This window comes from Corapipo altera, unplaced genomic scaffold (assembly GCF_003945725.1).
Source record: "Corapipo altera isolate COAL_440 unplaced genomic scaffold, ASM394572v1 61411, whole genome shotgun sequence".
In the NCBI taxonomy this organism is placed as follows: domain Eukaryota; kingdom Metazoa; phylum Chordata; class Aves; order Passeriformes; family Pipridae; genus Corapipo; species Corapipo altera.
The window spans coordinates 1,944,039-2,085,882 of record NW_020884875.1 but is presented as its reverse complement, the minus strand read 5'-3'; the positions used below and the strand labels follow the sequence as shown (position 1 = coordinate 2,085,882).

The following is a 141,844-nucleotide window of genomic DNA, read 5'->3' as shown; positions in this document are numbered from 1 at the left end:
GAACAAGCAGTAATGGTGGCATGCAGCTGAGCTGAGAGACAGAGATGTCTGATGGAGAGAGAGAGAGAGAGGACTAAGCTCTACAGAGACAGCTTTGGGGGTAAAAACCAAAATCCTGACTACCATACTTAAATATCCCGCCTTGGAAAAAAAGGAGGACACTAACCAGTGTCACAAGAGAACTGAAATGAAGGAACTGTGGCCTGAGAAGTAACAGAAAGACTTTTCTCTTTTCTTCTTGGACTTTTATTGAAGAAAATGAGAAATTTAATTTAATGTAAATATATATGTGGGTGTAAATAAACCTTTGTAAATATTTTCCCCTTCCCCCAATAAAGAATGGTTGTGTTTTGTCTGAAAACTCTCCACATGAGGTGAAAAAGATATCAAGTCCATACCATCACTAAACCCTCTCACAGGGGCAAACTGTGGGAGGGGGGCTTGAACTGAAAAATTAGATTCTTGGGAGTTTCAAACCACCACAGTACTATCTGACCTTAATTGTTATGTAAGTTAGTGACAGATAGGTGATCCCTTTAGACTGTTTCTAAGGCTGCATAGGCCAGAACTACAGTGTGGAAGTAAAGAAGAAATCATTGTGGAAGACACCAGTAATTTTTGCTCCTTATAAACACTGACCTAGTAAACACTCAGTCATGCCCCTTGTGGATTTCTCTCTTTGGTATTTTAAATGGCATTTGATGCAGAATCACCTGAAGTTGAGACATCGGTGGCATGGGTACCTAAGGGAGCTCTGTAATGAGAGGAAAAGCCTACAAGAGATGACAAAAGATGTGGAAATAACTGCTAGGAAGATGTGATCAAGAATCTTTGCTTTCCTGTTCCACTTTCAGTCAAATTGCTCACAAATACCACCACACAACTCTGCATCACGAAGTTCTAAGGCTAGGACTGGGAGAGTGATTTGAGAAGAAGGAATACGTACAGTCATGTTGTCCAAGTTTAATTGACATAATGAGAGAGCCTTAGAAGTGCAGTTCTCAAACTCTCATGCAAATAGCCTTTAGGGTCAGTCCCTCGAGGGATGTGACTGTTCTGCCGAGACCAGGAGAAGAAATTGGGAAGTGTAAACAATACTAAGGGGCTTAAACACCCACTGGTACTTCAGCAAAGGAGTTAAAATCCTAGATAGCTCATCACTAGGGCTGCAGGTAGAATATTTTTGTAGATGTAAAATACTACTTTTGAATAGAAGGGCTCCTGGTTTAGGATTGATTAATTTATTTATTATAAAAACAAAATTTCGGAAGTAGGTACAAATCTTTTTAAGAATTAGGTTCCTCAGTAAAAAAGAAGTTTAGATCTTGTGTATTCCTGGTCCTGTTATTTGTACGCCTAGTGCATTTATTGTAATTTTTCCTAAGTGTCCTCTGAAGTGTAGTCCAGAGAGTTACATAAAGTCAAACTTGAGCTACCTGAGCAGTTGTACTAGCTGTATGACGTGCATAACTCACCTCAGCTCAGCACAGTTTAGATGACATTTGATTCACTACCTGGGACATTGCTAAACTTGGAGCTATAAATACACAATGTTGTATGTGGCTGTAAGTGTGAGCTAATTTTCCTCTCCTATTATCCCCACAATCTTTCTGTTACTGACATTTTGATGGCACCCTCCTCTATTCGTACTGGTGATGTGACTCAATCTTTAACCACTGCAAGGCTGACATGCGACAGGATCATGTCCATATTTATAGGTGGTAAACTTCTGGACCTTTCAAGTTAGGTTTTCCATTCAATGGAGGGACTGTTTGTGTGGAAATAACAGACAACATTGTAAGGTCTGGACCCCTTTCATGAATTGGTGGTCTACCATGTGTGTCTTTACCTAGCTCTAGGTAACCAGGCTGCAGGAGACCTAACACATACTTCAGAAAAACTGTGTGCTTCATGTTAACTGTCAGCTTCCTTAGGTTTAACTGAATTGACAGCTCTACAACAAATGCAGTTTCAGGTTTATTCTGTAAGGCAGTACTTATACATGGATTGGAAAAGGCTCTGTATATAAATTTCTTGCCAGCAGTAGTAAAGACATACTTCAGAAAAACTGTGTGCTTCATGTTAAGCACACATACTTCAGAAAAACTGTGTGCTTCATGTTAAGAAACTGTAAATAGTATTACAATTTTTTCTTCCAAACAGACCTAGAAAGTAACAAAAAGCAGCACCTGTCAAACTGAGCGTTAAAAAATCAACAAAGCTTGGAAGAGACATCAGTTCTGCTCTATTGTGTTTTAAGCATTCCAGTTTACTTTAACTGTCCAATACTGCACCCCAGAGGTGCAGAGAGTATTGCCAACTTTCTAACTTGGAAAGAAACCAAAGCGCAAAGTGCACTTTTGACCTCCAGTGCTCACTTTAAGCACCACCTAGGACAATTCTGATCATTCAAGACCACTCTGTGTATTGCCACTAAACATCCTGGTTTGCATTTGAGAATTACACTAAGAAATATGCTTTGTCGAGGACAAAGGAATTATTTACTACAAGTGCCACAGCATTCCTAGTAAAACCATGACTAAATGGTGTCCTGTGACTAAAAGTGTGATGCCTCAGTAGTTTCTCATTGCAGTGTACCCTGAAGATGCATCTCAGGTCTATTTTGACACAGGTCTGAGTACTCAAGCAGTGGCAGAATCCCAGCTAAACCATGTTTCTAAATCACTTTCCTCTTTTCTCCTCTCCTCATCACAACCCTTTCACAGCCACTGAATTATGCTGAACCCAACTGAATTCCAAAAGAATCCTGGAGACCAGAATGCAGATCAGATTTGTCTTTGAGTTTCAGCAAGTTTGTGGTGTTTCTGTTTTTTGTGGTGCTGGGTTAAGCCACTCAGAGACAGATGTATTCTCCAGGCATGGCTCTGCAGACTACTTGCGAGTCTTTCTTGAATTTGGTAATGTATGTAAGCTCTGTCAAATCTGCTGGAGCTTAGGCAGTGACTCCTCCAGAAGCTGAATGCACCTGTAATGCCCCCACACATGACTGGAATATACATATTGTGCATATCATAGCTAATGATGGGCACATATCACAACTAATGATGAAGCAGAACCTACTGATGGATGTGAATTCAGCTTGTGTGAAAGATAGCTTCAGACCATTCTCAGTGAAGGGGAGAGTGCCATGTGAAAATAGTGCTTTTAGCGAGATAAGTGGCAAACATTGTTTGGGGAGCAGATCAGTTAGTAGCAGACATGGATTTTTGTTCCTAAGTCTCTAATTCTTGGTGTGGCCTTGGCTAAATCGAATGCTACCTCTTCATTTTTTCAAATGTTTTCCCACATTTTGGGAATGCTTTTCTTAGGTGGAGTGTAGTATCTGAAACCAAAACATCACCAGTGCTGCAATTCTGTTGTCTTCTGAGGTATTTTTCTTCTAATTCTCTCTGATGAACATACTTCCACTGCACAAAACTTGCAGTCATTTTCATTATCTGTCTGTCTTTCTTTTGACTGACAAGACATTTTCTAGAAAGTCTTGTCTGGCTGTACAAAATAAGCACTTACTATATCTGATGTTTAATAAATGTAGCTGATTGTACGAGGTTTTGGGAACCCTGCAAACCTGTGGATGGAATGTGCTTTCCATTCTCACTGGTAACATACTATTCCCATATCTTATGTTGTCCATTTTATGCTGCATACACACAAGTTTTGGTTTCTTAAGTTTTAGTGAGGGATCCCAGACAGGTCTTTGGGGTCTCTTAATTACATTAGTATAAATGCTCCCATACTGAAGCCAGAGAGAGTGTAATTTCTATAATAATTTTCAAATGTGGGAAAGGCTTCAGTTTCCTTTGGAACCAAGCAGTCTCAAACTTTGAAGAACTCTTAAGCAGGTCATTTGTTCACAAGCTGGTACCCTTGTGGTTTCCATGTAAGAAGCTGAGACCTTGCTGCTATCGTGAGTATTGAGGTAAATCTCTTTCTTTCCTCATTTGACCTGGATGATCTTAAATTGACATCAAGACTGTCTAGATACTGGTTTTGCATAAACCCCTGTTTTCTAGATCATGGAAATTCTGTCTTTTCTAAAAGTGTCCTCTTACAGACATGCCTCCAAATGGCATTTCTTTGTAACTCAAGTCTGAGTTTTACTTGAAACCTAAAGTGGAAAGCAAACTACTGTGCAGGCAAATGACATGAAATTAAGAGTCCCGTCTCAAGTTTGCAAGAATAAACATAATTTCTGAAATTGTCTACTCTTTTTTAGCTACCAATTTCCCTGTGGTTCTCTCCTCCTTCATTTTGATCAGTAACTCAATCAGTTACATGTCAGCTTCCTTAGGTTTAAGTGAATTGACAGCTCTACAACAAATGCAGTTTCAGATTTCTTCTGTAAGGCAGTACTTATACATGGATTGGAAAAGGCTCTGTATATAAATTTCTTGCCAGCAGTAGTAAAGGCATCATGTGCTGTTACACCTGATTGTTGTTTATCAACAAGATTTCAAAGTTATCTTTGAAATAAGACAACTGATTTTGCCCTCAGTCACAGTCAGTTAAATATCATTCTCTACCTAAAAAGATACTGAATAATCATAGTTCTTCCTCCTTCCAGACCCCCAGAATGCCACACTACCTCGCAGTGCAAATTCAGTGAGTTGGGACAACAGGAATTGCTACTGATGCTTTGTTCTCTTTTTTTGTAATTTTCTTCAGAATGTCTTCTTTCCCATATTCTGATCTCCTCTTAGTATTTTTCCTTTGGTATATTGATGTGCAGTACAGTTCCTTGTTGTCTATGAAAATTAAAATGGTGAAAATGTTGAATATATGAGATAATGTCTTTTGAGTTTTTTTAAAGGATTTTTAATATACAAGAAGAGTTTTAGAGCTCATGGTTTCTTCCTAATATATGCTGTAAAATCGACTCTGTCATATTGCCCTCTGGCGGTATGATTTGGTAATTTAAAATACTTTTTATACCGTGAGGAATTAAATAAAGAAAATACAGTTAACGTAGCAATGATATTACAGTTCAGTATTAAGCAGCTTTTTCTACTCTCATTGAATACACCATCATTCAACTGATAGAAATTAGTTTGTTTGGAACAATTGTAAAAATAATTTTGAAATAAACTGTAGTCATTTTATGTCCTAAAAAACCACATTGCAAACAACATCATCATTTGTCCTAAAAGTCTTTCAATATTGTGCTTTACAAGAGGGAATTTGGTTTTGAGGACAAGATAACAAGTATAGTCATCTTTTATGACAAGTGCAAACAACATGCTTGAAATAAAACATTAATAGATATACAAACAGCACAAAACTCTTCAAATTATAAAGGGCTATAAATTGTGGTAATCTTTCTGTTGCATATAGTTTTCCTGCAGAACTCACTGTACAGTATGACTACAAGGTGAATATTTTAAGTGTGCCCACAGGTACCTTCCTAGAATGCATAAACAGAAAACAAATAATAGCATGCTGCATTTATCACCAAATTGCACTTTTTTATCATGCTGTGAAGCTCCCCAAATACATCAGGTTCTTCACAATGTCTAGGAGCATGCACCCCTGCCTTAAGCAGATTAGCTACATTACTTTCTGTGAGAAAACAAAGTACAATTTTCTGCTAATTATTCACTCTGTAAAATTTTATCTTGTAGTTGCGTTCAAATCAGTTGGCACGAATTTACTTTCAGTGTTCCTGGTTCTGTACCTGTGTCGATATACTGCTTTCAGTTGGCTGTCTACTCCTGTTTTATTGGAAAAAAGGGAAAATAATATTTAGAGCCATTTTCTTCTTTGCCATAGCATGCCCACAGTTTGTAGCAGAAATAAAAACCTCTGCTTCACAGGACATCCTGTGGCCTGGTTTGTGAGCTTGGGATGTCAACATTGTGTTCTACAAGATCTCCACGTGTTCTTGCTGCAAGCAATGTGTGACCAAAGGAGAAGACTCACAACTTGACCACTGGTTATACCAGCCAGGTAGAAGCTGACTTTAGAAGACAAGTCATAGACAGGAATAACTAAAATTTCCCTTGAGATTGTTCTTGGCATGGAGTCCTGGGTCACAGGGAACTCCAAGTTTGAGTACATGCGCATTAAATTACAGCCCCAACTGGTGACTTCTTTAGAAGTATATTAGAGCATCAAGCAATGTGTTGCCAGCCTTTCTTCTTGCTCTCAGTATTTCTTGAACATTTTAAGATGTTTATTTGCTCCAGACAGTGGCTTATTCTTTTTCTTTGGAAAGAAGAACTATGAACAGTGAGGTTTAAACATACCGGAGCATGGAACACCTTCAAAACTTCTCCTAAGATCACTCCCAAAAGTCTACCTGGAACTGAAAGTGAAACAATCAAGGTGGCCAAAGAAGGCTGTGATCAAAGAGATGCCACCATCATCTTGTACATAATTCAGATAGGAAGCAAGCTTCAGATAAGCAGCAAGCTACTTTGTTTCTCTTAAATATGAAATGAAAATTAAAGTATCATCTAAATGATTGGACTATTTATTATTTTTCTTAAAAGTGGAAAAGTCTGCTGTAGCACAAAGCTTTGTTTTTGAGGTTTTTTCAGTGTTTTGGGTTTTTTTTTCTCTCTCACTGGAATTTATAAGAAGATATTTCCATTTTGACTTTTAAATTAGAGAAAACAAGGTGAAGGTCCCGGGGTGCTTGCACCTGCAGTCAGGTTGGAAGTTTGGAGAGGAGCGGACTTAGGTGTACTTTGGGATTTTGTCTCCTCCTGGGTCTCTCACCCATTCAGTCACCACATGTCTTTGTGGCGGTGATACTGTCAGAGGAGCTTCACAGCAGGTGGAGGAACAAAATACTTCCATGCACTGATGGAGGACATGAGCACCAGTGCAGGGCTTCTGGCCAGCTCATGGCTTCCCTTTGCAGAAAGCAGCCTCAGAAACTGCTTCATGTGAAGTCAGTAGAGGACAATGTGCTTTCTAGAATACTTCCAGTGACACCTTCAAAGGCTGAAACTGAAGATGATGGAAATAGCCTTGAAGTTGCTGTATATTTTTGGGAGAAAGAAAGGCAAGTCTGTTGACATTCGTTGTAATTGCTTCAGTCTTGCAAAGGAATTTTTTCTTTCTCTCTCTTACACTCATATGGGTAGTTTCAGAGTATAATTGAGGTAGGCAAAGGAACCAGCAATGGTTCATCAGATGTAACTGGAAAAAAAGAAGAAGGTTATGATAGTGTTTGCCACAAAGGTAAGCTTTTTGGAAGATTGTCTTAAGACTGTTGTTTTCGTTTTAGAGCAAGTCTGAAAATATATATTTGACTGTTCAGTACCTTAAAACCAGCAGACATTTAACTCTTAATCAAAAGAGCCCCCAACACAAACAAGCTCAAGTAAAGTTCATGTATTTGAAGCACGAAGTGCAAAAGTAGACCAAAAAAAAAAAGTACTTAATTGGCAGTCATCCATTTTTCTTAACATTTGTCTCCTGCTACTTCTGTTACCTGTTTCCTCTCCTGAACACTTGGTTCATGGCTACCTTTGAGCTTAAAGCCAGCAGGAGATTTGCATTGTACCACAATTGGCTATGTTCTTCTCACTTACCCTCTTGTCATTCCTCTCTCCTCCCCCCACTCTTCTTTATTTTTAATGAGCTTTGCTTGGTCTGCTGAATGCTCAGAACTTCACTGGCTACAGTGCAGTCTGACCCAGCTCTAGCCTGAGAAACAGCAGTTCCTAAAAAACCACTAATGACCTCCTTGTGACCCCTGTAGCATGAACATATTACCCTGTGTCTTGTTTCAGCCCGAGTGGCCCAGGATTTACTGCAGCATGAGACTAATCTTGCCTGTGTGCAGAAGGGCTGTAACTTTATTGATCTGTAGTGACAGGACTTTTTGACTGGAAAGACCCATAAAACAAATAAAACCGCATTGCTGATTTTCCTGTACTCTTGGGATTTTGTGTGGCACTTGCATTGTATTTGGGTAAGGACAATCAGTCCAACTACCACATTTTGATGTTAGCAAGTACATTTATTTTCTTAGCAGATGCACGGGTAAAGAACCATGTGGGCTTTTCAAAAAGAGACACCTTTGATGCAGTGAGTTGCACCAGCACGTGCTGGGAGTGATGCTTGCCCATTTCTCTTTCTTATGCTGTATGAACCATGCATGCTCAGTGCCCTGAGCTTCTGCCTGGAAATAAAGAGGACCCCAACCTCAATGAACAATCCCCTATACAGCACAAAAAACCTTTCCTCTGTGGGGTTAAAATTCCCAGAGCTAAGTTAGAAAAGAATGACACAACAGCAGAAGGAATGAGACATGACACATATAAGTCCTTTCATCTGATCTGAAGCACACGTGCAGGGTCAATCTGATTGGGTAATACAGAAAGTTATAGGCAAGAGCCTGGATTTTTTGTTATTCCGTGGCTTGTAAACACCTCTTTTCTCTGGGTATGTTACATGGTTATTATTTATCCCTAGTGAAGAAGCTAAAACTTACTGTTGAGAATCTGGAATGTTTTGTGTTGGACTACATTGTCCTCAAACATTTCAAAAATATCTGTCCCTCCCCTTTGAAAACCAGCCTCTCTGTAGCATTCCTGTTACTTCCATGGACTTGTCTTTGGTTTAATTTTCCTGGGAAGGATACGAGGAGTTGGAAAGAAATCTGGAGAAAATTGATGTTATACATCAGCAGGATTCCAGACTCTGTTTTTACACTAGATTAGACTAGATCAGACTAGAAGCATTCAGTTGGAAAGCACCTACAATGATCATCTAGTCTAACTGTCTGATCACTTCAGGGCTGACCAAAAGTTAAAGGTTGTTGTTAAGGTCATTGTCCAAATACCCCTGGAAAAGACAGACTTGGGGCATTGACCATCCCTCCAGGAAATCTGTTCCACAGTTGACCACACTGTCAGTGAAGAAATGCTTCCTAAAGTCCAGTCTGAACCTCCCTGGTGCAGCTTTGAACCATTACCAGAGTAATCCTTGATGTCCTAAAAAATCTTTATTTTGGAAAAAACAGTTTACAGTCACCCATACAGAGAAGCTGGAGTTATTCTGAAGTTTGCCAATTTGTGTAAAATTAAACTTTGCTGTTTCTATCTGCTGCCTATCATCTTATTTTCTTATATGTTGAATCAGATTTGCAAGAGGCAGCTTCTTCTCTCAGTGTCTTCAAGGAGCTACTACTCTGTGGTAAAGTGATGAGACTGGTTTTCTGAAACTGCTCTCTAGCTCTATGAGTATGTCTTTGTAGTAGCAGGAGTTTATCAGTCCTCTTTTATGCTAATTCAGGTTGCATTATTTGTGAACCTCATAAACCTTGCTTTTCCAACATGCGAACTTTATAAAACCTATATAATCTCAGCCTGTGTTGAAAGAAGGGCAGGCTCAGTCATTTTGCTTTACAAGTGCTATGCACCCAGAGCACTCAGGGAGTAGTTTCCTGTAGTTCACCCAGTGAACAAAAGTATGCTTACCTTTGCCCACAGGAATTATATTACTATAATGTTGCTCTAGAGGTGAAGAATGAATTACGTTTTCCTGCACAGTCTGGGCAAAGGAACTTTCGGGGAGGTCGGACATAGAACTGAAAAGCTAGGCATAGAGCTGCACTGCAGTAACAACAGATTCATACTGAATCCAGCATGGATTTTAGTTTTCTTGTTTGTGTTCTCTTATAAGAAAACCAGACCCCTAAGATGATTATCTGTCTAGCTTGCAATCCCACAGTTCTCTCTGACTTGAAACAGGATCAGTCCTGTATAGAGGTTGACAAGTAGGGATCGAATAATGCTTAAATCATTATCTGAACATAACAGCTGATTAAACATCTCTCAGGGCAGAATGTATACTATAATCCCAAGAAAATCAATAGAGCCTGAAAGTGAGCTAGGCTCTAGATGAACTTGGTGTTTTATGTTTTGAATATTCTAATCTCTTAATTGACAAGATGTTCTTAGCTGCATCACTTCACTTTTTGGTGATCTGTATGCCTTCTATCTTTGTATCAATAGACCACAAACCAAACTGAGTCCTTCTGATCCATCCTCCTTTCATCCACTCATTTCTCCCATTGCTTTCATATGAAATTAATTGATCACATGCTTTCACCAAAACTCCTTTATCTTTGTTCCCAAGACATTTCTGCATAGCATTAGCACCTCACTCCTATTTAACCTTCCACTAAGCCACATAAATAGGAGCTGCTTTTACCCTGTTTTCAGGACTTGTTTCTGGGCCTGAAGGAGTAGTGGTTCCACCCAGCTGATAATGACCCTAACAATTTGAATATCGTCAGCTGTTACAGCACTTCTGTTCAGTGGCCATCCCTACCCTTTGCCACACCAACTCTTTGCTTGGCTTCAAGTAGAGGTGATTGCCTCAGCCCACCGTCACTTTGTATTTCCACACGCCCTAAAAACCCCCTTTGGCTCTGCACCTTGGTGAATTTTAGAGACACCACCAGAGTTGTATCGAGCTTAGTGCACAGTTTAGACTTTAGAAGATCAATAGTATCTCCCAGCTAGAGATCTGTGGGAAGCAAAACAGAATGTTTGGGGTGAGGCTCATTCTCATGGATACATAATTTACAGTTTCTTAATATTTAATTCAGAAACCAGTAATAAGTTTCTTGTCCATCTTGGGTGAGAGGAAGTGCTGCTGGAAACACAGACCTCCCAAGGGCTACGGGGAAATATGCCAAAATTATGTAACTGCTCCCTTGGCTCATAAGAATTCTGTATATGCTGCCAGCCTTGAATGTACCTACCAATATAATGCCAGAGGCACTTTTTGTGGTGATGAGGAGGGTTACACTGCAGTAACTTCCTGTCTCTGCTGTATATTCTGGTTTTGTTGCCTTATTTGCATTTTGCTTCACACATTTTCAGAAATGGCCAGAATTGATCTATAATGTTCGAAAGCATTTCGAAGATGCCAGCACAATACTGCTATTGCCTTTGTAAAACTACGTTCCGTCTCTGCCACACATGGTATAGTCAGTACTTGCCCATCCCGAGGGTGCTCCCACCAGTCCTTGCCTGTCCCAGTTGGAGAGAGCTCCTGCCCTGTTGGGTCTGCTCACTAAGCCATCCCTTTTATATCTGACTCATGCATTTTTATGTTGGCTGAATAATTACTCTATGAAATTAAAATTATTCCAACCTATACGTGGCAGAGATTTCTCACTCCAAGTAACAGGAAATACTGAATCCATGAATCCTGTATGGACTGGAAAGGAAGGGGTGTGGTTGCTTTGTGGCATCCGGTTCCCACATCAGATGATATGAAAGTGATAAAGCAGCTTGTACCAGAAGCTGGATTTTCACAGACCAGTAAGAGGTGCAGTGGAAGAACTTCACTGTGGGGGAACTGTGACTATAAACGTGACTTGCATACAACAACCTAAGAAGACAGCAAGACATTTACCTGAGTGAGCTTGAAAGACTCACACTGAGGCAAATTTTCTGTTTCTGGCAGAAATAGATTCCCCAAGGGAATCTAGTTGTTTCAAGACATCTGCTTGCAGATTCAGACAGGGCATATACTTAGCCTAGAGAAATCTTCCCCACCTGATCTCTCCTGCTACAAATACCACTTACTTCAATCAGGAAAACCGAGGAGCTGTGAAATGAGTAATCAGCCTGTTCAAATAGCTAGTTATTTACTGCTCAAGAAGATAGTAAAAGTTTCATTGAAAATCCTAGGATCTGTGCAGAACACTGAGCTCAGTATGCCAGCCTAAGAAAGAATGCTGGAGCATCTGGCACAGGGGCTGTATCTGGCCACATTCCTTCCAGGTTTGCTGATGTGTTTAGGTAAACGCCTTATGATGAGCAGTTTTCTAGTTCCTGTGGCCTTTGGAGACTTACAGGGAGATCCTGCACAAACACCTGTAATCCTGTGTAAGTCAGAGCACAGTATCCTATTGTCCCCTCAGCACTTCACAGGAAGTGCTGAATCAATCTGTTGCTGAATCAAGATGATTTATTTCCCTTATAAAGTCATTCAGATGTGAATTGAGAAGGTCCCTGATCATGTGAGGGGAACTCAACATAGTCCAGTGCTGGCACTGACTCTCCAACAGAAAATAAATATTGTTTCATATCATGTTCTTTCCTATGCTGGAAAATGTCCTGTGAAGTATTACTGCATTCTCTTTCTCACTTTCCCAGCCCCCCTCTCTTTGTTTCTTCGCCCTTTTTGTGATACCAAAACCAGTTTTAATGAAGATGCTGCTGCCAGTGAAATGGTGGCAATATTTGTTTAATGAACCTACTCCAATGTGTCGTTTAATTGTTCCATCATTTCCTTTGTCAGCCACTGGATAACAGAGTTATTGGTATCTGACTAATTTTTCATGCTTGAATTAAAATATATCAGTAAATAAAATGTCAGCTGCAAAGAAGAACTATCAGCGAACCATGGGGATTTGGGGACTTGGGGTTTGTGTTGGGTTTTTTTCCCTTTCCCTAAGCAGTAATTACTGAGGTAAGTGAAACTTCTGGGAGTGGTATTTCAAATTGAATTTTAACTACTTGCTTCCTAGAAGGGAAGATGTGAGTAAAGCATAAATAAGGATAAATATGGAGGTACTTAGTGGAGGACTCACAGGGAAGGTAGGTATTGAGGTGTTAATGCTAAATGTTATGCAAACATTTAGGTAACAAAAGTGAAAAACTCATGTGACTGCAACTGATTTAATATTTTTATCTGAGTAATCTCCTTCCCTGAGGAGGTATACTCAAAGGACATTTCAGACCCATTTTCTTATTTTCCTTTCTGAAGAGGAAGGTGTTTATAGCATGACCACTGGGAAATCAGAGTACAAGGCTTCAAGGTGAAAATATACTGCAGTCCCTATTGTCAGCACTGTAAGGGACAGACTATACACAGCTCCTGTAGTATGACTATGGGGGGAGAGAGGAGGAGGAAGGGAAGGAGAAGGGAAGGGAAGTCTGATTAAATTCCACCCTGAGCTTTTCATTACACCTGAAATGAGTAGCTGTGTAAGCAGGTAAGGTCAGAGTGTGACCCAGAGTTATGTCAAACTCAGCAATGGTACTCAGAAAACGAATAGATAAAAAGCAACTGAAAGCTCTGTTGACATTTTGCAAGAAGATACTGTCACGTAGGACTGATTCCACAGTAATTTCAAATTACAAAGAGAGAGTTTCTGTAGGCTTTCAGGCTGCAGAAAACAGAGGTTTACCTTCTGCGTTGCCAGTCAAGTCCAGGCTTCTAAAACCCCTTGAGACATCCTGTCACTGATTAGCGTGGAGCATCAGAAAGTGGGAAACTTGAAAACCTATCTGGGACTGCAACACACCCTCATTATAGAACCTGTGATTGTTGCAGGACAACATCCTTTTTAGCTCATTTCATTTAAACACAGGGTAGCAGAATGTGAGATGAGAGCAAGACACTGGAAGTCTTATTGCCAAAATAAGCATTGAGTTACAGAGGAGCCATGGGGTGGGGATTGCAGTATTCTCTGAGTTAATGTTAAGAAGTGGTTAATAAGGTACAGCTGCCACTTGGGGAGTGTGCTTTTTCATCAGTTTTTCAGGCACTTTCATCATGATTGTTCAGACAACAAGACTAGAATTCAAGCCTGTAAACTGATGCAACAGTGCTTGTGGAGCTGACAGTAAGGGATTAGTTACCTCTGTGATGGAAAGGAATGAAAGAAAAACTCCAAAACATGTAGTTTAGGCTCCGAATTAGAATACAAGGAGGACCTCCAAAACAAATCAGTGCTGCAGAAAAATATGTGAGATAGATGAAATTGTATTTACTGCCAAAATGATAAATTCATCTTTTCAAAAAAAGATGAAGAAAAGATAAAATCTAGAAAATGCTAGTATTTTACTGAGGCTTCTACTGGGAAAAGCTCTATGTGGAGAGCTTTAGGAGCTCCTTGCAGCACAGGATGGGAGATCTTGGAGCACAACAAGACTCAGGTTCCCAAGACAAGTCTCCAAGAGCTTGTATTCTAATGATTTTGTATGTCTGCATTTTTATGTCTCCTGAGTATCTCTTTTGATTACTGTATATGGAATCATGGGATCAAAATATCTTCTTTTAAATGGAATTATACTAAATTTGTGGGTGGGCATTGTTACATGGCTGTTCAACTACTTAAGGTAGAAAATTTCTAGATTTTAATTGCTGCCTCAAGAGGTGTTTATGTGTTAATGTGCATTAATTGGCTGTTTAACATAAATGTTTCAGTGTGCATTGAAACAGAGGCCAGAACACAGCTGTGTATCCAAATCAATGAACAACAGAATGATGATATTTCTAGCTCAAGAAATTAAATTCTCTTTCATGCAGTGGTACAAATTATGCTAAGGAAGAGACCATACTCTCCATGTCTATCCTCATTTTGAGGGCTTTTTACAAGGCTAGTGTGGCAGAGCAGCAGTAATATACATGGATCAGACTCTTCCATAGAGAGCAGGGTACCTTGTGATCAGGTAGGCAGTCACTGATGGTGACTGTGATAAGTTCTTGCAGGAAGGCTGGAAGTAGAAAGTTACATATCGAGTAAAATTTTATCTGAATATTCTTTGAATAGTGTTGAATACTGTAGAAGCTAGTAGAAATTTTGTACTGTTCATAAATGTAATGAGTGTATTAGCTGTCTTAGGCACTGTCTACAAAATGTAGGTTTGTGTGGTGTTAATAATAACTCTTTTCAAGTAGTAATCAAAAACTGTAGGCATGAACTCTGTGGAGTGATTGAATAGACTTAAATTTTTAAGTTTGCAGGATCAGGGTTTCTGACATGTAGAGGGGAAGAAAAAATTAAATACTTCAGATGGAGAGCAGATGTATGTATTTGACCAATACACAGTGAAACATTTGCTCCGCTGGTTATCATACTGAGGCACACCTTGTGTATAATTGTTTGTACAGGGACATGTGTCCCTGTGTACTTTTTGCACAGCAATACTCACTGTACCAGTTACCATATTTCATTCATGCTTGAAACAGAAATTACCTGATTGCAGGGAAATTGTACTGTAAATTGTAATAAATAGATTCAAATTTATAGTAGTGTAAATATTATTAAATAAACAGGAGAAATACCAGAAAGATGTAAAGTCTATACGCACAACCAGGGTTGCCTCATCCCAGGTGCAGAATCTGGCCCTTGTTAAACTTCATACAGTTAGTGATTACCCATCTCTCTAATTTTTCAAGGTCTCTCTGCAGGGTCTCTTTGCCCTTGAGGGACTCTTGACTTTCTTGAAACGCTTTTTTGCTGTTGCATAGTTTTTGAACTGATGTGGCCAAAGATGAGCAGTGAGGAATTGTTATTCAGCCCATTGGAAAAAAACCCACAACAATTTTCTATTTATCCATTCTTGCAGGGTTTGGACTTTTTTGATATTGGTAGTCCTTAGGTCTGTTTTGAAAATTGCGGTTGAAAGAGATACTAATTCCTTAAATCAGAATAATAAAAAGTGACAATTAAGATACGTAAAATCCAAGATGAATTTTCACATATTGCTTCTACTGAGTGCCATGTCTAAAGGAAATACAATTATTTTAGAAAATCTGTCTTTTAAGTACCTTTAAAAATGGGACGATTGTGTAGCATAGAACCATTATTTTCATGGTATAAAAGCTTGTTTATTTTCATGTACAAAAGCTGTTCTTCTTCCACAATATGCTTGTGTAAATGGGAAATATCCATGGCAAGTGATTCTCTTGAAAATTGATTGACATCTTTATACTTCTATTTAATTTTTTTGCTTCACCTGAAAGGTGAGCAGAATTAAGATCAAAATGCTGATTTAAATAATTTTCAGGGGAAAATTCTAGAAAAGGTCACAGACCCTCCATCTGAATCAGTAAATTTTCACATTATATGCAGGCTGATTGTGTACTATCCAAACAGGAAAGTTGAGGAAAAAGTTCTTCAGAATTGCTCAAAATATTTCTGTTTAGGACCACTAGATGTCAGGAAGAACAAAGATTTCACCCTACCTGATTTCGGGTGAATTATATCCTGATAAGGAATTACTGCATAAACTATGAATCCACTTGAGGAAGGGATGAGGAAAAAAGATCCCAGTCCTTGGAGTTGCTTTATGTCCAGGCCTGTAAGTCACATCTATTGCTCAAGCTTTCTCTGCACTTCTCTGTGTAGTGCATCTGGACAAAAGCATCCTGCTGAAAGGACTTTAAACCTCACTGATTTAGCGCAGCTTATGGATGCAAAATCTCTAGCTTCTAGGAGATAACAAATTCTTGTTTTAGCTGCTTCTTGCCTCCACCAGTTTCAAGGCTCACTGCAAAGTCTCTGAGGGGGACTTCAAGGAGCTCTCCTGCTTAACAGGCAACCCACACAGGTGTTGAAACCGCACCAGTCCTGGCTCCAGAGAGCGAAAGGTAGGAGGGAACACCGAGTAAAGGAGAGAGATGAAAAGGGATGAAAGTCAAATGAATGCTATCCTTAGCACTTTGTTATAAATGTGTGCTTCATTCTGTGATGTCAGCTGAATCTTAGCTGATAGGGCCAATGAATGATGTCCTTGTGATTGGGTTAAACTATGTACAGCCCTAAGGGGAGGAAATAATGAGTCTCGTATTCCCACACACTTGGCCTGCTGGTTAGAATAGAAACATTATATCTGGATCTTAAGGATTTAGAAGAGTTTATAGCACTTGTATGTATTATAAACTCTCCTCAATAAATGTGTTAGAGGGGTTCAAAATTAACTCATAAGTCTGATTTACCATATGATACAAACCTTCAACATACTTACTTTCAGAAGTATTTTTCAATGCAATAAAAACTTTAAAAAGCTCAATATCTTGCAGGAGAGAGCAGGAAAACTTATCGACTTCATAGTATGCTATTTCTAATTATCTCACTGCTAGGTTTTCTAAGTAACAAGCTTTTAACGAAATGCTTTCAAAGATTTTCTATCCAAAGATCTAAAGCCATAAAACATTTGCATAACATTTAAATAATAATAATTTGTGTTGAAAAATAATAATAATTTTTAAATTAAAATAAAAATTAAAATACTTTCTGTTAAAAAGATTTTAAATGGAACTCTTCAGTGATTGGTGCTGACAGTGCTTTCATTAATAGATAATTAATTGCTTCATCAAGTTGCTGTCTTTCTTTATCTATTGTTGTTCTCTCTAAGCAAAGGAGTGGAATGAATCTGAAACAAAGTCTGGTTTCTGGGTTTTTTTCCACAGTTCAAATAATTTCCCAAGTCCTTTAAGAGAATGTTGCATAAAGTGGCAGAAACATCAGAATAATAAAAGTAGCATTTTGGGAAAGAACGAGTAGATGAGCTGAAGTCTCTGTGCTTCAGACTCGGAGATTTGCACAAATGGATTTGCTGGAAAAGCAGGGCACAGATGTATAATGGTGTGTTGGCACTTACCAGGCTGGTCCACTGGCTGGATTTTCTGAAATTAAGGAAGATAGCATATCATACACATAAACACACACACAAGTGGGAAGGCAGAAAGCAGTTCTTCCTGAAAGATATTAACCATCAGTTTGCAGCTCCAGGGTGACCACTTTATGCAAGAGATATAACTTGAAGGCATGTGTCAGGGAAGAGGAATTACTGGTGCCGTAGGATACTTATTAGCAGATAACAGAATGAGCCATGTTGTGTTGCCTAAATGTAACAATCTACTAGGTCAGACCAATATTCTGTTAAAACCAGTATTTTCTCACTGTCCTGCTGTGGAAATACAGTTTAGTGAAAACAATGGAGCTGGCCTCTTCTCTGTGTGACTTCTGTAACTTTCAGAGTTGTTGTATTAAGGGTGCTGGAGGATTTGCCTGTTCTTGAACCTATATAATCTCCTTTTGAACCTGTTGATACTGTTTCCTCCACTTTGATACTGTCTGTCTGCACCTCCTGTGACAATCTCGTTCAGGAGTTCACTATCCACTTTGTAAAGCTGTACTACTTAAGCAGTTTAAACTCTCATCCATCCAATCCCAAATGTGTCCACCCTGTGGCCTTTACTCTGGACCACCCCGGGTCCACCCCCTGAAAATGGGTCTGGGGTGCATTTCGGGACCCTCTCTTCATCCCATCTTCACAATCATCAGAGCACAAAGGGTACATAGTTACCCAGTTTTTGACCGTGTTCTGTGGTTTAGGCCCTGATATGCTGTTCTGCCAACAATCTAGGCCTTGCTTTGACAAAAGACTAAACATTTCTGCTGTATTCAGGGGTAGGAGTGATATAGGGAGCATAGAATGGGGTAAGAGGGTTAAGGAATGTGTAAACAAGGGTGCTACTGGGAAAGGGATGCAAGGGAGTGAGGGTTGCTGCTTTTAAAATCTACCTATAAAACTTACAAGGCTTACAAATATTAGAAAAATAAAAAAAAAATTAGAGGCTTAAGGCATCAGCTGCACCAAGGCCTTTAAATAGAAGAAAAATTATGTCCTTGATTCTCCTTGTTCTGACTCTCAGCATCTTGCTGCCTTTTTTGGCCAGTGCATTGATCCAGTGATGTCAGGAAACAGCAGCAACTCTTAAGATCCTTTCCTCGGTTCATAACTACCAGTTTTGAGTTCAGCACTATGTAGTTGCCATTTAGATTGTACATACTACATTGTATTTATCTAAAGGAAACCTTTCACCCATTCAGTTTTGTGAGATCCTTCTGGAATCTGATGCCATTGTCAAGGTATTTAAATACCTTAAAGAACATAATGTTATTTACATACCTAAAGAGATTTCACTGCGAACTTTCTTCTCTAAGGAATCGGTAAGGTGTTCAGTAAAATTCGTCCCTAAATCATTTTCCATGTGGGCTCATTTTGGACATTTCTTATTACTGAGAAACCTTAACTAAGCCCTACCATTTTGTTTCTTATCTTATAATAGGCTTTAAATCCATTAAGGACCTACCCTCCGTCCATGGCATCTTATTTTCTCTATTAACCTCTAGGTTAATAGGTGTAGGTCATTATCCACGGCTTTCTGAAAATCCAGATATCTAGTGCAACTAGTTTCCTTACTAGTGCACTTAAAGAGCTCCAGCAGGTCCATGGGGGAGACTTTCCCTTTGCTGAAATCATATCAGCTCGTTAGCAGTATTCTCCTGTGTTTGCCCATGTCCTGAGTGGGTTTGTGCTTGTATCTCGTTACCATGGCAGAAGTCAGAATTGCCACTCTGTAGTTCCCAATATCTACCCTGCACCCTCCTACCCTTCCAGTTCTCTCTCTCTTGTTTCACAGCTGAACTTATATCTGGAGAATACTTTACCCGCCAGATTAAAGTATATTGTGAGAAGTAATGAATTGAAAGGAAAGAAGGAACAAGCAAAGCTTGATTGTATTTTATTGATTACTGAAACAGAAGAGCTGCTTTGTGTTGGCAGTAAACAAAATCCAGTCCATGCTCCTGGAATTATACTTATGATTTTAACACTCTTTATATTTTCAGCAGATGGTGCACTTTTTGATAGTGATGGAGTTTCATGGTGGTTTGATTGCTGCTGAACTGTCAAAGATCTATTGTTGTTCAACAAAGATAGTAATTGACAGGAAGGTCAGTATTTGCTGGAGTAACTTTTGAGGAATGTTATTTTAGTGGGATTCAGTATTAGAGACATAGGATGCAGTATTACAGATGTCTAATATATTGCTTTCTAGTCCTTTATGTCACATCATGTTTTTACACATTGATGAGGCTGGAAATGGATTTAAAGATAGTGTAAAATTCTCCCAGTTCTGTCTCAAGGAGTTTGCAATACAATATTCGGTACTACAAGTGTCGGTAGCACTGCTGGTTTGCAAAGGAACAGCTCAGGCCCTGGCCAGATGCCACAGCATTTGCTTCATAGAATCATAAAAATATTTAGGTTGGAAAAGACCTCTAAAATAATTGAGTCCAACCATTAACCCAGCACTGCCAAGTCCACCACTAAACCATGTCTGCAAGTGCCACATCTACACAGCTCTAAAAACCTCCACGAGTGCTGACTCCCAACAGTTCCCTGGCAGGCCATTCTAGTGGTTGACAACCCTTTCCACGAATATTTCTCCCTAGTATCCAATCTAAACCTCCCCTAGAGCAACTTGAGGTCATTTCATCTTGTTCTGTCATTTGTTACATGGGAGAAGGGAGCAACTCCACACAGCTATAACCTCCTTTCAGGTAGTTGTAGAGAGTGATAAGGCCTCCCCTGAGCCTCCTTTGCTCCAAACTAAACAGCCCTGGCTCCCTCAGCTGCTCTTCACCATTTTGACATGCATTGTATCAAGGTACAGTCTTTATGCATCCATAGAAACACAGTTTGGCAAGTACAGATTCCACACGTGCAAATCTAGCGTTTTCACAGAACCTTGGGGCACATCAGATTACCAGAGAGAAAGAACTGAGACTGGAAGAGACATCAGTCCTGGTGAGACCCTGCTCTCTCAGCAATTAGTGTTAGCAAAATAGCCCATACATCACTATTCCCAGAGTATATAAAAGAATACCTCGGGAACTGTGGCACACATTTTCTCCAAGACACTTTCATTTTGCCTGAGAGATGCTCAGATAAAACACAGACAAATGAACAGAAGCACGAAAGAATCAGTACAACAGTATTCACAGTTGAACATCTTAAAGACAGTACCTTAAAGATAAGTTAATATATTCTTTATGTGAATAAATAGAATTATTATAATAACAACATTCTGCAGCCGAAGCAAACATTAAACGTTGTGCTCAATTGTTCATCAGAGGATTTAACCTGTTTTTTTTAATTGGATGTAAAATGTTACTTGTAAAAAAAAAACAGCTGCCACACGATGGCAGCATAATCCAATGAGACAAAGAATTTTGGCAGTCATTTCTGGGAAACACTGCAGTTTTTAGGAAGCTGATTGTTACAGAGCCACAGTACATCTGAAAATGAAGCGCTGGCAGCAGCTGAATAGCTCCTTTGCACTGTGGAAGCTAAGTGGCACAGTGGGTTAGTACTGTCGGCTTTTTCTTCTGGAGACTCAACCTTACATCCTGGCTTAGCCTGTAAATGAAAGCAAGTTGGGTGGTCTCATCTCAGTCCCCATTTGTGCATATCACAAAAACACCAGGCAATTTGGCATGGCCAGGAGCTGCTGCCTGGGAGAGGAGCAGGATTCAAATGGGAGAGGGACTGCAGGTCATGAGCAAGGTGAACCGGAAGGGAGGTTTGTGTGGCACCAGCTCAAAGGACAGTCACCATCTGCCACCAGTACTAATGTTATTCCGAATATATTTGCAATGTAGTTTATTCTCTGTGCTTGAAATCCAAGTCAGATCTTTATTTTATCCTCCTCACTTTGCTGTTCGTGGGAGTTTTGCCAGTGAAAGAAACCAGCAAGCACTACATGATTTGGCCAGTTTTTATGTACGATTATGATGAACAAATTTATTTAATTTCTGTTTTGAAGAGAGGGCAGTACAAATTCTTAAATACACCCTAAGTATCTAGAGCACAGGAGATAGAAGGACAAAAGTGCTACGCACTAGGGGCAAATCCTCAGGGTTTGAGTGATGCCCGAGATGTGATCCAGGTGTGCATGTCAGCCCCATTGTACAGGCTCTCCACAATCCTAATTTCTCTAGAAACCCCATTTTATTGGTTGGGAATCAGAACTCAAAAAGGCTTAGCCATGTTAAAGACCAAGAATACTCCTGAGACCTGTAGTGTACCCTACTACCCGTTGCAGTAGGGTTCTTGGAGGAGCAGCTGTAAAAATAAGGAGAAAAGCCAAGAGAGTGAGTGGGATAGAGGGATGGAGGTACATGGGACTGCTGAAAATAGGAAACTGCTTAAGGCATCAAAAAAAAACATGATGCAGAAAATGAATACAACTTTAGGAGTCAAAGTAATAATAGTGGACAACTATCAGAAGAGATTTGGTTTTTTATAATTTTTATCAAGTATCAAGAGTTTTAAAAAGCTCTTAAAAAGCCAACTAAGTAGTCCAACTAAGAAAAAATCTGATTAATCAGGAAAACTAGAAAAATGTGCAATGTCTAAAGAAAAGAAGCTGTAAAGAACAAAGAAAAAGCATTAATACGAAAATATACTGCCGAAAAACGCAGTTTTTGAGGCAAGTACTTGTGAAGCTGTGCCAACTTCCATAAATAAAATTGACTTTAAAGTGAGGAGATATTATAGAAAAGTCAGAATATTTCATTTTGATGTTTTCCTAGCAAAACGATTCAATGTCTTATTTTCAAGTTCAGTTCATTTTGCAGCTCAGTTTGTTTTAATTTAAAATAGAGGAAAAGCAATCAAGAAGTGAGATGCGATGTTTCAAGAAGTGGAGAATGAAACATGTCATTACACTTGAAAAATACTTTTTTTTTTTTTAAGCAATAAAAAATTGTTTTGATGATGCCCTGGAAGAATTATTCTCCCAAGTTTTTCAGTTCTCTCACTGAAGTGAAAAATCAATTATTTGTGCAGTCCTAGTTGTGTAATGAGGCATGTTAAAGAAAAACTTTGGTTAGAGATGCAGGTGCTCTTGTCTTAGAATTTTGGAATTTTAGATACCTCTGGGTACTTTGGAGACATCTGAGGAGCCAGAGGGGAGAAGACAGAAAGGAAAGGGCTCATCATGCAGGATTGTATCATCTGACTACTGCTCTCTATTATCAGAAGGAATCTTGCTGCCTCACTGATGTTACCAGTCTGAGTTTTCTGTTTAGCACAGGGGTGTAAAAGTCTTTCTCCATCTTATTCTGTGCTTCCAGGATAAACTGATCTCTTCAGAAAAAAGGAAATCCAGACAGGTCTATCAGGATCTATCAGTTCATCTCAGATTTTTTATCCCGTTCTGGGAAATGGCTATCCCACTAGAGCCTAGATGATGACACACTGTTACCACAACTAGGACACTGGTGTTCACAGTAGAAGCAAGATAAGTTCTGTACTATTTCCGTTGCAACTTTATTAAAAAAAACCCAAAGGTTAGTTGAAATACAGTTCCTTAAATTTCCTGTCAGTTGTGCCTTCACTGGAACACAAACGTCACTTGTGCAAATTCAGTCCTTCAGAAGGGAACACAGAAATTCTTTGCTGTGCCAGTAGTCGATTTTCCACATGCATGACCACTTTGCTTTAAACTGGCCACACACTGTTATAGAGACATGAATTCTTGCCTAAGAATGGCAAGGCTGTTTTGTACCCCAACTTCCAAATGAAAACACTGCTGAAAAATAATGGGATACCAGAGATTTTTATTCTGCATGGAGGCACAGAAGAGTAAGCAAGGCCACTGTGCCAGTAATTTCTCCAAGTGAGGATCTGGAGCAAGTCTCGAGAAGGGCAACAGAGCTAGGGAAAGGTCTAGGTGGTAAGTGGTATGGAGAGCAGCTGAGGGACCTGGGGGTGTTTAGCCTCGAGAAAAAAAGGGGGCTCAGGAGAGACCTTATCACTCTCTACAACTACCTGAAAGGAGGTTGTAGCCAAGTGGGAGTCGGCCTCTTCTCCAAGGTAGCAAGTGACAGGACAAAATGAAAAGGCCTCAGGTTGCACCAGGGAAGGTTCAAGTTGGAGACCAAGACGAGTTTCTTCATGGAAGGGGTTGTCAAGCATTGGATGGGCTGCCCAGGGAGGTGTTGGAGTCATCATCCCTGGAAGTGTTCAAGAAAATACTGGACATGACACTTACTGCCAAGGTCTAGGTGACAAGGTGTGATCAGACAAAGGTTGGTCTTGATGATCTTAGAGGTCTTTTCCAACCTAAATGATTCTGTGATACACTCTCTTTCTTTAACTATCCCCATCATGATAGTAGTTCTAGAAACACAAAGATACTGTACTGGGAGAACACACACACAGATAACTAGAAAAAACATTTGGAAAAAAATATGCTCATGTGCTTCTCTGATTTTTTTAACAATACTGTTTGCATTATATAGTATCTACATTTAAAACACCACAGACAAATTCAGAGAGGAAACTGTTCGGTGTTTTGCTGGTTTATGTTTAAGAAGGTAGGACTTCTCTCTGTTGTCTCCATTTTCTCCAAACAACAGAACCTTCTAGATGCAGTGATTCAGCTCGTGTCTTTTATACCTTCCCAGAACTTCTCATGAGACAGTCACTTCCATTAGAAGAGAACTGCTAACTGGAGTTGCTGCCAAGTGAACCCTGACAGCATCACAAACCACTTCCCTGAGAAAAACAGTGGATTGTTGAGGATAGCTGTAATGTTACAAAGCTGTAATGGGGCTTTACACCATCTATTTATATGCATCCAAAATGAACCGGCAATTTTGCATCATTGAAAATGTAAATATGTTTTTTTTCAGTATTTTGCAGATATCAATATGTGAATTTGAATGAACTTCAGTAGGAAAAACATTGATTCTTTTAATTCTTAGTGTTTCTCCCTACCATGCTTTACTTCTTTATTTTTGATCACAAAACTGTAAGTGCATATTTAAAGTAAGGAAGCCCTGCTATATCAAAGTCCTGCTGCATAAAATAGCCTGAAATTCCTGAAATCCCGTACTATGAGTTTCTCAGCCTTGAATTTGTGTAAAGCTTCTATTACAGAGCCTTTGAAAGAAATTCTAAATCACAATAAGAGCAGTAATGTAAAACTATTTTTATTGAAAATGCATCTACAAAGTAATGTTTCTCAAACCACTCTGGGTGCATACCAATGCAAAACCAGTGGGGAATGGGGAAGGGAATCTTTCTATAATACCTGATTTCCATAAGAAACAACGTTAGTATAAAAAAAGATCACATTCTTTGTGACACAACTAATTTTTCTCAGCTGATGTCATAGAAAGACAGCCTTTTACATTGTCTTTGCAATGTATTTCCAAACAAAATCTTAACAAAAATTTAAAGTGTTATGCCATAAATTCTACAGTTAATGTTTATACACACATTCTGAATACAGTATCTATATAAAAATATCTCTAATTATATATCAGAAAATGCCAGTCTGTATCCTAGATTTGCATTTTGTTAGCCAAAAAAAAAAAAAGAACAACCCATAAACCCATATTTTCTTTCTGTCAGAGATTCATTTAGAGTTTGCTTGGTTTGACTGCTCAATACTCTATATTAAACCCTGCTCAATTCATTCACTAGAGAGTTCTTGCTCATATTGTTCAGGTGACTTAACTGGAGAAGATGGACAGGAGTTTTCAGTCCTAAAAAACAGTCTTGCCTGGGAAAAGATTTGCCTTCAACCAGCATGATGACATTTTCACTAGTTACTTGTACACCATATTATGGACTTCTAGTGACAGAAGCAACATATTCAATATTTTTTGAATGGTAGCTCGGACAATGCAAGGGAATCCTTCATTTCTATCATCACAATTTTTTTGATAAGGAGAGGGAGAAAGAAGACAACAATTTTAATAAAACAGATCACTCAACACTATTATGCCTGTCAATATTTTTGTCTTTCTCCCAACTCTAACTGCATTACAAAACTTTCCAGTTTAATCTCTTTAATAATACAAGGTAAAAAAGAAAAGGTACATAATTTATATTTCTAGAAAGTGCTTCTTAAGGGAATAATCTTGAAATGAACAAAAAAGCCACAGGATTACAAATGCACTGTCTCCCTTTTTTCATTCTTTGCTTATCTACTCTCTGAAGGAAACCTACAATATTGCATTTTAAAATAATTTCTAATTAAAATGTCAACATTTATTATAGTATTTACGATTTTGCAGTTTATATATTTTTCCTAGTAAAATGTATAAAAGCACCCATTAGTTTTACTTTCTAAGGGTTTGTTTGGTTTTTTTCTTGGATGCTACTGATAAACACTCTAGGAATTCAAAATTTCACACTGAGATAGGGAGTCTTCTCCAGAAGGAAAAATGTAAATCCAGTTAATTGCTCTATAATTTATTAGTGGTATGATGGAGAATTCGGGAGATTTCAATCAGAAAACCTCCAGTTAGTCTCAGGGATTTAGATTTAGAATTCATCTAATTTAGGATCTGAGCATCTCACTCTTCTACACCTTCTACAGAAGGCTGGCATTGCCTTCTTATCATTGCTTATTAAGTAGATTTTTTTTTCAAACAGAGGTGAAGACACATTTTCTGTCCCAGACTAGGGCCTTGCCCCTACAAACACTTCCACACATAGATTGTTCAGCTGGGTTGTGATGTTTAAATTATAGAAGCAAATCCAGACTGGAAGTACATACACGCATATTGTAAATGTTTGAGTCAGTGGGAGCCAACTAGGCTAAATTTTTATGAAGAACAGCTGAATCTAATGTGAAAAACAGTCTAGATAAAATAACTTTCTCAGAAATATTTCAACTCAGCTGGTAAAAGTGCTGATTTGGGGGTATTTCTTTTCTTTATTTATATATCTTCCCCCTTTTTATCCCCTCAATTAATCTCCTGCTTTTTTATTGTCCTGCTAGTATTTGAACAATAATATAACACTAGAGAAAAATAATCAGATAAAAAAGTAAAAGTCATGTTAATTTACTTAGCTGGATGTAGTTATCAAGTTAGAAGTACTGATTGTGTGTTTAAAGATATTAGGAATTTTGCAACAGGTATTTAAAAAAATAAAACCATTTTCAGGCTCTGTTATCTGTTTTTACTTTCCAGTTCATAAAAAAAAAAAAAAAGATTCACAGGACTGAGTAACATATACACAATCTCTTTTTTTATCCCCAGTTAGCATATGTCTAGCAGGACCACTGTTGTTGCCTGTTAATTTTTAAGTGGGAAGCCAACATATACCATGATCACTGCTAGTTTGGAATATATTTTCATTAATTCTTTCCAGTGCGAGCATAAAGGGAGAAATCAAGGAATAGATGAACTTGGTGAATTCAAGATATAAACGGCCGGAAAATTGTGTGCTTTTCCACACTTGCAGTGTTGAACTCACGTTTTCTCTACCCTACATCTTGGTTTCACTATCTAATGGTTTCTCATTCTCATTTTCTTGGGAGATCAGCTGGTAGGGTTTCTTCATTTCATTCTCCTCTATCACGGAATTACCCATTTCAGCATCCCTGTTCTTCAGCTCATGCCGTGATAAATGTTCAACAATTCCTGCTCCGATGGAGTCTCCCAAGACATTTGTCGTGGTACGGAGACGATCCCTAAGGAAAAAGTAGTGAGTTAGTCTTGATTTCATCACTTGTTCAGGGAAGCATGCAGACTAGCTGTTAAAACTGCCTTCAAACAGTTACTAAATGAGCCACCTGTTATATATATATTCGCTTACCCAAACTGTTACTGCCATTATTTCTTCTACAGAAATTACCAAATATACTGGGATGTGGAGTCACAAAATGTATTACTACTCTTAGTAACCTGACAGCAAGAAACAGCCATGTGATGAGGATGCCAAAGGGACCACATGGCTTCTTGGAGGCATTTCGGGACTTTGGTGGTTTGGGTTTATATGCTCTGAACATGTAAGCCAATAATAATCTACCTTGTTATTTGTCTCATGACCATAAACTATGATGAGCGATTTAGGGTGGAATTATGCTGAAATGACTCAAATTAAACTACAACAACTCAATCCCCTTAGAGGGCTCTGCCCAGCAGATGTAGGACACAGCTTGATGAGGAGGGACTGGTACCATTAGTAGATAAGCATCCACCCATACCAGGCTGTGGGCATGTGGTTAGATAATCATTTGAAGACCTTATGTTCTGATAAGAACACTGGCAACTTCTTACAGGGATCACTTGAAGAGACTGATGGGTAAAAGGCCCTGGAAACCATGGATAAATAGGTGTTAATGAGATAGAGGTTGGAGGAAACCTTCCTTTGATTTAGTTCCTGGACCTAAGGGAATTTGTACTCTTACAGGTGTCTGTTAGTCTTCTACAGATAGAGGAATGGAAAAATTTAGAGGCAATACTTTGTGGTGGCTGGATAAAAGAGTTACACAACTATTTTTCATTTCTGTGTCCATGGGGCAGACATATGAATCTTTCCCAGATTACATAGTCAGAAGGGCTGCAATTTGTTGGTTGGATTTGATTCAGTTCTGAGCTTCTGATTGAAGAAAAGGTTTTCATTGCATCCTACAAAAAATAGGCTAAAGCAATTCTTTGCTTCTTTAATTACAGTGTGCCTGTCACTACCCTAATGATAAAAGTTTCTAAGTAAACTTTCTGCATGCAAAAGGAATCATTAAGCAATACCCCTCACCATCTGCTCTATGAAAATACCATAAAAGCCAGAAATTGTGACTCTTTTTAATGCTTGTTTCCAACTGCTTTCCACAGCAAAAAGATTGCAGTACAGCCAGAATGTCCCTGGCTATTTCACTTCTAAATATTGTCTAAGCCTTTAATGACTCCATAAAAATACTTACAAGAACCAGTCCACTGCAATGATAAGAGTGATATCATCTGTAGGCAGACCTACTGATGTCAGCACAATGACCATGGTGACCAGTCCAGCTTGAGGAATGCCTGCAGCCCCAATACTGGCAGCTGTAGCGGTGATGCTGTGCAGAGAGATGGCAACAGCAATTAATTGACTTCCGCAATAAACTCTCTTTATCATCTGGCAAACTTTAAAACCAGATATGAAGCAAGTAGTAAATAAAGATGAGCCCAATCCCTTATCTGAACACCTCATAGCTGCAGGGGAGTGTGACTTTCGATCCGAAGTGTTTGCACTAAACCTTTATCCAGAAACCTCGCAACATGACTTTTTAGTGCTAACTTCCCTACTAGATGCCAAGGGCCAGACAAAACCTCATAGCCACATGTCCCAACCCACTGAAAAAACTCAGTCCACAAGCTCAAACATGTTAAAAAGAAAGCCGAGGAGATAATTCTGTCCTGGCAGATCTAAGGCAAGAACTTTTATTCTTTGTCCGTCTCACTATAACTTCATGCCAGGTGAAGTCTCTGTCCTCCAGCAGTTGGAGTTCTGCCATCAGAAAAGCTGCCAGAAACCCTGAATCATACAGTCTAGTGACTTAGGAGAAATATGCTTGTTCACACCTGGTTTAGGAAGAATTTGTTTTGTCAGGTGGTTTGCCAGGGAGCAGTCTAGTACTAATGAATGTGAAACTATTACCACAGAGTGCGAAGGCAGAGTTTTACCTTATGTTAATGTGTATTGAAATAAATTGGTGGCTTTTGTAGAGAGAACCACTGTAACTGAAATTTCAGTCTTCCTATGTGACAAATACATGTCTCTTTGTCCTACAGTGTCCATCTCTCCCCTTGCTGACATTCATTTAATCTACACATGTACCCATCACTCTTTTCTCCTAAACTATGATAAACATAATGAAATTAATGCATATCAGTTATCATTGAGTGCTAATCAGTGGGTTGTTTGTTGTTCTATTTCAAACAAGAAGACTTGTGTGCTTGAAAACATACCTATCTTCTCTGCTTTTATCTATATTATTGCTCCTTACACAGCTTGCCCCTGCTTGTATCCTGAGACCATCAGGACTAGGAAAACTACCTCTCCCAGCTTTAGCACTGTGATACTTTTATGCTACAGCTTTGTACATGCTCTATAAATTACCTGGTACTGATTGTAAGTATATAGCTCCCAAGAGCTGCATGAGTTCTTTAGAAAGAAAAACTTGAAAGTAAATAAGAACTGTTCTTGTTGACTTCATTGAGTGCAGTGACAGGTGTCCTGTTACAGTTTTTTGAAGGTTTACCTAAAGGAAAATATGTGCTGGGGGCCCTGTCCTGTGCAGAAGACGTAAATAATTACAGGTATTCAGTCACTGTAGCAGTTCCTTGTTTTTAGCACTGGATGCTAATCCCACATAAACCAGCAAGAAGTCCTCACAAAGGTGCTTTTATGAAATGTAAGTAATAATGGCTTCCATACCTGATTGTGATAATCTGCCCGAAGTTCAGCTCAAAGTTGTTAACCTGTGCAATGAAAATTGCAGCCAAAGCCTCATATAAAGCAGTTCCATCCATGTTAATTGTAGCACCAACTGGTAGTACAAATCTTGTAACTCGTTTATCCACTCCATTTATTTCTTCTAGACACTTAAAAGTAACAGGTAGTGTTGCAGAACTGAATCAAAAATAAAGAAGGTAATATGTCATAGAAATTCTATAAAGAGGGAAAGAAAAAACTGTCACACATTATGATTGCAAGAAATGCCTTAATTTTTTTTGTGATCTACCAGAATATTTTTGTTTTCAAATGCAAAGGCTGGATTTAAACACTGAATTTAAATGAAAAGTCTGAATTTAGGGTGAAGATTCCCTTAATGCTTTTATAAACTTTTCCCAATGGTTAATTTCTGTCATTCTCTATGCAGTCCCTAGTCTGAATGTGCCTAAGTTGAGTGTTTTGTTACAAGAGTCTTCTGCTAGGTAGAGGAATAGATTTAAAAATTCCTGCTCCTCACTTATATGTCGTGGAGCTGTGGCTGAATCATCCTTAAGCACTGGGTTTTTTAAGTTATACAAATTCATTATTCAATTCTTCAGATTATTCAATCCTTCAGTAAAAAGCATTCTTTCTCTTATTTATTTGCTGGCTTCTCTAGAAAGGGCATTTTGATTAATGGTTGCATTACTTCACCACTTACAGTTTAACACCAGTAGGCAGCTAAGCACCACACAGCCACTCACTTACTTGCCTCCAAACCCTAGCAATAGCTGGAACATCAGTGTGGGATCATTGTGGATTTGGAAACAAATCTAAAACATGGTGCCATATGAGCAGCTATGAAGAAAGTTAACTCTGACCAAACCAGGCCTTGTATTTCTACATCTGATCACAATAAAGTAAAAAAGTTTTTCAAGACACAATAATTCAGATTACTCTGTCTCTTCTAGACACTTAAAAGTAACAGATAGTGTTGCAGAACTGAATCAAAAATAAAGAAGGTAATATGTCATATAAATTCTATAAAGAGGGAAAGAAAAGACTGTCACACATATGAAATCTTTTCATTGCTAACTGCTTAACAGACTGTCAAGTCTTAGAAAACTCAATCAATATTGATAAAATACTGACAAAAAGTAGAGTAAAGAAGGGCTATGAAAGATTCCACTCCAGGTAGAATGTCTAACAAAAACTGGAACATACCCTCTTAACACTATTACTGTTACCCACCAAAGTTGTAGTTTTGTTTTATTTTCTCTTAAACTATGTTGACTAGTGTATGTTTTATTTTATTTTTAAAATAATTTTTAATCAACTCCTCTTTTAGGCATTCCACTTTTAGGCATTCTCAGATTTGCAGGGATTGATATCAGAATGTCAAATGTGAAATCAGTAATTGTCCCTCTCTCCCATTACACGGTCAGAATTTTTTAGTCCTCAAAAGCTTTTTCAGTGATACAAAACTAAATCGGATTCTACATTAATGGTCACAATTGCTTCTCCTCCAGATGTTCAAAATAATACCAAACACCAGGGACTTGAATTTAGCATTACAGAATATCTAACTTAAAACACCTGTCTTTAAGGGAAACTTTCAAAATCTTTTAAAATAGAAGGTGTTTTATGAAAGGTCATGTGGTACAGAAATGTACATTTCATTATAGTAATGTTTCCTTTCATCGTACATGCAAAAAGGTTTTTTTAATTCATATGGTGTACCTATGACCTCACCAACAGAGCAAAAGTGGCATTTCTATTGCAGGTTCTATATCTATTATTGGCTATCAGGATTTTTAGCACAGAATGCCAGCTGCCAGTAAGAATCCCCTCTGAACTTTGCAGTTTCCTGCTCCATTTTGCCATGCAATCCTTTACCAGCTGTATCCTCTACAAGTAAGCCAGCACACACTACCTAAAAATATCAGACATCAAGACTTATCAAAGTCACAAGGGTTCTGGCCATACAGTCTGCATCACTGAAGAGATTCATTTAACCCCTAGGAAACAGAGTTTGAGTCAGAATCAGAGAGCAATAGAACTGAAATACAGTACCCAAGCGAACACTTGAATACAGAGTTCACCAGATGTGAGGCAAAATTGTTCCTCAAACCAGTAATACTATAACAAAAATACAGCTTTAAAATATTGTGTTTACCTGGAAGATGTACCCACAGCTGTGACTAATGCCTGGATTAAGCCTCCAATAAATACCCATGGGTTCTTACGAGTGATCACGAAGTACAGAAGAGGTAGGACAATGACAGCGTGAATTAGCAAACCGATGATGACTGTCACAGTATACATGGCGAGCTGGCCGCCGATCACACCCATATCTTCCATCTCAACAATTTTTCCAGCAATCAAGAACAGAATTCCAAGTGGAGCATACCTGCAAATAAGAAATCAAATCAGCATTACTGAACAAAGTAATTTACTGAGCAAATTCGCTCCCCCAGCCACAGTGTGTTTATATGCGTAGAACTGCACTGCTATGATACTCCCATGCATGAGCAGTTCAAGAGTTTAACTCTTCAACTTTCAACAGTTCAACCCAGAATAAACTACAACAGTGAATGTTTCTGGTGGACTTCAGCGGATTCAAGATCTGGTAAGGATTTCAAGACATACAGCATGCCTACAGACATGTAGGGAGATGAATTCTCTTCAGAATTCAAGAGTAATAAAGTTGGTTTAGCCAATTCTGTTATAGTTCTGTCTGTGTGAACAAAGGCTCAGCCAGTGTGGCTGCAGTCTATGCCAAGCACACCTAGTTCTATTTCCCATGTTGTTGGGGAAGGAACCCACACAGAAGTCGGATAATCTCTGAAGATTTCAAGCTGCCTCTGGCCATGCTATGTTTCATCCAGCAGGGCACTGAATAAATATATTCTTCAGCATGAAAACATCTGTATGACAAAGGTTGGCTGTATTATGTGACAGCAACAAAAGAGGTATGAACTGCTTTTCTGTGTCAGGAAGCACAGCTAGAGGTGAAGAAAGAGCTAGTGTTGTGCATAAAACTCCAACATAATTCTGCTGCAGTGGTACTTTTGGTACAGACTTATTTCTGTAAATGTCCACTTGTCTTCTCACACTAAGACATCACAGAACAAAATCTATCCACCATATCACAATTTCTCTTTAAGACATCAAATCCATTTAGAAATTTATCTGATGTAGCAATGCTCATCCTCTGCTTTGTAATTTTAAGCACGCTGTAAAGGAGAAAATATTTTTGTTTTGTATAAATGTGATCTGGAAGAACAGAATTTTAGATACTGGAGCAAATATACTTATTTTTAGTTTTGTATCAATACTGCAACACATGTGTGCTCTTGGACAGGCTTCTGGACTTGATTTTGGGTTCTTTCTGTGGTAAAGAAGGCAACAAAACATAATTTCTTTTCATAATTAACTTTCTACCCGGCAAATAATGAATCTTAATTGTTGAAAAGATTTCAGACCTTGAGGGAAAATGTATTTGTTTCATTTACTTAGTGAACACTATAAATAAAGTAGGAACAGTATGTGTATGTGTGAGCAGTGCAGCTGTGATGCAAGGACATCCACATACACTACACAGCTACAGGAATCAGTTGTGTTGGAAACCGACGATAGCAAGGTCTTGCTGCGTAGAAATAAGATTGTGGGGGAGGTTTGTTGGTTTCCTTTAATGAAGTCAGATCGGGGTATAAGGAAACTTCAACAGCATACTGCTGTGATTGTTACCTTTACGAAGACATAAGATACAAGTGTAGCAACTTCTGACACAGACCCTGATTTTTCTCATGTTGAAAGTGAAACCCTCTGAAAGAGTTGGTGTGCTTGGGAAAATCATTGAGGTAGAGCATTACAGCTCTTGAGTTCACTTGTGAAAAAAGCTACAAGGTAGATACAATCTTACTGTCTGACTTTCTGCCAAGCAGACTCCTTCTACCCAGTGCCTGATTGTGATGAAAAAATATTGCTAGTAACTTAAAAAGGAATTTATCAAAGAGGCACTTACCACATGATTAGAGCTACCAATCTCATGATAGCCTCATTAAGGCTATCAAAGAAGTCTTTCAATGCCTGACCTTGCTCTCTCATGCTTCCAATCACCAGGCCAAAGCTTATTGAGAAAACCACCAAGCCAAGGGCATTCACTCCGTTTACAGAACCTGGAACAGGAACTATTTCCTCTCTCATTCGGGTGAGAGCTTCCATTGCTTCTGACACATTGCTTATTATGGAAGTCACTGTGGATGTGTCATTGGGTGGAATAGCTACTTTAAACTTTCTCTTTTCATAGTTAGTTTTGAACTGTTAAAACAAAATAAAAGAAAGACAGAAATTCTGTGAATCACAGCAGGCAAAAGTTGAAATCACAATTTAAAGTAACAATTACAGTCGTAGGATATTTGAATTCTTTGCATAATATTTCTAGGTAAAATGTACTGTGATGAAGACCTGGCTTTCCTGAAAGCAACAAAAATCCATATTAACTTCAAGAGCTAAAACTTCACCTTTAGCTACCAGGACTCATTTTCTCATAAATATGTCGCAGTCAAAGATGCAGATTTGTCCTGCTCCTGAGTTTTGTGACAAAGTTATTGATTCTGAGTTTACATTTTTATAAATTGCTATTTTTCCCAACAACAAAATTCCAGCTGTTAAGTAAATGGGCCTTTTTTTGCACAGCTAAAATATTTTCATGTGCTCTGGAGTTTCTTTATTTGTTCATCTTTTTGAATTTATAATTCAAATAATTACACCGTAGCTAACTTAAACACAACATAACTCTTTTCCTCTACCATGTCAAAGCCATTAGTTCATTTTGCAGTACAAGTCACCACTTCTCTTAATTAAGAAAAGTATTTCTCTTTAAATGGTTCCATTATGGAACAGACAAATCAATTTCAAAATCTCAAACCCCAAATGTCTGCTTTTAAAAGCAGTCTTTCACCCCCTAATATTTTTCCAAAGAGAAATATACATCCTGAGTATTTCTATCTGGGCTCAAAAAGCCCTGCAGGTCTGTGCTGATTAAATTCTGTCAAACACAAACAATGTTAAATTTCACTAGTAAAATATTTCTTATGTGACTCAGGATGTTAATTGTCCCATTAAAGCAGCTGGTTATTCTGGAAGGTTATTCAGCAACTTTGGATTTTTATTCCTTTGCAACTACCAAAAAAAGACAAATATTAAGAGCTGTTGTATCATTAGTGATATCTGGAGATCACTGCATACTCCAAAAGTATTTGTGTGAAATGAAGTACTTAGCACTAAGATGGGAAACCTGAATCATCACCTTTCAACACTGATCTAATTTTTTTCTACGCTGGGATAGTTTTTATACACTCCTCCCACGTATCTGATGTATCCCCCTGAATGCTCTGTCTTTCAGAATGTCACATAAAACTGCTTAAAAATGATTTATGAAAAGTTTCTGAATAGCAGAACACATCTCCACGAAGGTTAAATATACTTGAGTTTTGAATGAAATTTACTTAAAATCTTTTAAGATTTGGGCTGTAGTTAGAGAAGTCATCTAAGCTGTTTGGACAGTTGGCTGACAAAGAAAAGCCCAGTTTCACTTTCTCACCCACTCACACCCAACCTGTGATAATTCTTGTTTGATGTCTTAGTGAGCTGATTCTACTTTTAAATTGGCAGAAAGGTTACTAAGCAAAAAAGTGGCCACTTTTCAGGTGAAAGCTATGCAGGTGAATCAGCTCTCACTGACTTCTCACAGAGAAGGAAAAATCACTGAGACTGGAACTACACAGCTGGGGAAGGAGGGCTGGGATTGCCTCTTTAGGTGACAGGTACTAGGAGTGTAAATGGAAATGTAATATAAGTGCTCAACAAAGTGTTTTTTCTTCGGTTTTGTCATGAATGTTAAAACACCGTCTAGCATGTTCCTTTTTTTTTTTTTATCTACAGGTATGGTAATTGTGTTATATGTGTATTTTTATTAGTTTTTCAGTAGGAAAAAAACTTAGGTGCAGATTTATTAATGCAAATATCTGAAGGGTGTAACCATGCTGGACTTGCAGGCATACTAGTTTAGACAAATGTAGAAGAGCAAGCTGTTTAATGAGGTCTGGAACAATGAAGCCTGGAATTAAAGCCTAATCCCCTACGAAATTTCCTACTCGTTTCCCACTTTCCCTAGCACATCACAACTACTTTGGTCCTGACTCTTCTCTGTTACCCTCAGGTCCTAATCTCATTCCTACCTATTTGACTAGGTCAAAAGTACATGTGGTGCAGCTGTTCAGCAGTGCTGGATGTGCCTGATTGGCTGCTGCCTGTTGGAACAAGCCACTAGCTATGTCATAAACTGCTTTTCCTTCAGCGGAAGCACAGTCTTGATTTGCCTGAGAATTGCACCCCTCATGCCAAATTATGTTGGAATTGGCCATGGTGCTCAACAATTATGGCAGGGGGCTGAGAAAATGTTGGGCTTTACAGGGGAGAAAGCACAATCACATGAAGTTTCTTACCTTTAAAACATAAGTTAGAAATAATTTTAGATTGTAACAAGCATACTCCTACATTTTGTGCTCATTCTGGAATTCTGTCACAGAAGGAACATGCTTGTAATTCTTTATTAGTTAAGCCTCTTTAGATATAATACAGATTTTAGGACCTCACTTACGAAAGTCCTTTTCCATTTCAGCTACTAGACTGGTACACAGAGATGTAGATCTTATCTGTTAACTCACCTTATTCATCAGACTTAAGTATTCAGAAATATTGCTAGGGAGAGGAGTCTTTCTGGAACCCTTTCCAGAGAAGTGGAGAAACGATCTATTTAGCGTGAGATTCAAAATGGTATCCCAAGCAACAGGAACCAGAGCAACTTTATTCGGTCTGGAATATTTCCTTGAGCTGGTCTTTCTTTCATTATAGCTGAATGAGCTCAAGGAGAACTATGTGGATGTGTCTTTCTCCTTGTACCCAAACCTGTCTATCAAAAGTCATGAGAAGTTTGCTGGTGAAGGAAAAGAAATCAAGGAAAACCAAATACAGGAAATGCAAAGGAGGTATCCACTAAGAAAAAAAGTGTAGATTGAGCTTTGCTCTTATTAGTGCTTTTTAAAATGACAATAAAGGCAAAACACAAGATTGCTTGACCTTCACAAAACATATTTGCTGTGTACGAAACGGTGGAAAGACCAACTGCTTATAGGAAATGACCGGAAAAAGACCACCTTCAAGATGCTAGAAAATGTTTTGAAATAGATGAGGAAATAGCAGTGTTGACTATTACTGCTCTGCAGAGCAACTGGTAGCAAAAGATAATTTTGTGAGCTTTTATGATGTTCCTACTTTCAGCAGATCTTTATCTCAGTGGGAATCGGAGGTATTAGCTGTTCATGTAGCTCAAACTGAGAGTTTAATGTCACATTGTGATTCTGCTGATCCTTGTTCCTTTTCAACATTCAGAAATGGAAGAAATTAGACAAAATAAAACTGCTCATTAAGAGTGTCAGAAGAGAGACTAGAGCTCCACACGCTGATAGTATGTGATGTGTTAAACAACATCACTGAAGTCCTGTAATTTCTGAGGATGTTTGGTGCATCATGTCTCCAGTCAGAGATATTTTTTCCTGGTAAGATTTTAGATGCAAAATACGCATGATCTTTCCTTAAGTTCATGTATAGGGAACAACTGAAGAGCAAGATAAATATTATTTGAACATATTAATTTAAATACCTTTCTATGAACAACCTTATCTGCAAAAAGTAATGCATTTCTGGACTTTGTTTTTTTTGTAAGACATGGCGGTAATGAACAACTAACAAACAACTTTAAAATTAATTTTAATTAAGTTAGCTCATTATGAAATAGACAATACATTTTTTATTGCATAATCTAATGAATCAGTTGTTTACATTTTGATTATTGTGTTGTTTTCATTAGTGATAAAATATAGCCACAGTCATTTGAGTTGGATATATCAAGGGACTTTTGAAGAAGCAACATTGAAGAAACAACATGACAGTAGCACACTCAGGTGGTTAATTTGCAGAGAAGGTAATTGCACAGGCAGCTGTTCCGAAAACTCATAAATCACTGTAGTAATCTACTTTGAGATAATGTAATTAGCGCTGTCTGTGCTAAATCTGTACGATGATGCTATGTTTAGTGAAAAAAGATTTTAAAAGCAACAAGTTTTCTTAAATGTAGCCCTAAAAAATTAAAAGAAATGAAAAGAAGGCAGTAGTATTCTGTCTTCCTAATTATTTTTTTCTTTGCTTTCCATATGGATATGTGCGAAAGCATTCTAAATTTTCTGCAGAAGAGCTGATGACACAAGTCATCAGCCAAACTTATCACAAGGAATAGACAGCGTATATCATTTAGTGTTCATTTCTGAATGTGTGATTAATACTTCCAATACCCTTGATGAGGGCAATTTCAGGAAAGAATATGTAATTAGAAATAGCTCAGGAGAAATGCAGTTATCAGGTGAAGGTCTTCAAGTTTATGACGGCATCAAATCCCACCTATTCACAGTAGAATGACTCTCCCCAAATTGTTAGACTTTGTTTCTCTTTAGATCCCAAGTTCACTTGTTTTTCTTTCGTCTTTTAATAGAGCCCAGAGCACAGCAGGAAGAACAAGCAGTTAAGAAACAGTATCTGCTTAATAAGCAGACTTCTGCCCACTGCTCAGCCCCAGGCTAGACAGCATTTTTGAATTTAGCAAAGAGAAATAAAGAAGAATGGCCAGAGCTGAAAGATAAATCCAAAGATTTCTTTAGATATCCCTAAACTGGGGGTGAATGCAGGGGCACAGAGGAAATTTTGACCAAAGTAGTCTAGTTTCAGGTAAGTGTGGAATACTTATCTGCAGTCAATCTAACTATATTCTCCTGTTACTGATAAAAATCACAAAAGCCTTGCATGATCAGCGCATAGTGAAGATCACAACACGTCATATGGAAATAAGCAGCATCAGAAAGCATGCTGTTTGGATCAACAAAGCTGCTCTTTAACAATCAGCCTGAGAAAGCTTTGTTATTCAAAGAGTTCTTTGCCTCAGTCTTCACTGTCTGGCCATCTGGCTTCCCACATCTCCCAAGTCTTTGAATCTCCAGGTGGAATTTGGAGGAGCAAAGTTCCTCCCAGTGTAAGCAAAGAGAAGATTTGAAACCACCTGATGAAACTGAATGGGAGGCTATGGGATCTCACAACATGCGTTCCAGGGTCTGGAGGGAACTGGCTTGTGTTGCCAAACCACTCTCTATCATGTTTGAAAAGTCATGGCAGTCATGTGAAATCCCCGGTGACTGGAAAAAGCGAAAAATCTTCAGGAAAGAAAATGTTCAAAGAAGGAGAAGGAGAATGAGAAGAAATAGCAAGGGGAGATAGTTTCGTCTCACAGGCTTGTCAGGAAAGTAAAACCAGGAAAGGGAATTCAAAGGATGAGGAACAGTTGAAAATTTAGGAAGATCTTTCCCAGATATATCCTAAGGTCCCAGTCTTCCTTAATGACTACTCTTCTCCAAGCAGCAATCCTATAAAAGCTTTTCCATCTAGAAGCCCTCTCTACCTTGGTTACTCTCTCCCCACAGTTCCATTTAATTTTGCACGTTTCAGTGGGTTCCAGTAAAAGTCTCTGACAGGAAAGAAATCTGCCCTAAGAATGTTGTAAGACAAAATGTGCACATCTGATCTACCAAAAGATGTGATTTGAATTCTGAATGTACATTCCAGAGGTGGTTTTCAGGTGTGTGAAGCTGTGGATCAGTATTACACCTTTGACTGTGGACAACTGTGAGTGTATATGTACAGTGTGTTTTGTGTTTGGGCCAGCCAACATCTGGTTATAGAACCAGATTAGTGCCAGATGGATCATCCTTCTTCATAAGTCTTCTGAGAAAAATATGAAAAAGTGGATGGAAACTTTTGAAAAGAAAGTTATGGGGTCAGATGTACAAAATCATCTGGATACCTAGCAATCTTACACGTACTTGTAAACTACTTTTTTTGTTTAACAAATCTGCTATAACAAAATAACTTTTACTTAAAAATGTAGGATTTGGTACTGAATTCAAATACATAAAAGTATCAGTATGACAGATTTAAAATCCTGGTATTTCAGTACGTGTAGCTGTTGCTGAATGTCAGTAAAAACTTTCACTAAACATTTCCTGGTTTTCAAACTACTTTTTAGAAATCTCCTTAAGCTGTAAAGAAATACAATATACTTAATGTAAACAGAATCTGCAGGACATCTTTAATTAAGAACATAGATTTAGAGCTGCTAGTCACTGAGTCAAGTTTCCTGTTACCGTAGGATACTTTTATGAAAAGAATTTTTTTAAGCTGTGTGGTAAAACTGTTGAAGTGCTCCTATGACTCCTAATTGAAGACTTTTCCAGGACCTCACCTTTAAGTAAGAGAAGGTTAAAAACCTTACCAATTCCCGCTCTAAATTCAGTAACACAGATTTCTCTTTCTTTTCGCATAAACATTTTTCTTTATCTTACTCAGCTCTGTTGCCAGTTTGGTTTTGTACTTGAAGAGTTTCTAAATCAGTATCCTCTTTGCTTTATACGTTGTGTTCTTTCAATAATTGCGATAAAATAATATAATAATAACTCCTTTCTCCATTGTGTTAGTTCAATCTATGAATGAAAAAGCTGAAGATATTCAGTATTCTAGATGGTCACATTACTCCAGCTTTAGTTTCTGTCTTGGTGTTCTGTCACCTAATATATCCTAGAGTTGAATTAGAGGAGGATTAATTTTTTTTCTTTTTTGTCTTTTTGATGGTATCTTGCTATGTCAAAGTAGAAATTACTGTTAATTTCTAAATGTTTATTTCACATGTGATGGAGAGCTACAAGGAGATAACCAAACATGCCAATGTCTGCAAGAGCTGACTCATTTTGTTACTTTGACTCCACAGTATTGCAGTGTGCCAGTGAAATGCCACCTTTCGTGGTATTTGTCACATATCGCAATACAAAGTGCTTGGACTTTCTTGTCATCTGTAAATTTATTTGTGTGCATCTTATGGCAATGTCATTCACAAAAATATCAACTGAAGTATGCCCAGTCTTCCAGCAACTTCCATTGCTATCTCCACAAATTTTACAATTCTTACAATAGTCTTATCCCCTACTCAACTATTTCACTTTCCTCATATCAAAAACTTTTGTCAGAAGTCTAAAGAAATGTGATACATTACCTTTCTCTGCCACAGAAGAACAAAAAACCAAACCAAAACAAAAAAGGCAAAAGAGAAAACCACAATCAACAAAAAAAACCAACCAAAAAGCCAACCAACCAAGCAAAAAAAACCTAAGTGAAAACCAAAACCAAATCAAAACAAAGAAAAGAAAAGGGAAGTGAGCAATATTATGGAAAAAAGATGGTACAATCTCTGTTTCGGATACCAGTGGGGTTTTTTTATTTGTTGGGGGTTTTTCTGTTTGTTTTGTTTTGTTGTTGGTTTTTTTGTTGGTTTTTTTTATATCCTTCAGTATAACTGAGATCAAGCTAATGGCTTGTTATCTGCTTAAATCAATTCCCAAATCCTTCTGAAACTGCCATCTGAAAGACACTTCGGTTGCTTTCAAGAGCTATAGATAATACCTTCCCAACTTGAGAGATTTATGAAAAATAGTTGCTGCTAGAGCTGTAAATTAATCCCCTAATTATTTCATTGTTTTGAGATAAAGATCATATCATTCCTGTACTTTATTACATTAAATTATTTGAGTTTTTTTTCTAGTTTAAATATAAACTTTTGTATTTCCATACTGTTCTTCTGTATCACTCTACTGAGGCCATCAACATCCTGGCTGAAGACAGAAGCATAGCATTTATTAGTTTTGGACTTGGGTCTGGTTAGTCTTTAATCTTTAATCTTTAATCTTTAATCTAGAAATCTTTAATCTAGAAATGCAGGAATTCACTGCTTTTTATTGATTTCTGTTTATATAGCCAAATGTTACAAATGTTACAATTTCTTTTCAATTCTTCTGCAAGATGTAACTCAGCTAGACTTTGGAAAGTATCTACTTTATCCTCTTACTTCTTGACCTCCACATTTCAGCTTTTCTTTATTGTTACAGCAGTAACTGGCGAATAACAGTTCAAGGTTGTCTGGGAGGTCAATATGAAGCAATTAGTATACAGAAACACACATTACAGGTTTCACTAAACATATAATGTCATCCTTTAAAAAAAAAGAATGTAGCTGGTTACTACTATTTTCTTTGTAGAAGAGCTAAGGCTAAGGCCAGCATAATGGTAGAATTTAGGAAGCAACATAGAAAAAGCACTCCTATGAACTCCTACCATAGGTGACAGGAGGTCCCCCCCTACTTGCTTTTGTTTTTAATGTCCACGACATGTTTCTTTCTGTTTTGAATCTATGCATGTTCCTCACATGACATTCTTGAACGTCTTCCACTCTTTGTGCAGATGGTGCATATCTCAGTATCTCCCAGTTTAACATAACACTGTTTTTGAAAAGCAAATTCTGTACTGACTTCTGCAGACTTAAGAATTTGACATTTTGAAAAAACCTATTTTCTGATTTGTCAAACCAGGTGTGTTTTCTTCACTTCTCATAGCAAGTACTATTGTCTCAATATGACTAAAAACAAAGCACAGATTTGGTTGGTTTAGTTTGGGGGCTTTTTGACAGCTGACAGCATACATAAGTTGTGTTTCTGCTCTAAGTACAAGTATGTGATACTCCTAAAACAAATCCTATTACATTTCAGTTTCTTACTTGTTGTGATTTCTTTGGAAATAACAACACTTTTTTACCTGTTTAAAGCAAGCTTCCACCAGATTTGGAGGGAACATATTTCTGTGAAAAAGAAACAAAATAACATGAGAAGTGATAATACTCCAGTAATATTTTAAGTAAGGGTGCAGCTTATAAATGAATTAAAGAATTGACCGGCTAATTTTTGAAGGAATCCTTAGGCAAATATATAAGTATTGTATACGGTGGGTAGAGTTTTGTATATAGCATTGGCCTGGTTAGCTTTATCAGGACAAAATGCAGCAGGATTAGATAGATCCTGGCAACTGGAATCTCTGTATCCAGCATTGTATAGCAGGTCTGGTTATGGAGCAGTATATTAGCTAAATTACCAAATGTACAAAGCTCTGTGGGACAGTGCTTTTAATTTCATATTTATTAATGCTTTATGAATCCACAGTAATAAATAATTTAATAATATTTAATGCATTTCTAGTTCTCAGTTTTTGCAGTCATGTAGCCTAGTACTTCATGACATTTATCATTCTGTTTAGTCTTGCTGCGATTAAAAAATAAATCTCTCTCAAGTTTGAGTATTCCATAATAATAAAACATACACATATAATTACATATGTGTGCGTACATTTTTTACAGATGGGAGTTTGTTTCTTTACTTTCCAGAATGGTGCATTTCTGAGGCAATTAGAAGCAGCCTAACTGAATAAATCTTGAGAAATCTGAGTGCAAACCTCTTCATGGGTCTTTCTAAAGTCCCCCTTCCTGGCAGCATGACTCTTGGAGGCCTTTCTCCATGTCTCTGGCTTCTCCAAATGGGTTAGTGGAACACAAAATTTTGGTGGCTTTACCTGTGGAAAAGCTCCCGAGTTCAAAACCTCAGCTTCCCTTCTCCCTGTGACATATTAGGTCTATAAAAGAGGTATTGCAGAGTCTCTGAGCAAGGAGAAAAAACGATTTTACATCTGTGCCCCTCTATTTCAAGCATTTTACTTGCCTGTTCCTGGAACTTGTTTCCCATTCATACAATTTAACAAGTTGATTAGATGCACCCAGATTGGCAGCTACAATTCAAAATTAAAATCAATAACTAAATCAGGGATTCAAGTGAAGTGAGAAAACTGTTGAAAGCTGTAAGTAAAGAAAAGCAGAGGAATTTGGCAATAGGGATTGTGCTACGGAAGGAGGAAAAAAGACCCATGCAGATAGCAGAACAGAAGTCTTTCTTTTGTGTGTGAAAGAAAGAATATTTCTTTGAATTTTAAAAGCAGCTTCTTCCCCTGCAACAGTTTGATTTGGAATTAAATCTATTTTGTGGCATTGTAGAGTTGTCATGGGTTAAAAAAGGAGATATTAAAAATAGAAATATTGGTATCACACAGCTGAAAGAAATTTGGCAACTTTATGCAGTCACTACCTAAAATGCTCTACTTTTGTTCTCTGGGAATCTAAATATTACTGTCATTGCTATTGGTACAGAAAATGTGCAATATCATAGGCATACCTGATTAAATCAAGAAAGGCATCTGCTGCTGTCACTTGCACAATTTTGCCTTCTCTGTGCATGTTTTCTTTCGTACCTTTCCCAGGGTGGATGATGACCACAATGATTATACCAATCAGTACAGCAATGATCGTAGTGCTCATGTAGTAGACTACTGCTCGGACTCCCATCTTCCCTGATGCTTTACTATCCAGGGCAGCAATTCCTAGTAAATTTAAGCACAGTGAGATTCACCGGACACAGCTGTGAGCAAAGAGTACAAATTAAGCACAATGAAAACTGTTTTGTGGGAAGAGTTTTGATGACCAGTACATTTAAAGCTACCCATGGTAAGCTGTCTCTCTCTGTTGCAGCTCATACAGCCACTGTCTTCCCATCCCACCCCTAATGCCTGTTGTTACATAATTTTTTATTACAAGAGTTACAGCTTTCTGTTCTCTTTCTCTTTCCATCAGATGCATTCTTCTTCTTAAAATGCCCCATTGCTCCTTCTCCTTAAAATTTCCAGTAGTCAGTTACTTCCCCATACGTCATTTGGAGGGATGTGCCATCTGTCTCAAAGCAGTTCTGATACTTCTTGTTGGAATCAAGAAGTATCAAAGTGCAGAATGAAAAAAGAGGTCCAAAATGGATCTCTTGGCTTTATTATCTCCTACTCTATGGAACTGCCTAACCCATACTTCCATGGACTGCCCATACATATACGTAGATGCCATCTCTGAACATATAAAATACAGTGAAAACTGGCCACCTTCTGCTCTGGGTGTCTATCTCAGAGGAGAAAGCATTTAAAATATATCAAGAGGACTGCAGGAATATAAATAATACAGAAATATAAAACTAGAATCATGACCTGGCAAAACTAAATGTTTTCTCAAACAATTGTATATATATCATACTGTCTATCTTCTTAAGGAGGAAACACACGCTACTGGAGTAACAGTGAAAGCACTCTAGTCACTCATGTAACTTAGACCAAGACTGTGTTCCAGGCTCTGATTGAATCTTCAAAGTATAAAACCAATCACGTGCTTCATACTTACCCTTTCATTTCAGCTAGTGTTTGCCTGCCCTATTGGCAGAAACCATGAGAGTCAGTAAGATCTGTACCCTCAAAAGGAATTGCGAGGGGAGGTCACTTGGGTTCACACCCCAAATTGCTTGGTTTATGTGTGCCATTGCAGTGGAAGAACAAAGCGTTGCTGGTACAGTAAGAAACTGAAAATGGGCATCCAACATTTGAATCACTTGATCCTTCATTTCTCTGTTCAGCTTTTCCATCCGTAAAACCGGATAATAATGTTCATGGTAAGTTAATGTTTCTGTTTTGAAATTCTGTGAGGAAAATGGTAAATACTAGCAAGTAATTACTAGTTTTCTTATCTTTACAAACAAGAAGTAAGTCCTGTAGCCCTCTTGTTGGTGGATGGAAGATCAGGGTGTTTTTTAGAATCCTCAAAATAATGTAAATATAAAATAGTGCAAATATTATTAAGCAATGCAAAAAATAAAATTACTAATTTTTTGAGAACTTCAGATCTGCTACTGAATTGCACAATATTTACCTCAGACATCATTTGTTACAGATTTTTTTAAAAAGAGTCAAAATTAAAATAAAATGTAATTTGCAAAATGAAAAAATATTGCTTGCATACTAGTCCAGTCAATTTCATCTTTATATATTGTAATTGCTTTTTTTGTGTTCTTATTTGCTTTTCCTAAAGTAGCAACATTGGCCTATGTATTTTTTCATTTTAGCTCAGACCAGTTTTAAACTTGTTTTAAACGTCCTGAGCATGGAAGATTAACGTATACAGTTTAGAAGGAATGTTTGGAAACACACAGATGTTGAATCAGTCAGTTCCCAGTATTCTGCCCTTGACAGGTAATTGATTAAGGACCAGAGGCTGAGCACTGTCAGTCTTAGAGGATTCACAAGCACATCGAGCCTTATCTTTTTCTTTTTTACTCCACACTTGATACTAGGTTGAGTCTCCTATACCCCAAAAATCCTTAGGGGTCAGTGTGGGGCATACCTTACCAATAAAGATTGCTGTGTTGAAGGATTAGAGTTTGTGATCCTCTTTTTGCCTTGGACTGATTCTGGAACAGAGTGGTGAACCACGTGCAAGTGGTGTGTCATGGGGGCAAGAGTCATGTTCTGGTCTTTGTAAGCTGCTTTCCAGCCTGATTTCCTGTTGTGGACTCCGGCTGTGACTACATGGCTTCTTATTTTAGGTTGCTCAGTCTCACTCCTGCTCTTGCTATCATAGAAATTATTTCTCAGCTTGAACATAAGGAACAGCAATTCCTCTCCTCTTGAGCTGTAACTGCTCATGGTATATACAGCAGAGAGCATTCAAAGCAGAGGGACAAGAGGTCTAAGTATGAACAAAAGGTGTATGAGGAGGAAGCAAATGCCCACCTCTGAGAACCCTTACTGGGGGGCTGCTGGGCAACCTTCCCTCCCACTGCAGTTAATGGGAACTCAGGGAACTGCAAAAGACTCCAGCATATAAAAAAAAAGAAGAAAAAAAAAAAGAAAAATAATTATCTAAAAAATGTTTTTAAATTTGTTTTTAAAACACAAGAAAATGAAATGGGTTGTTTTCTTTGCATTTTAAGATGTTGACAAGATTCCTTAGAACTGAATAGGACTCTGGAAGGGTCCCCAAAGCTTTCATGTGTCACAGAGCATTGTATCCTCAGTGTGTCTTTTCACAGTCAGCCAGCAAAACTCCCATTGTCCCGCGGGAGATGTATGTGCCCCTTTCATCCCGCTCGCTCGCTGCCCTCTCCTCCACACGCTGCTGGCTCCAGCACCTCTGCCTCCTCTCTTCCTCTCCCCTCCCCTTCCCCAGGGGGCCTGGGAAACTTTGCTGTGCCACTGGTCCCCACGCACAGGGATGCCTTGAAGTTGTCAAGGTGATCTGGAGCAGAGCCCCTGTAATTTCTCCCAGCGTGTGCGCTCACACAACATGAATGGGAATGATTTTTTTAAGTGTGGATGGGGAGGGGGTAGGCAGGGAGGAAGGAAGGGAAGAAAAGAAAGAAGGGGGCAGGCATAAGTCTGTAAAACTGCAAACAAACGGAAACCCTTATCCCTGTCCTCTCCCTTCATCTACTCTTTCTCGCTCTTGAGAGGTAACACTGTGGATGAAATAAAGACATGACAAGAAGTTTTCTAGCGTGTCAGGGCACAAAGCAAAGCACTACTTTGTTCTCTAACAAGACGTTAGAGAAGAAATGAAAATACTTTAGGATGTAGAAAAGGCAAGTAGAAAATAAGTATGTAATTTTAAAAGAAGGAGAAAGAGAGAGAAAGGATGCAGGGAAAAGGAGAAAAAAATCTAGTTAAGGCAATGTTAAAAATTCTGAATTGTTAATCTGGTAGTTCTGATTGCTCACCTGACTTGATCACAGTTCTGCAAATTAGCATGAATTAATTATTCTATGAACCTTCATGAATAGCAATTATGACTAGTTTTACCAATCCAGAATTGCTGCTATTGTTTTTAACTTTCCTTACTTTGGATGTATGATGCATGTCACCTATGTGTGATCTTGGATTATACTAGACCACACTAACGCAAAGGGATGGTACTGTACTCCTCAGAAAGATCAAAGGTAAAATATACTTAGCATATTTTCTTTAGATAAAAATTAAGCCAATAACATCTTTGAATTGGCTTGCTCAAGAATAAATTCAAAGGATTTGTTTTAAAAGCTGAAATGCAGATCCTACCCTAAAAGTCCTGCAACTTCAGAATACTTTCTCCCATTGATCAGCACAACTACATCAACTGATTTTTTGCAGAACAGTCCAACCTCCTCAAGCCAGGAGCTATTTCAGTCTGAGATTTGAGTTTATTCACATGTTACTTTTGCTGCTGCAGTACTTAAGAGTTTCTGGGCGTGTTATTTTCTAAAAAAAAAAAAAAACAAACCAGGAGTATACATATTTACACAATTAGATCTAAATGTGCTTATTTACCGCAACAGTAACTGGTCAGCAGCTGGTATGACTGAGGCTTTATTTCTATGTGCAAACTCCTATTCAGCAAAGCGTTCTTGGGCTTATATTTGGCCAAAACATCAATCACTAACTAATACAGTTTGACAGATGAGAGCCCATAACCAGCAGTTTTTAGACAGGATCCAAAGTAAATAGTATCCCACTGAAGAACTGGGAAAGTAGCAAGATTCATTTTCTTTTGCTTGTCCTAGAAAAACAGTCACTACTTAGGATTGATCCTAGTACCTTCCATGATTGTTTTATTTCTCACAGCAAACAAGACTGTCACTGGGGGACAGGGTGTGGATATCTTACATATGTGTAAGATATGCATGTGTACAATTTCAGATTGAAAACAGTTGAAATGCTCAGCCACCATTTTTCATATTTCAAGTCCCTGTTTCTGAAATATTTTTGCTGCCCTTTAAAAACTTTTAGAAAAACTAAATAGCTGATGTGTTTTTTGCCCTCCTGCACTAAAATTCTTGTGTTTGTAACAGAATCTAATATTTTGCCCACAAAAAAGTTTTTAACTTTTGGTTTCCTTAAAATTACTTTTGATGCAATGAATGATGAAAATTTTAAATACAGACTAGTTCAGGGGGAAGGGGAAAGAGAAATGCTGATTTCTTCTCCCTAGTATCCAGTGACAGGGCAAGTAGAAACAGTTGAAACTGCACCAGAGGAGGTCCAGTCTGCATCTTTAGAAACATTTCTTTCCAGAGAGGGTGGTTGCCCACCTTCTCTAAAACAGGCTTCCTGGAGAGGTGGCTGATGACCCTAGCCTGTCAGTGTTTAAGAGGCCAGTGCCCTTAGTAACTTTAATTTTTGATCAGCCCTGAATTGATCACGTAGTTGGACTGGATGGTCTTTGTAGGCACCTTCCCCCTGAACTATTCTGTATTTAAAATTCCTCAGGAAGCTACAGAGAGCAATGAGGTCACCCCTCAGTCTCCTTCTCCTTTGGACAAGCCCAAAGTCCCCCCTTACTCCTCACAGGACAGTAGTAATCCTGCTCAGTAGAGAAGGGACTGTGGGTTCAGAACCCTGGTGCAGGCACTTGGCTGAGGAGTCACTGCTGCAAGGGTTCCATCTGTGGGCACAGTACTGAACACCTCTAAGTCAGAATTCTGCCAACATGTGGCATTACGTTGATGAAAATGCATATAATGATGAACAGTTCTGAATGTGTCCATTCTTGCCTAGTCATACATACTGACTACCAGAAATAAAATGGAGAGGATTTCTATGATGATGAATTCTTTTCTTATTCAGCTTATTAGAAATGAATTGATGGTACTTCCTTGCCAATGTAGATTTTTATATAAATTCCCTTTAGATGTTTTGTAGTAAGTCTTTAAAAACAAAACATTATGAACAGAGCATCTTTTTATTCCTAATTATTTCCCTGTTTACTTTTTACGGTCTCTTCATTAGGAAATTGCAGTTGCTTGTTAAGGACTCCTATGGTGGAACAGCAATAATGGCAACTGTTGACTCAGGAGTGTTGCCCTAATTTTGTTTCTTTAAGGTTGTCTTTCACTCTCCTAATGAAGCAGTCTCAAATGGGCTACTCCCACCCCCTACACCCGCTAAGCGCTGTGTGATGAGTAAACTCTCAGTGTGAGACCGTGAGAACAATCCCTTTTGTGTATGTTGATGAGGATTTGTGGAAATGAATAACACTGTGCAAGGTCACGGTAAAATATGCTGACAGAAAATTTGTAAGGAAAAGCAGTAGTTAGGTAAAGACAGTGGAAGTATTGCCTACGCTTAATTAGCATGATTAAGCTCTAAACCTTTATTCTCAGAGCAGCTGAGCATGTCCTGTGTGGTGCTCAGCAATCCCAGAAAACAAAAGTTAAATTTAAGCTTTGACAATTGTGCCCTTCACAATATCAGGTACAAATTTAATCCAAACTCTAGACCACTATTTTTAATAGCACTAGAAGTAAAGTAGTAAAATTACAAAGAAAAAAAGATAATAACATTTTCAAAGGACTATATAAATTGGTGAAGTTAATTAATATTAAATCAATACAGCTAATGACTTCCTGAAGCCACACAAAATACACATCTGAAATACAGCTCTGTATGCCTTTTTACATGAACTGATGGGGCAAGCTGCTCCCAAATCTCAATGTAACTTATCTTTATATGAATAGGAATATTTAGATAATTTTTTTTTTTCTGGTTCTACTAAGAACAACGGTCAAATCTCTCACAGGAAAATTAGCAGTTGTATTTGATCCAAAATTACATGACCGTGAATAAGCCAAGCTGACTAATGAAACCCATGGCTGGGATATAGTAATGCAATTCAAAGAGCCAATTAAATGGCTAAGAATGGCTCCTAAATGACTAGTCTTGCCCCCACAGCTTAGTAGTCCTGCCCATCCTTGCTACAAAAAAACTATTAACTTTGGGTTTTGTGGGGTTAATTCTTCTGTTTCTCATTTTCAATCATTTCAGAATTCTGTCACGTGAACACCAGAACTTTTACAGGGGAAGCAGAAGGAAATAGTGTCTGGGGCAGAAAACAAGTATTTTGGCATTAGTCTGTCATTACTTAAAGTTGGCTGTATTGGTTAAGTCCATCCTCTGCTCTTTGTCGGGAGCACTGCTAAAGCAAGTTAGCATTCTTTAATTTCTCCTGCTTATCTTTAAGCTGCCTTTTTTCTCAAATGGTAGCTGAGCAAACACCATCCAGCATCTGATGACAAGAATTTGGTGATGCAAACTGACAATTGTTGGTCCCATACTTCCTGATGCAAATACACCAGCAAATAAATGTAATGTGTGCTAGCTTCAAATTTATTTCCTCTATCTGTTTTTAGCTCTTGTTAAGGGAAAACATGCTGTAAATGACTCTGTTACTTCATCTTTCATCCTGTTGCACCTGCTCTTTTAGCCACACTTTATTGTCAGAAGGAGAATGTTCACAAAATCGTGGAAGGTAATGTACAAACATCACTGACTGGCAAAAATTGAAGAGGCCCAAATAATCTCTAGTGGCTTTACAGTGATTTTTACCTTTCAGTTAGCCATGAATAATGAAAGACCATTTTGTTGTTATTCATCACTGATACTGCTCTTTCAGTGGAATAACTTCACTTCATGAAACTGTTTGGCTTCAATGCATCAAGATTAAATGCTATGTTATAAAAAATATGGTAGTAATCCACACTGGAAAGTACTTCCTGGGCCATCAAATCTAGCATTCTAATATTGCAGGCAAATATATTCCACAGAATTGGTTAAAAATTTACTGAGCTTGAGTTTCAAACCAGCAACTATTTTTACCCTATTTCCCTGTTAGGGTATTCCACAGCCTTGTTCTCTTCTTACTTGGCTTATTTTGGTGCACAAACCATTTGACTGGTCAACAACCCCAGGTCTGGATGGAGATCAGGGACAAGGGTATCTCTCAGAGACCACTAGTGTTTAATATCTTCAATAACAACACGGACAGTGGGATTGAGTGCACCCTCAGCAAATTTGCAGATGACACCAAGATGAGTGGTGTGTTTGACACGCCTGAAGGACAAGATGCCATCCAGAGGGACCTGGACAAGCTCAAGGATTGGGCCCATGGGAACCTCACGAGATTCAACAAAACCAAGTGCAAGGTGATGCACCTGAGTCAGCGCAACCCCCAGTATCAGTCCAGGGTGGGGAATGAACAGACCAAGAGCAGCCTTGCTGAGAAGGAATTAAGGGTGCTGGTAGGTGAGAGGCTGGACAAGCATGAGTAAAAGAGGCATGACCAGCACATTTAGAGAGATGATTTTCCCTTTCTACTCTGCCCTCATGACATCCCACCTGGAGCACTGCATCCAGCTCTGAGGTCATCAGCACAAGAAAGATGTGAACTTGTCACAGCACATCCAGACAAGGCCACAAAGACATCAGGGGAAGGAGTACCTCCTCTATGAGGACAAGCTAAGAGAGTTGGGGTTCTTCAGAATGAAGAAGAGAAGGCTCTGGAGAGACCTTATAGCACCTTCCAGTGTTTAAAGGAGGCCTGTAAGAAAGATAGGGATAGACTTTACTTTAGTAGAGTCTGCTGATTTAGGACAAGGGGTTGTAGTTTTAAAGTAAAAGAGGGTGGATTGAGACTGAATATGAAGAGGAACTTTTTTACAGTGAGGGAGTTGAAACATTAGAACATGTTGGCCAGAGAGGTAGAGGCTGCCCCTCCCTGGAAATATTCAAGGTCAGATTGAAGGGGGCTCTGAGCAACCTGATCTAGCTGAAGATGTCCCAGCTGACTGCAGGGGGTTGGAAAAGATGACCTTTAAAAGTCCCTTCCAACCCAACCCATTCTATGATTCTTCCCTTAAAATTCTTCTGTCGCTGTGAGTCAGTGAGGGCAGTGAAGAATTTGATAAACCTCCCCAGACTTGAAAGCTCAAAGCTAAAACATTTATAGAAAACAAAGTATAACATTTTCTGGTAAAATGAAATAAGTAAATATTGTACACTTGGATGGTGCATCTACTGAATGTTAGTGATGTTTATGTTACTACATGAAAACGCCTGCATGATTTCACTCTACTGTTCTGAGAAGTATAGTTAACTTGCTGTTCAGGTTTGCAATATAACAGGATACATTTGAAGAAACAGTAGGAAAGTACATTTCCTGAAACTCACATCTGCCTGAGAAGGACCCTGCTGTGGGGCTGTTGAGATACTCATTTAACTCTTCACATTATTCCATCTTTTGCTCACAGTATTGGAATGTGACAAACAATATGCTTTTTGAAGGGAAACTAGGGAGTAATTTATCTTCTTTATGTGTGCTAAGCAGAGCAGGAGGGAGAGGAAAGCAGGGATTCACAGCAAGCCATGGAGCAATGATTAGTAACAGCTGACAGTCTCAAACCAAGACTCTCTTTCTTTGGTTACCTCATTGTAATAACAGAGTACAAAGAACCGACTGTCTTCAAGCCAAGAATCAGAGACCTAGGAACACAGAAAATAGCAGCTCACAATTTTTTTTTGGTAACAAAACACTGCTGCTACCTGCATAAGGCAATTCTAAAAGGACATCTTTTTATGTCCAGACACTTTGACTAAGCTTTCCTGGAAATGGGATTCTTCTGTTGGGCATAAAGCTGATTAGTTTCTGTATAAGGAGTGAAAAAAATAAGTACTTATGCTTATGAAAAAGCATAATGTAACATGGTAAATTATTTCAGTTTTATTAGGAAAAAAATTTGTTAGCTGATAAGACAAAGCACATCAAATTAGTTTAAATACTAAAGGATGTATTACAAGACTGAAATAAATATCATAGTAGTTATAAGACTTCGATACCATTCCCTGAGGATGAAAATATTAATTTTGACTTATTCTGAACATATTGCCAAAAATATCTACTTTAAACATGAAATGTACTGCATCCTATCAATACACAAGGACTAAAGATACCTTTGCTTTCTGGATGGTGCTAAGGACATTATTCAGTGGTCCATTAAAAATTTCTTAAAATACATGTGGAAGCTTTTAATCTGCTAAAATGCTGGTCTAAGTTTTGGCAAACTATGCCTGGAGTTTTTCACAGGCTTGTTTTTGTATTTGCAGCACTTATTAAACAACATTCCACAAATGTACAGTGCTTCTGTTATCTTACTGGCTTTATACCATGTGACAAACATGTAAGCTATTTACTGTGCCAAATCACTCCTTAGGTACTCTTTAGTTGCTACTGAAAAAATAATGTTACATCCTTGAGAATACAGATGTGAGATTGGAGGTATTCATAAGGGAACAGTAGCTAGTAATGCAGTCTAATGTAAAACATAATTTGCTTTTTATCTTGGATATGTAACAAATGCCTGAAGAGACACTTCTACTGAATTGCTAGAAAAATAGATACAATTCTCATCAGAGAGGTGCAAGATTTAAATAATGGAAAATTAAGGTTTCCCATCTAAAAAAAGGCAGACAAAGATATCTATGAGTGTGCAAAAAAAAAAAAAATGGGATTTGGGATACGGGACTGTACTGGTTGGTAACTTGTCACAGCTTTATGCTGGAAGAATCACTTTCTCACCAAAATGTGATTCACTATTATTGGCAAGCCTGTTTCTTGGCTTCTTCACTACAACTTCCCATAATAGACTTCATTGCGGTGATAGTGTCTTATTTGGATATTTGTCCACTAGGATCTGATGGTAGTTAAGTTAATTTTATAGAGTTTGTGTAGCAGCCGCCATTTGGAAAGAAGCTTTGCCCAGTTGGATGTGATTCAACACAAGATTTGAACTAATGGTTGAGTGTGACTAATGTATCTGATAACAACCTGGCCTTTGGACTTCTGCTTGGAATTTTAATTTTAGCACAATTTTTAAAACCTTGAGATCATTCTTCTTTGCTAATTCAGGAATATTAAGGTAATTTACAAAAGAATGATGTCATATTGCCTTTAGATATGTTCAATGGGACTTGATTTTTTTGAGTAATCTGAAGTTACACTAATAACTGCCCACCCACTAAAGAATCCTGCATGGGTTTTGTTGTTGCAGTAGCTACTATCTATTCTCACATCAGGTTTGCTAACAATCAAAATATCTCTGCTTTGTGTTTTGTTGGGTTTGGGTTTTTTTTTCAGAAATCTTGTCACAACAGTGTTGTCTTGAGACAACACTGCTTTGTGCATGTGTCCATCTTAGAAGTGCTCAGTGTTCATTTTGCTTTCAAGCTAGCAGTTCATTCATCTGTTGCTGTTTTATCCATTGATCTTTCAGAGAATTTATCTGAGTTGCTCATGGATCTAGTGCTTTCCTTTTTATCTGTGTTGCACATGTGTGTTTACATGTTCTTGTAATCCTTTTAGTTTATTACATTCCTTCCTATGTGCCATGTGTTTTTTCAGTTGGTAGTGTTTTGCAACAGTGTGTGTGCCTCCATGGGATGTTCTTGATGGACTCACACACTGTTCGGTGACTTCTGTTCTCTCACACTTCTAGTATAACTTCCACCAAGTTGAGGTGCTATCTACATTCACATGAAGCAATATAAATCACTTTGAATGGAGCTCCACGGTGCTGTTGCTCTCCTGCTCCCCACAGTGATACAAAATTAGCTCAGTTATTCACCACAACAGAGTGAAATCAGCAGTGTTGATATAACATCTTCTCAGTTTGGGGAGGTTTATCCTGAAAGACATTATGCCCAGGACTGTACTGACTTTTGTGCACTAATATAGTGGAGTCTCAGTCCCTCTGACAGGCACAAATAAGATATATCACTACATTGCATCTATTCATGTCAAAAGGAAATGCACAGAGCTCTGTCATGTCTCTAAGTCATTATTTGTACTAAAAACTGCAGAACAGTAACTAGTTTAACAATATAGAGTACTTCTGGATTCTCATTTTTAAAGAATCACCCGAACTTGGATTTGATAAGAGAAATTCTGCACATAAAGCTTTATGTGGCAGCAAAAATGAGTCTTGTATTGATAAAGAATCTAGAAACAATCTGAGTCTTCATTTATCTCATAGTCAAGTCTCTTTAAAGAGTATGGGATCCAATGAACACATACTTTGAAAAAAAAATTGTGTAAGCATTATAAATTTATGAACTAGTAGGATTTACAAAACAACACTTACAATCCATAAGTTAATATCTTGATAATAAATTAATAACATGATAGCATTTTTCCTTCTTTTCTTATAGGAGTAAATCGGAACTTAATTACACCCTAAATCCCCCAAGAACTTAATGGGTAACAATCAAATGAAGTTTAGGGAAAAAAATACTTCTATTTGTGAATTTAAGGTCCTCTGGTAATATGCCATATGAATACTAAGGAGTCATTACTTTAGCTGCAATTAGTCTATTATGGTTTAAATTGTCATTATAATTTGGTGGGGTTTTTTTCACAATTCAGTAATGATGTTAAGGTTCTTCTGAGAACTCATTAAGAAAGTGTGGAACTGGAGTTTCATGTGAACAGGCTTTTGTTTTCCTTCTTTTCTCTCTTTTGTTTCAGTGACCTCTTGAACTTCGGGTCAGCCTTGCAACATCAAAGCCGCACATTTTTTTCTTTGTATTTCTTCACCTTACAGACTTGTAGGAGGCAGTGGAAAGAAGTTAAGATTTTCTCTGGAATGCCTGACAGTAGCAATCAGTGCTTTTTAATAATATTATTAAGCTCTTTTTCAGGATGTTACAGTGCTAAGTACAGTTGTAATAGGAGTTCTGGCTTCCACAATTCAAATGCTATACTGTTGCCATCTGGGCATCATCTGCTTGCAAGCAGGATTCAGAATATGAATTTCTATGAGAGGTCTCAGGTGCCAAAGAAAATACCAGCTGATATTAAACTAAATGGGTGTGAGAGAAGAGGGGGCTTTTAGGTCACTGTTATTACTGGACTGTGATGTTCTGCAGAACAGAAAAGTAGCATATTTACTTTTTAACAAACTATTAATCATCCTACCTTGAATTTGAAAGATTTATTTTCTTAATGGATGTGGGTCCTTTGCACAGGTTCATTAGCCAGGAGACAGATGTTAGCCAGGCTTAGTAAGCACATGTTCTCTAACTCTGTTTTCAGAGTCTGGGGAGTTAAGACCTACTGAAATTGTAAATACTGCACAAAGCTGATTTTCAAAGCAAGAATGTATTCACTAATGAAATAGCCATTCATTAGGTGAACTCTTGACCAAATCCTACTTTCTCTCTAGCTCTGAAAAGAAACTATATTCACTGGAGAAGTTCTGATATTATCTAAGTATTCAGAAATAAGTTAGAAGTGGGCGGTGAAATATCAGAATAAAGTAAGCATTTAGCTTTGCATGTAAGTAAAGAGAAAATAAGAGAGCTGTTTACGGAGGAAAGAATCAGCATCATTATGTTAACTGTGGTGCAAATAATGTACTTCTAGTACTATGCTGAACTTTTTCTAATCAACCACCAATAAGGAGCTAGTGGTGTAGTTGTCTGTGGAGGAAAAGATGCAATTATCTGAATAAAACGTTAATCCTGTTTAAGTATATAATTATAACAAAGTCTGATTCTGAGAATGTGATGAACTGAAGCATCTAAATAAATGTTTGTGTTAAAGTCCAAAAGCTTTTCAAAACTTGTCATACACTTAAAGCCCTTCAAGCTCTTCAGTTAAGTACAGAAGATTAATATTGCTGAAAGATTAATACTAGATCTGATACATCAGAAACTGCAACTAATGCTCTCCAAATACTGGAATACCATAAACCCCAACATTTTTTCAAACAAGTCCTCTTTGTTGTGCGAATCTTGAGTTTTCAGAATGTAGTCAGGATCTATTTGTGAGCTTTTTTCACAACCAGGGGGCCAGGAATTTAGTTTGCTTTGATACTGGACTTCAAGATATGGCAGATCATTAAGAACAACAATAAGATCTGAAAGCTTCTGCTGGCATGGAAGTTGAGGTTTGAGTTTTCTTTATTTTCATGTTTCTTCTTCAGTATTAGAATTGAATTAGAATTGCTATTCATTTGTGTGAAACTGTGAAGTAATTTACCTTTTCCTTCCTTGATAGTACTTTTTTTTCCTCCCAAGACCCTTTGTATCCTAGTAGTTTTTACTTGTCTTTGTAGATTGTCATTAGTATATGTTTTTGACAGACTCCTGCAGAGGAAAAGATACTATTGACAGAAAGAATACACAGAACTTCTGTGTCTGGTGAGCCCAGGAACGAAAATTTAAGAGCTTTCCAACCCAGATGCTTTCCTTGCTAGTTTGCTACATATATCTGTGCTCACAGTAGCAGGAACTGAAGGTTTGGGGTGCATTAAACTGCTTTTTTAATTGCTAAGTGTACAAACCTCCGAGGAATCTGTATTTGTACTGATTGGACATGTCCCTCCTTCATAGAGAAATGCCATGCTTTACACTTATCCAAGATCAAAAATGGTACCTTACACAGATGGGCTTTTAGGTAAAGAGAATTAGCTTTGTTGTAGTGTCTATTCAGCCAAACCTGGGAAGATCAATTTCTAGAGAGAATCAAAGGAAAAAAGCCTTGTGAAAGGGAAAAATGGGCCATCACGGAGGCCCAAGCAAAACATGTGATGCAGTGCACAGAAGTGGCAGAGCATGCCTAGACTTGGCCCAAACTGATGCTTTCCAGAATAAGTCATCGCTACAAATCTCCAGTCATTTCTGGGATTGGTGTTATGTCACAAGAGTTCTACTTCAAACTTCAGCAGTGTAACAGCACCCTAGACCCATCTGTGTGAAGAAAAAGAGAGCTGACTGTGTGAGTCTGAAAAAGTACACACCAAGAGACTTTCAGAGTTCTTAACTCCACCCAGTTAAGAAAGACTGGCAACTCTGTAAGGAGATTCTCAGTTACAGTGACATTTTGGTATATTCATGGCTGCCTCAGGCACTCATCTGGAGACAACGTTGCCACAAAGTAATAAGGAAAAAGCATTTTACCCTGTGCCAGCCACGTCTCTGCAAAAAGTTATCAACCATGAAGAGGAGTATGGAAAGCAATTTCTATCAATGAGGCCAGCTCTTGTATATTTGCCATAATTATCTTTTGAGAAATTCTCCACACCATCAACAACACCATTGTTTACATTTTGTTGAATTCATTGCGCAAGGTCTGAACTGGAGGACGCAGAATATTTTCAGAAACAACCTGTAAGTAAAGAAAAAATGTGCACCAACAGGGGTATCTGGACAAAAGAAGTTGTAGCAGATGCAGGAACTGCTTTGTGACTCTCTAACATTCAACATAACATATTGCTAGCCCTTAATTATATCTGTAGTCTCAACAAATAGAGATTTCTGACCTGAGTGTCTCTGTTTTCTCCTTCTTATCCTCCATCACCAGTAAGAGAGTTGTGACATGTGGCTGGATACTGGGATGAACAATTAGCTGGCCAGCTTTCCTGCTTTTCCAGACTATCCAACATCTTACTGGAATCCAGACCCAAGGCTTGAGTCTTGTACGTCTTGTGGTGGTGCAAAGTGGCTCTCCTCCTTCTCCACTGCTCAGAACTCATGTGGGACCTCCAGTAATGCTATCAAGAGACTGGGTTTCAGTACCTCTGCCTCCAGTAATAATGACAATGATGCATCTGCCTTATAGAAGTTTATAATCCAAACACCTGTCTGAAGGACAGTATGTAGGAGATCCAGAAATTAGCTTTGAGAATTAAATGGAAATAATATGTTATAGGTCAACAACTGTCCATTAGCAAATTGGAAAAAAAATCAGAGTGAAAGTAAGAGTAGAGCACCTAATGATGGCATTGAAGACCCCTGTTTCTGAAAGAAGACAGCCTTCTGCATGTAGTTTGATCTGCAGTCAGTCCCTCTTCAATGATCTACTTAGCTGATGCAGTCATTCAGAAAGTACTTTGGATCTTGTCACATTTTACAGCATTGATGAAATGATGATGTCTTAGTTCTGTTGGTGTACAAGTACTCCCTGTATTGTTCCACACATTCCCAAAATCCAGCCTGAGGAATTTTTTTCATTAGATTCTTCCAGTCTTCACAGACAGCTATTGCAAAGATAAACTGACAAGGAAGCAAATACAACGGGATTGTGCTATATTCTCATGTAGGAAAAGAGGTTGTGGGTCACAGCGTTCAGGCTAGAGCTAAAGAGGTGAAAGGAGTAGAAAAGAGAAAGCATACAAAGCCTGAATGAAACCTTTGTGTACCTAACTATGCTATGTGTTCACAAGTTTTCAGGATCGTTTTTGTCATATTTTGATAATGGCCTAAGGGTACTGTTATCTGTCAGCCTCCCAAAGTGAGATATTTAAGAGCCTCTTATATAGTTGTGCACACTTCTTTCCCTCTTTCTTGACATATGGCTGGCCTTAGCTCCTTTACTTTTAAGTCTAATTTCATGCCAATGGAGTGAGTTTACATCTGTTGAAGGTGAGATGATTTTTAGATCCTTGAACTGGTTCTTGAAGACCTACGCGTGTTGGAAAGCTGAATCTGTAGACAGTGGTCATTGTCTACGAGCAAATGGTAGGTGAAATCTTAACAAGTGAAAACAGAGACTCCTTCAATCTGATATGAAATTCCATGGAGTGCAAAACCAACATTAACCTATGGGAAATTAGTTAGTCCAATGGTCAGCCAACCCATTTCTTTGCCTTCACCTTTACCTGATAACAGATTCTTACTGAAAGACTATGAGAAACAGAAAGAGATAGAGTTAATTGCCCTTGCTTGCCCTCCCTACATCTAGGGAGCACTGACGACCAGAGTCATCCTAAATTGCTCGTTACCAGAATTTAATAGTGAATAATGACTGTATCTGTGAATTTTGTTTCATTTTGAAATTATTAACTTCTGGTTTGTGGTGCTGTACAACACAATTTAATTTTGTGCTGTGTGAAATAGTGCTTCCTTTTCTTTATCATAAATGTACTTCCTAGTTATTTCATTGGATACCCTGTATTTCCTTTATTAGGAAAAATAGTTAGGAGACACAATAATAAACAGTTACTTCACCTAAGCCTCTACAAATGTTGTATCTTTTTCAAACCAAGAGGGTGCAGTCTGTTTAATCCCTCCTTGCATTTCACTAGAACTCCATTCCACTAGTAAGCCCTGTCACCCTCTCTGTACTGTTCACTGAGTCTGAGAACTCTTGCCTGTGTTCTAATGCCCATTTGAGAACTTGTGATTAAGCGTGGTGCAGGTGTAGCATGTTCCCCTTTCCCAGGTGTATTACTTTGCACTTGGCACCATTCTAGTTCACCCGTCATGTTACCACAGACTCATTCATTCAGTCTACAATATCCTGAACAAAATACTTGCTCTCAGTGTCCTAATTCCCAAAATGCTGAGGCTTGGTTTTGCATTTTGGACATTTTACTGTACAAAATACAAGACCAAGTCTTTTCTATTTACGATCTAATGCAGTTGAATTTACACTTTGTAATATTTTTGAGTTCTTAATTTTCAGGTTTGCTGTTTTTCTGTAACCAACTCATATTTGTTTGTATTAAACTCAAAAAGTGTTTTGAGCTTTCTCTAAGATACTTTTAGTCCTTCTGTCCTTGACTAAAATAGAAATGTTAAGAAAGAGGCAGTGTGGTTTTACAGTGGTCCATCAGTGCTCAGGCAAGATGCTTTAACTCCTACATGTTCTTCCAAATAGCTTTTGCTTTTTTGTTTTGACTGTGACTTGCCTGTCAGGAAGCAAAGTCTTGCTGTTATGCATTTGAACTAAAACATAAAATCAAAACCAAGTCTTTGTGGATGGGAGATTGCTCCCTATTATTAATTCAGCTGGAATCCCATACTGAATGCAAACTGAATAAAAGCATAACAACCTGTTATTCAATACTTTGTGAAACAACTAAAAAGTAATGGTCCACTAACAAAAGCTATATTTTGCAATGGAATTTCAATCAGCCTTTAATTAAGGGCTACTAGCAAAACTGAATTATTTTAGAGGAGTTTTTTAGTTTTGCTGTCTTTAATTATTGCAGATTTTGTACTTGAACACTCTTGGTGTTTGTGCATTGCTGCCTGCACAGACGTAGACTTCAAAAACCACAGTGCTGCATACTTTCTGCTTTTGCATGCTCTATATCCTCCTTAGGTTTTCCTTTTTTGTGGTATAATCGAATTTTATTTTGTACAGATTTTATGCAGGAATTTAATCTCTGCTTCTATTGCATTCTAATTTTTAGTCAGATATGGGTTTATTTAGTTATTCTGTCAGATAGATTTCTGTGTATTGCCTATTGCAAAAATTGTGTCAGAAATGAGTTATAAATTAATTTTATGAACCTTTCTGTACCTCCTTGCTTTTAGTATTTCCACAGATTAAGAGGTATAGGACTTTTTGAGGAAGGGGTTCCATACAAGGGTATATTTGTTGTACAGATATGTATGACATTTCATTATGATTTTCTAAAATCCATGCCTTACACAAAGCTTTCTTATTTTCAGCTGGGTATGGTTTATTTCCTACTGGATCAACTTCTGTGCAAAAACTTGTTCAGGAAATCACAGTCAAACTGATGGCCAACACACTATGAATCTGCACACAGTTTGCTCTGTATTTTGACAAGAAAGTCGGTGTTTCTAGGTGCTGAATACTTTCTAAGCTACTTTTTTTTCCTGATTTTTTTAAAAAATGTAGCTACTTGCTATTTAAACTCAGTTTTTTAACTTTTAAAATCTTTGTCCAAAATATTTCAGAATTATATGACATCATTATGAAACTTATCTTGCCCACATTCCCTTAAAGACTGTGGAAGGGTATAAGAAGGTTCCAGTTTCTCCATCTCTGCATGCCTATCTAAATAATGACTAATAAAGACTATGTGCCAGACTTGATAGATTTTTGTTGTTATACATAAATACAAATGTTGAAAAGGTCTTTAAAGTAGTAAGTTGTGTAGTTTCATGGTTGTATATTTTTAGCTACTATAAGCCTGAATCTTCCATAAAGATGCTCGTTTGAGATGAAATTGTTTCTTAACATGGATCAACATTTGTGGTGTTTCTTCAGTTGTTTCTCTAACTCTACAATATTCCATTTACATGATGAACTGAATCTTTACACACAGTAACTTGCATGCCAGTCTTGGTTTTGGAGACACACAAATCAAAGTACAAGTTTTCCTTTACTTGTGGAAAAAAGTATGTGGATGTTCAAATTAAACAGCACTGTCATCCAGTTATGTAAGCTGCATATGTAAATAGCTATATGAATGCATGAACTGGTGAGTGCATGAAATGCACAAGTGCATAAAATTTATGCTGCCATGCAATTCAGCTTTTACAATGCTGACATGGTTATAAATGTGTGGGAGAAAGAGGAAAGAGTTGCCTTAAAAAAGAGGTAAGTTACTTTTTAAGTAACATTTTATGCATTAGAAGAAAGGCATAAATGAAGAAGTAACACACTCCTAGGATGTCCATGGATTGGTTACTCATAGAAGGCTTACTACTACAGCAGATATCAACAGGACTCCTCTGTAGAAAGATTCCCATACAAATATATAGGCAGCTCAAATGCACTGACAATCCGAGAAGTGTTTCACTCAGAGAGGATCTGCCAATTCTCTTTTTTTCCATATAACCAGAGTCAACTGAGATCAGTGTAAAACTTTTCATTGATTTGGTGGGCATTGATTATTCTGACTTCTAAAATAATTTCTCTAGGACTTACAAAAATCAGGGAATTTTGGGAAAATCAGAAAATTTCCCAGTTTTTAGAATCTGGAAAATGGATTCATTGCTCTGGTGGCCAGCTAAACTGATGAAACACTGCCTAGTTGCTTCTCAGTTTTCATGTATGAACTATATGAACCGAACTAGGAATTCTGTACTTTTTTGAACTGAAACACTGAAGCGTTAAGACTGACTTTTGTTAATGCTTTTACCTTTCAGCTTAACTGTGAGCACTCAAGATGTTTCAAAGGCACAGGTCTGTTCTGTCACAATGAATTAAAGGGAATTACTGCTGGGCCCCTGGGAGAATGATAATTCTGGCTCCACAGGTCTGTTCTGCCTGAATGAAAGACTTTCCATCTGTTGAAATTACCACAAATATTGTGGGTGATATGAGACAGCACCTGGGACTTTGTAGTGGGTCACACATTTTTTTCCACAATGCAATTGTCAGCAAGCAGACAGGAGAGCATTGGAACTACTTCAAGGAGTTAGGATGAGCAAGTTCAAAATTCTGGCCCCTTATGTTTGCTGCCATTAATTTAATGTGTTAGGAAAGGACATGACAACTGTCAAATGAAAAATACTGATACTTTACTGGAGGACAGGTGTTTTGATATGATTTAATAACATCTGTATCCAGTTACATTTGATGGGCCATTTACTCCCTCATTCCAGTGTTGGAAAGGCAGATATAAAACATAATTTCTTAAATTTAATAACATCGAAATATTTTCTAGAATTATGTCTTTACAGAAGGCTATGTACAGCTGCTATCTGGATGTGGGAGGCTGTGCCATTGTATCACAGTTCCCCGTCATGCAATCTCATTTGGGTCTATCACACCACATGCTAACTTCAGGAGAACATTTTTCAGCTTCCTGGTTAACGCATTCCTGGTAAAGAGTTGTAATCAGTGAAAAAATATGGTTTGCTTATGTATATTTGATTATTGGTGATAGCATCACAGTTAGCTGCAAGCAGTCATGAGGTAACTTGGTTTCTACAGCAGGTCTCAGTGATGGCCCTATATACCATCTTGATGCAGCTACTCGAAGTCTATTGCAGTCTCTGCAGCATTACCACCAAAATAGCTACCAAAATACTTTGCATCTGCTGAGCTATGGCAACTTAATCTACATATCTCCATCTTCTTTTCTGCCCCAGTAGCTAATAAAAAACTTCACCACCCCTATGTCTAGAAAGAAAAAGGAGAGATACAAATGGAAAACATCATTTGCCTAAGGTTATACAATATGTAACAGCATTGGTTTTCCACATTTTACATCCACAAGTTGCTTTGGGCAAAATCTGGCTTTTCTGCAGTTGAATCTGTTCATATCCAGATGCTGCAATTTTCTTGACTTACGTAAGGGAGTGGCTTGGAGACTGTGTCAAGTTCAGTTGTTTCTTTCAATATTACCCTTTTTTCACTGTAGCTGATTTCAAGCAACTGCAACTATGCTTGGCTGTTTACTGTTTACCTGTCAACTCTGTGTGTGCTTTGTTTTATTACTTGAGTCACTTTGTATACCTTTCTTTTATCTCAATGGGGGGATAGACCATGTTCCTTACTACTTGTTTTTATCAATCACCTTTCATTGCAGTTCTCTGATAGCTGAAATCAAAAGCATCATATGTATATCTGAAGTTAGTTAAGAAGCATCCACACATGCAAATTCCAGCCTTCTGCTTTTTGTCAACACTTTCTATAGTTCTTTTGTAGTGATAAATACTGTGAACATTTTCAAAGTGTGGGGGCAAAACCTTGTGTCTCTGAATCTGTCCAAAAAAAAGTAATTTGTGCCTCCTGCAATAGTCAGTGTTGTAGTCTGTTATTGAAACGCTACATCAGAGGCAGGGAAGTTTCTATATGTTCCAGAATCCATTAACAATAGTTATGCCATTATTTGAATTAGGGGAGCAAATATAAACAAAGATATATACAAACTACGTACTAATATGTTTCTCTTCTTTGATGTAAACCTTCTGTACTTGTTCTTTTGAACTGTTTTTCCATACAACCTTACTTTGTGGAAGTAGATTCACAGTCTTTGTGTTTGTACAGGATCTTACACACAAAATCCTGGTTTGTGATTAAGATTCATTTGTACCACACTAGTGTTCCTCCCATTAACAGTTTGGACAAGCATTGTCTCACGCACAGTGAGTTGTACTCATATTGGGATCTTTGCTTGATTTTGTAATTGCTGACCTGCTGTACCATCTTTGGTGAGCCAGTGGACCTCAATTTCACTGTTTCTATGTTCCCTTTCTCCTTACCCATCTTGACTTATGTTAGTAAATAAACTGTTCTCTTACTGTTGCTGCAATGTGCAGCAAAAATTAGTCTCAGGTCTTGAATTGGGTTTTTATCCCTTGTTATGTTTTACCAGACAATGATATTTGAAAGAACTGTACAGAATTTTAATCCCAGTTCACTTGCATTTAAAAGCAGTGGTCCCTGTATAACTAAATTCCAAGCTTTCAAAATTTTGGGAGAGGAGAAGCAACCTATCTATTAAACAGAACTATAATTGAGCAAAATATTTGCAAATAAGCCCTGTAAAATTTCTCTGTCTTTAAGATTTGTCACAAATGTTATGCTCAAATTACACTTTTATAAAGACTGGTTATGAATTGTTTTTGTGAAAGACATTTCAGAAATACATATTTTTGTTAAGCAAAGGTCCTTCATTCTGACATCCTTATATTCAGTAAATAACTGAAACATGCAGATAAACCTTGTGGAATTTCAATTTCATTATGATCTTGCTGTATCAGCTCAAAAAAACATTAAGGTATAAAGCTCAGTGCTCGTGCAATTTTTCCAATCCTTGTCTATTTCATGATGAATTGTTATCATATATATTTATTTTATATATATCTTAGTTGTATTAAACATGTTTCAGAGCCAACAGGAGCACCACAGACATGGTATTTGTTCTCAGACAACTGCAAAAGAAGTGTAGGGAACAGAAAAAAGAGCTCTATGTAACCTTTGTTGATCTCACCAAGGTTTTCGATACTGTGAGCAGAAAAGGTCTGTGGCAGATTTTGGAATGCTTAGGTTGCCCCCCAAGTTCCTCAAAATGATCATCTTACTTCATGAGGATCAGCATGGCCAAGTCAGATATGGCAATGCACTTTCTGAGCCCTTTCTAATAACCAGTGGTGTGAAATAAGGCTGCGTTCTTGCACCAACCCTATTCACAGTCTTTTTCAGCATGATGCTCCAAAGGGCCACGGCAGACCTCGATGATCAGGATGGTATCTACATTCGATATCGTACTGATGGAAGCCTCTTCAACCTAAGGTGACTGAAGACCCACACTAAGACCTTAAACCATCTTGTCCGGGAGCTGCTTTATGCTGGTGATGCCCTCATCGACCACACAGAAGCAGCTCAGCAGCATTTAACATCCTCCTTTGCAGACGCTGCTGAGCTCTTTGGGCTGGAAGTCAGCTTAAAGAAGACAGAAGTTTTCTATCAACCTGCACCTCAGGAAGTCTTCCTTCATCCCCATATCACCACCGGCAAATCAGAGCTCGAATCAGTCCAGCAGTTTAATTACCTAGGTAGCCTCATCTCCTCGGGTGGTGAGATTGACAGAGAGATAGACAACAGGTTAGCAAAGGCATATAGTGCTTTTGGAAAACTCCATAAAAGAGTTTGGCAATATAAACACCTGAAGAAAAGTACAAAGATCAGTATTTACAGAGCCACAGTGTTGTCTACTCTTTTATATGGGTCCGAATCATGGGTTGTCTACCGCCATCACCTGCGTCTCCTGGAACGCTTCCATCAATGCTGTCTCCGTACAATCCTAAACATCCACTGGTCAGATTATGTGACCAATACATCTGTTCTAGAACAAGTAGCAGTTATGAGTATTGAGGCCATGTTACTGAGAACACAGCTGCATTGGGCAGGGCACATCTCAATGATGAAGGACCACCGCCCCCCTAAGATCTTGCTTTATGGTGAACTTGCCACCGGCTGCCGCAAGAGAGGAGCCCTGAAGAGAAGATACAAGGACTCCCTGAAACAACATCTCAGCCTTGGCCATACTGATCAACATAACTGGTCTAGTCTGGCCTCCAATCGGGAGGTCTGGAGACACACCATCTATAGCGTTGCTGCTTCCTTCAAGAACGCACACAGGATAACTCTTCAGAAGAAAAGACAACACAGAAAGAATCGTGCCTTGCAGAATGTATCACCTAAGGAGTCCTTCCACTGTGCCTTTTGCAACCGGATGTGCCTGTCTTGTATTGGCCTTTTTAGCCACCAGCATGTTCGTAGCAAATGTGGGTAGAGCCCTTCCCAAATCTTCATTCGCAAAAGCCTAGCCATGATATATATCTTAGGGGCAATGCATATTTTAAAATAATTGTGTCAAGCAATTTTCAGGTCAGATGCTTTATGTTGTAACAAAATGAGAGAGTATAAAATATTCTGAACTCCCATAACTGCAGCAAATTCGAAACAAAAACGGACCAAAGTTCTCAGCTCTGTGTTTCTATAAGAATTCAGGTCAGATTTGGCTATAATATAAACCAAATGAGAATTTAATTTATTTCTTTGGTTATTTATGCTTCTTCTCATATACCGTGTTTTAATTTTGCCCTTGATTTTATAAGAGAAACTGACTGGGAATGATGACTTAGGAGTTCTTTCATTTTTAAGACTGTAGACAATAAAGACTAACATATAGTATGCAGTTGAATTTATGTCTAGACCACAAGAGATAAATAATATAGATAAGCACATAATCATATTTTCCTATAAACATGAAAAGATGGTGAATGGTATGCAAATAACCTCTATTTTCTCTCAAGCAGATGTTTGTACATGCCTGGTAACATGTACGTCAGAAGATAGAATCTCATGGAGAAAACTGCATACCTGCTTGAACCACGTGCAATAATAGTAAGTCATATGGCAAATGTGTCTAAAAACCTCTGTATGTGATTCTGCATTGTTTCTTTCATGACAGTATCAAAACATGGGACAGAGAAACATGACTGGGTTGACCTCACCACTGAAAGTTTATTTTTCCGAGGTCTGTGAATAACCATCAGAACTGTTTACCTGTGCAGCAAAAGTCTTGAGTTTCTCAATTTATCTTTTATAGAAGCCCATGGCTTCTATAACTATTGCTTTGATTTTATTGCTCTAATTTCTTTGACATTCACAACACTTGCAAAGAAATATAATCATCCCCAGCCTATTTCTAATGTCTCAGAGACTCTATGTTCTGATATCGCCATACAGTTATATTCAGCACATTTTGCATAATTACAAGTGGAAACCCAGAACACTATATCTAGGAGACACTGTAATACCTGCAAACAGAAAACTATTTATTCAAATAATTGACATTTGGAAAAAGCAAGCATGTTATCAGCATGAAGACCCTGGAGCAATCTTTTGAGGTTAGTTAAGAGGCATCCACTTCGTTCTGCCAAACAAAATACAGGAAATAAGAGATCTGTTTCATGGATACTGAGTGGTCTTAGGATTGCCTTGAGAAACATACAACTTTTATCCAATGAATTATCCTATAGTGTATAAAAAAAGAATTCAAGAGTACTTAAAATTGCACAGTAGCACACTTGTAATGGTTATCGTTAATTATGATTTAGATATCCACTAATACCTGTATATTTGCTGGTGTATGAGAGTTCTGCAATAAATATGTAAAAGCATCTTTAAAAAAACCCCAAACTTGTATGCTAAAGGAGGTATTGTTCAGTGCAGAAAACAGCTTTTTCCACAGTTTTCAGCAAAAAACTGCGAAATACCTTTAATACCCATAAAAAAGGACATAGTCTTGCTATATTGAATGATTTTTGAAAAGAATTAAATCTGTAAATTGTGAGTTGAGTTTTCTCGGATTGCTCCTTGTGCCACTAAGAAAGTTTAAAATGCTGTTATTCACCTTGAAAATTACTGCCTGTACTTCAAAGGGAAGCTCTAAGAATAATCCATTTAACATTGCAAGGCACTTGTATGATAACAGGACAAATCTTCCAGATAGACAAGATTTCTCTTTGCCGAATGCCTTTCTATAATAGAGGAAGTGATTGTTATGAAAAAAGAGCACAAAAAGGATAAAGGCCTCCAGAGATTTTAAAGGTAAAAAAAACAACAACCATCAAAAAGAAGGGTATTGTTTGAATCCAGAGAATGAAATGCTTTTCAGAACAGGATTAGTTAGAAACTCATTGTTCTGATATTTCACAAAATCTCTACTGAGACCTGGTGATACAGCCAATGAACTTGTTTTATCAAAAAGCCAGCTTCTTGTGATACTCGTGACTCTCTAAGGTGGGTTTTCTGATCTTCACTTGAACCAAGTGTTTCTGCTTAGAACATTGAAAATCGATTCAAATCCTTGTATAGGATGATCTACCTAATTTCCTGTTTTACCTTGAGTTCATTCAGAGAACCAGTATGAATGCAGATTAGGAGGACCTGAGAACTGGTCAGATAAATTCTCCTGCAATAACTCATCCTGCAAAATAGAGCAGCAGTGCCAGTCTCAGCTAACACTGGAAAAGGGTAAAAGGTAAATCCTTTTCTGCTTTTAATGGTTCTTCTATCAATGTCCAGCCAACCTGGGGAGTTCTACATGTGAAAGGGACAAGAAGATAGGAAGAAGATATGACATGTAACAGAATAAGATACTGGTGGGGAATAAAACCTATCACCACTTCCCCTACAAAATATATAAATTTCTCCCTAGTTTTAGTATTCATTTAATTTTCAGTATCCATATAATATGTGTGTGTAGAAACAAGTTTCACTTTCTCCTCGCAATATGAGAAGGCAAATGATTTTGTAACTGTGAAATTGTGGTTTCTGTGAAGATGCAAGTCTGTGCTCATTTGTGTTTGTAAGAGGAGATCTTAATATTAATATATTTGAAAATCAATGAAATAGAGAACTTACAGTCTCTGGGTCCTCTGACAATCAAGGTAGTGTATTAGGTATTTTAGAGCCTAGGACTGCACAGTGGGTGGTTTTGATTAAGTTCTCCAAGATGCACCACTATTTGTTGATAACATGAAGTCTACGCTTTCTTTTCTCTGAATAATTGGTACAATAAATACATCACAGGTACATCCCGAACATTATTAACAAATTTGAGAGGTCCTTCATGAAACTTAAGAGGAATGTCAAGGCACACATCATCATAAGAAATGAGATATTATATCACTAGCTAAAGGAACAACTTTGAAAGGAGCTTTCAAAGCTTAATACAGTTGCTGACCAGAAGACAAAAAACAGAACTGATGGAATGAAGTTTCTTACAAACTATCCAGTCTATTCCATCTATCACCTATGGACACAGACCTATTGGAACAAGTCCAGAGGAGGCCATGAAAACGATCAGAGGACTGCAACACCTCTCCTGTGAGGACAGGCTGAGAGATTTGGGTTTACTCAGTGTGGAGAAGAGAAGGCTTTGGGGAGAACTTAAAGCACCTTCCAGTACCTAAAGGGCCTACAAGAAAGCTGCAGAGTGACTTCTAACACGGGCTTGTAGTGATAGGAGAAGGGAGAATAGCTTAAACTAGAAAAAGGTAGGTTTAGATTAGATATTAGGAAGAAATTCTTGACTGTGAGGGTGGTGAGGCACTGGAACAAGTTGATCAGAGAAACTGTGGATGTCCCATCCCTGGAAGTGTTCGAGGCCAGGTTGGATACGATTCTGAGCAACTTGGTCTAGTGAAAGGTGTCCCTGTCTGTGGCAGGAGGTTTGGAATGAGATGCCCTTTTAGATCCCTTCCAACCCAGGATGGTCCTTTGCAGGGTTAAGAGTTGGACTCCATGATCCATGTGTGTCCCTTCCAATTCAACATATTCTGTGATTCTATAATATGATTCTACTTTTTTCTAATCTGATGCCAAAAGATTACAAGTTAGAGAGATGTTTTACATATCCAGGGTTACAAGCATGTGTTACTGCCTACTATCAATAGTTTCAACTTTCTTGGTTTTTGGAACTAGTTTTTTGAGATGCATTATCTTTGATAACAATAGGACGTTCTGGAAGTATCTGTTCAGAAAGTAGGATGAGAGTGGAGTAGAGAGTCAGCTTCATAGCACCTACATAGAGTAGCTCATACAGTTAGACTGTCTTGGAATTGAGAAAAGCATCTTTCAGTTTCTCTGTGTATTAATTCAAACCTCTTATTACATTGTCTCTAAAACAGCAATACCAGTGATATATCTTTCTGCAGGTTATAACACTGCTAGGACATGGAATGTTCATTTTTTTGTGTGTTTCGGTGTGTGCATCTTTATGTAATTATTTAAAAGAACAGAAAATGTGTAGCGTGTTTTGTTTTTACAAGTTTACCTGTGACTAAACTGGAAACAATTAGAGGCAGAACCAGCATTTGCAGCATTCTCATGAGTAGCTCTCCAGGAAACGAAAAGTACTTCACTTCCCGATAGCTCATCTTATATGATCGGAGAGAAAATCCAAGGATTACACCTGAAGAGAGGGAAAAGATATCATTACTTACTCTTTTAAAGGAGTAGTAACATCTAAACATGAATATTTATAGAGTACTTACTCAACATATCTGATTGTAACATGCAGTTGTTATTACGCCCCAGACTGCAGTCCCAATTTTCTTTCTCCAGTATCATAGCTACTAATATGAGTAGTCCTACCGAAGCCAGGAAGTTATTGTCATAGTTTAGGAGAGGTATTCCCCAATTTAGTGTTCCCAGCAAAACACTCCAAACCTTACACTGTTCACTCACACCCCTGTTCCACCCCTGCCCCTCCTCTGTGGCGGGATGGAGAGGAGAATCCGAGGCACAAAAGGTAAAGATCACCGGTTGAGATAAGAACAGTTTACTGGAGACAGAAATGAAATAAGAAAACGAACAATTTTAATAACGAAATGTACAAGAGTCAAACGATTCACAAATGATTGCTCATCACCTAGAAACCCCTGACAACACCCCACTGTGCTGCCACACTCTGTGACCCTGCAGAGACCCCTTCTCCTGTCCCCAGAAAATGAGGTGGGTGGATACAGAATAACCCCTGGGTCCTGGCCAAGCCCCTTCCTGGATACCGCAAAAATTACCCCTGTTCTGGCCAGAACCCAGACAGGTATTCAGAAGGTTATTCGTGCTGCTGTTTTTTGAAATCTGGGTTACTGTCAAAGGTACATCTTGAGCACTAATGAAAAGGAAACCATCCCTGCTACTACAGCGAAGCGCCTCAAATTCTGGGATTTTGAGTGTAATCACATATGCAATGCATATACGCACTAGCTACCAGTCTTCAGAAGTCTTGTCCATGCCTGTTTACTCTGTGGGGCCTGATCCTGCAGATGTGCTTCAGATGGGAGGAGATAACCAGGACAGACATATTCGAGATTCCCCTTGTGGTTTGGTCTTTCCACAGTCAAACATCAGCAGGTGCTAAGTGGTTTTACACACTCCTACCTTCAGAAACAGTGGCATTTGCAAAGAAGCAGCTAAGCAAGGTTGGAAGGTCCTACTACAGGATTAAGTGGTGGGTCTTGATGCCTGAGGGACAGGGAATGGGAATGCCTGGACAGTAAGGGAATGTCTGGATCCATCTTTCTGTGAACAGATAAATGATGCTTGAGATACATTTACAAATGGAAGCCAAAGATGGGCTGATGTGTGGCAACATAAACTTCTCACCTACAACTTTGTAGACTTTGTCCTATACTTGGCACCATCTGCTTTATTTGCATATTAGTTAGTTATTTGGTTAACTGATATAACCAATTGCAGTTTGCAATTGTTAAATGGCTTGGTGCCTATCTGATGTACATCTTCTACATCCAGCCAAACAACATATGGCTTTATCTGGAACACATTAACCATACAGATGGTGAAACTCAACTAGCCATCCCATTCATGACTCCATGACTCCATGTTCTACCCTGCCATCTAGTACTTGTGTTTGGGTTAACTGTGACTGTATAGAAAGCTGGATCAGAAGATGGGTCCTGCTGCATAAAGAATTTATTTTTACAGGGTTAATTTTTAACCAGGTCAATTCCCTGAGGCAATTTTTTTATACAGCTACACAAATGTTGGTAGCTTTACAGAGAGAAATGTGCCTTGAAGAAGAGTGGGATTGCCCTTTCTGGCAGATAGCCAGACTTCAGTTTCCTAAAACTTCCCATAAAACTGCCTCCTCAGTGACATTAGGCAGCAGAGCATTCAAACTCCCTTCTAGATCCTGTTAGAACTTGAGTGCAACCTGAAAATTCTGTACCGCTGAAAACTTCTGGAAACTGATAGTTCCAATTCTTAATCACTTTGTGGTTTTGCTCTTCTTTATAATCAGCTTTTTGATTGGTACATCCAGAGAGCAGATAATATCTTCATGCCAAATTTTGCTGGTTAAAATAGGAGGATACCTCCTACTCTAGCTTATTGACATCTGCTGACGTAAGGAAACAGCTGTATCTCTCAATTTAGTGACTTCTATCTATCTAATCATAATTTAGGGACTTCAGCAGGTTGTTTAAGCTAGACAAATCCAGAAATATCTTGAATAAAACAGAAAATCTGAATTACAAAATGAGAGAAAAGTGATTAGAGTGCAATTGGCACCATGCATGGAGATCATGCTATGGAAGAAAGCAGCAGGACTAGAAGGCATCTGGTTTAGTCTCGTTCATGTTCTACAGTCTCAGGTAGACAAAGTGCATTTTGCATAAATGGTTCTTTTTTAGGTAAAATTACATCATAAAATGCACAGAGGAAAGGCCTCTGAATTAGTCTTTTTTAAAAGACCTGCCTAAGAGTTTCCCTTCTTTTCAATAAGGTTTTAAATTCCACTGTAGCGTTACTCATTATTTTCTTTTCATATGGGAAACACATTTCTCAGATATAAAGAATCCATCTGGACCTTTTGTTTCTGCACTTAATGAGCACTACATTTTGACAACTGGATAACAAGCAAATAGAGCTAGACTAGTTTCTTACTTAGGCTACAGTTCTGCAATTAGTTCCACATGAATTAATCCCTGCACTAGTACAAAGCCTCGCTGAGGTTGGTAAGGGTTTCTGAGGCTGCTATAAGAACTAGTCCTTATTCTATGCTATAAGGGCTTGATTATCTGTTCCACTACTATCCAAGCAGTACAAAATTACCTAAGAGAGAACCAGAAGACCGTCTGAATTAATATTATTAGTAGTGAGAGTGAGTTTCTGAACTTTCTATGTAAACCTGTTGAGCCAAAAATTATCTGTTTTTTTTTGTCCTGAAGTGCTCTGTGCGTAACTACAGGGTTGCCCAGCACTACAGTTTACAGAAAGAATTTCTGCAATGTGAAAAAAATGTGCCCTGGTAGTGTATTCTGTTGAAATGGATAAACACCCAATAGTTACTAATTCTTCAGCCTTAATCTTAGCACTGCTATTAATTTGTATGCAATCACGCCTAAGACATGGGAACCTTTCTCTGACTCAGTTTACCTGCTTGTAATGTAGATATGGTAACAGTTATTTCACAGATATTTCTGAAAATTAATTGTGTTCACACAGTGATCTTAGCAACTCAAGAAGAAATTCAAGAAAATTATCTCCTCATTGTAGCATGTGCTGCTGAAAGCAGAACAGCATGATTTTACTAGTCTCTCCTGATTTTAGATTAAATGAAGATTGGACATTATTTTCTGTTCTGATTTTAAATACCTAGATACTGGGTATTACATCCTGTCTGACAAAGTTTTGTTAACGAAAACTGTGTTCTTGAAACAGAGAAGTCAAACTTGGCAAGGTAGCTTTGTCTTCTTTGAAATAACTTCTTAGAATCAGCATTCACAGGCTTAGATAGCAGCACACAATGACGATTTAAAGACAGACACAATGACAAAGCATCAAAATAAAGCCATGAAATAAGACTTGCTGGGAAGTACTAAACCTTCGGAAGGTGTGCAGTATTCCAACAACCATCCAATACTTTGTGTGCAGTAAGAGTTTTACTGCTTAGCACTGTCCATAATCAAGATAGCGAAGATTAAATATTAGAACTGGCCTTTCTCAGTAGAAGTTTCCAATTTCAGGTTAATTCTGAAAATTGTAATGAAACAAAGCCTTGTGTGAAACAAGCTCCCACAACTTGTTGTGCAGGTTTCTGTCTACCCTTTGTAACACAAAAGAACAACTAATCAGCGCTATCAGAGCCTGACTTCTCAAATGGTAAACGGTGTACCATTTCTGCACTGCAGGAAAGAGCAGATTTCTCAACAGAATTTGTTTGGCTTTTTCTGGACAAAAATGAGTAGTGTTTGTTTAAGCTAACAAGTTGAATTGTATACATGTCTATAGTTTGTATAATAGAACCATACTGCTAAATAATTTATACACTTCATAATGATGAACCAAATGAGATTAAAGTTGTATAAAGATTCTCGAGGTATTCTTGTCAGTGATACAGTCAAGTTTATGGAAAAATTTATTTGCAGATAATCCTGATGACAATCAGAACGATCCTTAAACTAAACAATTTTATTATATTTTTATACCAGTATACATGTTCAAAGTAAAATCCAATCTGTATGAATACAGTGAAGAGAAGATTTAAAACTTGAAAGGAGAAGAAGGTGAAAATAATTCTGGAAGTGATGGTAAAGGGATGAAAATGACAAAAATGGCAGATCTGATTTGGAATTCCTTATTCCAAAAATAGAATGACTTTAACGAATGGCTTAGGGTCTTCACTTCTAGATACTGGGTACCAGAAAGGAAACAATAAAGACTTCATATCAGACTTTCAAAACTATGGATATACCTGTAATGGCTAAGAAACATGAAACCTTCTATATAAAATTTCTTAAATGGATTAACATCAAAATGTGATGAAGTGAGCAATAAAATCAGGATTTGAAGTAGCAAGACAAAAATACTTTTGTAATATTAAGTTTTTAGGAACATGTGTTATGGAGATGGTTTAAAAAAAGAATTACATAATTTCCTAAATTGAATTTGAAAATGAACTTCAAAATCCTCCATGGAGAAAATTAAGTTCTTAATTGTGTACAAAAATGCCTTGGTCTCACAGTAGTAGAGAGCTGTTTCACATGATTCTTTCTGTTGCATAGATGAAATGAGTTGCACACCTACACGAGTTTAAAACACCACATCAATTAAAAATTAAAAAAAAGGAATCATAACTCTTAGAAGATGAGAGATGGGGCTTTACCCACATCTAAATGCTCATTCAGGAACTTTGGGGAAGCTTACGTCTATCCTCCTCCTTGGCCCACTCAGAAGAATTAGGTAGAAAAATTTAATAAAGAGAGACAATTGCTTTTTCCATTGCTTCGAGTAATTAATAATTTTAAGTCTAAGTTATTAAAATTAATTCTTACGAACTTCTGGTCTCTATCTTATTTCAGAATCACACAGGAATTAATACCACACAATTATCTGGAGCTAATATTTTTTACTATGTCCATGCTCTCTGTTGTATTTTCACAAAGAAGCCAGGAAAATCTAGTAGTTTTACTTTTTAATTGATCAAACATCACTCAAACATATTTCAAGAGGAAATTACTAGGTGTTATATCAATGATGGTTCAAGAGGTGCCTTTTCTTTATTAGAGCTTGCCAGTTCAATCAGAACACACTACTGATAGTTATACACACTTCTTCTTTTTACCGTGAATCTCAAAATACTCTTAAATAAGGTACAAAGTAATTTTTTCTTTTACAGCAGGAAATAGAAAACTTAAAAAATAACTGGAAAATACCTTAAACTAGGTAGAACAGTGCACTAAAGTAACAGTTGTTAATAGTCCAGTTCCAGAAAACCTTGTAATCAGCAAGCAAGTAACATTTTGTTCTATAACAGAAATTGGGCTACAGCCGTCGAGAGAATCAGGCTTGTACCAGTTTAATGGGACATTGTATATTTTTGTTAGCTGCACAGCCATTTCATTCCTATGTTCCTGCAGAGCTCTGGAATGACTGGTTTTGTTCTTTGGGTCATTTTTTTCTGCTTAATTTACCATTTTGTTCTGACACCTTTTCTTTTAGCAACCAATTTCAGATAAGTCCACAACTGTATTTACTTGAGACGAAAAGGTAAATGACTTCTCTAGTGATAAGAATTACTTTAAATTGCCGACAAAACCCCAGTCTTTCCTAATCTTTTTCTTTGCTTGCCACAAGAACCACATAACGCTTAATTTTGATTTTCATAATTTTTGTTCCATAATTTTATATTGAATCCTCACTCTCTAGTGTATCACGCACTCCTTCCTTGCTTTCTGGTTTTCTCTATGAAGGTAGGGAAGTATGTTCCCTTTGAAACCATTTTTTTGAACCTAAGTATCAGGTTTTAACTGCATGATGCAACTGCAACAGAGAGCTTAAGGAACTGTGCTCCAAGTTGTTCCATTAGATGTCTATGCTGAAGTGGAACATGGGTTAATTTGGACATAAGCAGCTAATTCTCCTTTGCCTGAGAGATATTGCAAGGAGAGTCATGGGAGAAGTACCGGAGAAGAACTAGATACCCTAGCCATGACTTCAATACAGTTAAAAAAAAAATGTGTCCAGAGAAAAGCAAAAGTATAGTGAAGTAAGAGTCACATTGATGTCAAAGAGCTGTTGACTGCATTGAAGGAGTCAGTTTGTCACCTCTGCTTAGGGGTCACAAGAGTGCCACGGGGCGCTCACAGTTCTACTAAGGAGACACAGAGCCACAGTTAGACTGTGAGTGCAGTCACAGTCCATCAGGAACACCTGCCCCTTGGAACCTGACCCTGAAGGCTTGTTTTGTTCTGCAAGAGATAATTGCCTTCCAAAAAAAAACCACACCAGAATTCTAACATCACTATTCTGTGACAATCTGCAAAGATCCAGAGGTGTTTTATAATAAACATATTTTACAGGCCTTTAGAGCTAGATTAACACTAATACAGACATACTCAGCTCGCAGCTCAAAATTAAGACACTCAAACCCTCTGCCTATCTCTGGAGGAGCCTGAATACCTGAAACACCTTTATAGCTTCACTTGCGTGTTGCCTTTATTTGTACACACGGCAGTTCCTCCTTCAATTTTTGTGGACAGAGGGCATACAATTGGAATGGGGAGTCTAAAGCTGTGAGGAAGGACAGATAACTAGAAAATTATTAAGATCATTGTTTTAGCAGGTACTGCCTAAACTGGACAGTTCTTACACCAAATCTGAGGATTTAACAGCATCTGAGTGCTGCTAAAAAGTTTTGAAAGAAATCATTGAAATCTGTTCCTCGCTACTTCTTTGCTTGTGTTAGACTCATACACTTTTTCCCTTCATCTCTAGTTGTTTGGCTCAGTTGCCCTTCTTCCCCAATTAGGAAGTAATTTTCTTTTTTTGAGAACATGTCCAAAAGATTATTCCCTTTTTATCCAACTTCTAGTTCTTCTTCAAATTTTTTTCTATTTTTTTCCCTTGATGTCCTTAAATGGTTTCTGTATTTATTTCTAATTTCTCATCTCTTATTTCCCTCTCACTCTCTTTTTTTATTTTTTTTTTTTTAACACAAGCAATAGCAGGGTATTTGTAGAGGATTTGGAATGAAGAAGAGTTTTCACTGCTGGCACTGAAGCAGACTGTTCTTAATGGAGTAGGAACATTATTCCCAATTACATCCTGAGATAAGAGACTTAATTGAAAGACAAACTATGCCTAGTTTATGTACTTCTGTTAGTCTCTGACCTATAGAAAGAATGGAGTTTTTAATGCAAAAAATAGCAAATAATGCCATGAAAATACAGGAATAATGTCTTATTATGAGTATAAAAAAGATCAGGCATTCATAATATATGTCAGATTATGTTTTATGAAGTATTATTTAGAATTAAGGTACTATTCAGTGCTTTACAAAGTTACTGCAATAACTCTTTCTTTCCTGTCTAGCTTTACTTTGCTGCTTCATATGCTTGACTAATGTTAATGTATCTACATCCATAAAATATAGATTCCAACAGATAAGAAAGCTGCTCTCTGAAAGTTTATACAATTCCCTTCCTGCCTTTACATTTCTTTTGTTCCTGTTTTAACTCAACTGGAAACTGACATATTCCTTAAAAGCACTGAATTCTGCTTTTCCCTACTACAGTTACAGCTGCCTATCCATATTATTTGGTCTTTTTTACATTATAATATCACTGACGAATTGCAGTCAATGAGACTGAGATCCCTCAGGGCCAAGAACTTTGTGCAAACATGCACAGAAAACAGAGCTCTACTCTGAGGAACTTCTGCTGTAGAGTAACAGCAGAGAGCCTGAATTTAGACACTGAGATCTGCCTTTGTTTTTTTAAATTCCAGCTTAGACATACACTACAAACAGTTCATTGTAGGCTAGGCTGTGGTATCACGCAGTTTTACACCATCGTTAGCAGGACATTCAAATTATGCATTCTTATCTCTATGGAGCTAGCCCAACTTTTAATTCCTACAAAACCACCTGTTAATTTAGCTTAGTACTGATATACCAAATCCGTAACTGACATGTTTGCCACCAAGGATTAAGTATTTTGTTGAATCAAGATATGCCTGTGCCAGATCTCTTTGGTTCACAGAACATAACACGTGGCAGACTTGGTTAAAAGATTCTAAAGAATCTTTTCTATCCAGTATTTTGCTGAGACATGCAAGCAACCTGGGTAGACTGAGAAGCAGCAATTCCTGTTGTAGAACACACGACTTTTGCCATATCAGGTGAAAGCATTACCGTAACCCTTTATTTACGTTTGATTTGTCATTCAGTGAATTCTTTCCACAAGGAAATCAGGCTGAAATTTCATGGCTGAAATTCCTGGAATCATGTTAGCATCTTCTGAAAAGGACAGCTAGGATGCTTCCAACCCCTAGTTATTTGACTTTGTTACTTGAGCAACTTCATCCCAGTATGACACAGAAACTATTCATAACTAGAACCTTCCATATATTTAGTTTATTAGCCAACAGCCTCTTTCAACACATGAATTTCCAGAAGTGTTTTATTTCAGTCCATTAAAAAGAGGTATCATGCCTAACTTCTTGTGAGTTAACTCATGACAATTAAGATGTAGCCTCCATGCAGGTAATGGCACCTCTCTTCTTGCTGTTAGGTGCTATTCAGAATGGTAGAATTTCCCCGTCTTAAAGGTCACAAAAACAGCACAGGGAAACTTGCACCTGGAACAATACTTAATTACACAGTAAGTACCTGAGTCCAAACTGTGACCTTTAAAATCCCTCCAGATAAAAAAGCTTAGATCTGGAAATCTATAAAGTTAATGGGCACTTCTCTGTTTGGTTTGGAAGACTCCTCACTTCTCACCATTCTGCTTGTGTTTTTCTCAGAACTGCCATGACCTAAACATCTACTTGCCTAATTCCCAGTTCTGAGGGACTAAAAATTGAACAAAACAGACACACAGAGAATCATCTGGACTCAGGATGCCCTGCGTTCCTGTTCTTGCTCAAAGGTTCGCTTCACACCCTGGAGGCTCCCTGTTATTTTAGCCGTCAGGTTAAAACACGATGCTGTCTTTTGCTGTCTTGGTATATGTATTTGTCTTTAGAGGTCTTGAATTTCCTCCTGCCTGACAAAACAGCTTTTAAAAAAATGGTAGAAGTGCATCCTCCTGTAACTTGCCTTTTGGAAGGAAAGAATAACCCAACTCATCAAGTGCTGCTGACACTATTCTCAAGGTGATAGATCTTGTACTTCTGGATCTTTACTGGGTGAAAATATCTGGCATGGTCCTGACTCACTCAGAAAGGTGTGGGAGTAGAAATGCAAGCCTGTTTGTTTGTCTGTCTATTTTTCTCCTGGCAAGTTTTAGGCAGTTACATGTTTAGGCTGTGGACTTGTGGAATCACCTTTTAAGTCTTCCAGCTCTAGATCATGCGCTAAAAAGACACACAGCTCTGAGATCTGGATTCCATGCGCAGCTTCCGTTCCTTATATTTTAGGCTTTGAAGGACTAAACTGCACATCCATGTCTGTATGATGTATGTGTTCCCAAGTCAAAATTATTGTAAAAGACATCAAAATATATGCAGTAGCCTTATTTACCAACTACCTTTGGTTAGTACTCCCAGGAATTCCCTGAGTAATGCCACTGTAATAGAAAGGTAATTCTACTTTTTTCTACATTTAGTCCTTGTGCCTGGTAAAACCAAAGCATTTACTGGAGCTTGAGGGATCAGATCATGTTCCAGTGTAAATAATGCTTAACATTTGAGCCCAATCTTTCATACACTTTTTTTTAAATGAATCAATTTTCAGTTATGCCAAGTTACAGTAAATGGTAAAAAACAAGCACACACTTTGTAATTCTCAAGATGAATTTCATTTATGCTCTTCTATCCATGCTAATACAAAATGCATATGCATGTCAAATTTCAAACAAGATAATGCCTTTTTTTCAATGTAGAGAATTGAATGAGAATTCAAAAGATAAATATAACTGGTGTTAAAGGAAAGGAGAACAACCATAATATGAGTAGCAGTAACATTTTGTTACGATCCTGATTCTCCTGTTATCCTTCTGGTTTTCTTTGCCTCTTTTATGGCTTTTAATTATTTTCCTATTGTACAGTTCATCAGACCTATTATTTCACTCTTTTACTGCAAACAGTCTTATAAAATCTATCATCAAAATAAATTTCTCTTGTATGAATTTTAAAAGGTTACACACCCCATGGTTTCACTGTATTGATTGAAAGCACGAACAGTATCTCTACAGCTTCAAGTCTGATGAGTTGACATAATTAATGGAACAATCCAGCTCTTAGTAAAATTTCTCTGGAATAAATTCCATTTATTCCTTCACTATTTTCCATAGTTTCTTCCCTACTTCATACCATATATTTTTGCTGTATCCATGAATAATTTAAAATTTCTTGGTGAGGAGCTTAGTTGTTCTCCAATACACAATGTAGACACCATAGCATATTCTTTCAACAACACAATCACAGACACTGGTTTGGGAGAAAGAAATCTCTTGGCTTCTTACTAAATTTTTTTTAATTATCACTTGCATTGCCTTATTGCTCCAAAGCTCCACATTAAACTAAATTGTGGGACAAATATATTACAAAATATGCTAAATCCCAAAGAATCATAGAACCTTAAGGTTGGAAAAGACCTGCAAGATCATCAAGTCCAACCATTAACTCAACACTGCTAACTTGACCACTAAAACATGTCCCCAAGTGCCACATCTACACACTTTTTAAGTACCTCCAGGGATGGTGACTCCACCAGTTCCCCGGGCAGCCTGTTCCAGCGCTTGACAACCCTTTCAGTGAAGCCATTTTTCCTAATATCCAATCTAAACCTCCCCTCGTGCAACTTGAGGCCTGTTTTCTTTTCTATTGCTTGTTACCTGGGAGAAGAGGCCAACCCCCACCTGGCTACAACCTCCTCTCAGGCGCTTGTAGGGAGTGATAAGGCCCCCCTGAGCCTCCTTTTCTCTGGACTAAACGTACCCAGCTCCGTCAGCTGTGCCTTGTCAGACTTGTGCTCCAGACCCTTCCCCAGCTTCATTATCTGACTCTGGACATACTCCAGCACCTCAATGTCTGGCTTGTTTTAAATTTACTTACTGTAAGATTACTGAACTGTAATCTAAAACGGAATTAAATAAAAACCTGAAGGAAATGCACAGTAAAAGAAAAGAATTGGGAGGATGGACAGAGGATATACAACAACTAATGTGACTAAAGAATTATTTTATACAGTTGGTAGTTCCAAAACATCTGATTTTCTTTTAATGAAAATATAAAAAAGTCAGTATGTCTCAGCTACAGCTCTAGAAGTCTATGCTGCAGTACGAATTATGACAATCCTAGCATTTATATCTCACTTTTTTATAGCACCCTTATTAACATCTAGAAGATCTAATGCATTGTTTAGCTCTTTTTAATTTTGGATTTCTTGTATAGTTTTGCAAATGCCCTTTATCTTGATTCACCTAAAAAGACAAGTATTTTATAAAACCTTTTTTTTAATTTGGTATCATATAATCCCTGGAAACTTTCAGATGCCAGGTTATTTCAAGAAATTGTGTGAGAAGTTTAAGCCAAATGAATGAAAGTTTCAGGAATTCATAAAAAATTGAAAATGCTGTCTTCAACCACACCTTCATTTTGGCCAACCCAAAAGCATTTCAGTGCTGACAACAGGTCATGCCAGCTTTACAACAGCTAAAGTGCAGGTGAGAATCTAACAATGTTAAACATTCACTCAGCATACAAACCAGTGGCACCTTGCTTATGATTTTGTGCTGCTTTGCAGTCACCACAGCAATTACAGTCCATGCCTGCTGAAAAATGGAAAGGATTGATAAGCCCTAATACTAGTTTATTTCATGATAAAATGTTTTTCTCAGTCCCCTTTGGTGATCAACACCAAAGTTTTTCTGAGTCTTTGAGATGACCACTGTTTCAGCCGTAACATATTTTCTGACAACAGGATGGCCATACTCTATGGGTATTCAGAGAATTTTCTTGTAAAATCTCTAAGAAACCACATCCTAAGTGTCTTATACAGTTACTACCCCGCATTTCACCCAGGACAGCCTTCAAATATGATTTGTAAGAAGCAGTATTAAAATAAATAAATTCTAGACAGAATTTCGAGAATCTGCACTGCCTGTTCGCAAGCTGTAAGAAGAGTGCAGTGAATGGATGTTTCCCTGGACCGTTTTATGACCACTCAGACATACTACTTTCGAGCACCACTTAGCAATTTGACAACTTAGAGCAAACGAAAGTAAGTCTATACTCAGTACACTTTGCATCTTTTACTGTGCATATATGCACAGCTGTTCTCTCCAGAACACTTAATTGTGACTCTCAAGATAGCCAAGTTTATTGTTGCTATTCTCTGCCATGTATGGTAGTCTAACAACCAGTGCTGTTTCATTTCGGTAACACCAGAGTGAATGGTAAGAAATGTGGATTGTGATAATATATTAACATAATTTAATTTTGCAAGTAACTGTTAAACAAGAGTACTGCTCGTATTTACAGTCTGACTTTCATTACTGGGTTTTTAATAACAGAATTACAGTTCTTTGTATTTCTATGGTTTTTTCTCCCTTCTGAAAAGAATAATCTCTTTTGAAGTTTTAAGTGTCACTCTGAATTACTCAGTGGCTGTTTATGAGGTTTCTCACCCAAATTATAACTATTTTATATTTCAAAAACAAATTAAGGTTTTGATTAGCGACTTTTTCAGAATATTACTTAGGAAGGTTTTGTCACTCAGTGAAAAATCAGTTGTGTTGGGCAGGTTCCTTAGGAGAACACTGAGGCAGAGTCAGTCTCTGAGTTCAGCAAAAAAGAATTAATTTCTCCTTAGCTGTATCCAAACTATCTTGATTTTCTTGCATATATCTCATTGGGTTTTTTTGGTATCACATTTCTCTCTTCATGTTTTAACATACTCTCTCACCCCAAACTCAAGTCACACAGCTTTTTCTCCTGTAGTGATGGATTTTTGCTTTGTTCTCATGCAAAGTTTACCAAGGCTGCCTTAGGCATTATCTCAGTGTTCAATGTCAATGTATAATGGGATCAAATACCTTTCTCTGGGAATGTCAGCTTCAGCCTTCAGTGGATACAGAAGATCTGTCAACAGCAGAAAAGATGTTGCTTCAACATACCAGAGACTGTCCTTTCTGTGGCTGTTATCCAGGATTTTGCCTATCTGTGTATTACAGACTTCTACCTCTTAGGTCTCATTTTAAACTATTGCTCAGACCAGGACTGTTGCTGAGATAGGCTTTATTTAACATTTTACGTTTTTCAGGGACAAGGGCAAATGGCAATGCCTTCATCTCTCCTGTCTTCTCTCCGTACTTTTAACTAGGTTTTTTTGTACAGCCAGTGGAAAGCTTTGGACTCTTCCATATGGTTCATGCTATTGCAGAACAGATGTTGTATGGGCCTATCTAATTTCACATGTATTCTGAGATTGCTGGCAATTACAGAAGCCTGGTTTTCATGACACAGCCAGTCCTGCCTTCCCTTCAGCGGACAGGTAGTCAGAAAACAGAACTGGAACCACTTCCATCCCCCTTGAATGTTCCAGTAGACAACTGAGACATAAAACTCTGGTAGTGTAAAGGGTTTTAGCTAACAAATTGGAGCTATAATGGCTTAATAACTATTCAGAAACTGCTTTTTATAATACTTGCTTCACAACCTGCCTCTACTTCACTGAGCCCCTCAATTAAAACAGTATTTCTCTGTGAACAACTTCTGAGGATCTTTGCTCAGCAGCTCTCTGTGTCTCAGTCTTTCCTTCAGTACAAGTTCAGAATCCACAGGAGATTCTTTGGCATTTAGGAGTCCTGCCAGAGTAAAGTCTGGACTCCTGTGGCATTTTTCAGAAAATGGGAGGTAAGTAGCAGAGAATCAACATAGTCTGATAATGGAAGGGTATCTGAAAGGAAGGCATTTTGGGGACAGGATGATGATTCTAAGTAGCGTGGGAGAGAGGGCACTGCCTGAGATTTTGCCAGTAATTTGGCTAGCACTTCAAAGACTTCCTGCAGATTTTCCATGAGCCACCATGTTCCCTAGCCTACCTCAAATTGCTCCTGGTCATCGTGATGTCCTGAATTTACCAGTGGCTCACTTCCCAAACATGCTTCACATAATTGTTCTCATCTACTGGGTCTTGACAAGATTGACTGCAGAAAACTAATTTAATATCTCTTAAGTGTACCAGAAGAATCTGAAAAATTGCATCATAACTCATTTATTGACTCTGCTTTCCTCAAAAGTTTCTCAAAGGTCTTGAAAGAACTTAAATTTCACTAAAAAGGGTAACACTGATTATGACGATGTGCTAGACAGACCCTGCCTATGAAGAAGATGAAGTCAGAAGGACCTTCTATGAGTTTTTTGGGAAATAGAGACTAGTGCTAAGCAATTCTCAAAATTAATAATAACTCCTCACATCTTCATCAATAGGTTTTTAAATGACTAAATGACTTGGTACTGTAGCAGCTTAGAATTCAGTTTAGAACCAGAGTAACAGCAGAAATTAGTGTAAATAGCTGTATTTCATCATATTATGTGAATGCCAGAATAACTCTACTATGTTTGCAAAATATATGTATGCAACACAAAGAACTGCATGTTGTATCTACCCACTTCATACCAAAGTGCAAGTTTCCACAGACACAAACTCAAGTGCCTATTATAAATTACAGTCCTGAAACTAAGCTAGTCCTGAAACTAATCTTATGAACTTAACCTCCACCAGCATCAATCCTGTTCAGCAAAGAAATAGGAAATGCTCTATTAAAAAAGGCTTTTCCATATCAATCACTTGATAAATAGATGTGAAAGAAATGTCTCTGAAGAAATGAAGCTCCCTTTAAAATTTTGCATTTTTTGAGTTCAGTCTCTAAGAAAACTCCTGGACTGACAGCCCCCAAAACTGTCATCTGTCTGTTTAGGTTACACAGCATTAAGCATAATTTCTTGTAAATAATTCAACACAGGCCTGAATACAGTCTGATTTCCACCTAGACTCACATCCAGGCACGTCTAATGAGACAGCCAGTAGTGCTAATTGGTGGGTTAATTCTGCAATGTTGATTACTGTCTGCTAGGAAAGGAATCAAGCCCACCATCTGATTTTCCACAGACCACCAAACAACTGAGTGATGATAACAACTTAGTCCTTGCCAAACTAGACAGATGGAGTTCAACCACTGAGTGTTTTCCAAACTCTTTAGCCAACTGTTCCCTACTTCTGAATATTTTCACAACAGCAAAAAAACTCTCAAAAGCCCCAAATCTTACCTTTTAAGAACTATTTATAGTAAACTTACTGTTCTAATCATACACAAGTACTGCAAAACTACACCGCAAATAACAAATGTGAGAAAAATTTTGAGCATTCCATCAGAGTAAGGAGAAGGCTTTTTTGCCTTGTGTTATGGTGGATATGTCTATAGGTTAATGAGCAGAATTGGAGCAGCTGGCTCATCCTAAGCTGCATGTTTTCTTTAGTTCTCCACTTTGTGTTCCAGCCCTACTGATACTCTGCCATTGCTGTAGGTGGTAGGGGAGCTGTGGGCGGGTTGTCGCTGGTCTTCTAAAGCTAATTGGAACATGTAATAACAAGAAAAACACTTGTACAATCTATACTTCATTTCACACATTGACAAATTTATGGGAGCCATACTGAAGGCAGAGTACAGTGAAAAAACTGCAAAAGCACGTTGGTCATATGCAGTATGGAAAGGTGACAATCAAAGGACTGACTTCTTTGAGGTTGGACGGTGTTGCAAAACATGCTTTATTTGCTCTGCCTTTTCTGACCATTGTAGATAAAACACCTAATTTTTAAAGCCCTGATATTAATAGGCTTTTACATTGAGAAAATGCTCAGGAATTAAAATCACTTATGATCAAATACTGCTGATAAGTATGAAAGACTGACATTACTGTTATAGAAACAAAGTACTTTATTTTTACCAAAAGGCACATTAATATAAATGTCTCCCAGAAAAAGACCATCAAATCTGAAATTAATTTTAAATAACACTGCAGATGTGCCATCAAACAACAATAATGGTGCAGCCCTAGAATTTCAATTCCTAAAAGAGTCGAAGAAACACAGCAAGATCTATGTAGAACAGCATTATGAAGGCCTACCTAGGCATAGGATATATACCCTTATATTTAGGTGCTAACATTTGCTTTTTCATTATCAGGAGCAGATTCACACTTTTACATTTTAAACTAATGAGAAAATAAAAGTTAATGTAGTACAGTAAAGCCATAAAGTTCTTGTTCACCCTGTAAAGAACGGTTATTTCATGAAACATATGGTGCCATTTAGAAAATCTGTAGTTGGAGAAAAATTCTCAAAAGTGACCATGTCATCATATAAAGGAAAAGTAGTTTTAAAAACTGCATGTTTTTTCTCAGAAGATTCTCTTTCTAATCTTAGTTGAAAGGATGTAGCAATATTTTAAATTTACATTTTGGTGCATTCCAAATCTAAGTGCTGCTTGATGTTCTGGATTCCTCTCCATATACTCTTAAAAGGCATTTAATCAGATGCTATCTTTCGGTCCTTTGAATAAGTAACATTGCCACTGTTGCCCCAATTACACCTGAAAGATACCTCTGTAAGATTGTGAGTGGTTGAGAGAGAATAAACTTGTACTGAGGTTTAATTCCTTTGAATTTAGTACTTAGGTTTACATTTATCAAGGGAAAACTGAAAAGACTGCAACTCTTATCATATTCCTTTGCTTAGAAATGTCTCTTCATTTCATTAATTGAGAATTTTTGTTTGTCATTGCAAAGTGTTAATTCTTTGATAGGTTAGGTAAATAAAAGTCACATTTTGAGCTTTTTTCTGTAAATGGCTTTGGTAAAGGATATAATTGAAAACGTTCAATTCAGCTTTTGCATCTAATTCTTTAAGAGAAGTATCCATATAACAGCTGGGGTTTTGTTTTTTCACCAAAATTCTTCATAGGAATAACTAGAATAACTAAATGGCTCTTCCTTAAAACTTCAACATGCGGCTGTCAAAGCCAAAACTCTCCAAGCCAGAACATTCTTATCAGTGAAGAATTTGGGAACTAATTTGTAATGAAAATCACCCAGGCACACCGTCATTGTCAAACGCATTGGAGAACAGAATATTCCTACTGAACAAATTACTCACCAAGAATCACAGCAACAACGGTGAAGAGCACAAAGGCATTCCTCATTAAATAACTTTTAACATCGTCCTTTGTTATGCTCTGCACTTTTTTTTTTGCCAAAAGTGTGCGTTTCCTGACTCCTTGCTGAATGCGTTCCATCCTACTTCCAGGTTTCGGATCTTCTCCGTTACCTTTAGTCATCTATCTTGCAGAAAGTTTTCTTTTGTGATTAACTTCTATCAATATCCTTTCAGGAAAGTGGAAGACTCTTTGAAGTGGGAGGTACTGGAGATACCTGCAAGACAAGAAATATCAAACATTGCAGTAACACTTTAGAGGAATGATAAGCCATTTGTTTACATGGAAGCAAATATTCTTCATGTTTCAGTAAAATTTGAATTGCATGTAACATCTAAGCTGCTGATTTGCAGTTTTTGATACAATCAGATAGGTGTCCTGTGCCTTCAGACATTGACATGAATTGCTGCTATGCTGCAAAACCCAGGAGTAGCTTCTTTTTCTTGCCATTTTCTAGTGATATACTAATATAAAATCAGTACAATTCAAGGAAACTTAACGCGTTATACTGTTTAAAACTGTCTTTCAGGCTTGTTTTTAACCTGTTTATCATTTTTTTTTTAAAAAAATCTAGCTCACCTTCACATTAACCATTGGAGAAAGAAATATTTTGCTCAAAATGGTACATTTAAAATATTCTGCATTTCAGATATTTTTTAATGATTGAATGAATTGGCTCCTCTTTTTCACATGGAAAAAGGCAGCAGGAACAGTTTAGTTATCCCTCAACCACTATTTAAAAGATAGGACAGTTTCATGCTAATAACTTTCATCTTTTAACTCTATTATAAACTACCCCGAGCACATCTGTAGAACATCAGAGGTAACATCCCACTTAATTTGTCGCTTCAGATTCACACTGCAGAGTAAAGTAATGCTTAGCTTGGCCTGACAGCAATTATGGGCATATATCACAGAATCAGAGAACAGAATGAGTTGGAAGGGACCCATCAGGATTATCGAATCCAAATACTGGCCCTGCACAGGACAACCCAAAATTCACACTACGTCTGATTTTAAGAAATCACACACTGAATCAACCTTAAAATGGTTTAATAATAGAAGTTTTTCACTAAGACATTATTTTCTATTTTAAATTGTGCGGGTTTTGGTGGCTGATGGGTATGAATTTGTTTAATAATGGAGCCTGCTCAACAGTATTTTCCACACAGAGAATTCCATTTTCTGAAGTCTTAGTTAACACACTGGCATGTTTTTATGAAGAAATTAGAAATTAACAAATGCATTGAGTTAGGTGCTTCTGCTGAAGTCTCTCATCTCTCTCCATGTACAAGCAGTTCCACATCTTACTTTTAATAAATCAATTGCCTAAATACTTTTTTTTTTTTTAAGGAAGCATTTAAAATATAAATACACAGAGGTTTCAATCCGCGTGTTTTAAAGACATTTCATGTCGTAACAGGTTTATTTTGGTGGTATTTGAGCGTTCCTTCTACCATATGTTTCAAGATTGGGACTTTAGTGCAATATCCTCCCCGAATTTTAACAGAACACTATAAGCTTTGCTTCTTTAGAGAGTGGAAACATTCTGAGAATGAGCTACATATTAAAATCAGTGAGTATTCTACCTTGGACACGACTACTGTGTGCAAGCAGGATTTTCTTTTTTTGTTCAAAACAATTACTGTAAATATTCTGTAAATAAGAACAATAAAAAAAAAATTTAACAATTCCCAGTCCCTTTTCTTTCCAGGACGCTTAACGCAGCTAACCTGTCCTGTGTAACTCACATCGAAACCAAGAAAGAATACGGGTACAGCCCAAAGGACCGCTGCATTAAGTAAGATACAAAGGCAGAGAGCGGACTTCCCCCTCAAACCCGCGATGGAGGACAGGGTGGGCTCACCTTCTCGGACCTGCCCGTGCTCCAAGGGCGCGGTGGTGACAGATAAAGCGGGGGCTTCCCAGCGGAGACCACGGAGCTGCGGCGCCCGGCGAGCAGGACAAACAATCTGCACGTGTTGGGGAATACGACAGCTTACTATCACTGTAACTTAAGGAAGGGGAGGAGACTGTGAGTGCAGCGCTTGGGGGGGGGGGGGGGGGGGAGGAAAAAAAACCCCCACCAACCCAACCCATACCGAACCACACATCAGCAGAGAGGGGAAAGCGGAGCTCCTGGAATATTGATTAGTCTTGGCACAGTGAAAGCAGGGTCACTTTCTTTGTTTTTGCGTTTAGACCACTTTCACGCTTTGTCGGTTCAGCTTCGTTAGAAATGCAAAATCAGGATCCGGGAAGAATTGAACGATCCCACACACACAGAGCAGGGGAGGCTGGAGCACTTCTTTATTAGACATTCCAGACTGGATATCTGAAAAGCCTAAACATAATTATATAACACTATTCCTGTGGGTATTTTTAAAAAAAAAAAAAAAGATAAAATATCTAAGCATGCTACTTTGTTCTAGAAAGAGGCACAGTGTGAGGTTATCACGTATTTTGTAATTCTTAAAGACAGTTACTCAAGATCTACTCTTCCCAGGGTGGTGAACCAGACCTATCTTTTAGAAGCAACTGGAGCATTATCAAGGATAGAGAAAAACATGATCTATTATAATTCTTTGTATGTTTCTTGTAGATACTCAAAACACACGATAAGACTTGCCTCTTGTTTGGCAATTTAAACTCACTGATAGTAAGCCCCCATTCAGCCTGTTTCAATGCTAGAGAATGAATGACAAAGGGAAAAGCATAAAACATCCACTTTTGAGAAAGAAATGGCCTTCAGTTTTTCTAGCATTTCAAAGTCCATGGTGTTGAAAAGATATTTGCTGGGGGGAGCCAGGGGAATTCCAAAAGAACTTTACTTTTTAGAGGAACATTTCCCTTTTAAACATTGGTAAAGTCAGGTTAAAATGTTCCATAATTATGTTTCAGTGGATCTTTCATGAGATTTTAAATTTATTTCCTTATAAGAGAAATACTGTGAATCTAAATTTATATAAATTTATGCTAAATATATAATTAATCTATATATATCAATCTATAAAGTTTTGTTTATGGATGATGTTGACTTTTAGATTCGCTTCCTGAAAAGTCATTTTAAGTGTACAGAAAACCACTTCTGTACTAGACACACAAAGTACAGTTAGACACAAAATAAAATTAAGAGTAGATTTACTTCCACACAGCTACAGTAATGGTTTTGCTAAAGTGTTTTCTAATTTGAATGTGATTCAAATAATGATGTAAAGTAAAATAATCTTACAATTATTCCAAGCTTTCTCATGATTAATGTAGGTTTGAGATTTAACTGTGTACCATGGAATCTTGATCTTTGGTATCTAACTTCAGAAAGAAAGTAAACATCTAAATTAAGTTATTAATTAACTTTTAAAAAAAATCAAGAAAATATGTTGACAGCTTGTGTTGCAAAGACAGAAACACATGCTGTATTTTCTTGCACCTGGCAGCTTAAGTGTCTATCTCCTTTTTTTTTTTTTTTGTGGTGCAGTTTTTAAATACTTTCACCATTTTGTCTGTAGATGGGAAATGACCTTTTAACTAACCTTTGGCCTTTAGTGATCTGCTCGTTTGATCTTTCTTTTTGGAGTATGGCATGCTTTCTGCAAAGCCTTCCAGATAGGCTCTGCCCTCTCTTCCTATGAATGGTAATGATCCACTTGCCTTAATGGGACAGGGGTCAGGCCCCAAATGAGGTGATCCAAAAGTATTTCATCATTTAATACTCTCATTAATGAAGGAGTCTATGAGAAGTGAGGATAATCTTGTAAGAAGATTACCTATGCAGTGAGGCAAAATGAAAATAGACAATAATCAGTCATACAGCTCATCTGAACTTCAGTAGTGATACTTTTATCAGCTCTCAGTGAACAACAGATATTACACAGCACTTAAAAAAATAGAATATTAAGAGCTTTAATGGTAATATATTAATTTTTTTTCTACCTTTTTCCTCCCTTCTTCCTCTCCTCACATTGATTTCTTTTATTGATTATAACTTTGATGGTGATATAGGGAAATTATACTGTAGGAAAAGTATTATCCCTTATATTACAAAACCCCATGTATTTTAGATATCCCTGGGTAGCAAAAAAATTTAGTCAAATGAGTTCATAGTACAGTGTCACCCTGAAACACATGTAATTAAAATGCACTGGAATTTCCTTTTACATATACAATAGATTTAACTAATTTAGTATGCAGCATTTAATATTAGGACAAAGACAAATTTAAAATGTTATTGGTTAAGTACTTCTATCTGTAGTATTTTCGGTTGTATTAATTTCTAGGAAGAGCAAATTAAATGTTACTAGACACATTGTAGACTTTAGTTTGGATCTGCCAACCCTAAAAATATACAAAAACACTGATGGTTTTGTAAGTAACATAGAGCAACAGTCGTTGGTGCAACCACCACTTTTACACAGATAAAATAATTTCTACATTCCTCAGAGTGTCAAGTGTTTTGGGTTTTTTTTTCCTCCATAAAAATTGGCAAGGAATGACCTAAGGCCTGGATGAGTCTGTCTGTGATGTCATACTAGCTCAGTGCCCTAACCTATGCTTTAGGTTCCAGTTTCAGCACTTCTTTGACAATGCACCAGATGGCTTGCAAAGCAGGGAAATGCAGATATAGGGCAAGGGCTGGCACTAGCTTGAACCTCATCCTCCCAGGCAGTGTGGGTTCAGCCAGCTGAAATCACGTGCTGTGGCAAACCCAAGCCCTGTTTGGTTGTGGCTGACAAAGTCAGTCAGTAAATGTACTTTGCACATCGGCACAGTATCTGAGTGTCTTTGTAAAATAAGTAAAGGTATTAGTGTGGAAGCTGCTGTTCAAACAAACTATTGTTATTTTTAGCTGACAAGAGCTATCAAACAAAAACCCAGGGAAGTCAGTTGTAGCAAATGCAAGAAGTGGAAATGAAGTAACAAACTACAACTATTAAATTTCCCAGATAGCAATAAAGGCTGTATGAGAGTGCATGGATCCCAACTGAAAGAAGCTTTTACCATTTGAAGTAACCCAGGTTCCACATTAATAAATCAGCTCTATAAATTAATACTGGCTGAATATTGGAAGTCCAGGAGCTCTAGGTAGGAGCTTAGTGAAATATTGTTGATATCACAGTTGTGAAATAGGAATAAAATTCTTATGAAAGAACATGTTTATTCACAGTAAATGGCATGTCATTATGTCCCCAGACTTAAAGGAAGTTGGACAAAATAAGAAAATATATGATTCCCTTGCAAGCTCCAACTCAGCTTAGGACTGTTTATTACTGTTATACGCTCTTGTATTGGTGAAGAAACTGAGTCTCTCAGAGATCAAAATGAAACCACACAAGTTAGCCAATATTTGTCAGAGCTAAGACACAGCCTTAGGCACCTGAATTCCACAGAACCGCGACATCTTTTTTTTGTGAGATACTTACTTGGCTCTTGCTCTTTCGAGCATGCTAAAAGGAGTATGAGAAATTGAAGTTTGTTTTCTGTTTCTTTTCAAATATGTTTATTAGAGGAGGATTTGATGAATACCTCCATTTTGGCCAGACAAATATGAAAAATATACTTTATTTTTTATTAAGATTTAATGCCAAGAAAGTTACTCTGTTGAAGACAGTGGGAGGAAATAGTGTGCTGTGATTTATATACTTCAAAAAAGACATAGGCTATGTTCTGTTAGCAAATATGAAAAGCTGCGGGAAAAGATCTGCAGAACCCTAACTGGTTCTGAATACATGACATTTGCAGAATTTGCACTGCAACAGTGTTACACTGGGTTAATTCTAATTGTGTTTTGTGGCCCAAACACCTTTTTGTGCTTGGACTTTATGATCTGCTTTTGTTTCTTCTAAAGGAATCCAGTTCACACCTTCTAGGACCACTCAATGAAATTAATCAAAACATCTTGCTCATGGTCACTCTTAGGAGGAAACTTCCTCTACTGGGTACGCTGAACTTCAGTTTATCTTTGATAAGTTGCAAATCATTGGTCAAGCTCAGTTATTAAAAAAATAAATAAATGTTTTTAGAAAATGCTACTATTCCATTCAAAGAACATTTCAACAGCAAGGTGTTTTGCCTAAGATTAGGCTGAATGACTAGTAGCACTGGCCAATCTAATCAGCAGGATTTAGATTTTCAGTGATATTTTTCTACTTTTCTATTTAATGTCCCATTACAGTCTTAACATTGCTCACTCAAGCCAGCCAACAAATCCAGTTGGTCATTTTTATTCCTACATTTTGAGTCCCTGAGCTGTGAGAATAAATGTGATTTTATGCTTTTGAACTCTGTCAGTTGGTAGTCGGAAGTTACACACAAAAACGTGGCATTCCTTTTCTGCTCTGTGAAAATTCCCAGCAGAGAAACACGAACCTCTAGTATCTCCACTCAGCATCATGGGCTGTCTGGACCTTAACACACACACTGTATGTCTGACTGCAGCTGAATAGACAACCTTGTTTCCTTTCAACGCAGGGAGTCAGATTGCCACTCACTCTTGGGAGAAGGGGGAAGGGAAATGAAGTTATACCAGCAGAGGATGTGGCTCGTGAACTTTTCCCCTAACTGTCTTATCAAGGATGTGAATGTCTGTATGTACAATGGGGCGATTCTCACTGAAGAATAGGCAAGGTTGTCTAGGAAGGATGGGGAATAGGATGGGACTGTGTCATTGTAAGAAATCGAATGGGATCGCGTCGGCAGCTGATAGCATTTCAGATGCAAACGGCTGTATAGTGTGGCTTCACTGGCTTTCCCACAGCCAGTGGCAACCACTTAAATGGGCGCCGGGGGAGAGACAGGTTCATTTGAAAAGTTAATACAGTATTGTGGCCAGTTACAAAAGAGTGTAACATTGGAGCCAGAAATTTGCTACCCCCTGTTGCTCAGGTCCCTCTTGGTTTCCTCTTCCTGATTTCTTTTTTTTTTTTTTTTTTTTTTTTTTTAAAAACCTTTTCTCTGATCAGCTGCTAAACTTCAGTAGCTTGTGAATCAACAGAACTACTGAGAGTGTCCTGGGGAAGCTCTGGCTGAGAGTACACACTGTCATAGGTACTTTAAACTATAACCTCCAATCCCCTCCTGTCAAGATGGCAACACAGCAGTGATCCCACATAGGTCCTGTTTCAGGATAATAGCACCATTTGTGGGTGTTCCACTGACTGAACTGCTCTCCCTCTTAATTCCCAGACCAGTTGTTGAAGAAGACCATTTCTTGAATCATTTGTTGTTGTTTATGCTGGCTATTCTGTAACATTTCATAAAACATTGCTTTCATTTGACATCTTTGTCCATAGTTATTTTTATGATGAAACAATGGTTTATCAGCTGTTTAATACATCCTAGTTTGTTGTTAGCATAGCAAGTAAAATAAATACAGAGAAAACCACTCATTTGTATGAAGTTCATTTAAGGAAACTAATTTATTTGGAGCAGTAAGCTAACGTGACTCTTTAAATAGACATTTACTACTATGGAATCGTAATTACTGCAATCAAGACACACAAAAATCTTTTGTAAAAATAATTATAATTGAAAAGCATGCAGCTCAAAGTTGCTGCTATAATAATGACTGTAATAGCAACTGTTTAGCATTTGGACATTTTTTTGGCAGGAAGGCTTTGCATTGTTTATTGTGAGAAAGAAACAGGCTCTGAGAAAACATGCAAATTTTCAGCAAAGGAAAAAGCAGCATCAGGTTTGCAAAACAGAGTGGCAGAAGGTCATTTTTGCTTCTATCTCTGTATCCACATAGGATAGGATGATTTAACGTAATTAGACTCTTTTGGAGCTTCTCTGTTTGATATAGCAAGGAAGATCTCAAAATATCTGTTTCATAGTATCCCTGGCATCCAGACACTCAGGCTGTGTGGTGGTCAGCATTTATTTTCTTGCTGTGTTTTTCATTCTGAAATTCCATTCTCTGTTAGGATCCAGAGTTCACAGAACTCATTGGTAATCGGCAATTTGCTTAAAGTAGGAACTGTCCTTTGATATTTATTACTCATTGTTCTTCTCGAAATATGTTCAAATACCTGTCATCATATCTACAGAAAAAATAAAGCATTAGATAGGGTGAAAAAGTATGTTTCAAAGGAAAGATGGCGTATCACTGATATGATATATTGCCTCGATTTGTTCTGTTCAGGACTCATTTCTTCCCTCAGTTTCTGAGCGGATATGAATATTAATGTTGTACAAAAGAAATTCAGATAATTGTTAAAATTTTTTAAAAATTCAGAAAAAAATATGTTGAATCCATATTTTGAAACTGTCTTTCTGTAAAAAGACAAAGGATTGATACACTGTACATTGTTTTTATTTAAATCTCTGTGTTGTACAATCAAAGCTCTTCTGACATACATTAAAAATGCATCTCTAGAAAGAAAACAAACAGTAGTCTTTTCATTCAGATGAAAAAGATCTGTAAATCAAATGTTTCATCCACAATTTAGTATCCTATCCCTCATTTACTGATTCTCTATACCTATATATCAGGTTTGCTTTTTCATGCAGTCATTCCATTCATTCTACTCCTTCTACCCTGAGGGAAGTTAGTTGAATGTCCTTGTCACCCCTTGTCCTCTTTTCCTTGGTAGACCAACTACTCCCCGTGCTTTTGCGGGTTCACTACCTCCTTCTCCCTTTATTTCCATTAACTTTATCTCCATTTTCACTCCTTAGCCCACCACTGCTTTCCTTTGAGTCAGAGAAAAATTATTCGGGACAAGTCTTGTTTTCCTATGAATCAGTGAATCCAGGTTTTGAGGGAAGCTTAGACTTTGGCCCTATTTGATTCTTAGACACCTATTCCGAAACATCCCTTATTTTATGTGCTTTTTCTGGGTCTGTAATATTCTTTTTTCTCTTTGTTCTCTCATGTTATCTTCTCCCTTCTCTTGTCCTGTTATCTTGTTCTTTTTCTTTAGATCACTTTACCTTCTTTTTCGCCCCTAGCTTTTACATTTGTTCTTCTTATACCAATCTCGGTGATTTGAGAAATGGGATTGAAGGTCTCACTCATGCTGACATGTGTCCGTAGAAGAGTTTGTAGCACAAATGAGTAGCAGAGAACGTCTCTATAGGTACCGAATATGTAGTTGCATACTTATGCTGCAAACTGGTTAGAAATCCCTCCCTCCTTCAGCTAAGCAATGACAGAGTATGGATAATGGAAAATATTTCCCTTTTAAACTGCAAGGATGTCAGGTTCTTCTGACATAACCCTTCTTGGAGTGTATGTGTGGAGATTCCTCCCTTGGCTGGGGACGCCCTCCAAGGTTACTCCTGGAGGTTAAGAGAAAGAGATCTCCCCATGACCATTGATATGGATGAGTGACATCAGATCTCTACTTAATAATGATTTCTTTTTGCTAGCTTTAATATAAGTACTTCAATAATTGCTTTGTTACAGTGCACTATACTTTATGCTGTATGATACTCTACTAGTAGATTTTTAGTGTTTATATTGTGTAGTAAATAGTTCTGATTAAGATCTTTTGTCTGATCATTTGTATAAAATGAATGATTCATTTTATATAGAGACTCTCATTTAGACAATCATTAAAACCTATGCAGCAAAAGTTGTTCAATCTGTCTAATTCCTTAAATTTAAACCATTAACATAATCTGAGGCTAAGACTGAGTTTAGCCGCACCTAGACTCCTCTGTGAGAAGGGGTTTAGAAAGCAAAGGAGTCCTTTCTGTACCTCAAAATTCACTGGCAAGGCTTTGCTTTTCAATAACTTTGTCTAAGCCTTCCACTCCCACCCTCAACAATTGATGTAGTTGAAACAGGATGATGGCAATTTTGAGAGACAAAAAGCTTAAAAGAATTTTTACCCAGGCACAATATTACTGAAAAAATCGGAAACCTGGTAAAAGAAAAAAAGTCTGGTAAGGGAAAAGCTTCTGCGACTGACTTGCCAGAGGCTACGACTGAAGCCTTAAAGAAAGGTGATAACGAGCTCGTTAAGTGTTTTGTCCAGTTGGCTAAACCTTTGACTGAAAACTTGAGAAGCCGGTTCAACAGGTTTTTCAAAAGAGAAAGCAAATCACATTTGCAAACTGCCTGTCTCAGCGGGGAGATACGGAGAGAAATAGTGTGTGAGATGGAGTTTTCCAGCCTCTCACAAAATCTGGAGAGGGACACAGACTCCCAACCTGATCTCCTTTTATGATCAGGTGACTCGCCTGGTGGATGAGGGGAAGGCTGTGGATGTGTCTACCTGGACTTCAGCAAAGCCTTTGACACCATTTCCCGTCACATTCTCCTGGAAAAGCTGCAGCCCATGGCTTGGACAGGGGCACTCTGTGCTGGGTTGGGAACTGGCTGGAGGGATGGGCCCAGAGAGTGATGGGGAAGGGAGCTGCATCCAGTTGGGATCTGGTCACTAGTGGTGTCCCCCAGGGATCAGTGTTGGGCCCAGTGCTGTTTAATATCTTTATTGATGATCTGGATGAGGGGATTGAGTCCACTATCAGCAAATCTGCAGATGACACCAAGCTGGGGGGGAGGGTTGATCTGCTGGAAGGCAGGAGGGCTATGCAGAGGGACTCAGAGAAGCTGGAGAGATGGTCTGATTCCAACAGGATGAGGTTCAACAAGGCCAAATGCTAGGTCCCGCACTTTGGCCACAACAACCCCCTGCAGTGCTACAGGCTGGGGACAGAGTGGCTGGAGAGCAGCCAGGCAGAGAGGGACCTGGGAGTTTGGATTGACAGGAAGCTGAACATGAGCCAGCAGTGTGCCAAGGTGACCAAGACCAGGAACAGTGTGGCCAGCAGGAGCAGGGAAGTGATTCTTCCCCTGTACTCAGCACTGGTGAGGCCACACTTGTGCTGTGTCCAGTTCTGGGCCCCTCAGTTCAGGAAGGATATTGAGGTGCTGGAGCAGGTCCAGAGAAGAGCAATGAGGTTGGTGAAGGGGCTGGAGCACAAGTCCGATGAGGAGAGGCTGAGGGAGCTGGGGTTGTTTAGTCTGGAGAAAAGGAGGTTCAGGGGAGACCTCATCACTTTCTACAACTCCCTGAAAAGAGGTTGTAGCCAGGTGGGGGTTGGTCTCTTCTCCCAGCCAATCAACAGTAGGACCAGAGTGCATGATCTTAAGCTTTACCAGGGAAGGTTTAGGTTGGATATTAGTAAGAAATTTTTTACAGAGAGAGTAATCAGACATTGGAATGGGCTACCCAGGGAGGATGGGTTCTCCGTCTCTGGAGGATTTTAAGATGTGACTGGATGTGGCACTTAGTGCCATGGTCTAGTAACCATGGTGTTGTTGGATCAGGGGTTGGACTTGATGATCTCAGAGGTCTTTTCCAACCTGGTTGATTCCATGATTCTATGAGCATGATGTAAAACCACACTCTGAACTCTGCCTGCTTGTAAAAGCTGACCAGGGAGATCAGGGGGAGCCCTCCTCTACTCCTCCAGCGTTAACTGGTTTCACTGAGGGGATGCAGGAGGCAGCTTGCCTCCAGATGCAGGAAGCATCTTGTACTCTCTCAGCTCTCTCCTGCGTTGTTTGCTAATCCAGATAGAGTGAACTCCGTAATTAGGGGAATGCAATTGCAAGATCAGTTTAGAGCTGCTTGCATGGGTGAAACACAAGTAAGACCCGGTCTTGCATAGTGAGAAATAGCAGAGCAGTTGGTAACACATGTTAGTTTTTCTAACTAACTACTAATGGGTAGTATTTCTTATGAATAAAGTGAAACACAAAATAGCCATCAGAAGAATGGACTGGAGAGAAAAACCTTCCCCATTCAAAGACTGGAACCAGCTAAGTAAACTCCTGGCACTGCTCCCAATACGCGAGCTGGAGATGACGAATGGAAATATCTTAAAAGGCTCGCTAGAGATATAGTAGCGACTTTTCTTCTTGGTCCCTTGCAGTCGCAGGTCACCTTTTCAGTCAACACAGGGTTCCAGATATCTCCTCTGAATCAGGAAACTGCAAAAGAATGTGGGATAATACCTGACAAAAAATGGATATATGTTGCTGGATGCTCTAAGCTGCTGTGTTTAGCTTGAGTAATATGTTGATTGCCTGGTAATAATCACCCTACCAAGGCCATGATGATGTTGGAGTCTTTCCCTTTCAATGTTATGGGTTTGGACCTCCTGAAAGCAAAAGCCTGGGTGAATTCTAAGGGGAATGAATTGAAATCCAGTTCCCATGCGTTCTCAGTAAGGCTTTACAAACTGCCCCTGCAGTACCACCTACTGGGGCTAGTGAATATGGAGCCTTGCCCTTTGCTGCTGGTGATCAGAGATGGAATGGGAGAAGTCATCTATCATTGTATAACTCTGCTGTTTTAGCCTTGCTAATAACCTTGAATGTTCAAGTTTATCTGGATAGGAAATGACGAGCCACTCGAACTGGAAAGGACTGCTTCCAGTTCTTGCGATTACCCACACTGTTGCAAAAACCACAAGTAGAAACTCCTAGACCCACTATATGTGAATAAAGACAGCTCCAGATACAGAAGAACGGTACCATAAACAGTAAATCTATAGTAAACCCACTGCAGATAAAACTGCAACAGAATAAAAAATTAACATTAAATGGTTTATCTTTTTGTGTTTGCAGAATATGGTTTCTAGTCTTACAACATGGTAATTACCTGGATTAGTCAACCATCCTCTCGGGACCTTGCAACTAGCAATCATAATAGCAAATATGGCTTCAAATACCCAAGGGGTAAGTAGGCAAAAAGGAAAAGAGAGTGACACTCTTTTCCCTACAAACCACTCTAACATGTCCAAAACCCCATGGATCTACAAATAACAGGATGTGTGAGTCTGACAAAAAACATTTTATCTAATACTGAAAAGGCCCCAAAAGGGTGAGTGACTGCTCTAACTTGAGTTTGTTTACATAGTGTTAAAAATATTGAGTAATACTCTTAAGGTACTAGACAATTTGAAATAAGTTTTATTAATAATGACTATTGCATTTTAGTGTCTTCTAAGTTTCTTTTCACAAATTGCTACTGTTAGTTTTATTATTAGATCATCATCAGATGGATAGTTCCCTCTTTTTAAAACAGGTCCAAGTGAGACTGAGTTTTCCTCTTCCACAGGTGTTCCATAAGAAGATGAAGTAGTAACAAAACTGAAAACTCACACTGTTCTTTGCTGCATCGATTGTTTGTATTCGTTTTTATCTTGCTAATTTTTCAGTGTTTATATTTGTATATGTTTTGTCTTAATAGTTTTGCAGTATGTATGTGAGTTTTCTCCAAGCACTGCTTTGGAACATTTGTGTCTTCTCTTACCACAGTAAGTTAAAAAGAAAAAAAGATTTCTCCCTGAATTTAGCTTGGGAGTTCACACAGAATTTCATATGATTATGAAATCAAATTTGTATACCTCTCCCTACCTCCTCAGAGCAAAATATAAAATGACTATACTGAAGGAAATGTATGTAGTAATAGTAAGAAATGTATGAAGTGTGACTGTGCAAAAGAAGGGAATGTTAAACTTTGGTAGCCCTTAGAGAGAAGGGAGAAAAGAAATGACAGAGAAGCTGAAGCAGCAGCTAGAACGTTTTCTTCAGCTCTAGGCAAAGAAGGCATAAGTGGTTAAACTGACAGAAGGAATAAAAAAAAGATTTTGGGTTTGAAAACCAATGAAAGGTTTAGTAAAGATAGAAGGTATTTGGTCCAAACTTAAGACCATGACTGGGATAATATGCTGAGTAGGTAAGAATTGCTTGAGTTTCATCATACCTTTGATTCTCTTGAAGCAACCTGATTATATGTAGTAAAATTTTTACTGAATATTACTCTCCCATGATGCACCCTGACCATTCCCCTGAAGCCTGGTTGGTGGGAGAGATAAGGGTGGGAATCTGGGACATGTATGTTTGTTTGGGTTATGTATTTGTTTGGGTTATATATTTGTTTAAGTTACAACAGTATCTGGACCTGTAAAATTGCCAACTCTGAAATGTAAGATGGCCTAGCTGCTGAAAATTGGCCTATCCTAAAAGTTGTACAAGGAGTGCAATTGCACTGCAATATCAATGGGCAATAGGGGAACTTAAATTAAGCTCACCATGCCGTTTTGGAGTTCAGTTTACTAGTCCAATAAGTATCAAAAATGTTATATAAAATTGACTAACGCTTGATATGTTGATCAAGGAATATGTGAAAGGCTGAACTGCACCGAAGAAGAATGCTGTATTAAGAAGCACAAGTGAAAGTGAAAGAAGTCACTGACTAAACTGTGGAACTCTTTAAATCACTGCAACTGAATGACTGGTTTTATGATTTCTTCCCCCGGGATCCTGGTTTGCATCACAACTTTCCTGCTATTTTTGAGACTCAGGGGGTAGAGAACATACTGACCTATTCAAACTGGTAACATCACTGGTGGAATGATTTGTTTGAACTGCTCCCAACTGCCATAACACTCTGCCTTTAATGTTATATCTTGTTATTATAATGGTGTTATTTTGTTGATATTCATTATGTACACATGTATGTATATGACTGTAATACCTAACCCAACACATGAGAACACTAACCACTCCAAAAAATGCATACATTGAAAGAATAACACTGGTTTTTTCCTAAAATCAACAGTTAATTCTATGTTGACTAATTTTTATAACAATTTTGTATATAATGGTATAATGTGTCATTATAACATAACCAACAACTTTTAAACTACATGAGTTAAATAAAACAGTAAAACTTAAGAGACTGATGTATCTCAACATACTGAATGATAATATATGCATATATAGTAGTCGCTTTTATGGCGTGGAGGCAAGAGGTACCTGCACCACCACTTCATGAAAGTAATGATTGACTATAGTCAAGGGGTGGACTGCGGCAGGAGAGCCTACCCTGATAAGACCTAAAATCCAACGCCATGCAAGCTATCAACTGCTGGGCCAGGGTGCTGTCTTGGTGATAAAGTGTGCTAAGACCATCCTGGCTCACCCAACTTCAAATATACATCCTGCTATTGAAACAGGATTTGACACATAGGCTAGTCTGCTGGCTTGTGGGTCTGTGACTAGCAGTCAGTCACTCTATACTGTAAAAGTTCAGTCCCCTCGCATACAAGCAGGTTCTTCTGACATAACCCTTCTTGGGGTGTGTGTGTGGAGATTCCTCCCTTGGCTGGGGACGCCCTCCAAGGTTACTCCTGGAGGTTGAGAGAAAGAGATCTCCCCATGACCACTGATATGGATGAGTGACATCAGATCTCTACTTAATAATGATTTCTTTTTGCTAGCTTTAATATAAGTACTTCAATAATTGCTTTGTTACAGTGCACTTTACTACTTTATGCTGTATGATACTCTACTAGTAGATTTTTAGTGTTTATATTGTGTAGTAAATAGTTCTGATTAAGATCTTTTGTCTGATCATTTGTATAAAATGAATGATTCATTTTATATAGAGATTCTCATTTAGACAATCATTAAAACCTATGGGGCAAAAGTTGTTCAATCATGCATCTGTAATTCCTTAAATTTAAACCATTAACATAATCTGAGGCTAAGACTGAGTTTAGCAGCATCTAGACTCCTCTGTGAGAAGGGGTTTAGAAAGCAAGGGAGTCCTTTCTGTACCTCGAAATTCACTGACAAGGCTTTGCTTTTTAATAACTTTGTCTAAGCCTTCCACTCCCAGCTGCGATAGCCTCCAAATTATTCTTCTTTGTCATTGTCATTATGTAGATTACAGTGAAAAGCCCTGTTTGACTAGGTGCACAGGAGAACTTTTAACTCCCTCTTGAATTTTCAATTTTTAAAAAATTTATTTCTAAACTGCTTTCTAGAGGAAGGTTTCAGCTCTGGATTCCCAAGCACTGAATCATTCAGAGTTCTATTAATTTTCTAGGTGCTTCAGTTAAGAGTTCTGGACAAGGAACATATTTAATTCCTGCAATAGAGCATCAGGTCATGATAATACAGATAAGAGTTCTGGAGAAGGAACATACTAAGTTCCTGCAGTAGGGCATTAGGTCATGATAATACCTTGTCCCAGTCTCACTATCTCAGAACTATTCTCTTAATTCTGGTACTTTTAACACAGTACAATGTAATAGGATCCTCATACATCACAGATGAGGTCTCCGAGAATAAATAGCAATTTTCAAGCAGCAAGATAATCTCTGCTACAACCTGTCTCTCTTTTTTATTTTTACTTTTTAAATAAAAAATGAACATAAACTTTCAGTTATTTTTAATTATTTAATTATGACATCCACCAGATGCCAAACTAACTCTGAGAGTTGGAATGTTCTGAGGTAATTTTTAGTCACCATAAAAAATAGCAGAAACTGACCATTCTTCTAGTATAGATGAATCAACATCTTTCTACATTCTAACGTGTAGATTCCTTGTAGATAAAAGCTTATGCTTTAGTTGGCATTAGTACTAGTCAGCTATGTTGAAAGCTAGATGTTTTTAAAAGGTGTCATTGTGCAGGCTTTTGTGAAAATTCTGCCTAGTAGCTGATTTTTATCTTGTTCAGAAGATATTCTTCAATCTGAGATAACATGTTAAGGTATCCATCAATTGCTTTAGATATTTCTTAAGAAAAGATCCTTTAAAAAAGACTTTTACCTTCATGAATATTCTATAGATGGCCATTTGATCACATTACTTGCCAGGAACAGTTCATAGAAGAGGGGTCTTTCCTGACATCTGTATTCGCCTTTTATAAGCCTGCAAAACTTTCAATTTTGTATTAAGAGTTATATGTGGCTTTTGAATGAATCCTTGATCAACAAGTGAGATTACTGGAATAAAAATTGGGCTACAAAATCATCTACAAATTGTTTAGGAACTTTCTGATTTCAAAACTCCTTGTTCCTTTGTAATTTCGACCAAATCACGAAAGGAACCAATAAGTCTCAGGGAACAATAAAAGACAGGAAGGTGCAGCTGGTAGTAGAAAGGTGGTTAGAGTTGAAGGAAGATGACCCTTTGGAAGAGGTGTGGTCTTTGATAGTCTAAGTCATAGGATATACAAATATATCCAGAGAAGCAAAGGAGGGCTCTGCATGTTTACTTGCCGTCTTTACCATTATCAACAGATCAAATAACTCCTGAGAAATATCTGTGAAATGCTGACACAGAGTGAGCAAAAACATGATTCTAAAACTCAACTTGAATATTCAAATAAGCTATATGTGTTAATCTTAAAACTATTGTCCTCATGCTGAGATCTTTGAAGTCTTTCACTCTCTGGACAAAAATGTTAGTTCTACCACGGGGCAGAAAAAGCAGACACAGTTTTACTTGGAATTAATGAGAGCAGCCAGACCTGAGGAGTTTACATCCTGTCCACCTTGCTATACTAATAATATCCTTCTGTTCCTGAATTCGTTCACAAGTAGCCTGGCCTTGCAGACATGAAAACATTAACTTCTCCGTGTAGGTACGCCTGCATTTTGGCACTGTAAATTCTAGTAAGACTGAAACAATAATGTTATTAGAAAAGCTTAATATTGAAATACTTTTGCCATAGATACACTCAGAAAATTTTGGGAGAGTCTGTCCAAATAGCTACAGCACCACTTTTAGACCAGGTGTTCTCCTGAGTTCAGAAAAGATTCCAAACCTTTCACTTCCAGTCTGTTAATCTATCACTGATTATATTACACACATTTGAAACTTGAGGGAAAAATCTCTCAGATGCATTTTTGCAACCTCATTAATGTCATTCTGCCTTTCCTCTTTATGCTTGCCTTTCCCTTTTGTTCACAAACGTGGTAATGAGTGAAAACTTTCTGGTATGACTGTACAATGACTTTTCATAGTTAAAATGGTTTTGTTTTCCTATTATTCATTGTTTTCTTGTTAAGTATGCACTTTGATCTTGAAGCTGCCTTTCCTCTGGCACAACTCTCTTTCTGGTGGTGCCTGTGAATTCCTTGTGAATGAAGAGTAAAAAGTTGAGTCTCTAAGGACATGAAAATGTGAGAGTTCTGATTCAGATGAAGTATAGAAATTTGCTTTTTTTATACTCAGAAAAACACGCATCCTCTGGGCAAATTCAGAGAAAAAAGATTACATTTCACACAGCTTGCAGTAAGAGGTTCTTCACAAGGGCTATTGTGAAGAAATTTCATATAAAATTTAGGTGCAGATTAACTGAAAGATTGAAACTGGATTAAAACAGTTGTCCCAGTGTTTTTCATCATTATGATATCTTCTGTAAAAATTTTTAAATGAGGCAATAAAAACAAATTTAGAAAAATATTTATTTTCCTCACATCCGTTCAAATTAAAGTTCTAATTAAATTATAACAGTGAAAACAGATAGTTCAAATTATTACAATGTCTTTTGTCACAGATGTTTTATGTGAAATTTTATTCCTATAGAATGCACCTTGTCTGTAAACCACTCAATGGCAGAGAGTCAGTGATTGGAGTCTGGGAAAGCTGTTTTCCATAAACACTGCATTATAAGGGTATGCTTTGGGTTCACTTTGGCAATGTACAGTGATTTGAAATACACCATAATGAGAAAAATAAAAACTGAAAAGGCACTAAGAAAAAAGTAGACATTCTTAAACTGGATTTCTCCTCATAGGATATTTTTCAACTTGAAAAAATATTCCCCTCTGTTGTGGATTTAGAAATCTCTAAGTTTTGAGGGAAAAGGCAGTAGAACCCCCACAAAAACTCTTTTATTCAGAGCATTTGCACTAGAATAATAAATATGACACGTACCTATGGCATGATATGGTCATGCTGCTTCTTATTTTTCATTCCATATTTGTGTTTACAAAGGTTGATATGTTGGCACAGTGGGAATCTTATGTTTGCCCTCCAGCCATATATACTTCTGTGTCATACAGGCAGCCACACTGGGAGCTCCCTGGTACCCTGCCAAAAACCTCAACCCTGCGATCAAAAGCAATATTTTCTTCACGGACAAGAGGTAATTCAGTCTCTGCGCGTGTTTGGTTTGCTCCTAGTGTGATGAGCAATTCAGAAAACGCTCTTTGTATTTGCATGGTGATTTCGTAACTCCATATGGACAGTGGAGTCAAAAAGCTCATAGGGATTTGTGTTCCAGGTACTTGCCACTCTGACTATGGTATCTGCAAGCTCTGCATTTTCAAAAATCCGTATTGGACTGTGTATATTGGGAGGTTTGGTTTCTGACTATAGGGCCAGCTTATATTAGCAAGCAACTACAGAGTCCTGGGTTTGGTAAATTGTGTGTACAAATTCAGAGAGTGTGAGGGATGGATTCATTGTGTAAGGGATGGATTCATTGTGCTTAGACTGACACACAGAGAGACTAAGGACAAGGAGGTTTTTTTAAAAGAAAAAAAAGAAAGGTACCTTCATTTGTATATGGATTTAATGTCTGATGACAAATGTTGAAGAGCCTCAGTAAACTAAGTCCAGCCTGATGAAGCCTCGTTGGGATAGCCTAATAATGGTGGGAGATAAAGCATCTCTGAGAATCCAGACAGCACATAGGTCCCCAGGGAGGGTTGGGCCTTTTGTGTCTCCTAAGCACAGAAAAGAGACAGACTGTGCCCTGAAGGGCTTTCTGTCTGAAGACACAGAGTAAGGTAGGTTTTACCAAGCAAATCATTTTTTTTGGGAATTGGCTCTGCTATCACATTTGTAAGGAATGCACTCTCTTTCTTTTCCTCTGAGCCTGGAGATAGGGAGGAAGCAACTATAAAAGGAATACAGGGATGGGAAACAGCCACAAAATCTTTATAGCTGGAAATTTGCCAGGAATTTGAGGCCTTACAAAGGGAAGATAAAGATATGTCTGATTATTTATTGCAGTTTTAAGAGACAGATTCTTCAAACCACAGTATCATGACAGAAGGAATTTTAATTGTGGTTAGGATTTTGGTGATAAAAGGAAAAAAGAAGAGAATATAAGGTTTTTATAACAACAGGTATTATTTATGATGTCATTACTTTCTCATTTTCATTAACTGCAAATTAGCCTGGATGCACAGGCTAATGCTTTGAACTGTCAGGATTTATTCAGGAACCAGATACACATGTAAGTTTCCCACTGAATCCTGTGAATTTGACTCAGTTTGACTGACATATTTTAGGAGGTGCTTGTAGAAAAGCTCTGCTGGCAGGAAAGAAAGTGTGGTAAACACAACAAGGGGTGCACCAGCGAGTAGCCAAAGATGAACAGCAGTTGTAGGGATTTGAACTGGCACAGCTGCAGCCAGAAAGGATGCATAGCCCATGTGTGCCCTAAAATATATTCTGCTACTATAGGGGCAGGTACCTCTGGTGGAGCATGCCAGGTCAGCAGGGAACATGAGCAAAAAGAAACAGCAAAAGAGCAGAACAATCTCATCGCCTGCCCAGTGGTTCAAATGACAAAGCTTGGCTCAGATGTAAACTGATCCTGTTCCTTTGTCTTCCAGGTGGGGTTCAGTATCTTCGTACAGTCATATAGACTAAAAAGCTGGGGGGATCCGGCTGGCATTTGTACTGTGCAAGAATTTAAGATCATGTGGTAAATGATCTTTTCTGGATTCTGCTATGTTAAACAAATAGAAAAAATTACACCCCCCTCCTGATTTTTGGAGAGATGTATTTCAAGTACAGTTTACTAATCTGTAAGAGACTCAACAGGGATGGAGATAAATGGAGTGCTAATAACTTTTTTACTCTTTGGATTTTTTATGTCTTTTTTATATGATGGAGAAAGTCCTTTTCTGCAGTATTTGCGACATTGTCTTTTATTTTTAGTATTAAAAATAGTTTCATTTTCTTTTGCTTGGCTCCTGCTGTACAAATACAATAACTTTCACATTTTATGATGGCAGCTGTAACAAATGCATATAAAGTGTCCTCATCTTTGTTAAGCAGTCACAGTTGAGTGTCATCATTATTTCTTTTTTCACAGCTGTGACTTTTGGACATCTGCAGACCATTTTTTGGTTCTACTGATAGGTTTGCACACCATCTCCACCTGCATTAGCCTCCAGGGCTGACTGTAAAATGCTTATATACAGCAATTAAGCAGGCAGGGCATGCAAAAGCCTCAATAATAAACTCTGCTGACCTTTCTGGACGGTGCATCTTTGATCATTTTATCTTGATTTTCTCAACAGCTCTTTTTCTCAGGGTTGTTTTCTCTTGGCTCTTCTCTTGGCAGAACAGCTGCTTCTCTCTGGCCATTGGGTATAGCCTTATTTTATTTATTCTTGCCTTTAACTTTTGTAAGGCAGCCAGATACATGGGGATGGGTGTTATATAACAAATACAATAAATAAATAAAGCCCAATTTGCAACTTTTTTGCTGTGCACAGTGAAAGCTGTGGTCATGGAGAAAGGAGTTCATTACACAAAAATGCCCTGTTTGATCCTGTTGGGGCAAATGGCTAAAAAAATAGGAGGGGTAGTTTGAACACTAAGTGTGAAAGCTGAAAAGCAAAATTAACAGAAAAGCAATCGGTTTAGGAGCAACTGTTAGGCTTGTTGAGTGATTTTGTTAAAAAAATAAATTTGAAACATCGAATGTCTCTTTAGGATAAACAAGTCACTGAATTTAGATTTAAATTCTTAATCCTTCCAAAATTTAGAATGGTTGAAACTCAGGTTGCTGCTGGCACTGACCACTGAGAAGCAATGCCAGAGTCTCAGTGTTCTGTGGAAAGTTGATTATGCAGAGCCAAAAGACTGATCAAGGATTCACGCACTGCAAGCAGTCACTGAGTTTATTGAAACACTAGGATAGATTTTATAGTGTTTAGAACTTTAAAAGGATTTGAAAGAGGAGGTCAGCAGGGTCTGTTTTTGCAGTAGGCTCTAGGGCTTGAGAAGAGGCCTTTGCTAGTGTTGCCAGACTTTCCAGATGCTTTTAAAGACTAAAGGCTATTTCTTCCTGCCTTTCACCTCTACAATAATTCTCTTGCCCTTTCCCCTACCATTTCCCATTTTGCCCTTTCATTAGTCCCTCTTTCGTTCTTCCCATGTCATTACTCCTCCTTGCTCCTTCTCATTACATCTCATCCCTTGAACCATTTCTTCCTATTGCACTGTTTAGTCTTTGGGATCAAATACCATTTGTATTATTTTTCCCTTAGGGACTAAGTTGCCATCTTGAACAGAGGATGTTTCCTAAGGTGGAAGGTAAACTATAAGGGATGCATAATTGTTTTGTTTGAAATTGAAATAAGGGAGGCCTGATGATACATTTAAGCATACAGACCAAACAGAACATTTGTTGTTGATGGCCTTGTAACTCAGTGTCAGTGCACAGATATCTTTGTCTCTGTTAGGAGTAGTATATTTTCACAGATATGTTACTGGACCCTTGCAGAAGGCAAACCACATTAGCACAATAACTTTAGAGTGTAGCCAGTAGGCTGAAGGAACGTATTTTTCTCCTTTTCTTTGCACTTGTTGTACCTCAGTTTGACTACTGTGTCAAGTCTCGGACTTCCAAGTACAAGAAAGACATTAACTGGAAGGAGTCAGGGAGCTGGGAAACTGATCATGGGGCTGGAGCATATGTGACAGATGAAGAGAAAACTGAGGTTGTTCTGCCTTTAAAAGAGAAGACAAAAAGAGGCAGATCTTACTGCCGTCTTCAAATATTTCAGATGTGGGAGGATGTAGAAGATGGACACAGACTCTTCTCAGAGGTGCACAGTGGAAGAACAAGAGGGCAATGGACACAAGTTGAAAGAAGGGACTTCACATGAGAGTATTTTTTATAACTCAAGGGTGATAGACTTTGGAAGAGAAGACTAGAGAGGTTGCGGACTCCTCATCAGTGGAGGAGATATTCAAAATTTAACTGTATGAAGTCCTGTGTAGCAAGGCCTTAAATCACACAAATCTGTAACTCTCTTGACATACTGTTGACCTTGCACAATGTCATTGTGTTGAGTGCATTACCTTGAAAGACATAGTAAGATGTAATTTTGGCAACAGGATGCTGCAGATAAAAACCATGAGCCAGCTAATAGTAAAAGGGATCAAAACTGTCTTGAACTACTGAATTTATTTATGCTTTGCTGAAGTGAATGTAATGCTATTTAAACTTGGCCTGAGATGTGCATTGTCATAAAACAGACTCTGTCTTGAATTATGACGGGGCAGACTGAGACATTAGGGTGTACCCCACAGGGAATGTGTTTGTGCTGGAAGTTAATTTCTCACACAGCCACGCAGTCGTTTTGGAAAATATGAAAAGCAACAATACAAGGAATATACGAAGAAAAGCCTTCATTGCTAAGACAGGGAGTAAACATACTGAGATCATCCAGGGCACTGGTGTGTTACTTCTTGCATTCCAGATGTTCATTTCTCCACCAATATAACTGTAAGTCAGTCACTATAACAGTATTTCTTCACTGTATGTAACCAATGCAAGTATATGATGAAGAAAAATAGTGAGTGAGTTTGGATATGAAGTATCAAAGAAGAGGTTTGGAGTAGGACATGTAATTCATAAACATCAGAATTGGGTTTGCATAATTAAAAATGTATACAGAGACAAATATAAATATACACTGAATTGATGCTCTGAACAAGACGAGTTTCAACAGGATTTAATTAGAAAACTTTTGTGATCTTATTTCCTTTATGGTTCCTGTAAAATATTTATCTTTAGAAGATGGAATTAGAGAGAGTGTTCTATTCTGGTTTTGTAATCGTATAAACTTATACTTTATTATGGAACAACTCAAGAATTCTTAAGTCTGATCTTATGAATAAAAGCTAGGAAACTAGTCATGCCAGCTACAGGAATAATTTCGTGTTAAGATATCATAATTCAGTGGGCTAGAAGGAATTCAAATTACTGGGTAAATATGAGATAAGAATGAGGTTTATTCTACCTAAACCCTCAGGACAAATTCTTCTCTTCCCTCAGAATTTCCATCTCAGAGCAAATATTAGCTCCACTTTCTCTACTGCAGAGCACACCTCTTTTCCCCTCTCCCCCAGCCTTTTCCCCTTTCTTTATTTGGACTTAAGGCACAGGGATGCCTTGCTGTGGGTTCCAAGTGGCCTTAGGTGAGAGGTGAATAGCTGACAGTGCATCTGGAATGCAGAGCATGTCAAGTTTAGACAGGGAAATAATTTTGGTTTAAAATGTTTGATACTACAGATGTTACTTATCACAAGTATAAGCCTTCAGATTCTACATAAATTAGTCTTTGAGTGCCTAAATTCTACTTTTGATTTTGCCAAAGATGGGGACTAAGAACAGAAGAGATTTAAATATGTTTTACTAGACTTGCCCCAACATTGTTAAGGGTACAATTCTTTTCCTGCAGCCGCACTTAGAGTCACGACAGATGCAAAAAAGAAAATGGGGCTTATTTAATTAAGCTCATCCTACTGTGCTGCTTCTTCTTCTGAAGGGCTAATATGTGAAGTCATAGATACTGTGACTTTTGTATTTGCATAACATGATTAAAATATTAGCAGTCTCTACACACTGTAATTCTACTTAGACATAAATTGTTTCAGTTGAGGGACGTGTGAAAAAGCAGGAAATGCCCTTATTAGAAATCATATTCTCAGTGAAATTTGGAGAATTTTGAACAAATAATTCTATTCCTGTTTTTACTTTGGTCAGAAGTTTTCCTCTGGCAACATGAAAAACAGGTTCTTTTATTTTGCATTTGTTAACACTTGGATGTCTCTAAAGGCTCCTAACGGTAAGTAGGCAATGGACTGAAACCTGGAGAAACTTTTTAGGACTGACTAACGTTGCATATTAAGTTCAGAAATGGAGGGAAAATGAAAAAGATGATGCTATTGTGTACTATCAAGGGATTCGTGTATCCAAATTAAAGTAAGAGCCCAAAGAACAGGAAGATAAGATCGTAGCTATACTGCATGGAGTGGACAGAGCCTAAAAAAAAAATCCATTTAAATATATCTTGCATTTGGACAGACCGTATCTCTAGACAGAACAAACATTAAAACATTATGGAAAGCAAGGCAAAGTGAATTAATTCTATAGAAGGATTTTTTATCTTTGCAGAATTAACTGCATATATGTTTAAAAACGTCTCATTTCTTGTTTCCACATGATTTTGACATTACCTCATTTACCTTCTGATGAATAACAGAATGCTTTATGCAGACATCTTTACTGACTCTGTGAAGACCAAAATACTCTAAAATAAATGTTTCGTTTGCTTTTGTTTCACAATTGTCTTTCATGTGTGATGTAAGACCAAAACTAAAAAAAAAAAACACCAAAAATCTCACAGACATAGAACACAATCAGCATTTTCCAATGACAAGGAAAGTGTTCAAACCACTGGACTGCCATGCTAAAAATAAAACTACCAGTCCTTACTTTATTTTACACTATTAGGAGAAAACAATGACCTGTGTGTCAGCACTCAAATTCATGACTTTGTTTTTCTGTTAACAGCTGATGTGATCTAGCCTCTTCATCAAACAGTTCTGACCATTCAGCAGCTAGTCCAACCTGTCTCTGCTTTGTTCCCCATGTCCTGCCCTCCCCTCACTTCTCTGACTCCCATTGTACTCCTCGTGCTTTGCATAAGTAAGTGGATGCAGAGACAGTGGTAAGATCTGATGGGAATGCAGCCTTTCTCTCCTCATGATATTAGTTCAAGTTAGTTTAGCTTCATGGCCCAGATCACTGAAGTGCCAAAGAAGAACCATGGCTAATGCAAGGGAAGGAGCAAACACCGACAGGGCCAAGGGGAGAGCTGTTCTGCCTGTTAGGAGCATTCAGCTATTAGGTGCTCTTAGCTGTACCATTATACCATATCCTTAAGCTGCAGCTCCTTGATTTCTGTAAGCTTTTGCTCAAGTTGCTGCCCAGAGTCTTATTTGCCAGAATGAATTCTAGCCAAGCTAAATAGTTGGCCAGTCTGAGGGACTGATCTGGCTGAGAATTAACTTGTGACATCAAAAACAAAATTGCAAATTTTCAGCTCAGTCACCTCGTTGATTGGGAAGTGTCTCCTCAGGCAAGGCTAAAGTATCAGTGATAAGTGGGGTCTGAGCTCTGAAGTTTCACAACTGCAGCTCTTGGACAGGCAAGGGACAGAATTCTGGGATTTTTTTCTTTAGTATTTCTGACCACCTGGATTAAATATTGCCTTCTTCTTAGTCTGGCTGCTGCCCAGATATGTAACTCCCTCCAATTCACTGTATAGGGAATTTATCACCTTGGATTTTTACTTATAGGCACTGACGCATTAAGCATCTCAATACCAAGCTCATTTTTTGGATCTCGTCTGCTGAATGAGATTAGAATACAACTCAGCAAAGATTGCAGAAAGTATCTCAAAGGTTTAGTGACTTACTTTATTGGGGGCAAAGCAGTGGAGAAAAGGAATGGAATATTTCTGTTTCATTACTTTTGTCTGTAAAGAAGTTCAGATAACTTGTATCATGTCAGCTCAGACCTGATGCCACTTAAAGATGTTTTTCAGACGACAGTTCTTGAAATAAGCCTATGTTTTGGAACAATGCTAACTGATACCAGAATATGGCATCATCTGATACAATACAGTCTTTATATATAATATATAAAAAAAATTATTTTATTTTCCTTGCTAAATGTATTACTTACTCAATTAGATTTTTTTGGTTGGTTTGTTTACTAACAGCATTTTATAAATCTATGTGGAATAAATTGCTTCTGTGAGTCTTAGACATAAATCCTGAATTTAGACTCCTATTTACAAAGACACTAATATAAAAACTACCAAATTTGGTGTAATTAACTTTCACCTGCATTGTATGCAAATTAAGCATTCCAAAAACCTGGATATAAAGAGATGGATTTTCTCTTTCATACCAGCACTCCCTGGAAAGTTATCTTACTGATGTGAAGATGAAAGATATGCTACTGTATTTGCCACTGGTAGTTATTGATAGGAAACAATATGGGCATAACAACTGTTCAGAGGCAGAAGGAGGACAGTAACAACTGTCTTCTCTGTCTGCCTTTTGCACCATGTTGGAATCAATTCTGTCACAGGTACTTTCCCAATTTCAGTTATTATGTTGCCCACTGATGTCTTGTCTTCCTGGGGTTAATGTCAAGTATTACAAAACAACAGTTCTTTTATTTTATGAGAGTTTCTAAAAGGCAGAAAGTACCTGGCAGTATGCTGGAAAGACACAAACTTTCTTTTGAGAGTATTGCAATGTGTGTATTTAGGGGTGGTGGTTATCTTACTAATGCAGCTAAAGCATATCAAAGTAGTAGACAGGGGTTGAACCATGAAAATAATATATTAACAAAACAGGCATTCTTAATAGTTGCACACAGTACTTCTAGAAACAGCTCTGTGATACTCCTGTGCTGCTTGTTCTGCAAGCCAGAGAGAGATTTACTGAAAATGATTATGAGAAGAAAATAAGTTACCACTTCTTGGTTTTCTGTTTGGCAGATCAAAAACCCCCACTGTATTTGTATCAAAGAGAGACCATAAATTGCTCTCTGGGAGAGAGTTTCAGAGTTTATGTGGTATCCCTGCTGCCACACTGATGTTTAAGAACCTCTGGTCTACTCACCTAAAGGTCTCCCTTTCATGTATTACAGCCTACCTTTTAAGCATTACAAAAGACTTGCCCATGCAGGCAGCTGAAGTATCTCATTACCTCAGGACACCCTTAAGATGTTCACAGAGATACTGTGTGCTCTCAGAAGCCTTCCAGTTATCGAGTGGTGCCCTGTCCACAAAGTCTTCTTACTCAGACTTAATCTGCACCCTTCACTTCTTCAGTTAGGATTTCTGCAAAGATAACTTAGTAAGGGTGCTGACCACCTTTGGGAAAGTTTACCACTTCTACCTAATGTATAAAAATCTAAAGCCAGCAATACCTATTTTGGTTGAAAAATCTTCAGTACAAGCAACAGACAGAGCCCGCTAAGAGCTGTCAATTTTTTAAATGAGGAGAATAGCATTTTCCACCCTGTGAGCTGGAATTTAATTTGAAACTTAAATTGAAACTTAGAACATTTATAAATTTGGCCATGCTGGTAACTGTTCATTATATGAACAAAAATAACATATACAGGTTGTTTTGAGCCTTCTGAGACTGAATGCAGTAATGATGAAATATTCCTGTGATAGATTAGGTTTCCATGACTTTTAAATTAGGATTTAAGATAGCATGATATCTCTCATAGAACATTTCTGAACTAAAAGGCCATGCTTTTAATTCACACTTGCCATGGCTATGAGCAAGCATAAGGTGATATCATGCTTTTGCTCTCAACTGCAGTTCTTTACACTATATGCACTAAGTCAAGTGTCTGATATTTTACTTTTTCTGTATCTCAGTCTTCCCTCTTCAAAATGTTTGCCCAGCTCATTAGAGTGCTTGTACAAGAGTTCTTTGAAACTAAATACACTAAGAATTATCTGGTACTTATGACTTGAATGATTCATATAACTTGTAAAAACAGTGATGGTGGCTGATTTTAAATTAAGGTCTATTAAAATAAGCTTTCTTTTGTCATAAATATGGTGAGAATTAAGAAGAGCTCTGCAAAAGTGGGAAACTTAACCTCATGGGGTAAATTAGGATAGTCTGATTCTTTCTGTTAGCTTTCTTCTGCTTAATCAGTGTTGTGCCTTAACTCACTGAGTGAGAAAGGGGAATGGAATCTGGTCCTGCAACAAGTGAGTTGATGTAAAAACGTTTTATCTTCCTGCAGTTTCATGCAAGATGTGTTTTCTTTGATTCCTTTTCTCTTTTCTTTTCATTTCTTTTATCTTTTCTTTTCTAATGTCAGTTTATTAAGTGTTGCTGTAGCAGTCAGTGTTGTCATAGTAATGATAAACAAATTAATTATGTGACCAAAAGTTGAAAGAGGTAGAGCATACAAACAGCAACCCTCTGGGTAGTTCCTGTCACTACCAGAGGGTGAAGAAAGCATTTAAAAAAAAACAAAAACAAAACAAACCCATGAGTGTTTATGTGCCTTAAGTGGCACATAAAAATAAATAGAGGTTTCCACTAAAGTATCAGGATTCAGTTACAAGTGATGGGTCTCAGTCATTGTGGTACAGTCAAGACTGCCCTCATTGTACAGGTCCCCCATACTTTTTCCTATTGCCTTTTTCTGGGATTACATTCAGGCCTGTTTGTAATGTGTCAGTGCACAGGGAAAAATAATATATATTAGAACCTGCTTCATGGTTTTGCTCATTATTTTTGCTCTGTGACAGGGTAACATAGGTCCTTGAATTATATTGCTTTCATGAATGATATTTCCAAATTTTTTATCTCTTCCTAGGCATTCTGAAGTTCACATTTAGAAACTGCAATTTTTATTAATACAAAAACCTGTTAAAAAGGTCTAGCATTTTCCTGGTCGTTTAGCTGCACTTCACACCCGGCGTTTTATTATATCAAAGATGTAATGTGGTATAATAACTTTTAGCATGAAACAAACAGTGTTCAACTGAATCAAAAAAAACCCCCAACCCAATCAATTACAAGAGATCACCTTAAAACAGTGCACCCTCTCACAGCTTCCTGACCTGCTGGGACTGGAGGAGATCTGTGCTCACTTTGGATAGCCTTTGTGGAATGGAAGAGCTGTGTGAACCGGGCAATCCTCCGTGTGGATTCTTGCACTTGCTTTACCAGCAAAAATGCAAAGTATGTCTGCATGGAAATGTGTTTTAAAAGGAACCACAAATCACTGTACTATGCCAGGAACAAGAGCTACCACTTTCAGAATTAAATGCCATCAACAACAGGGAAGCTACCCCTAACATTTTCACAAATCTGAATATTAATATCAAATGCTAGTGCTACATATGGACATTGGTTCTGTCTCAGGTTTTTTCCTACTGCTTAAATGAAGATCCTAAATATGAAGTTTCTAAGGGGAAAAGCCATATGGCTGATGTTGCACAGAAATTTGCAGAACACTACAGTGAAGTTACAGTTGAAAAAGTCAGGACTTAAATGGGAGGCATGCTCTGACTTGCCAGTACTAATAGTTTTATGAAGAGAAATTTGGAGAATTCAAACACAGGTAAACTTTCCACAGCTAGTTCTATCTGAGAGACTTTTGGAATTTAATTTTGAAACCAAGATCTCAGAAAAAACCCAGTTATTTAAAAGAGAAACTACCACAGAAAAATCATCAGTTTTAATAGGTGAAACAGATATAGTTCTATAAAAATAATGTCAAAAAAAGTAAACACAAGGATAAGACTTGTCTGGTTTTTCCAACTCTATTTTTTGGTTTAATAAAGACCAAATTCCTCTTTTTACATACCTTGCTTGCTCATTTTTTTTTTATAGTCAAGCTTTCAAGACCTCTTACAAGATTATAAAATTCTGTAAAACTTTTGCATCAAAGTGGTGCCCAAAACGCACACCTGTGACTTACTTACACTTAATACAACACATAAAAGTATAATCTCTGACTACTTAGGAAAAACTAATAGTCAGTAGGTGTAAATTATTGATTTTCTATTGCTGGAGGACACAAATTCCGCTAACTCTTGTCACTATTGTTCATTTCCTAAAATGTTAGCTAAGTAAAGTTTACTGGAGGACATCCCCACCCTTCTGTTGGTATTTGTTGTACTTCAGAGCATAAAAGGAAGATACATACTTTTCTTATTTTTCTCTTTAATTCTGCCTGACTTTTATGGTTTTCCAGTTGTGTTTAGAAGCTGCAGGCAACCCTGCTTTATTGGCTGAATTCCTGCAGTAATTTTATATAATATGTTAGTATGTCGTAGAGGAGCTTCGACTGTATGTTTAGGTTTGTTCTCTACTAAACTAGATGGCAGAGGAATGCTGTATTTCTATGCAGACTTGCATGAAAAAAATATCACAAAATATGCAGCAGATAATAATATTGAAGGTAGTTTTTATATTTTTCATGAAGCACTGCTTGATTGGACAGGCACATGAAACATATTTTTGATCTTTCATCACGAAAATTCTGAAAAAAAGACAGTAATGAAAGGATTCATGTCAGTTTAATTTTTTCCCAGTATATGTCCCAGAATAGCCATGAAGCTTGCTAAAATCATTTGTGTAGAGTAGATATCCATCCAGAAATGATTCCACGTGAATTTGTCTACTGACCAATAATAAAACCATTCTAGTGAAGAAATATTAGAAGGATGTGAAATCTGTAATTTTATAAACACCTAAGCAGTTAATATCTGAAACCACAAACAAGTATTTTACTATCTTATCATTCACAGGTAATTCTTACTGGAAATGATTGAATTGTGTTGTGTTTTTCGCTGCAGGTTCTTCATGTACCTGGTCAGAAATATTGTGTTCTCAAATGGAAAAAAGTCTCCTTGATCTGCAGAAAGAACACAGCATGTTAATCATGTTAATCCAAAGCATTTCATGAAATAAATCTAAATTTAACTGTAATCTGAATCTGCAATTGAATCTGAATCTGGAATGAGGTTTAATGTTATTTGTAGTTTCTCATTTCATTTAAAGGGAACAGTTTATGTGCATTCAGATGAAAGTACATTCGGCGAATTTATAGAATGGCATGAAAAATGCTTAAGGCAAGGGTGGTGGTTTTGACATCTTTTAAGAGATGGAATGGAGGAAACCTAGTGATTGAATTACAGTATTTTGATTTATGTTTTGGTTTCAGATGTGATCCTGAGGGAGCGTACCTGCACAGTAGCCAACTACTTGAAACCTGCAACAAAGCCACAGCAATGTCTTTATAGAATTTATAGCTTCCAGTTGCAGTAAAGGGTATGGATTGTTTCTGATTTATTCACTGATTTGTTGGACCACACTTTCACGTACACTGTCCGTGGATTAGTGTCAACCTGGTGGAAAGAATTAGGCAAGAGAATGGACTGCAAATTACTTATAACCAAAGTGATACTTCATTTCTTTTGTCCAGATAGGTAAAATCAAGACACCAAAGCAAAATGCTAAAACTAAAAATAGTAAGAAAATGTATTATGGAAGATGTTCACAACCTGAAGAATGACAATATGTTAAAATGAATAAATATTCATAAATTAACATTCATACAAAGAGATAATACAGCTTTGTTTTATGTTCTGCTATAGAGGTTAATATTACTCATTTCACTGCTGAAGCATGCAGTGTTTTATTCTGCAAGTCAGACATGAAAGCAGATTACTTCTAGAAAAAGGTACGTGGAACAAAATAAAGAGTTTTGACATCTCAGTAGTGGAAAAACATATAGAAAGAGTTTTCCTGGAATGTTAGGAAGTTAAGTTCAGTTAAACCCAGGTCTACTAGAAGGCAACATTATCTATGGAAATCTGGAAACTTTTTTTTGGGCCCTCATTTTCAATTCTTAAGGCCAAGAGTGATGTCAGGGAACACGAGTACAGTGAAAAAGTATATGTGTGTTGCAGGCATTATCCAGATTATCATAAACATTTTCCTAAGGTTTCAAATTTTTGGACATGTCTTTTCAGACTGTCTAATGTTTTTCATCCCCCATCCAGAAACCTCTCTCCTATTAGAGTCTGAAAAGAAGGTGCTGTCACCTCAGTTTGTCGAATACTCACTTACTGTACAGCTGCTTGGATGGACTGTGCTGTAAAAGGATATATTAAAGGATATATTAAAGCAAATGTTTATTTACACTTACCTGCATCTCTGTAAGGGTGTCTAAATTAGCAAGAGTTTTGTGGTTCTCCAAAACTTAGATTTTACTCTCTATTACTAATATCAGTTACAATAACAAATACCTTGTTCCTGTCTAGAGATTCCCATCTGCAGATTTGAAAGTATTTCACAAAGTACTCAATATCTTTTCCTTATTTTACAGATGGAGAAACCATAGTGATGACATGAGGCAGAACCTGGGGTTGATTATTTCTTAGCATTTCTGTATGTTATCTAGCATAGGTGGCTTCAGTTATTTTATGTCACAAATATTTTGCTATGCAAACTGAAGAAAAATTTTCAACTTAGCGAATATCACAAATAGTATTTATACAGAGGGGAGAATTATGGAAACAAAGCATTGCTCTTTTAAAATTATTACGTTAGTAAATAGAGAGTAAGAGGGTATGTGTGTATGCTTACAGTGCTGGTGAGCTACCTTTGGTGCTAAATTGAGTAAAAATTTAGATGTATGTGTGGAGTACTGAACGGGTTGGACTGAAAAAGAGATCTCTGGAGAGCTTAGCTCCCTTCCCGTTTCCTTGTAACGTGTGTTTATCCAAGTTACACTGCATTTTTGGGATCTCTGGAATGATAATGAACAGATTTTAAATCATATGTCAGTTAAGACTTTGAATACGCAGCACAACCAAAATTTAAATTTGAATTTTTCTTAAATAAAGATGCTTTGTTTGAGTTGAGCCTTTCAAACCGAATAATCAAAGAACCACACAGATACAGAAAGGACTAGATATCTGTAGAATTGTTAACCTCTAAAACTCTCATAACCCAGCAGTTAATGGACTTCTTTGAATCTTCTTAAGTTGCTACCCCCTGATTAAAGACATCCCTACAGAATTTCAGAGGTCTAGTATGGAGGTACAGGCTTTTCAATAAGAAAAATTGCGTATTACATAGCTTTTAAGCTATAACATTCTCGTATGTCTATAAATAGCTTGTTTTTTTCTGAAATAGAAGCTATACCTATAATACAAATAAATACATAGTTTAGGAACCAACAGGACCCTTATAAGGGGGAACAGTTTTAAACTAAAAGAGGAGAGATTTAGATGTTAGGAAGAAATTCTTGACTGTCAGGATGGTGAGACACTGGCACAGGTTACCCATCCTTGCGAGTGTTCAAGGCCTGGTTGGATGGGGCTCTGAGCACCTGACCTCGTGTGTGGCATCCCTGCCTATGGTGAGGGTACTGGAACTAGATAGTCTTTTAGGTCCCTTCCAACCCAAACCATTTTGTGATTCAATGATTTTGTGATATGACTTCAGAGTTCTATTTAGATAACCAATGCCTACATATTTATTTGTACTTAGATAGACAGAGACAGATATAGAGTCAGTGTTTATGTTCCTGGGCTTTCTTCTCTATGTGCATCTTCCATATGTATTCCAGGATGAATACATGATACCCTCTGAAATCGACCACTGTTGGCTGGGTAAACTAGAGAGTCCATTTTCCATTGTAAAATTCTCTTACTCACAGAGAATCTTTTTTATTTCTTTCTATGACATATGGACCGATGCCATCATCACTTGGTGCACTAACATAAATAGGAGCCAGATGCCTTCCTGTTAATGTTATTTCAGACCACTTTCAAATGCATTATTAAAATTACCATATTCATAGACTTGGCTTTATCTCTGGCTCGAAAAAAGAGAGATGAAAGTTTATCCTTTAGTAAATGTCTGGTAAGAACTATCAGTATAAGATAATTCTAGGGCAGGAATCATACTCAGAAGAGTTATGTCCTAACACTGAGCACTTCATAGAACTCCTGTGTATTTTTTGAGACACTGTTTAGCTCAAATTTTCTAAAAGTACCTACCATTTTTATATATCATTTGAGAGAGGTGCTTCTTTGATTTCCAAGAGGACCAACGGTCTACTGTTACCACTCCGAAAAAGCAAAGAGATAGAGGCTCTGAATTAGGTTCTCCCTATAAACAGGTCAAGTGATATTTTTTTTGAAAAATGAACCATTCACATCTATTTGGGAAAGTTTTAAAAATACAGTCTTTCTGTGCCTTATTGTTCAACAAAATAGAAGTGAAAAGTCTTCAGAGTTTTTTGAATAGCACTTAGTTTTCCTCCACTGAGAAGTGACAGATAAATGTATATTATTCTAGATTAAAAAGACAGAAATCTCTTTCACATAATTTAGACACATGAATTATTAGCAGGTAATCCAAAGAGTAGCTTAATTACCTCAAAGGTTTTCCGATTAAAGGTAAGAAACACTGAACAGGAAAAGTGACAACACCATCAAAATATAAATACATATATGTATATCTTCCAGAGCAATAATCTAACCTTTTGTTCTTGAATCTGCAGAACAGGCTTACAAAGGGTACAATTCTTGACAGACGATGTATAATATGATACACAGATATGACCTTTAAAACTAAGCACTCATATAAAAAATCTGTCTTTCAATCAGGTTGAATAACTGTATCCCTATTCCAGGCTTTTTTCCTCACTTTTAGTTACACACAATACACATTAAACATAGGGAAAGAATCATAGGTCAGTGTTTACAATTCAATTCAGCTCTAGCTATATGCACAAAGTAGAGCTCTGCCAAGCCTCTGTCACATGACAGTATCACATTTCTGAAGACAAATAACCAAGGATCTTGAAAACTTAAAGTTCAGTAAAGTTTAAATACTCTCCTTATATTTGTCAGGGTTTATAAATAATGATGTTTTAATTGTTCGTGTTTTGAAAGAAGAGTAGCAGAAAGCATGATTAATACATTTTTTCAAGCCTGATACTGATTTCCCAATACCACAATTTAAAGTTGTCCTCTTGCAGCTGCTCAGACTTTTGTAACTGAAGAAAATACTGTAGATGTTACACACACTAACCACATTCTATGTCAGTCTGTAATCTAAACAGGTCTCTCAAATTATTCTGATCGGTTCAACAGTAGTATGCCACAGCCTGAAAAAAGCATTTGCTGGTGCCACGTTAGCATTTCAGCTCACAGTAGTTTCTCTGTGCTCCAGATTATCTTACATACAATCTCAGCAGTGTGATAGAACACTGGCTGCTGGTACTACTTGAATGAAATAAGACATCAAGCCTTTGCCCTCATCTGAATAGTGAAAATATTTACATCAGTATTCTTAAAAATAGGGTTATTACCTTTGTGTCTTTGCCAAGGTTAAAAGGGAAAAAAATGAAAAGACAATCCAGTCTGGTTAGTATCTGTTGAAACAACCCTGCCATTTTTTTGCACTCTTATTGAGTTGTTGCATCTCATGAAACAACTGCAGCATGCCTCTTTGCAGGGCAGGGGGCTGAGGAGGAGGTCTGCCCTTCTGCAGTGGGAACTTTCATTCAAGAAAACAGCAGCGATTTTGATATGTTTGGGGAGGATATTTCTGTTCTCAGAGTTAAAAAGCAGAGTGTACTTCAGCTTATATATTCCACAGAGAATTTTAAATCTACTGCTTATCACATATTAAAACTGCATCAAATGTTTGCAGATTTCAACCCAGACTTAGTCTTTTTAAGAATTTTGTTAAAATAGCCTCCTAAAATATTTTGTAATAAATTTTCAACTGTACAAGTGGCACTTGCAACCAGGATTTTACTTTTATGATCTGAGTTTGAGATACAATTTTCTTGTTTTGTTTTGGTTTTGTTTGTTGTTTCCCCCCCCCCCCCCCCCCCCCCCCTCCCTCTTTTTTTTTTTTTTTTTTTTTTTTGTTTTTTTTTTTTTTTTCCCCCCCCCCCCCCCCGAGCATTATATTTTGTGTCTATGTTTTCATTTTGTTCATTTGTTTATTCCAAGCACTTTAAACTACTTCATTACTGTTACGATATTCCATGGCTGAGGACTGTACTCCATGGGATGGAAACATAACTGTTTGACATTCTGAGAAGAACTCAAGATTGCTTGGCAAGGTTGATTACTAAGAAGCCCAAATAATTACTCACGCATAACCAAAAGTTGACTGTATGGCTGCCATAGTTCTCACTGCATTTTTCTGACCTTGCAGTCCCACAGCATTAGAAATTATACTTTCATTATGGGCAACTGCACATCTGGTAAATGTATTGAAAGAGAAGAACTCTGTCAACTGTGCCTGGTCAGTATTTTGAAGTGGAAAAATGAAGCCAGACTCTGGAATAGTAGACATGCAGTCCTGTGGTCTGTAGAGGGGATCTTGTTTCCGAGTTATGTGCCAACTCCTGTATTTTGTATAGGTCAAGATGATCTTCAATTTTTACTGAAAAAAATACGGTCTTGTTATTGGACCACAGAGTCAAAACGACAGATAGAGTGTTTTCTCCCAGTTTTGTAAGCGGGGCTTAGCGTGACCCAGGATACGTTACCTATAATCTTTAAATCTGATGTTTTCTTCACCTACAAATATGGGCTAAGGAGAGACATCTCTTTCTAGATCTGTAAAATGCTCTGAGATCCAGGAACAGAAGCTAGCTATTATTATTTCAGTGTCTTTCAGTAAGACATATCCCAAAATATTTAGCAAGCCATGTAGTTTAAATTCACTTCCTCCAAGTCAAAATGACTTCATAGAAGATACGGACTAGACTGTACCAGAGCAATATCCACATCTGTGGTTAGGCATGGTGGACTCCATATTCCTTGCCAGCCCTCAGCTCTGCTCCACAGCCACCATGATAAGGTATACTTTAAAATACCAACTGAAGCCATGTGATGAATTTTGCTAAATAAGTCAGATTTTCCAAAATGGAATTTGTCAGAATACTTGGGCCTATTTTTTCAAGAAGTGCTAAAAGAGGAGATTCTCAAATGCCCAAGGCAATGACAGAGATATGCCTGTGATTAAATTCTGGCAGCTTTTGAAAATGCTTTCTTCCACCACCACTCCATTTCTAGTATACACTATAAAGCTTTCCTAGGAAAATAATGGTAAGCTTAAGCCATTAAAATAACTAAAATGCCAAAAGACAATTTTCTGTGAGAAAGCCTTACTTCTCTGAGCGTAAATCTAATTCTCTGATAAAATAAACAGTTATTTAAAATAACCATACTTCATGGAAGTGCGTGTTTAGAGTCCTAAGTGCTGTTTGATTTTGTACTAGCAATTTAAAGTACAATTAGGAGTAAAATAGCCAGTTGTTAAGGCCACCAATAAATTAAAACCAGAAAACAATGGTGACTTGTGCTTAGTATGCAGATCATATAACCCCCAACTGCAGAGCACAGCATTAGGATTCTGGACACCTGGTCTGCTCTGGCGGGGAATAAAGAGCAGGGCTGAATGTTGGGCTTCAGTTGTACACTTCTAGTACTTAATCCTCTTTGTAACGGTCGATTTACATGTTAGAAGATCTAAAAGACAGGAAGTACAGTGTCTGGCTTTGAGTCTTGGTTCAAGAGCTTTCTGTTCATCTTCCTATGGCAGGAATTGGAATTTATTACCCACTATTTTGTAGCTCGCTTTGAAAAATTTTCATGTTACACAGTGATTTAGCAATCAACAACCATGAATACAGTTCAGATTGTTCGTGTGTTGTGCTTTCTACAACTGAAAATAAGGTTGTTCATAGTGTATTTTAGAAACTGAATATTATCCATAAAGTGTAACAGCATTATTGAATGTGACTCATGTGCGGAAAAAAAGTGTTTAGGTGGATGAGTGTTTGGGGGGATCACAAGCCACTTCATCCATAATACACTTCATGCCTGAATGAAGTTATTCCCTTTTTCATATTTTTGTAAATATTACTAAACCATTTATAAAACCTGCTTGAAATACAACAGTCAGTCACCATGGGTCAGACGACAGCCAAGAATTCATTAAGGTAACACAAACCTGTGAACGTACCTCCATGTCTCAGAGGGTCCACACACCTTAAATGAAGACTGTCAACAAAAAAAGTATAAACCTCAGAGTCCCCATGATCAGCAAATGCCTCCCTGGGACCCCGTGCTGTTCTGACTGGCCTTTACAGCAGGGGGGTTGAAATTAGATGATCACACGATTCTGTGATCTGTGATTCTTGGAGTTTTCTTCTGGATCACACTGTGCCCTGATAAAAGACAGGGAGGTTGTCTGAGAAACCATCATGCTGATCAGCCCACTCCTCTCTCATGCTGTGCCATGGCTTCTGCACAATGGGCAAGTAGTGACACTTGTTAATATTCAACAACATGTCTATGGCTGAACGTGCTGTAGTATCTGAGCCCATTTCAAATATCAGTTTGGTCTCAGGCAGACAAACAATGTTGGTGCTTAAATCTTGATGGTCATTCTTTTTCTCCCCAGATGCTCTGTGCCCCTCTGGGTTTCTCTTTCTTACAGCAGGTTCCTTGGCAAGCACTTTAATTACTTACATCATTAATTACAGCATTTCTGTCAGGTATTTCCTGTGACTCCTATCTTTTCCAATACAGCCAAATACATGGTTGGGATTTTGTTGGTAGCTCATTAGTGACAAAATGTGGCATGTTATGCTAGATGTTTAATGGCTGCTAGTAAGTGCATTTTTGATCCAGGGAGTCTTCAGACTGCACTCAAGCTGATAGGTATGTTAGCTGCTGCCCACCCAGTCAAAAATGCAGAAACAAGTACCTTTATTGTTCTTTGACTGATGGCTAAAACAGTGAGACATCATCCAAACACAAAACCTGGGGAATGATTTGGATTCATCTGTAAACAAGGCCACTCTGTTTTCCCCAATTAGGAAAGAAACGTTTGCCAGAAATTTTTGAAGCATAAATGCTGCTAACATATGATACAGGCTCCAGCTTCCCTTGCTTTTCCTCAGTGATACTGAACTTTGCAGTGTGAGCAGATGAAGGATGATGACCGAGTGCCTTTTTAGTATCTAAAGGCTAAGTTGTTTGTAGATCACTGTCTGAGATTTTGGGTACTTGCTGTGTCTTGTAGATTATCTATGAAAGGGAGGATAAGGACATAGGTGTGTATATGTATTAAAAATATCTAAAGAGCAAAGGGAAGGTGGAAACATTCACACACTGTGATACATGCAAGCAGAGAACATAAGAGGGGTTTTTTTTCCTGTGTGCTAGTTGGAGTGACAATCTTGGGCTTATGAGCAAAGAATTGCTTGATGAAGTTTGATCATGCCATGGTCAATAAAATGAGACTTCTTATCAGCTCTGTTTAAAAAAAAACCACCCAAAAACGAACAAGCCAGTAACATTAGAGGTATCTCATTGCATCATGTTTTTTTTTTTAATAGGAATTCAAAAGAATCTGGAGAGTGTTTATATTCTGGCCACAATGGATAATACTATTTTCCCCTGTTAATGAAGTGTAGAGCACACAAATACTTCTGTAATTTTCACAGAAAAAAGATAAGATAGTTTATATCTGCTTATTTTCTGATCAAATTAGTGACCAACAACATTGCAGGGATACAGGTTTTGGTTTTATCACCAAAAAAATCTAATTCAGCCAAAATAGTGCTGTCTACTTTTCAGAACCAATGTCTACTGCTGTTGATCTTTGCTAGCTTTCTTCTTTCATCATGTATTTTTTGAGAGATATTCAGAACTACAGTAATCAATGTAACAAAAGTTTTAACAGTAATTTTGTGTATTTGGGCATTTTCTTGTTTTCTTTTGCTATTTTGGACTGCATCTACTACAATCAGCTAACAAAGAATTAAAACAGAAATGAATAAATGGGTAGCAATGGGAAAAATTAGAAAATTAAGTTTTAAGTGAAAAAATAATCTCAGGTAAAACTTGTCCAACTCAATAAATAATTTCAGGGATTTTGAAAACAAAATACAGATTTTTATAATTGCATTTCATATATTTGTTATTGCTTTGAAATCTCTCACTTTTCTACATTTAATGGGAAAAAAGCAAACTATCTAAAAGCAAGGAGTAGCCTTTTATTTTAGCCGACAAATTATCCAGTTCTTTATCCGGTGAACTGGGGGATCAGTTGTTCACTCAGTTCCAGAGACTGACTTCATGCCATGTTGGTGTACAGCTCTGCCAGAGTGGTAAGGGAAAAATCATTCAGGAGTGAAAACAATTTTCAAAATTAGTCAATATTGACCTTAACTAGTATTGCTTCCACTTGTGTCATCCAAAGCTCTAGAGATCTGTCAGTGGAATCCTACTTTCATTTATGCCCATTTATGCAAAAAACATTGTCATTGGTGTCTGGGTTCCATGAACTCCATCTATAAGGATGAACAAACTTTATTAACAACATGTTCAAAAGTGAGGTAACCATTCTCATAGCTAGGCTGGTTTTCTAAGTCATATTGAAGGCCAGCATTAAAAATTGGAGGAAAGTCTGATTTTCAGGAAGTATAAACTGCTTTAGGCTAGATTTTTGTAGCAGAAAATAAGCCTTTTGAGTACATACACTATAGACCCTTATAGTTTCCAAAGCAGTTAATGAAATATTTCTAGCTGACTGTCTGGCTGCACTACTTAACCGTTTGGAATAACATCATTAGCTAACTTCCCCTCATCTACAGTTCTTTTTCTTGCATTTCAGACCCTTGATAATTTCATAATCACAACTCCCTATGTGTCTGCACATTTATATCATATTGTCCTGTTAAAAGGGCTGAGGATCTTGACTGAATTTAACTGTTTCTTAAAACATCATGACTGTTGTTTTGGTTATGGGGTTTTTTTGGTGTTTCTAGTGCTTTTTTTTTATACTTTGTGCGAATGTACTGCTTAAACTAATTCCTGTGGAAATATTTTCTCCTATCTGATAATTCTGCTAGACCCACTTCCTTGAACTTGCAAGAAATAGGCTGTAACTTGCATAAACTTGTAGGAAAACACGCAGACCTGTAGCTGTAATGTATACAACAATAATTATAGGTAGGGCTGGTAGCCCTTTCTTTTATGAAAGTGAACTGACATTTTTATTAAGAATCTACTATTGGTTGCTTATAACTTTTCCAAGCTTTTACTCACATTTCAGACTGAATGTCTGTCATAAATTGAACATTTGGAGAAATGCTTTTGTATGCAATTCTTCCATTCAGATAGAAGAAACCTTTTATCTTTCAATTTAAGAAAGATATCCATCAACCTCTTCTTTGAAAAGTTCTGCCATCCCTTTACTATGGTATTTGCAGTTTGGCAGAGTGCTTATAGCTATTCCAATGGAGCTCCACCCACACAAGCCAAGTCACAGCTTTGAATTATCTCACTTGGAATGTGCTGCAAGACCTATGAAGAGTTCAGCACCTTAATCTCAAGATTGATGGAGAGGCCTCTCATGCTGGCCAGCCTGTACACGTCACTCTGAAAACACAGCTGTGCATGCTGTGTAGTAGCCAAGACACAAAACCTCTCTCTGCACAGTTACTCCCAGCTGCCTGTGGACCAGCTCCAGGCAAGCAGATGATGGGAACAGCAGGGTCCAGCCTGCACCTCGCTGTGCTGATAGTGCTGGCACAGGAGATATCTGGTTGGAATGCCATAGAGACAGGGACTGACCTAGGGAACAGTGTGGGGACATGAGTGTTGGCTTGCAGGGTGCAGATGGGCAAGGGGAATGGAGTACAGAACTGGGAGCTGGGGGGTGGGGGACACACACGGCACAACATTATGGTCAGGGAGATAACAGGAAATGAGGCTGGAAAATACTTAGGTAGACAGATATGAAGAAGATTTAGGCTGCAGTTCCTTATGAGGGTGAGGAAATCAAGATGGATATCATCTTTGCCACATTGCTTAACGCACACTCTCTTCCTGCTCCTCCCCCTTCCCCTTCCTACACTAGGTACGTTATCCTATTCCTTGCCTTGACACTGATAATGCTGTCCTTAGCTGCCTCAATGCACCGTATTTTGCAGAAACCCGTCCAGCTTTTTCTACTGAGTTTGTCTTAAGCAACAAAGTTGCTTAAGGAAACTGAAGGGACCGTTCAAGGGGTCCAACAGGTGCCAATTCCAACATAAAGTAGATGGGAGGAGGATGTAGCCCATAGCACTGAAGGGAGAAGAATAAAGTTCAGTCATTGAGAAAGTCTCCCTTTTCAAGGCAGTTCGTTCGGTGTAATTTGTGGAACTGAGTTCCCAGAGGGAATTGATGGATGCCTAAACGGCAGATAATGATGGGGGCATGGGCTGCAGGACCAGGGATAAAAATCTGACAAGATTCAATATGGAAGCAACATGGGTTTATCATGAGTGATAAGGTCTGAAAATGGATTTGATCGATACATAGGAATGTTGCTGGTAATGGTTAAGTAAATGATAAACCAAGAGGATGAATTTACTTCCTTTTAGTTTTTATCACTTGTATTTACTGACTGTAAGTCAAAACATGGATAAAGCGAAAAGGGGAGAACAAGAGATAACCCCACTCATTTTGTGGTAGACTGAGTAGGCAAAAGGAATGAGACTGAAATTAAGAACTGTAACCCCCCACAAAAGGTGGATGCAATGTAGATTAATTAACGGTGTTTAACAGTGTTTGGAAGACCTGTGAATGTCAATAGATAACACTTGTTTCACAGCATTCAGTTAGGACCCTTAAACATATGGTGTAAACAGGAGAAGATGTGAAAAAGAGTACGTTAAAGAACATTCATGTCCCAGTTTTCTGTGTTTTGTCGCTACTCTATGAACTAGTATCTAGGTGTTTGGCCAAGTAGCAATTCATCCTCCTACCTCTCAGGCCTTGCTAAGGACAGCAATTGCTAACTCCTTTAGTTGCTGTGCTGTAAGTCTAAAATTCTTCTTTTCTTGGTTTAAAAAACATAAAAGAACAAGTAAACTAACAACAACAACAACAACAGAAAAAAAAAAAAAAACAAAGATGGGATGGAGAGAAAAAAAGGGGGAACCCCATGACAAAACATGGGGGATTTTTTTGTTTTTTGGTTGCTTCTCATTTCCTTTCAGAGAAAGCCTACGAAATAATGCACACTTCAGAGTAATTGCCTAGAATTAGTAAGCAACAACTAATACAGATACAACTGTTGTATCTGTAAGGTGCTATGTTGCCCCTTCATTTCATATGAGTGTCGTAGAAGTCAAATTAAAAGAACAAACAACTTAGATACTATATTAATAAATGTCAGAGAAAAACGCACAAGGAAAGCAAAAATTTTTTTTGTTGGACAGGATTTTAATAGTATGTAGTGAATTTTTAGAGCTACTTCTAGTTAAGCAACTTTCCCATTATCATTTGAAGAAGCATAATTTTTTTGCTATATGTAAACAATGTATGTGAGAAATGTTTGTTGTAAATAAAATTGTTACCATTAATATCATTACGAGGAAGGAAAAAATACCAAGTTTGTCGTGTCAGTGATGGCATTAGGGACTTGTTGGCTTAACATTATTCCCTCCCACAAAGCACTGTTTTGCAGTTTAGGCAATAGTCTGAGATCTTGGTGATCTGGGATCACATCTTGGCTAAGTTGCAGACGTTGTATGAGACTACAGTTAACTCACATAGACTTAGTCCCCTTAGTTTCATCTAATTTATTTTCTCTTTTACATAGTAATTTCAGACTATGAAGTCGACAAGAACCTCTATAATGCCTGTATGCACTACCATGAGGTTGGAAGGCACTGGTGTTAATTATGGTCACAGAGAAAGATTTGAATGACCTTGAGACTGGAGTAATAGAAATGTAATAGTATGAAGAGTAAGGCAATGTTTTTCTAGATAATTGAAAACATTCCTAGGAACTTAACAGTTGGTAAAAATGTTTCCAAGAGATGAAAAAGGATTTAATGTGCTACTCTGACAGATGTAGTGAATCCAGAATTACAGGCATGGTTGCAATAGAACTGTACAGAATGTAGATAGGCCTTTTTTGCTTAACATGAGCTTACTTGGGTATATGCACTTCAAAATGTATTGGGTTTTTAGCCATATTTCTTTGCACACTCACAGCTTATTGGTTGTGATGCCAAAATATTGGCACTTTATATTATATTTGTTGCCACTGTTTCTCAGTCCTCTTTAAGTTTATCCTGCATTTGTGTTTATAGGACTATGTTTACATGTGTTTCTGTGCGTTTGTATAGAAGGTATGTAACAATGCTATGTGTATGAGATGCTGAATCACTTCCATAGTGCATTAGATTTTATTTTCCCCAAGTAGATCTTGTTTTGCTGTTCCTGCCCTTTGTTTGTTTGCCACCTTTGATATTTGAATATCTTGCAAAATACAATATCCCAGTTCATTCTCTTCCTCTGTAGGTTAGTAAAGTTTGGTGAGGGGCACTTTGCTCCACTCTTTACATGAGGCTGGGTCTTCAAAATATTAGTTTTATAGCACAGGGATTGCTTTATACTCTAGCTTTGGACACAAATAAGATTTACCATTGTTCAATAAAAACTCTAATAAGGATATGTTTTAGAAATTAATGGAATTATTATATTGTACAGGAAAATGCAGAAATGGGGTACTGATCAGTTATTGTCCCTTTTTAGCAAATGTACATATTCAAGTATACATTTGTGCAATCAATGCACAGATCAAATAAGCAGAAATCCTACTGTCTAGATAAAGGGGTCATTTTGACTAGTTCAGCTTCATGTTAACATTAAGCAGAAAGAAAGTATAGTCCACTGACATATCAGTTACCAAATTAGCCAAACCCACTCAGTAACTAACTTCAAATTCTGCTGTTTAGTCTTCATGTTTTATATCCCCATTTTTCACTGCACAATGTTGTTAAAGACAAGTACTTTCATTACCATAGCAACCACAGAAATGTGGTACTGTACATATGACACATCTTTTAAAGTACACAGCAGCATGGGAACCAAGCTCTGGAATCTTTGGGGGCAGCAAATGTTTGCAACAAAAGCAATTCAAATACATCATTCAAAGAAATGGTAGAAGTCTCACACTAGAGATGCAGGACAAAGACTGAGGATCTGTGCTGCTGTAGGACCCTTCAGATATTTCCTTTTATTGCTTGTGGCCTGGAAATTTTAGACATGCTAGTCAGGAGATGGAAGACTATGATCCTTTTGCACTAGAAAATAATTTTCTAAATCTGCCAGTAATCCAGGCTTTGTGACGATATTCCTTTTGCAATACTTGCCTTTCTAAAGCTTCCCGTAGTCTTCTGTTTCCAATGTTATGCTCTTTAATTTACTTTTGTTACACATCACTGATTTGGACATTGTGTAGTATGTTAATGCAGATAACTTTGTATATCTATCTGCAGATACACATCTCACATTTATTCCAATGACTATGTAGATGAAGAGAGCAAATGTTTCAGAAGCCTCTGCAGAAGAAGGTCGGTATGTAATACACGTGTTTGGGAACTATTGAGATCTTTTTACTTAGGATTAATTTGTAGTTCATCCTTCTTTAATTATAGCTATTTTTCTCTTATGCTCAGTTTGTAGAAGCCTAGAATAAGGGAGCAAATGTGTATGTCTCAAACACAGATAGCCAGAGAGTTGTGGAGCCAGCTAAGGATTGTTGGTAATACCAGGCAAGGATTGTTGATAAGAACACACTGTGAGAAAGAACAGGATTGGCTGGAGAAGGGGCCATACAAAGGTAGGGCAGCACTTTTCTGGGATAAACGTACTTGTTCTGGCTCCTGGAGGGAGGTACAACACAGCACAGTAAGTACACACAAGTGCAGGAATGAGGTTGAGAAGTGGGCATGGACTGCAGCCCCCCAGCCCAATTCCAGAAAAGCCTGAAAGAATGGACTGCTCATGAAAACTAATTAGCATAGAAAGCAAGAAGCTTATTTCCAGGGCAGGCAAAACTTATCTGTGAAAAGGTACCTGCATGAACCCCAGATACACATGGACACCAGGGCCCTGGACACCTCATAAGCTGGATCAGTGCTGGAGCCAGGACTAGTGATCTCTTTTTCTCTCTCTTCCTTCACCTCTCTCTCACTGTCTAATTCATCTCTCTCTTTTTCCTTTCACACCACCCCTTTATCCAAAACCCACCTCTGTATAGGAGATCAGGGACTAACTTGTACCAATTTCTATGCCAAGCATGTAATTTACTAATAAAACTGTGTAAGATTTTGCAGACTCTTGCACTTTTGTTGTTCCTTTTGACCACAAACATCTACGAATATTGGGTGCTCCCTTTCCTTGAAGGGTGGTATGCCACACTGCTGTGCAGCAAAAGTCTGTTGCTGAAATGATGCCACAGATAAAATAACAGTCCTTCGTGCAGCGTGGACTTTTTAGCTTGTTGCCATAACAAGTTAGGTTTGAAAGGTGAAAATACACTAGAAGCAAACACTAGTTGAACATCTGTTTTTATCATAATGCCATGAATTGATTTAAGTCTCCTAGAGATGTATTCTGATATTTTTTACAGACTGAGATTTGAGACTACTCAAAGTTAACACAGCTAAGGCAACATCAAATGTCTCAGAGTCCATCTGACAAACTGAACTTAGTCACATCAATCATTCCTTGTTCCTGAATGGGAGGAATCCCCACATCAGAATATGAGAATGGCCATTCTGTGCCACACCAAAAGTGTCTGTCAAGCTCTTGTCTCTGGCAGTGGTCATAAAATAAATCCAGGAGAAGGAAAGAGCAGGCAAATGTTACCTCTACCATCACTCAGCCCTTTTCATCTCTGAGGCCGTTGCTCAGAGACTTGTTTTGTCTGTTGGGGTGTTATGGGGGCAGTTGAAGGGAAATATTTGTGTATAAGAATTCTATCAACAAAATGAAGTGTTTCTTTTCCTCAAAAATATGCTCAGTGGGTAAAGTAAGATCTGTGCACTAAACAAATAGTGTGTGTATTCATTCACCAAAACAGGGGGGAAATTCTAAATAGAATATGAACTCCAACTGTACTTATTCAATCAGTAAATGCACACTAGAGCTACCTTCACAAACAACTGAAGTTACCTTACCATCATGAATAGCTGGTCTCACTGAATCAATCGACTTCACAGGAACTGTGATTTGACCTCAAAAAAGCTATTTCCATCCTTTTTAGATGAATTGCTTAAACTGCCTGCTTCCATTGCCAGCCTTATCATCTGATGTTTTGTAAGGCCTTTTGAACCATAGAAATGTAACACTGCAACATCCTAGTTACCTGTAAATAAATCTTACAACTATTATTTAATCCTTCTAGCCTCCTGAAGGTGGCTTAAGGGATGTCCTTCCTCAGGGGACTGCCTGCATTGATGCTGAGACAGGGAATAGGAGCCCTGCGGGGTCACTCTGAGGACAGAAATATGACCAGCTCACTGGAACTAGTGCTGCTACTGTGATCCTCTTGAATTAAACTTCAAATAAACCCCGCTTTCTTTGCAATTACTGTTGACAAACATGATCTTTTTTATCAGGACCTGCTTCATAGCAGGTATGTGATTTTACCCTTTTCTTAGGCAATTAATAAATATGTCCTTAAAAAAAAGCAGTTGAGCATACAGTAACTGCCTTCACATTTAAACCAAATGCTAATTAGAGACCACCCAAATTAGAAACCACCAAAACAAGGGAGAAAGCATAAGCCTTCAGTTATTTGCAAGTTGTAGCATTGCTAGGGCACTTCCGAGTGACTCACCATGAAAGAGAGAGCAGTACTCTGAGAAAGGAAGCACTTTGAAATGAAGAAGAAAAGACAGTACAATCCCTCACCAAAAAAAGAAAAAGTGAACACTGCATTATGCAGATTGCAGCATGATAAAAGTGCCACTGGTCTAAATTGAACAACAACAACAAAAAAGATTATATCACATGCAGTAAGAATTTAAGTGTCACCACAAAAATCAAGTTGTCTGGATGAAACCTACAGTACAAGTTTATGTTAGGGATTCTTCGCAAATATTTTTACAATTGGAAATTATACCTTCGCATATTTTAACAGTATTGTAACTACTAGAATAGCACAAAGTTTCTCTACTATTTCTGCCAATCTGGAGAAGTTGTATATGTCTCTCTGTGCCTGCAGCTCTGTGCATGATACATAATTGTTATTCTGCTAAAACTTTATAAAATCTTCTTCTCAGAGTTTTTTCACAACTTTAAGTGTCCCAGACTGGAATTTCCTGTAGGAGTATCAGCTTGACTGTTGATAAAAGGACACTAGAAGAAGCTATCTTTGTCTCGCATTGCATTACAAAAACTCAAAACCTTTTGGGTCCCTAATGTGCCATTTGTTGGAGCAGAATAATCAGTGTGTAAATACTGTGAACTTGTGAAAGCTGAGGTTGCAGAGGGGATTTCCTAATTTTTCAGTGCTTGATTTTTGCAATGTCAGTGAAGTTTTCATAGCTGTTTCCTAAATACAGAACTATCTAACCAATTGGCTTGTTGTTTAGGTATTGTCTCCAAGTATTGAAAGCCCCTTGTCCTCAAGAACACAGGATATGCACTCGTGAAATAAACAGGGCTCTCTCATGGCCTTGTACCTGTAGAATTGCACTCATGTACTTGCCCTTATATGCACTCTCACACTTCTATTTTGTGAAAGGCTGAGTTTTTGCTATCTGCTGGTAACAGCAGAAAGAGTAGCAGTTAATATAATTTTTGAAAACTTAAATTCTTCTCTGGCACCTGGTTGAACATCTGTTAACTAAACCTTCAAAATGTGGTAGCAGTGGAGACTAGTGAGTCTTGGTTTCTTATCACGACAATAAATGACTAACACTTTAAAAAACAGATATAAAAAATTCATTTACACAGTTTGCAAATCCATGTCAGATTCTTGGACTGGCATTTTAAGGAGGAAAGAATTCAGCCTGAGTGGGCAAAACACAGTTTTAATTCTGTATTTTTTTTTTTTTTTGCTGAAATATGAACCATTTTTTGCTTTATGAAATATGAACCATTTCTGACCATAGAATTTCAAAGGAGAAATTTATCTACTTCTTTCCAAGAATTTTTTTCTATGCATCCAGTGTATAATGTACAACTGTTTCACAGTCAGTCCAGCAGTTTTGGAAACCAAAGTAATCCAGCTTTCATGATTGCAAGAGTGTTATCTTTCAGATACGGATTTTTCTCTCCTTCCCTTGTGGAAAAACAAAAACTGACACTTAGACTTATTCCTATCAAGAAATTCAGTGGTATTTGCACACTGAGATACAAAAGGGTCTTCAACCTTAAGATGCATTCTGTTTTGCACAGGTGATCTACTTGACTAGGTGTTTTATTGAATTTATTTTATTGTTGTGAATTTTCTCCATTTTTCACTTCTGTTTTAGTTGCTCAGATTTAATTAATAAAGTGGATCTTAGGCAATGACCAGGAAACCATCACTCTTAATTTTTTATGGGATGTTTCAAGAAAGCTTTCCAAGCGTGTGTAAGAGAGGTTGTTTAAGGTATCCAGCTGGCATTTTTGGTCACTGTTGTGGAGGAGAGAGGAATATGAGATGAAGCTAGAAAGAAGAGCATTAAAAAGTTTTGGGTGATGTGCTGCCTTAAAAGGAAAGTGAAGAAGCATTAAATAAACACAAGGAATTTGGGAACAATATTTGTATATGTATTACATTTTGCTTCAGTTGGGGAAGAAAACAGTTCTAAGTTGGAGCTGAGCATGAAGATATGAGTATAGGTAGCATGGTATATTCGCTACAGTAATGAAAGCTTAATTGCAACTTCAATTTGTCTTCTACAACAATTTTTTTAAATGTCTGATCAGAACCACAGGAATGTGCCTAAGATTTTAGTGCATACGTACACAGAAAAATGAGTCCATCAGCTGATGCAGTCACATGCAGGTAGAGAAAACCAATCTATTTTTCTTTACAGAAACATTTATGTTCTTGACTATTATGACATTTCTTTTCAGTCTTCTTTTGTTTATGTTTTATTTAAGTTATGCTTTCAAGATGTCTGAAAATCCTGTGGTTCTATTAGAGCCTGCCCAGTGGATCTAAGTCTTTCTTGAGGGGCAGTGCCTCACACTGGATGCCCTATTCTGTGTACTCTCTGGTTTTATCAGTGCTGATCAGACTAGACAGACTACATCACTTGTTCTGTGGTATATATTCTGTTTATATAACCTAGTCTGAGTTTTTGCTTCTTCTGTAACAGCAAACCAGTCCTGGCTCACGTTCAGCTTGTGATTTACCCCTAGCTCCTCCTTAGCCAGCTGTTCTGTCTATGGTACAGTTGGTTGATTACTTCTGCTTTCATATAGTGCTTTTATGCATGAGTGCTGAGCTTCATTCAGATCGTGGTACCACTCAATGCTTCCTTCCATTTTGACAGCTAAATATAAATAAGTACACTCTGGTTATGGATTCCCAACAAATTATGCATCCATTCTATGTTAGGAGAGTCAAAGAAACTTCCATAAAATAGTCATGAGGATGTCTTATGGAACAGTCATCTAAAGCCTCAGTACTGTTTGGAGACATGTTATTTATCTTCTGCATCCTCAGCTGCAAGTGCTGTTACTTTATAGAAAAAGATTTGACATGATTTCATAGAATATCCTGAGTTGGATACTTTATTGAGTTGGAAACCTTATTGAGTTGTAAACATTGTTCTTGACAATGCTTGCTACTTGTTTATTTGTTAGTGGGATTTTCCTGGTAATTGAACACTTAATCCTTCTTTCTATCTCCCTCCTCTCCCATTAAAGTTATGTATTGTATTTTCCCTCTGCAGAGGCTTCTTATCTCTGTTTTCTTTCACAAGTACTCAGAGGATCGCTTAGGCCCTGAGGTTATACCAGACATTTTGCTAAGTAAATTCTGATGGTGGGTTAAACCAATATGAAAGTTATTTTGAGCTGTTTTCACATAGGACATATTTTAAAACTGCCCATCTTGTTCTTGCCTTATTTTAAGGTCAAGCCATATGTTTTATCACTCAATGAAGTGTGCTAACCTCCCATTCTCAAGTGTTCTCTGTAGTGATTTCTGAAACCTGTAACTTTTTTCTCTGTCCTACGGAGCAGAGCTCTATTGTTCTTGCTTTGCTTATTGTTATTAATGTAATTATTACTTATATATTTCTTACTTGTTCCTCTTTGTCTTCCTTGCTAATTGCAGCTGTTTGTGTCTTGGCCTGAGTTTTGTGTCTTCTGAAAAATACTTGTCCCCAGTAGTCTAGCCTAATTTCTACTTTCTCTGTGCTCTCTTCCTGTGTTTAGGGCTAATAACAAGCTCATGACTTAGCCAGGTCGGTCTCTTTCTACGCTTTCCATCCTTCCTCTGTATTGGGCCAGTTTGTACTTGTGCCTCAATACCATTTCTTTGAGGAATTGCCAGGTCTCTTTAAATGCTTTCCCCCATGAACTTGCTTGCCATAAATTCTTAACTAATGCTTCCCTGAGTTTACTGGAATCTACCTTCCTGAAGTTTATTGTTTTTATTTTGCCTTCCTCTCTTTGGTTTCAACGCTCTTCACTGTTATTCTCATAACAGATTTCTCTGTGGTAAGTAGCCTTGATACTCTTGGGAAGCAGTGGAAGGCTTCTGAGTGTTTAGAAGTGCACAAAATCACATCCAGAATCCAAGATTTGTCCAAAAACCCTTCCCATGCTCTTACAGCACTGCGTGGTCCCTTCAGTTTTATTTGCTGAGACCATTAATGGGAAAGTATTTAATACATCTTTTTAGTGTCTTTTATTTCTGTTTACAAGGTTACAGCCAGCACCATGTGACAAGCCAGCTCTCCGTGGATGACTGCAAACAATAGTTCGAGAACCACTGATTTGGAGTACAGCAGTTGCTCTATTGGAGCAGGCCCTTGGCCCATTCAAAACAAGGTGGAAAAAAACACTTAATGACTTAGAATGCAATGCACGCATGTGAAAATTACTAAGGATAAAGTTCAAGAAAGAATTAGAGGGAAAGCATAATTGCACAAAATATTCTAAAGATTGACTCAGCCCTTAAAATTCAAGCACTTCATTTGCCAGTCTAATCCAAGTTTTATAACCAAAAGAAAATGAACATTCCCACTGAGCACTTAACGTTATTAGAATAGGCAGGTTTTCTTTTCTCAGCTCAACTTTTCTTTGAATTAGCTTTGTTTCATTTTCTCCTTAAGCACGTGAATTCCCTGAAAGTCCTTTCCTCCTCAGTGAAGTCTCCTGCATCAAACGGTCTGTTTTTGAAAGATTAATCCATTTTGTCTGAGCCCAAGTTGTAATTTCAGAAAAACTTATGATTTTGCCTGTCCTGATTAACCAGTCCTTTCTCTCTTTTAGCTCTTTGTTCATCTTTCTTACCTCTGACAAAAACATCATACGTATTAGATTAGAGAATTAACCTATTTCTTCGATATGCAGTACTTTTAAATCCT

At 37.8% G+C, this 141,844-nt stretch overlaps 1 protein-coding gene and 1 long non-coding RNA gene across 2 annotated transcripts; both read right to left on the bottom strand.

Annotated features, from left to right (window-relative positions):
* Positions 1–24,563: 24,563 nt before the first annotated feature.
* SLC1A3 (solute carrier family 1 member 3) lies at positions 24,564–91,054 on the bottom strand. The gene is made up of 10 exons (XM_027634938.1): positions 90,904–91,054; positions 88,979–89,253; positions 71,627–71,764; positions 44,072–44,276; positions 42,612–42,654; positions 33,832–34,127; positions 31,981–32,214; positions 29,808–30,002; positions 28,312–28,446; positions 24,564–27,078 (listed from the first exon to the last, which is right to left on the bottom strand). Exons 2-10 carry the CDS (start codon positions 89,157–89,159, stop codon positions 26,874–26,876), a joined length of 1,632 nt encoding a protein of 543 aa, XP_027490739.1. The 5' UTR covers positions 89,160–89,253; positions 90,904–91,054; the 3' UTR covers positions 24,564–26,873.
* Positions 91,055–96,615: 5,561 nt separating this feature from the next.
* LOC113943321 lies at positions 96,616–120,399 on the bottom strand. Its single transcript, XR_003526290.1, has 3 exons — positions 120,221–120,399; positions 105,619–105,720; positions 96,616–97,075 (listed from the first exon to the last, which is right to left on the bottom strand). It is a non-coding gene; the product is annotated as an uncharacterized LOC113943321 (long non-coding RNA).
* Between the last annotated feature and the right edge of the window lie 21,445 nt (positions 120,400–141,844).

What these genes read in the sequence shown, in the direction of transcription:
- SLC1A3 (XM_027634938.1), bottom strand. Translation starts at nt 89,159, where the DNA reads ATGACTAAAGGTAACGGAGAAGATCCGAAACCTGGAAGTAGGATGGAA. An exon ending in CGTTGTTGCTGTGATTCTTG is followed by an intron (nt 71,765 to 88,978) that starts GTGAGTAATTTG and finishes CCCTCTCTTCAG; the next exon opens with GTGTAATCCTTGGATTTTCT. An exon ending in TGTTTCCAGTTTAGTCACAG is followed by an intron (nt 44,277 to 71,626) that starts GTAAACTTGTAA and finishes TAAATTTACTAG; the next exon opens with GAATTGCTGCCCTGGATAGT.